At 39.4% G+C, this 140265-nt stretch overlaps 4 protein-coding genes across 5 annotated transcripts; 3 read left to right on the top strand and 1 right to left on the bottom strand.

The window, feature by feature from the left end:
- Positions 1-2423: 2423 nt before the first annotated feature.
- On the top strand, positions 2424-11539 carry ACTR6 (actin related protein 6). Its single transcript, XM_075714715.1, has 11 exons — positions 2424-2491; positions 3085-3202; positions 4949-5017; positions 6243-6366; positions 7165-7300; positions 7391-7447; positions 8142-8240; positions 8428-8506; positions 9216-9387; positions 10311-10449; positions 11258-11539. Exons 1-11 carry the CDS (start codon positions 2424-2426, stop codon positions 11385-11387), a joined length of 1191 nt encoding a protein of 396 aa, XP_075570830.1. The 3' UTR covers positions 11388-11539.
- A 4680-nt stretch (positions 11540-16219) lies between these two features.
- On the bottom strand, positions 16220-29768 carry DEPDC4 (DEP domain containing 4). The gene is made up of 9 exons (XM_075723082.1): positions 29684-29768; positions 28240-28666; positions 27543-27697; positions 26805-26991; positions 24281-24507; positions 21312-21454; positions 20965-21090; positions 18839-18917; positions 16220-16437 (listed from the first exon to the last, which is right to left on the bottom strand). The coding sequence occupies exons 1-9, from the start codon at positions 29766-29768 to the stop codon at positions 16220-16222; spliced, it is 1647 nt and encodes a 548-aa protein (XP_075579197.1).
- Positions 29769-35153: 5385 nt separating this feature from the next.
- On the top strand, positions 35154-69224 carry SCYL2 (SCY1 like pseudokinase 2). Of its 2 annotated transcripts, XM_075708253.1 has the most exons (18): positions 35154-35330; positions 43603-43760; positions 48107-48251; positions 48847-48996; positions 49606-49827; positions 50706-50822; positions 53062-53187; positions 54635-54811; positions 58390-58401; positions 58535-58657; positions 59962-60075; positions 60524-60656; positions 63025-63143; positions 63797-63897; positions 64657-64723; positions 64842-64931; positions 66041-66160; positions 66741-69224. In XM_075708253.1, the coding sequence occupies exons 1-18, from the start codon at positions 35154-35156 to the stop codon at positions 67389-67391; spliced, it is 2802 nt and encodes a 933-aa protein (XP_075564368.1). In that variant the 3' UTR covers positions 67392-69224. The 2 variants fall into 2 exon arrangements, with proteins under 2 accessions (XP_075564368.1, XP_009491643.2); XM_009493368.2 differs by lacking the exon at positions 58390-58401.
- A 17487-nt stretch (positions 69225-86711) lies between these two features.
- On the top strand, positions 86712-116199 carry SLC17A8 (solute carrier family 17 member 8). Its single transcript, XM_009493369.2, has 12 exons — positions 86712-86854; positions 94097-94349; positions 97176-97294; positions 103023-103137; positions 103605-103692; positions 106527-106613; positions 107531-107670; positions 109259-109408; positions 112197-112329; positions 113602-113712; positions 115114-115241; positions 115861-116199. Exons 1-12 carry the CDS (start codon positions 86712-86714, stop codon positions 116197-116199), a joined length of 1806 nt encoding a protein of 601 aa, XP_009491644.2.
- Positions 116200-140265: the final 24066 nt, after the last annotated feature.

Genomic DNA, 140265 nt, shown 5'->3' on the forward strand with positions numbered 1-140265 from the left:
TAGGTCCTAAAAAGAAAAAAAAAAGCAAAACCAAAGCAAAAGTAACTCTGAATTCAATACAAGTCACTGAATGATAACAGATGAAGTCTCATAGAGATGGAGCTAGTATCTAGAAGAGAAAAAGTAATTAATTAAATTCTGGCTTTCACCTGTATTTTCACAAGGTGAAAGTTAGCAATAATGCTATTTTTGTGTGTCTAGATTATTCTTATAAGAACTTTGTATTATTAATAAAAGGATAAAGTAAAAATTATGTGATTTTAAGAGTAATATTTTATGTTTCTCTGTAACACTGTGAATACCTGAAGCCTTTGTCACAATTCTGATGTGTGTATTTTGGGTTTTAATTACAAAACCAAAATTTACTATTACTATACCTGTCAGTGGGCAAAGAAGGAGAACAACCCACACTTTACAGCATTCAACAGAATCCAGAAACTTCTGAACTGGAAAAACAGGCTTTTGATAATTCCTGTGACCTCTCCTCAGGAACCAAAGAATATATCTGCTAGAGCAGGGATTAAGGATGCTGTCCTTAAGATACTGACAAGCACGTAAAGAGGATTGGTCTAAAATCAGGTTGCTGTGCATTCTGCTGAACGTCCTGGCTCAGGGAAAAGATATTTGATATTCGTTAGTGTAAAGAGTCATCATACAGAGTAGCCATTCTTTTTAAGTTCTGGTATTTCCAGGAAAGCCAATTACATACAGATACAAAACTGTGATGTGCTTTCTATTTTACTGGATAAGAACAAAGATACTAGTGATGGTAAGTAAAACATATAAATAAAGCAAAATTTGTCATAAAGACAAGTGCAAGATCCCACACCTGAGACGACATAACCAAAGAGCTCAGCGCAGGCTAGGATCTGTGTTGGCGGAGGAACAGCCTTGCTGAAAGGGACCTGGGGGTCCCAGTGGACAGCAAACTGAACAGGAGTCAGCAGTGTGCTGCTGCAGGAACGACACCAAATCAGATCCTGGGCTGCATCCACAGGGGCATTGCTAGCAGAGACAGAGACGTGATCATCCCACTCTGCTCAGCGCTTGTCAGGCCGCACCTGGAGCGCGGTGTCCAGTTCTGGTCCCCACAATTCAAAAAAAGATGTGGACACATTGGAGGGGGTCCAAATGAAGTCCATGAGGATGATCAAAGGGGTGGAGAACCTGCCCTATGAGGAACGACTGAAGGAGTTAGGTCTTTTCTCCCTGGAGAAGGCTCATCACAGTATTCCAGTACTTAAAGGATGGCTACAAAGAGAACCGAGGGTCTCTCTTCACGAGGAGAAGACAAGGGGCAACAGCTACAAGTGGCACCAGGATATGTTTCACCTTGATATAAGGAATTTTTTTTTTTTTTTTTTAATAGTGAAAACAATCCATCACTGAACAGCCTCTCCAGGGATGTGGTAGCGTCCCCGTCGCTGGAGGTTTTCAAGATGCAGTTGGACAGGGTGCTACAGTGTCTCATCTCAGCTCCCCTTCCCACAGAAGGTTGGACCAGATGATCTTTCGAGGTCCCTTCCAGCCTGGACTGTTCTGTGGTTCCGTGATTCTATAAAGGTGTGTGGTATTTGGCACGGACTCAAGTAGAACAACAGCTGGTCAGTGACAGCGAATACCAATAGCAGTGTTTTTTATACTATTTAGAGTGTGTCGATTACGGCAAGCCTAGGAAAATAGTAAAAGAATCACGGTGGGATTTAAAAAGTCTTCTCCTTTCTCATTTTGTAACATTCTTCCGCAGAAAAGGCCTGCGTTGCTTTTCTAGTTCTCGCGTAAAGCGGTATTCCTCCATCGCATTTCCCCCCGACGCGCTGGGCTCCCGGACGACAAGAGCCAGGGACACCCGCGATGCGACCCGAGGGCAAGGCACTCGCTCCCTCAGCGGGGCGTCTGTAACTTCACACACACCGGGGAAGGGCTCACGCCCCCCCCCCCCCCCCCCCCCGCAACCCCCGCGCCGGGGCTCTCGCGTTAACGGCCCCGTGCCCGCTGTGCTCCCCCGAACGCTCGCCACCGCCACTGCCACTGCCACCGCCGCCGCAGGGCCGGGGCTGACCGGCAGCCGCCCGCACCCGCCGCCCGCAGGTGCCGCCTGCGCAGGCGCAGCGGGGCCGCGGGGAACGGCAGCGGAGCTAGCGCTCGACGAGGTGACGCCCCGTCGCCTCCCCCGCCCGTCGCTTCGGCGAGAGCTTCCGGGTCACGCCCGACCAATAGGCTCCGCGAGCGTCACGGCGCCACGTGAGCGGCGGGCGTCTGGCGCCAGGGGCGGGCGCGCTGCCGGAGGCGGTTCCCGCGGCACTCCTGCGTCCCATCAGGCAACGCGCCGGCGCTGCTCCTCCACTCTATGGTAACCATAGAGATCCACGGCGGTGGCGGATCAATACTGGGACGGCGGCGGCCGTGGCGCCGTGGGGAACATGGCGACGCTGGTGCTGGATAACGGCGCCTACAACGCCAAGATCGGCTACAGCCACGCGAACGTCAGGTGAGGGCCCGGGAGGGGGGCCGGGACGGGCGGGCGTACCCCATACCGCTCCGCCGGCACCCTCTCGGCGCACCCGCCCTCCCCGCCGGCGCCTGGGCGCACGGGAAGCCGCCCGCCTCTCCCTCGGCCCCGCACCGGGGAGCGGGCCGCCAGCGCGCCTGCGCCGGCCGCGGGGAGGCCCGGCCTGGCCCCGCCCCCCTGCGGCGGGTGCCGGGCCCCGCCCCTGCGGCGCGCGCCGGCGGGGCCGTCCCCAGCGGCCCGGGGTCGGTCCCTGGGGTGGCGGCGCCTGAGCGCGGGGGAGGCCCCGGCGGCCTTTTCCTTGTGCTGGCGGCGGGGAGGGCGGGGTGGTTGGTGTGGTAGCTCGGTGCGCTGCCCGGGGCGGGGGGTGGTTTAGTTTTTCCAAAACGTGCTTCGTCTGCACCGGAGGTGTCATAAAATCAGAGGTTTCCCTCGTAACTGGCCCCAGTAAATGGGTTAAACCCCAAACACAGCAGCAAAAGCATTATTGAAAGTACACTCTTCGTGAAATTAGTGTAAAGTCAATGAATGTGTCTCATACCGTGATGAATAGGAAACTTCCCACTCTTTTCCAGCGTTATTCCCAACTGTCAGTTCAGATCGAAGACTGCACGCTTGAAAACCTTTACGGCAAATCAACTGGATGAAATTAAAGATCCCTCTGGTCTTTTTTATATTCTCCCTTTTCAGAAAGTAAGTAAGATATCCTGAGTTTAACATTATAGCCAAATGTAAATGTTTTAAGGCAGTTTTTATACAATATGCCCCAACTGCAGGGTTATATGTAGTATTGTACAAGAATCAAATTCAGCAGTGTGGAGTTTAACAATCATAGAATCATTTAGGTTGGAAAAGACCCTTCAGATCATCAAGTCCAACCTAACACAGCCAAGTCCACCCCTAAACTGTGTCCCTAAGCGCCACATCTACATGTCTTTTAAATACCCCCAGGGATGGTGACTCAACCATTTCGCTGGGCAGCTTGTTCCAGTGCTTCAGAACCCTTTTGGTGAAGCAATTTTTGCTAATATCCAATCTGAACCTCCCCTGGCGCACCTTGAGGCTGTTTCCTCTCGTCCTATCGCTTGCTACTTGGAAAGAGAGACCAACACCCACCTTGCTCCAACCTCCTTTCAGGTGGTTGTAGAGAGCGATAAGGTCTCCCCTCAGCCTCCTTTTCTCCAAACTAAACACCCCTAGTTCCCTCGGCCGCTCTTCACAGGACTTGTGCTCTAGACCCTTCACCAGCTTTGGTGCTCCTCTTTGGATGCACTCCAGCACCTCAGTGTCTTTCTTGTAGTGAGGGGCCCAAAACCAAACACAGTAGTCGAGGTGATGCCTCACCTGTGCCAAGTGCAAAGGGACAATCACTTCCCTGCTCCTGCTGGCCACACTGTTTCTGATACAAGCCAGGATGCTCTTGGCCACCTGGGCACACTGCTGGCTCGCATTCAGCCACCTGTCGACCAACACCCCCAGGTCCTTTTCTGCCCGGCAGCTTCCCAGCCACTCTTCCCCAAGCCTGTAGCGTTGTGTGGGGTTGTTGTGACCCAAGTGCAGGACCCAGAACTTGGCCTTGTTGAGCCTCCTATGGTTGGCCTCGGCCCATCGATCCAGCCTGTCCAGATCCCTCTGCAGGGCCACCCTACCCTCCAGCAGATCGACACTCCCACCCAATTTGGTGTCATCTGCAAACTTACTGAGGGTGCACTCGATCCCCTCCTCCAGATCGTTGATAAGGATATTAAGCAGAACTGGCCCCAATCCTGAGCCCTGGGGAACACCACTCGTGACCAGCCACCAACTGGATTTAACTCCATTCACCACAACTCTTTGGGCCTGGCCATCCAGCCAGTTTTTTACACAGTGAAGAGTATGCCTGTCCAAGCCATGAGCTGCCATTTCTCCAGGAGAATGCTCTGGGAAATGGTGTCAAAGCCTTTACTGAAGTCCGGGTAAACAACATTCACAGCCTTTCCCTCATCCACTAAGTGGGTCACCTTGTTGTAGAAAGAGGTCAGATTAGTCAGGCTTTCATAAACCCATGCTGACTGGGTTTGATCGCCTGGTTGTCCCATATGTGCTGCTTGATGGCACTCAAGATTATCAGCTCCATAAGCTTCCCCAGCACTGAGGTCAGACTGACAGGCTTCTGTTAAAGAGAATAATGTATATAGGAAACACAATTTATTTTGGTTTTGTTGTGTAGTAATTAATGTACTGATGGGGAATATTTGTAACATTCTTTATCCTATGTAACATTAGCATAGCTAACTCCTTAGCATAGAAATGTGAATTTAGACATTTTTTTCTCTCAAATTTCTTTATCTTGCCCGTCTATCAATTGATTGACATTTTTTGATTTCTAGTAATTTTTTTTTTTAGGTATGATTTTCTTTTCTAAATAGTGCAATTTTTTTTTTTTTTAAATTCCTACAGGGTTACTTGGTGAACTGGGATGTCCAGAGACAGGTTTGGGATTATCTTTTTGGAAAAGAAATGTATCAAGTAAGAGCCTTTTTTTAATTACAGTTTTTGTGTAGGTTAAATACTGACTAATGGAATTAACATAAGGACATGAAATATTAAATAGAACTGGTGAGCTTACTCTTCTCTTTGAAAGTGCCTTCAATTAGAAATCACAAGGATTTATTTTTTTGCAAATTGAAGAAAATACTTTGAGCTCTGGCATAGGAATTTAAAAAACACTTAAATTTTTTAGTCGTGTGTGTATTCATACTGAGTTCAGTTCACGTATGTTAAGAAATTCACATCAATATAATTAAGAGTTCAAATTAGTAGAAAAGTAGTAGAAAATAATAGTAGTTGTAGATGGAGATACAATGTGGTTTAGAGATCAAGAAACTGTTGATGTAGAAGAGAGTGATGAGCTAGGTCAGTAGGCCAAAAGACATACATTAGGTAACCGTCTTTGGCTAACCATTTTCTACCTATGAGTAAGTTGCATGTATAAAATATAAATATCTGATGCTTAATTTTTCTTATTTATCACATGAACTGGATTTAGCACAAGAAGTATAGTAGGGCTTCCCTTTTATTTTTTCTTTAAAAAAAAAGGTTATGTACTCTGAAAGTTTTTGGTTTTTGTAACACCCTGGAGGCAGAATGGTAGTGAGAATGAAAGTAATGCCTCAAAATACCCATACATGAAAATACACAGTGCTGGCTTTTGATACTTTCATTTTAGTTTTGGAACTAGATTCAATTTAGTCATGGGTTCGAGGAGAACTTTGTTTTAATTCTTTTTCATGAGTGAAGCCTACAGCTGGTAATACATTTAGGGCCATATCCAGTTATGAATGAAGTAACCCTCTGAAGTCCTCTCTAAAGGAGTTTGAGAGATGAGTAAATGTGGAAAGTCCAGGACCTCTTGCTGGCTTCATTAGAGGTCACTGGGAGTTTTATTGTTGATTCTACTTTGTGTGGGACTTCATCTTTGGTTATTAGATAAGTAATTTTGTGATGTGGGTGCAGAGCTGTTGCAGAGACTTAGCTTTCTGTAGCTGACAGGATTAGCGTAAAGTATCTTACATTAGTATCATAGTGTTCCTTTATGAGTATCTCTTTAAAATGTTGGATTATGATTTGTAAGGATGGTAACAGGAGCAGAATGTGTATGAAGGTGTTCCCTTCTACTATGTTTTTACTCATTAATTTGATAAACTTGTATCACTGCTCATGAAGTCTTTAAATCTTATTGTATTTTTCATAGGTGGATTTTGTAGATACCAACATTATTATTACTGAACCTTATTTTAACTTCAGTTCAATACAAGAATCCATGAATGAAATTCTATTTGAAGAATACCAATTTCAAGCAGTTCTTAGAGTAAATGGTGAGTCTGTCTCCTTCTAGTTTGCATGTACATATTCTGAAGGTTAACCTTGTAAATAAATAAATAAGCACACATGCATGCATACGCATGCACATGTATATATAAAGATAGTAAAGAAATTACTTCATTTCCTTCCTGGCTCTTGAGTAATACGCTTCTATATGTACTCTAACTGGATTAAACATTTTTTTAGAAATTCCAGCTATACTCTTAAACTACTTTCTTAAGAGTGTCATGGGACCTAGTTAAAGGAAATTTGAGGAGAGTCAGGATGACAGAGATAACGGATGGTTTTTGAAACAGGATAGCATTTGAGAAAGTCTACCAAAAATTTGCATGAAGTCTTTGATAGCTTCCCTTTTTTTTGGGGGGGGGGGGGGGGGTGTTAAGGTGTTTTTCTGTTTGGTTTTGTTTTGTATTAGCAAATAAAATGCAGCATTGCAATCATGAAATCTATTGTTTCTTATAGGGAATGTATAAATAACATCACAACCCTTCTGAAAGATAGCTGGACATAGCATACTCCTTTACATAAGTTTGATAAATTGTGGTGTGATCAGTCTGCTTGGACTTTAGGAGAGGAATCTGAACATGGACTGGAATTACTGAAAAAGAATAAATGGGGGCATATACGATACTTAATTTTATCCACTGTCAAAATTAATTCGTGTGTTGGCTGTAGTATTGAGGTCTTGGAAGTTTGCCAAAGGCATTTAAAATATGAAGCAAGTACATTTTCATATCGCTCTTAAAAGCATATATTCATATAAAAATTGAATGAAATTTTCTGTATTTTAGCTGGAGCTCTTAGTGCACACAGGTATTTCCGGGATAATCCATCTGAGCTATGTTGTATCATTGTGGATAGTGGATACTCTTTTACACACATTGTACCTTATTGTAGAAGTAAAAAGAAGAAAGAGGCAATCATCAGGTAAACTGCAGTATATATTTTCTAGAAGAATTGTTTGCTGTGCCTGAAGTTAATAATGACAGAATTCCTTGTGTTACTCCTTTTCTGTAGGATTAATGTTGGAGGAAAACTCTTAACCAACCATCTGAAGGAGATAATCTCTTACAGGTAAAGCATGCTGATAATCATTTTGAGACTTGGTATGAAATGAGCCAGAAGTTTGTGGAGATATTCTTACTGGTTCTGTGAATTTGAGAGTAAATGCTGTTTAAAGGAGAAGGGAATTTTTGTCTCTCATGATCTGCTAGCTGCCATCTTGAGCTTAAGCTCAAGATGAATTCAGATGAGCTTAAGCTCTTTGAAGAATTAGGCTGTTAGTTTTTAAAGTGTCAGCGGTTTCGAAGTTGCTGAGGTTACCTGTGTGTTCACAATTATAGAAGTCCTTACATATTTTCTGAGATGTCTCAGAAGATCATCAGTCAGTTTGCTAACTGATTCTATCAATACCACAAATAAAATTCAACAGGATCAACTTTTCATTAGGATCTTTTAGCTTGGAACTTTATCTAGGTAAAGGTCTTTGCTAGCAGAGCTAACTGCAGGATTATGGCTATACTTGTTATGATGTTATTGGGCAAATATGGGTAGATATTTGTATTTATTGAACTGTGAAATAGGAAAACACTAAGCTCCAGTAGGCCAGGAATGCTTTTGTAAATTGAATACAAGTTTTAGGTATTGGGACAGTAGCTTCCTGTGATTTGAAAAGTATGGTTGCTTATCTCCAGTGGAAAACTGGACAAGTAACGCTAAGGTTTAATTATTCTCAAACTTCTGTGTTTTTCTTTTTTGTTTTTCACAGGCAGCTCCATGTTATGGATGAAACACATGTAATTAATCAAGTGAAAGAAGATGTGTGTTATGTTTCTCAAGACTTTTACAAGGACATGGACATTGCCAAGTACGTATACAATGGTACTAAATGTAAAAGTTGGTACATCTGAATAATCTATTTGTACAAACAAATAAAACTACACTCTTAATCAGAAAATTTTCCAGTTAAGTCAAAGGAAGTCTTGTCAGTATAAAATAGTTGGGATTTAGAGCTTGTTCTTTATTCTGTTGTATTTTACATTCTGCTCTTTCAGATTGAAAGGAGAGGAAAATACTGTAATGGTAGATTATGTTTTGCCAGACTTCAGCACAATCAAGAAAGGATTTTGTAAGGTAATGATCATATGGTTTTTGAAGTATTTTTTAGACTGCTCCCCTGCACAAGTCTAGTAGAGAGGTGAAAAAGACTTTCTTTTTTCTAATGCTGTATTGTAAGTTCTTTCTGTGCTATGCATTTGTTGGTAAAGTTTTCCTTAGGAAGCTGAGATGAAAAATAAATACCGTTTTTCCAGCATAGCATTTTATGTTCTGTTATTTAATATTTGTAGCTTTCTATGCTTGTGCTCTGTCATACAACCTATCCATAACATTGTTGTTTGGTTTTTTTAAAGTTAAGTTGGAAAAGGTTTTCTCTGCTTTGATACTTTTTTGTAAGTCTCTCTCAACTTCTTTTACTGTAATAGGTAGGAGGTTCAAAGTCATGTTATAGAAAAGCCTGAAAAGCCTTCATACCAATGAAGACAATTTAACAATTTTATCTCATTTAATGAGTTGGACATAGTTTTGAAAGCAGTCCCAGTATTTTAAGGCCACTCTTGTGCATACCTATTTATTTTGCTTCAGGCGAAACGGCAGTTGATAAGAGCAAAGTCACTTCACATTTAATATCAGAGTATGTATTATTCTTAAAAGATTTGTTGGTAATAGGACTTAACGTAAAATATACTGCCTACCTCTGCAGTACATGAAAAAGATTAGCTGAATACTCTAGGTTGTCATTTCTTTTCTTAAGCAGTGGGTGCTATTCATGTCTTTAATTTAGCCAAGGGAAGAGATGGTGGTAAGTGGAAAATACAAGACTGGTGAACAAATACTTCGTCTAACAAATGAAAGATTTGCAGTTCCAGAAATACTCTTCCATCCTTCAGATATCGGTATTCAAGAGATGGGAATTCCTGAAGCCATTGTTTATTCTATTCAGAATTTACCTGAAGGTATAACCTAAAAAGCATTTTGAAAAGTGGTGGTGGTGGTGGGGTTGTGTTGTTTTGTTATGGGTTTTTTTGTTTCAAGCACCCAAAGTGTCTTAAGAAGCTAGTACTCTCAATATGCCAGTTACTAAGTTGTTGTGAACTGTTCTGTCTTCTGGTGTGTGTCATATACTCTAGAATTGATTGTCTACAAGATTCTCTGTTAGGCAAACACAGTTTTGTGGTGATTTATTGATTGGTTTCTACCCTTGTTTCAATTAATGACTGTAGACATAATTCTTCTTAACATCCTTTTCTAACGTGACCTGTCTGTCTTTGATGCCCATGGTGGAATATACTTGCGATTAGTTTTAGTTGTGTTTAAAGTATCTTTCTTCACTGGAAGAAGAGAAAAATCAAACTGATGAGAAAAATGAAACTGACCAAACCCAGTAATTTAAGCATCAAAGTATAAAACCTTTCTGACTGCTGTGTTTGTCAGAAGTAGTACTAAAGCTTTCATTTTATAGATAAGGCACATCATTCATGTTATTACTACAAAGATGACTTTCATAGGTTTTATGATACCACATAAATATGGCAGCATTGAGGCTATTATTTTGTACTCTTAAAAAAATTGTATCATTTAAAATCCCTTTTGAAAGGGGAATATTTTGGCAGACATGACATTTAATAGACAATATAAGAAAACAGTAGTTACTAAAGCCAAATTCTAAAAATCACGAAGAACAGAGGGTGATGGATCACTTTCTTGTATTTCTCAATAAAACTATTTAACTGATGTGATCATTAGATGATCATAAAATTCTTCTATATGTATTTTTTTTTCTTACTTCTGTTCCAATTCATAACAAAATTGGGAAAAAAAACTTTATAATCTTGAAATATATGTTCAGTCTCTAACTATAGGTTTACTTATTTTACAGAAATGCAGCCTCATTTCTTCAAGAACATAGTTCTGACTGGGGGAAACACCCTTTTTCCAGGCTTCAGAGATCGGGTTTATTCTGAAGTTCGATGTCTTACTCCAACTGATTATGATGTTTCTGTTGTTCTTCCTGAAAAGTAAGTTCTAAACTGTACAGAACAAGCTTTGTCCTTCTAGCAGAACAAACAATAAAGTAGGATTTCTTTTGCTGACTAAAAAGATAGATTGAGTAAAGGGGTTAATTTAAATATTGTGAAGCAAAATTGTACAAGAAGAATGTTTTAGATCAGTGTATTTTCAGACAAACCAAATAAGTTAGACACTACCTGCCTGCCCTGTACTTCGGCTAATAAAGTTAAGCATGTAAGTAAGTGTTTTCAGGATCAGTCTTTTTATTGTAAACAGATAAATAAGACTGTATCGTCATTAAGTGGATACATAAGTGTGCAAGATTAGACTTTAGTCTTTTTACTTAGAAGAATTTCTGCATCTGAATGCTGCCATGTCCTTATTAATGTAGCCACTTCAGGGATTTGGAAGGGGTAACATCTTTGCAGAGAGAGTGTACAGTTGGGACAAAACAAGTATATCTTGAAAGTACAAAAAAAAAATCACTTTTTTTTAAGTATTATTAAAGAGTATTTTAAATATTATTAAAGAATCATTATCTGTGCAAAGTAAATACGAAGACATCTCCACTTCCTGCCTTCTTCACACCTGCCTCCAAAGAGGCACTTGCTTTTTATAAAAAGCAAAGTCAGTTAGCCCTGCTAAAGTTTCAAACTTTGTTTCATAACTTGTCTGGAGCTGGATGGTTTGATTTAGCAATCAAAACCAGTATTTTTAAATGGGTATGGCTAAATAAAAATCTTGGAAATCATCATTGCATACTTTTATTTTAAATGAATTTACAGATGAGTAACAATAACTTTGTTCATTTTTCAGCCCTATTACTTATTCTTGGGAAGGTGGGAAACTCATTTCTGAAAATGATGATTTTGAAGACATGGTAGTAACTAGAGAAGATTATGAAGAACATGGACACAATATCTGTGAAGAGAAATTTGATATATAGGTACCATAGCTGGATACACTGATATTCCATTGTTCTACTCAGAATGGAACTGTTTGAACTACAACCTGTTTTCTGTCAGTTAGGATTGTGTTTTAGCTTTCCTGTATTTAAGTGGGTTGGGAAAAAATAATTTTCAGAGTTTAAAAATAAAGTTTTACAAGCCTCATACTATGAAATAATATGTTGTCATTTCATTATGTTCTTGTTGTTTACTGATAGCTTCATTGTATTCTTATTGCAGAAAACATCAATGCATGAGGCAATAAAAACATTGAATGGTTGTACTGGTGTGACACTAATACATAGCGAAAAGAAATCAAGAATTTTTTTTTTTTCTTCCCCAAAATGAATATTATTCTAACTAGTGCATGCAATTGAGTGGACATTAAACACCTCTCAAAAGGTCTATCTGAGATTGCCTATCCTGAAAAGGAATACATGAGTTTTATTTTTGATTATTTTAGGGACCAGCCATGAGGGGAATATATTTGAAATGTGAGCACTGCTATTGAAAGTGTACTTAGGCTTTCAGAAAAGAGAAAAGAATTCCTTCTTAAAAAGAGGTTTTGGGTTAGTAGGTTGTGGGGTTTTTTGGTTTTTGTTTTAAACAATGGCTGAGCAAATAAGTTTCTTGCTGCTCCCCTCACCTTTCTGAAAAGGTGACATCAGAAGCTGTCTGAGGTGAACGAAGCTTGCAGCCGTGTCCTGGGTAATCCCATCTGTGTCCTGTCCATGCATTCTAGATAAACACCCCAGCCTGTACTTGTTATTTCTGTTTACAGAGCAAAGGTGACATCAGCAGCTCATACTATGCCATCAGCCTGTGCAGTGCTGCATGCAGCAGGGGAAAGAGCAACAGTACGGGCTAATAGCTAGACAGAAGCCTCGGAGCGCTGCGCTAGGAGGGCGTGCTCTCCCGGTGTGCTTGGTTGCCAGGACAGAGGCAGGCACTCACACAGGGTGGATAATGGACACACAGGTGCTGACACCGATCTCGACCTGATGCAGCTCATGGCCACAGGAGAATTGCCCTTTTAGTAGGACTGGTGATATTCGGTGGTCTCAGATTTGCAGAGGAGCATCCTATTCTCAGCTGGAGTCTCATATTCCCTCTCCTGTCTGCCCCTACGTAAAACCAGTAAGTATACTTAATGCAGTACACTTCCCTAGCTCGGAACAAAGCGCACTGAGCGACTGAGGCAGTTGATGGCAGGGATCAAGCAGAGGCTTCACTGGACTTCATGCCCCTCCAGTGATCCTTGACAAGGCGCAGAGACGGGCACTCTGAAGCACAACTAAATACTATTACCTTCTGAAAAAAACTTCTTTATGACGATCTGTGACCCAAAGGTAATTGATGTATTTGAATGGTCAGAACTGTGAACAGGGGAAACAAAGGTGTATACCATCAGCCCCTGGGCTCACCGATAGCATTAAGATACAGAGGTAGCCTCATTTATGGATTCCATTTCTTTTCTACTTCAGATAAGCACATGGAGTTAGAGCCACGTTTTTCTGATCAATTCCAGATTCTCATGAGCTGCTCCTCTTGCTACCTGGAGGTCTCAGCATAAGGGCAGTATAGAAGAGAAGCCCACACTCCAGAGAATGGGAGATCTTGATGATGAGCTGCCCCAATTTAATAGTTTTCTGAGATGATCTTTCTTCTTGAATATGATCTTTTTTACTTCGGGCTGCCAGCTCATGATGGCTTTCCTCCAGTGTGACCTGCTGAAAGGAATGGAAGAGGTACCCTCCTCCTGTTAATAGCTACATGAGCCACACAGGAGGCAGCTGGGGTACTAATGCATGAGAACACCACCTACAAATTCTTGGATACAGCTGTTGTATTACTCTGTGTAAGACAACACAGGACATGAGTAAGTCTAGTACACTCTTATTTTGATAGGAACATGTAGCGGCCCTTGTGTCTGACCTCTAGTTTTTTAAATAACTGCTTCACAAAATTATCAGCATGCTTTAGTTAGGACTTAAAATAAGGAAATATGCATGTTGTTCCCATAAAAGCAACAATGAACCTTTTCCTCGGTAGGAGCAAACATGAATGCTCTATGAATAGAAGTAAGCCTCCTTACTTTGAAGGTGGCATCACTTCTTCTTTGGTAAGACTGCGCTGGAAAGTACCTGTAGACTAAACTCTTCCCTCTGGAAGTTTTATACTTCAAATACAAATTCATACTGGCAATTAATTTGATAGCTCTATGCTAGAAATTACAAACAGAAATGAGCAAGAGGTCCAAGTTTCCCTACCAGATGATTCTGTGTCAAATATCATTAAAAATAAGTGACAGAACTTTCTACATTCCAATAAAGTTTTCCTAATTTTGGAATGTAACTGAAAGTGTAACAATGAAAAACCAGTAATCTGTAGTTCATCAAACTTGTTCTGTTCACCAGGCCTTTATACTTAAGTGTAAAACATAGTGTTTCTTCCAACAGAAGATTAAAAATTAGTAGATCCTCCTGTCAGGGTAAGTGAATAAAACAGGGCCCTCAAGAGCTCTTCCTTTCCTTTGCAGAAGTAGACCAATCTTGACTTCTTGCCCCATGAACTGAAGGAAAGTACCTGGCAGCTATAAACTCCGACTGTCCCCTTGAAGCACTTCCTTACTGTTTGATACCAGGTTCTACACCCACTGAGCTGCCTCGTCCTTATGAAAGCACTATGAAATGACAGACTGATTCATCGCTTTGTATGCAATGCTTTATTATCATCTTTAAATTAGCATGAGAAAATTCTAATCGGGTCACAAAGTGCAAGAATTTGTTTTTTTTAAAAATAGTTTTTCCCAAAGCAATCCCCTAGCCTACAACTTCCCAAAAAAGTCCATATAGCCTACAAATCACTATATTATCACCCCTCCCTGTTACCAAGTTCAGTATTTTGAGCAAGACCCAGTAAAGGGACTGGAGAGAGAGAGGGGGGAAAAAAACCACCCCAAACTAAAATCCACTTCTCCCACTACTCAACACCAGAAGCACGTAATCAGGAAATACCTTCCTGTTTACGATTCCCAATAACCTACTTCTGTACATGCTCCCTTTTCTGGGAGAATGACCAAAACCCCCACACAGGGCTAGAAAAAGAATACGTGGCCCTGTAGTCTAGTAATTAGGGCATTCACCTCTGACAGGTGAAACTTGGTCTCTTTTCCTCCTCCAGAAATTACTTATTTTACACTGGACAGTCACTGTTAAACAACAAGTGCATAAGCAGCGACGTGTGGACAAAGATTCCAATTGCATTCCCTGACTTCTAAATAGGGCCAGGTCATTTAAATAAGGCTACTTGAAATATGCAAGTTAACACAAACTATTACCTGTGCCCATAGTTGGTTATATCTAACAGTGTAACCATTTCAATTTGCAAAAGAAAAGAAAACAGCACTTGTTTTCAGAAAGCTTTGGTATCCTGGTAATTTGACCATACAGTTGAGGATGTACATACATAAAGCAGCACATTAACAATAAAAAAACATCAAGGTCATAGTGGAGCTAGTCCAGCAAAACACCATGAAAATGATAAGGGATTGCAGCATCTGTCATACAAGGAAGAGGCTGAGAGAGGTGCGATTGTTTAGCCTTGAGAAGAGAAGACTCAGGGGAGGGAGCAAAGATGACTGAGCCAGACACTTCTCAGTGGTGCCCTGTGAAAAGACAGGAGGCAATGGGCACAAACGGAAATGCAAGAAATTCTACCTAAATGTACAGGGGTTTTGGGTTTTTTTGTTTGTTTGTTTAAATACTGTGAGGCTGGTCAAACTCTGGCCCAGGTTCACCTGAGAGGTTGTGGCATCTCCATCCTTGGAGCTAGTCTAAACTCACCTGGAAAAGTCCCTGAGCAGCCTGCACTAATTGACTCCACTTCGAGTTGGGCAGTAGGACTAGACCAGAGGTCCCTTCCAATCTCAAGTCTACGTTTCTATGTCTAATACATGATCAAATGTCTGTCATGAGGATGGAAGAAGTCATTTAACCCCTATAGCATTATATTGCCTATTTATTTAATGATTTGAATCAACATTTCCTTGTTAATGTACAGTTAAGCATCAGTGTGTCAAGATAGGCCAACGTGCTTTCTAAGCTTTGCCCTATGAATCCATAAACACTATCAAAGTATTTATGACAAATAACTGGACACTATCAAAGTATCCTCGTGTTAAAATAAATTGCTTAAGTACACCAAGAGATCTAAACCAAGATTATTATTCCTCAAGTTTTCTCAAAATGTAATTTTTTACTTGCTTTTGTGTAACTGCCAGATCAGCAGCAGCCCGGTCTGCCAGAGCCAGGAAGGAGTAACAGGCTATCATTGCTGATGGCAAGCATGCACAGCTTCCCTGCCTAATGAATCTTGCTCCTAACATTTTTGACACATTGTACACCTTTACAATACTCATAGGAGCCATAATCTACAGTTTAAGATTAGATTACAGTTAGATTATGAACTACAGATAGAAAAGATTAAAAACCTTACTGGTTATCAACCCAAGCATGGCTCTGAATGTAGTCTTGGCTCTGCTAGAAAGCCACAGGGTTGTGGGACAGAAGGAAAAGTGTGCCAAACCCTGAACTCAAAGCAGCACAAGCAGTGTGCCGTTATTACTAACTTAAAAGTCATTAAGTACATTTTGCTTAAAAGAGTCATTGATTAGAATTAATGCTTTTTAGCAGCATAGTCATTTTGATAGTTGTAGTTTCCTGTACCTGAAGATTTAAGGACATAAGAAGAATATGTTTTGTATCATGAGCATCCCCCCTTCTTAAAAAAAAAAAAACAAAACCCACAAACAAGCCAGCTGCATTGATGTCTAACCATTTAGAGTACAAAATTCACATGGTGTTTTACAACCACTACAATAGATGAGAGAATGGTATTTTCTTAATTCTTTAATTAATTTCTTCTTCTGCTTCAAAGGAATAGTGGGGTCATTGTCCATCTCTTGAACCAGTGTGAGAAGATACTGATTTGTTTGTTGTTTTTGATCTTCATATTCTTTAGCTGTCACACGCTGACAGAAGGTGAAGCCTTTGTAAGAAATCAGAGGTTCAGATTAAGTGTAATGCAACACATAAGAGCCTGATTAAAAAATATGATCAGAAACACAGATATATTGATGTTCCAGTTCAGATGTGATTAGAATTCTTTACAAACAACGTGAAACATATAGTCCTCCATGGAGCATGGATGGACATCTAAACATTAATTGCAAATAGAAAATTGAAAAGCAGTGTCACAATTGCAGTATCACAGACTATTCTGTATTACAAACAGGCCTGCAAGACAAAAAGCCAATACAGTTCTTGCAAACAGAAGCCATAATGAAGAGTGCTACATGACAAGAACAGCACCTTGCCATTGTCATGATCCAGCGATCCCCTGTGAGTGAATCAGATCCATAGCAAGGCCCAGTACATAATGCAAGTGAATAAATACTTTGGAGAAACAGTTGCCTCTGAACCACACCTCTGAATTCAGAAATACAATTCAGGAAGTTCTAGGTGACTAGACAGCTCAGCATGGTTTGGGCACCAGAAGCAGAGGTAATGGAACAGGCAGCAGTTCAGGATGAGGGCAGAGCAAGGAACTGGAGCCCAAGAGATACACAACTTAAGCACTATTTAGCTATAAAAATGTCATGAACCTATGCAGTAGAGTACTGCCCTGCAAGGATTCAAGCCCCACTATTGGACAGGTGAGTTCTGGCCTGAGGAAAGACTGGCATTCAGCTACTCCACACACTCGTGAGCAAGTTGGCTGAACAAATGCCAATTGCCTAGAGGGGAAAAAATTCTTACTATTCCTTCTGTACAAACACCATCTTCTTAAGCCTTCACATAGAGAGTGGTAATAACCTGAGCTGCCAGAATTTTCATGTGGACCTGTCCTTCCCTTCTTTTACAATGAGTCTGTCAAACACCAAATGTGAAACACTTTTTATGGTTTAGTAGAGTCAGATCAAGAAAACATAGCTCTTTCAAAATTGAAAGCTTAACAACTTCTGGCAAAGACATTACCTTTAGAACTTCAGGGTGGATCCTTTAGTCCAGTGGTTTACTAGATTAAAACCAACCCCAGAGTTCTCTCAGTGTTTTGAGGAATGTTTATTTCCAGCAGACCTAAAGATTACCTTCCTACAATAGACTCCTTCTCTTATCAGGGTCCCCCAGCCTTCCCTCCTGCTCCCACCTGCACTTTAGAAGCTCACCAGCTAAGAATGCTCAGTGGCTCTCAGGAAAGATTTTCCTTCTGTCTCCTCTATGAGAAAAGGGAAAATGACACCAGAGTATGAAGCACACAGGAAAACAGGAATATGCCATGCTGGAGAGCTTACAACTAGAACAAACTAGCACATAGATAGAATCTATATGCATTTACAGATTGAAACCCCAAAACTTAGTAGGGAGAATATAGTATGGGGTTTGTACTTCAGTTGTCTGTTCAGTGTGCCGATGGAGAACACACAGGCTCCAACAACAGTGCAGACAGGCAACTCCTTCCTCTGTTGCTCATCTCTCTATTCTTTGGCTACATGATAAGCGATACTCAGAACATTGAACTAGAAGCAATTTGGACACATTCCAGAACCCAACACAGATGGGAAAAGATTCTATACCAAAACTACTTCTCAGACAGCTGCTCTATTAAATATAGTATTAAACAGCACAATAACTTACAGTATTATTCAGTTCCCTAATGATTTCTCTTCAATGTTTAAGCACGTAACACATTGGCAATACAGAACTCAAAAGTGAGAAGTTAAAGAGTCAGAGAGAAACTCAATTATTTAAGCCATCCCTTTTAATCACAGTGCTGAAAGATATTTTTGGCAGCAAGGCCAGATGGAACATTAGCTCGTAAAAGAAGTGAGCTGGAAAACACTAATCCCACATACACACCAAGTGTCAAATGCCTTCCTTCTAGGCCACACTACCCTTCTGTAAATCTTAAGCTGTTAATAAACTTGTGCTTACCCAGGAAAGGAAGAGAGTTCTTCAAAACACTAAACAATCAAGGTCTGTGCTCAAGACATCTGTTAGAACCTCAAACTACTGAGCTCTGTGAGAATTTTTAGGCGTCTTGTGGCAGAAATATAAGAATGCTGTTCCTAAATATAAAATCACATCAAATTCACAAACCAAATTATAAGCAAGTCACTTCAGGAAGCACATTTTCCATTAATTTTTCCAGAAGCAATTATTTGGTAAAAAAATTTTGTAATGTGTTCAATTAATAGAATCCTTGTTCTCTAATATTCAGAGGTCAGTGTTTTGCTTATAGAAGATAATTTAATTATTTGGTGAATGAGCCACTAGTTACTTTAATGCTTAATAAAGGAAAAGAACAGTCTATGCAAAATTATAGTCAACTGATGATAAATCAATTTGTATAGAAAGGTTTATATAAAAACGTGCATCACATCATCTACCTGAATCAATATCTGGATCTTGTCCTTCTAGCAAACTCTCAAGCCTCCTACTAGTTAGTTCCAGAAGAGTTAAAGGAGTCTGAAAATACAATCCAATGAAGAAAAAAGTTATAAAAACAATACTTATGTATCTTGAGAAACTAAAGCTTTCAGATGATCAATTAAAAAAAAAAAAAAATCACATAGCTGACTGCAGAAGAATCTATGCCTACCTTTATTTAGGTACACATTTAAAGTCTCTCAACAAATTGCACTAACACACATATACATGTTTATTCCTGATATTTCTGGCCAAAGAAATAGGAGGCAAGATGTTCCAGATGTTGTTTTCCAATGAACTACGGCAAAAACTGTAGCGTATACCTTGACCCAATTGCAGCTTATATAATACAGAAGGCTCTCAACTGCAGTTGTGAAAGAGCGAGCCACCATCCACTCTGCTGTCAGTGCTATGAAGCAGTGGGCACGTTGTTTGTCAGATCTGACTTCATCTCCAATCATGAATCAAAGCCCTAACCCTCTGTCCTGGTTTTGGCTGGGATAGAGTTAATTTTCTTCCTAGTAGCAGGCATAGTGCTGTGTTTTGGATTTAGTAGGAGAAGAATGTTGATAACACGCTGATGTTTTTAGTTGTTGCTGAGTACTGCTTATGCTAGTCAAGGACTTTTCAGCTTCCCATGCTCTGCCAGGGGCACAAGAAACTGGGAGGGGGCACAGCCAGGATAGTTGATCCAAACTGCCCAAAGGGCTATTCCATACCATATGATGTCATGCTCAGTATAGAAACTGGGGGGGGTTGGCCGGGGAGCAGCGATCGCTGCTTGGGAACTGTCTGGGTATCGGTCGGTGGGTGGTGAGCAATTGCATTGTGCATCACTTGCTTTGAATATTATTATTGTCATTATTATATTGTTGTTATTATAATTACTATTTTACTTTCTTTCAATTATTAAACTGTTCTTATCTCAACCCAGGAGTGTTTCTCACTCTTACTCCTCCAATTCTCTCCCCCATCCCATTGGGGCAGGGGGAGTGAGTGAGCAGCTACGTGGTGCTTCGTTGCTGGCTGGGGCTAAACCAGGACACCCTCATGTCAGAATGCTTAATAACAAACCCCCACCCCAAAAAACCAAACAAACAAAAACAGTGTTTGGTTTTGGCTGTATATTAACACACACACAACTCACAGTAACCACTTGATAATTTCAAACTAAACTGTAGCTAATTTAAAAAAAACTAAAAATCTCCCATGTCTCTAACTGAGGTCAGAAGTGGATATGAATGCATTGTATAAGAACTAAAAATAATATTTTAGTGAAACCAAATCAATGTTTCTGTAAGGCTTATTTGTAACTGGACAATAGATGTCTAGAGCATTTTATAGCTATCTTAAAAAAGCTAAGAGAGTTAGCTGATCTCTCTCTAGTTTAGCATTTCAATGAGGAATTTTATGGTTGAGGAAAACAGCAGCAAAGCAGCACAACTTTAATGCACTGGTTGAATTCAGAAAGTGAATACCAGGTCTGGGAGGGTTCCATCTTTTCACACGTGTGACAATATGATGGAACGTAAATAAAGGAGACTATAAAATATAACTGCATATTTACATAACTGATCAAGTTAAATAGAAAGGCCTTCATTTTGGTTTGTATTTATTTTCTTTAATTTAGAAGTTAACATTTCAAAATACCAAAATGAAATCTTAAGAGTTGTTAAAGCTGTACATGTACACTGGGACAACAGGGCATGCCATCTTATATCACTCAGAGTATGTCAGCTGACAGACTTTTAAAGGAGAAACACACTAAGAAGCCTAAAAATTTAGTAGACAGCCATCAGAAACAAGGTGCCAAAAAGCCTCTGTAATAATTTCTTAATACTTCAAATATTTTCTTAACACAAGTGATGCAAATAAAGACAGAGGATATTATATGTAAAGAATTGCAAAGCTCTTGAAAAGCTGTCCTCCATAGTCTGAATTAGCTTCTTGCCCTACTTGACTGTACCGGGAAACCTTAACAGATGGAATATTAAACTCTGCTCCTCAGGCCTCTTGTGTCCAAAAAGGCATTTCATGGCATTTAACATTTTAAATGCCAAAACCAATGAGGTAAGGAAAATGCTACCTTGAAGAGCTCAGCGTGATTGTCCATCAGAAACTGAATCAGCAGTTCTTTTTGTGGTTTTGACAACATCTTGTTTTGCAAGATGAACTTTGTGCAAGTCTTGATGATGACCGATCTGTTATCAAACTAAAAAGAGAAGAACCCAGATTTGGCATTAGATTTACTTGCAATGTGTCAGCAAAGACTAAGTATAACAGAACGCTATCAGTGGGAAGACCATCCTGATACTTGTTTTAAAACAAATGACATTGGAAGGCAGTACATAGAATACTTCTAACTCTGGGGAAAAAAGTTAGCTTCACTATAGGGAAGTGCTATTTCCCACACTAAACATAACAGATACTTACTTGTTTTTGTAACTTGTAGCCCTCAGATTCGGATGCAATGGCTACAAATGTCAGGAGTCTATGTAGTTCTTCTCGGATATTTGGTGCTAATAATTTTAAATAAAGTTGTGAAGCCTCTAGAGCTTGCTCTGTTTTTCCTTTTTCTGCAATGGAGTAAAACAGCGTATCCAGTACAACTGTTCATTTTCAGAGTCAAGAATACATATTTAAATTCCAATATTAATCCCAGGTTTTTTCCCTCCAAACAAAGCAGGTTCTATCAGTGACTTCTAAAACCTTTTGCAAAATTCAATACAGCATTTAATCAATATAAGCTCAAAACCTTTGTCCCATAGCTAGTCAGAGAACAGATGTACTTGGACAATATATGCAGGACATTACTATGTTCTATGTGCAATGTGCAAACACCAAAGTGATGTTTGCAATGTTTGTGTTTACACATCTACATATTATATTCTAGGATTCATCTCAAAGTAATTAATGAGCTGAACAATTCTAAATTTTTCATTGCTTTGAGGTTTTGTTTGGTTTTTTGGGGTTGTTTTGTTTTCTTTCTTTGTCTGTTGGTATGTCCCCTCCCCCCCTTCTTAAGCCATTAGGTTACAAGTTTCTCAAGAAAATGTGATAAGGTGGAAATAATCTCCTATAAAAAAAAAGTTTAGATAATAAATGCTAGTTATCTTCAAAGTGAGGAACTATCAAAAAGCCAAGTAACTTTCTTAAGGCAAGAGCAAGATGAGGGCAGATACAGGAATAGAACCTATATATGATTTTCTGGCCTCTGCCCTATTACTGGGACAGAGGTTATATTTTACAAGAAATAATCCAGGACTTTCAGGTGTGTACCATAAGCCATTTGAAACCATCTTTGTTTAAAAAGAACACCAACAGATCAAGTAAGTGACCCTTTTCCAAAAGGGCAGACAAAAAAGCAGGAAAGAGAATTGCCAAAGGACATGATCACAACAGGTAAGAGTGTAGATATGAAGACAGGAAATTAAATCATTTCTAGAGAAAAGTTTAAGAGTTCCTCTGCTCTGTAATGAAAGCTTTACTGAGTTACTTTAAAAGACTGTAGGAAAAAAAAAAAAAGAGGAAAAGTTCCAATGTGAAAAGGTTCAATAAACCACATGAACTTGTTCGACCAACTGCATTCATCTGTAACACAAGTACTCTAGATCTGTTTATTTTAAAGGCAACAAGCACAGCAGCATGTTTGCCTTCACAACAAATCTGTATTATCAGCCATCTTAAATCAAACTGTTTAATAACTGAGGAAAATACAGCTATAACCATATATGGCTATAACCATATACCCACTGATAACAAAATGAGGTTGTACTTTAGCTAACTGCAGTACTTCTCAAATTAACTTTGAAAATGTTTTAAATACGTAGATTTTCATAGCTAGTTTGAGCTCTCTCTTGCACTAGAGTTAGAACAATAGCACTTTATCAAAGTAACTCCACTGGATTCTACTTGAAAATTATTATTAGAATCCAGGTTGTTATGCACTGACAACCATAGCACTGAGGGGGAAAAATGGTTGTAAAATAGTTAAGCACAGTCTCCTAACAGTGATCTAGTATGAACTGGAACACAGCTCAGGACCCAAGAACGGACTAATGTATTCAAACAGTGAATCATTTCCTAATGATAAAATTATGGCTACCACTTCATCAAAAAGAAATAAAGCATTAGAAATTGCTTGTGAGATAGCCTTGCTCAAGTTGGAAAGATGGCAAAAGTAAAGGAAGAATAAGAAAGCAGAGTAGCCCTGGACATTCACGAGTCATGTAGTTTAGGTCAAGCAGATACTTAATCATAGAATAGTTTGGGTTGGAAGGGACCTTTAAAGGTCATCTCGTCCAACCCCCCCTTAATAAGGGAAAGGCCCACAGGCAACTAAAGCATTAGAGTAATTCAGCAGAATTATGATACTGTGTTTTCCCTTGCCTACAGATTTGGCTGTTTTGATTCTCCGATTTAGTAATATTCTGTAATAGTGGTTTATATCAGTTTTGTATTTAAAGTGTGTATAGGAACTACGTCTTTAATTTAAGTGAGCATTTAGCAGAAGTTACCAGTAGTTAAGTCAGTTATTTCAAATTAGCTTTTTTTTTGTGGATGGGTTGTGTAATTTTGCAATAGTTTCCCTTTCATAACTTCTACCATAATTAGATTTCTTTTCTCCTTAGCAAAGTATTAGCAATAAAAATAGTCTTTTGTATTTTCATGAGGTTTTGGCCACAGAATCCACCACTCTGCTCCAATTTTTACACAGACCAACTGTGCTCCTATGCCAGTAAGCTTGTCATATTCTCTAAAAACTGTAACTTTTGATAACACTCTATAAACCCTAAAGAACTGAAGAAGTAACAGGGCCTATTTAGGGTAGGATTAATCTTAAACTTGTATTTAAATTAAACACCTCTGTTTTACTTGTGAGCATGTGTACGGCAGGTTTTTTTTGGGGGGGTCACAGCCTCAATCGCAATCTCAGCAGCCCCTTTCATCATTTTAAATAAGTTCTACCACTAAAAAGAGCCCCAAGTCCAGAACTTCCAAAACTTTATTCTGGTTAACAAGAAACCTCTATAACAAAGATTTTACTTTTATGCTATTAGTCACAAGTAGCAAAAAGGGAAATTCTGACTAGCAGTAAGAAATTTTCACAATGAGAGTAGTTATATATTGAAACAGATTACCCATAGAGGCTGGTGAATCTCTATGCTTGCAGGTTTTCAAAATTCAGCTGGACCAGGCCCTAAACAACTTGATCTAACTTTGAAATTTGTCCTTGCCTTGAGCAGCGGCTCTGACTAGTGACCTTGAGCATTCCCTTCCAACCGATAAAGTGCATCTGCGATAGCATTGCAAATGGTGCTATGATTCAGTCAATTAATGCTTAGTAAGTTACATCCTTTATACAGCTTTCATTTGCATTTTTTGTTCCAGGTTGCTCTTACCTATAAGTTCTATAATTCCTGAATGAATATCGAGATCCTGAGTGGCAAGAAGGGAGTCCTTCTTTTGACTATAATACTTTATTATAATGTCAAAAAGAATCTTCTTGTATGTATTCAGACTGCTGGGTTTGTTAGTGCTTTGAGGTAACTGCTGACTAACCATCACTATGAATTGGTCTGGGAAATACTCCAAGCATTCAATTGCAGCATAGAGCCATTTGTCAAGCCTGTAGAAGGAAAAGTTAGTTTTAGTGCTTAAAGTGCTCTGCCTATTCTTATTTAATCCTTTAAAGAAAATTAGATAGAAACGACCATGCAGGTAAGTCACATATTTGAACCACAGCATTGAACTTGTTGCTTTTTAAGCAGTTTATGTAACTTACTTCACTATAGTAGTTCAAGGACCTGCTCAAAATAAGCAACTTCAACAGTTTTCCTACCTACAGACAATACACCTGAGGTACGCCCAGATCAAAACAAGGTGCAATCATGCCAGACTGTCACTGACACCAGGACGCTTGCCTGATTCAGCTAGTATTTAAAACCAAACACCATCCCACTATTACTCCAACACACAGAATGAAAACCCACCTGGGCTAACCAGGGTGAAAAAGCAAGGGACTGGATCTTTACAGAAGTGAAACAAGACAATTAGTTTGAAAACAGAGAAAAATAAAAATAGTTTAAATGCCAGAAGACTGTGGAAGCAGTTTATTATATGACCTACTATAAAGGCATGAGTTTTCTTAAGCATTTGTATGACTTAACTAGGGAGAGAAGATGTAATGAGAACCCGAAGTTCAGGTAGACAACTCACTGTTCAAAGAGGCTGGAAGGTCAGAGGAAAAAGTCACTAACTCAACCATCTTATACAGAAGAAATCTAAAATTATAGAACTGTGGGGGCATAGGGAGAATTACTTTTATCTGACTCTCTAGATATAAAATAATTTGAACTGAATCAATAACTTGTGAGAAGATGCAAATATTAAGATCCACAGAATCTTATTTTTGTCATGGAAAGCAGAAACAAAGATTTTGAACTTGCTGCTGGACAGCTAAACATGAACTTTTGTTACAACTGCTGCAGCCAAAGGTTGTATAACTCTTGGATGGATAAATAGGGTAATGCAGTAAAGTAGAAATATGATCATGACTTTCCTTTAGTTATGATCCCATAAGCAGTGCAATCACTGCAATCAAGCCAGATTTGATTACAGCTTTTAAATACCTACATGGAGAGCAGGTATTTGATTATTTTGAGCATAACATGACACTATTTGAAAACTGAAGACACAAAATTTGAGATACAAATTATGCTTCCTGCCCTGCCTTCATATTGGGGGCAGTCAATCCTACAACTACTTGTAAGACTACTGGTAGGTATTCTTCATACCTGGAATTTTCCATTTCTCAGGCATGCTGTAAGCCAGACCTAAATAATATACTGTCTACAGAGGTGCTACTCCAGCCCCCCACTAAATAAAGTAATGAAGCAAGCATTTAATTTTCTTAACACTAATCTGATATATTAGCAAAGACCCAAATGTTAGAGACACTTAACACAGAATAATACAGAGTAAGAATCACGTATGAGATATTTTAAGAGGCATAAACCCACCAATCACCCAAGAATCAAGTACAACAGAAGTATAAGCTCAAAAGAAACAGTGTTCATTAAGCCATTCTGAGAGGAAAAACCCATGGAGTTAAGATGCTATCCAGCAATAAACCTGGTTTGGAACCAGGAGTTTCATTAGCTTATACAAAACTCTAAACATACATAAAAATATTAGTATTTTCTCTCTAACGCAAGAATACATAAAAACTGTAAGAAAGAGTCTCTTCAGGTACAGAGATTGACCTCAGTCTCACAAACAGATAAAAATTATATTGATTTGACAGAAATAAGCGTTACTAAGACATAAACACATGAGGGGACACGCCTTGACACATTCATTAAAAGTACATGCTAAGACAGAGATCAGCCCAAGCGCAATTAACAGGAACACTACAAAAATAAGAGAACATTTAAGGAAAAGAGCACTGATGACATGCTTTCGCTTTTATATTCTCATGATATAAGCATTCTTCACTGCTATGGCTTAGTTTCTCCTTTTCTGCTGCTAACAATAGATGCCTTACTGACTTTACATCTTCACAGCACCACCACCAGGAACAGTGACAAACAAACAAAAAGCCTCAGAATAAGTTTTTTTTCGAGTTCTAATATCTGTTATAGGGACCTAAGAGTGAAGTGTCTGGTCTATAAACTAGAAGCATTTTCGACACTTGAAGTTAAAGTTCTTATGCATACTTAAAATCCTCAAACATCCAATCCTAAACATGTACTTTTTGTGAATACCCTTACCATTTCTGAAAAGTAGTCAACAAAGCAAAGTACACTAATGCCACCCCCGTCGACAAGTGTAATGATGTCTATTTTGTTCACTTAATGCAAATCTTTGATCAAGAGTAAAATAAAGCGTTTACTAACAAATCCATTTTATAGATGCGTAACTTACTCAGGCAAGTTTAAGCTACATGTAACCTCTCTGTCCAGGAAAGTATTTGAGATAATCAAGTCTTCTTCTTTGCCAAAACAGTCTGGTTTTGTCTTCACTGAAGACACCAAGATATCTTCCAGAAGTGGAACATCAATTAACTGCAGCAGTCGTAGCAGAGTTTGCTGTTTCCAGACATCTTCTATTACTGATGCCATAAAACAAACAAAAAAACACCCTCAGAAATAAGACCTTACGTAAAACACTAACCTTTGTTTTTACTCACTCAAGAATGTTTTAAGTATTCAAAGAAAACAAGGTAACAGCATAGTGTGAAGTTTCTGTGTTGGGGAAGAAGGGATCAAAATAGGAAGGCTATGAAAGAAGGCTTTAAAGAGAACATCTCTCTCCCCCATCATATTAGAATTAGTGATAACCTACTCTAATTAGGAATACATACAAGAAAAGACAAGTGAATAGCAAAGGAATCATATAATACAGATGTACTTAATCTTAAAACCTATTTCCTTCTAAAGTGGTATTTGCATAAACGGAATAGCACCATCCTGCAAAAACTTAATCCTGTTTTGGTTCCTTCAGTTTACTTACTATGAGCATTTACCCATTTAGCTATTTTGTCATTAGTGGCATGTTAAATTTAGGACTCTGAGGGGCACTGTTTAACAGAAATTAGCTACTCACTCCAAGTAGATACAGTGAAGAACAATCAAGTTTTAAAAAGAAAAATTCAATCCTCACCTCTTTTTGAAAGCAGATGAGTTGGTTCATTAACCATGATCTTTGGGGGTAAAGATGCATGAACATTTATTGATCGAAGAAGCTCCTCTACCTTCTTTTTATCGGCTGCTTCTAATGCTAAGGGGTTTGAAAGTGTGGTTTCACACTTCATTCTGCTTAGGGGGGAAAAAAAAATTAGATGTGTAACAAATACAATCAGGACACATTTATCTTTCTGTCACTTCCTAAATTGCTGTTAAATCAGGACTTTAGAGCTTCATTGTATCTGGGGTCTGTCCTGCTGCTAGAGAACCAATCATCCACATCTGCTTTGTGGAAAGGGCAAGGATATTGATTCCAAATACTGTTTATTAGTTCCATTTCTTTCACCAGCTTCCAGCAAGTAGCTCATCCATGCTAATTCTCAGCTTTCAGCACAACTAGTTGCAAAACAAAATGATTCCTAGACTGATGCTACTGTGCCAGACTCTATTCTAAATAACAAAGAGCAGTTCAAAGCAGTTTAACATTACCAAGTAGTATTAGACAGCATCTGTGATTTAGACATGACATTTCTCAAAACTGGCATATAGTTTTCAAAAAGTCTCCAATACCTGGGTTAGATGGACATAACTTCTTCTACAGTTAACCCACCTTAACATTTAAAGAGGAAAAAAAATAAAAGAAAAAGAAATCAGAATAGTTTGGAGTAACTCACTTGGAACGTCTTTTTGTCTTCTGTTTGCAGATTTGCTCAGGAGATAAGCTCTGATTGTCTGTATTCTTTCTCAGAAGAAGAGGAGTAAGACTGCTATTTACAAATCTATAGAGACTAGTGTTTGTGTCTTCAAACTCTGTTTCTTTCTCATTCTTGAATAAGTAAAGCTTTGCTCCAGCTGGCTCAAACACCTTGTGATCCATCAACGCTTGGCATACACGGACTCCCTTCAGCCGAGAAATATCATTGCAGCTTAGGTACATGCTTTGCATAAGATGGCTCAGTACCACATCAACAGCATTTGCGCCGGTGAAACAGTTTTTATATGTTTTCAGATGTTGTCTACGTCTTTTGATTTCTACCTGACTGTGAAGAGCATGAATAATACTATTCCACAGCTGAGTTGCTTGAAAAGGACCATCAAAATCTGCAAAATATTTATAAGGAAGTTTTACAGATGTTTATAAAGCTTTAACATTTTAAAAAATATTTTTAGTCTGTGAAATTAGTTATATCTATCTATCTATATATATATATTTAAAAATTCTCCAGAGATCAGCTTAACTTTACAGACACAGAGAAAGGTAATACTTCATGAATCAGTCCTTCTTGTAAGTTGACTCACACCCACTAGGGTAGTCAACCAAAGAGAACAAAAAGACACTAAGAACAGGCAAGGAAGGCTTTTTTGTTATTACCACACATACTGTACGTATGTACACACACACATTAATTTATTACAGAATCACAGAATGGCTGAGGCTTGCAGGGACCGCTGCGGTCCACCTAGTCCAACCTCCCCTGCTCAAGCAGGGCCGCCTAGAGCCGGTCACCCAGGACCACGTCCAGCTTTTGAATATCTCCAGAGGTGGAGCATCCACAAGCCTCTCTGGGCACCACTGAGAAGAGCCTGGCTCTGTCCTCTTTGCGCTCTCCCTTCAGGTGCTTGTAGACATCGACGAGAACCCCCTGAGCCTTCTCTTCTCCAGGCTGAGCAGTCCCAGCTCTCAGCCTCGCCCAGGGGAGGTACTCCTCCAGCCCCCGGTTTCTCCTCCACAGATCGCTCTCAGCTCAGCAGACGACAAACCAACATTTGCAACCTGCCTGCCCCCCAACCTCTCCGAACACTTGGACACAGCTTCAGGCCCAGCCCTAGCAGCGGCGTCCCCTTTAACCACGACTTCCGAGGCTGCAGCCGGAGGAAGCTCCTCTCTCCTCTGCACAGCCTCTGGCCCCCGCCATAGCTCCTTCCCGCCCGCAGCCAACGGCCCTTTCCGCGGCACCGGCGGCCGAAGGCACCCGTCCAACGGGCGGGCGGGCAGGCGCCGGCCCCTCAGGGCCCGCTCCGCTCCCCGGGGAGACATGGAGCCGCCGCCAGCCCCACAGGCGCCGCAGAAGAAAAAGCGGCGGCAGCGGAGAGACGGCGACGCCTCTCTTCCCCCACCTCGCCGCCGCCCGCTCCCCCGCCGCGCCTCTAGCTCGCTCTGACTCCGCAGCCTCCTGAACCGCGGAGTCAAATAAACCGCCATCACGGCGGCGGGTGCCGCTGGCGGAAGCCGGGAGCGTGCATCACTTCCCGCCCCCCTCCGCCTCCCCCGGCCGCCGCCCCAGCACCGCCCCTCCGGGGCGGAAGTGAGGCGCGCTCCGGCCGCCCCCCTCCCCGCTCCCCCGGCGCTGTGGCTGTCGCCGTCGCTATGGAGTAGCTGGAGCGGGACGGGGCCGAGCTGGGGCCGGAGCGAGAGACGGAGCCGACGTGACAGGCGGCCCGCCGGGCCCAGAGAGCGACGGGCAGCCGGGCGCTGCGCCGGCAGCTTCCCGCGGGCTCAGGTAGGAGGCCCGTCCCCCGCGCCCCGGGGCAGGAGCGGCTGCCCGTGGCCTAGTGCCGCTGCGCGGGGCGGGCAGGGCCCGCTGGCTCCGCAGGGGCTGGGGACGGCGGTGTCGGGTCGCGGGAGCCCGGCGCTGAGGGGTGGAGGGGAAAGGGGCCGCCCGGGGAGGCGCGATCGTGGCGTGAGCAGGGCCCGGCGGGGAGCGGGGAGCGGGGAGCTGCCCGAGCCGGCGGATCGCGGATCACCTGCCCGCAAACGCCGCCGCCCGCCTCTGGCCGCGGCCGCCGCCCGCCCCAGGCGGGCTCCTCCCGGCTGCCCCGCGGAGCAGCGAGCAGAGTCACCGGCCCTTCGGGCAGCGGGAGGGAGGGCATTCCCTGCGCGCCGCGCCGCTGGCGGGGTTTCTCGGAGGAGCGGTGCGAGTCCGGTCTCCCTGTCAGTAACAGTAAATAGTTTGTCCGGGAGGGCTGGCCCGCAAGAGACAACCCTGGGGTTTGTGCAGGATATAGGTTAGGTTTCTCCTGTCAGCAGGCGACAAACGGATCGCTGCGTGTGGATCTCGTTCCGTCAGTTTTTGGTAGGCTTTTGGTTGCAGCTCAGGACCCAAATGCTGAATAGAAATTATGAAGGTGACTTGCACTGAGGGCGGCTACACCGTGCATCATTGCATTTGATCCTCCTGTTGGTTTTGTAACAAACGCAAAAGGTTGGCTGCGCCTGATTTTTTTTTTTTTCTTTTGTTTGGTGAGACTGGGCTGTTCTAGCAGCTGTTTATTCTGTGAATTCATCATTGTCCGGGTCAGATGGATAGGATGGAAGTTTGGGTAGGGTGGCATGAAGTACCCATGCACCTGCCTGCTGCCTTGCTTCCCAGAGGGGGATCCCAGCTTGTTATAGGCCAAAATGCTGGCAGAGTGTATGATGCACTGCTGTACAGTGTGCACCTGTGTCCCTATATCAGAGAGGGGGATCCCAGCTTGTTATAGGCCAAAATGCTGGCAGAGTGTATGATGCACTCCTGTACAGTGTGCACCTGTGTCCCTGTATCAGATGAAGCTATGAATTAGTTCAAGGATAAATCAGTACTTTTAAATCATGCAGTTGTTTTACATGAGCGAGAATTAAAGAATGGTGAGGAATCTGTGGTTTGGATTTACTTTTATTTAAACATGTTGAATGTTTTGCCTCATTGCTGTGTTGGCTGTTGCTTACTACCTTGCCAAGTAATCAGGTTGTTGTCATGCTGACATGTGGTTGCTGATGTACATCAGCATAAAGACCATTATCGATTGTGAGGGAAATTCATGAAAACAACACATTGACCGTCCGGATTTCTTTTGAGGATTAGTTCCAGGTTTCCTGGACTTAGTACCAGTAGCATTAATATTACCCATGACTCTCAAACAGGAAGAAATCAAAGTTCTTAAACATTTATTGCATATCCTGTGTTGCTTGTCTGAACACTGTTACTCTTAAGATCTTGTACTTCTGTCATTTATTACCTTTTAACTTGAAATGAAAGTTTCATTGTGGGTGACTGACTTTCTTTATTGTCCCATGGTTGTTAATTTTCTATAAGTAGTAGTCCAGGCTTAAAAGAACTGAACAAACCAGGTTTTGTACAGTTGAGAACTAAAGTTGCATATTTCAGATATGGTTAAATTATCATGATTTGTGGTATTATAGATACTACCCAAAATAGATTTTTTTTTTTTTTTGGCGTGGATTTTTTAGGTACATTGTTCCTGTTGACATATGTTGAGTTTTTACTGAAGGTGGTAATAACAATCGTTTTTATAAAGCAAAATACACTATTTCAGATTACAGTCCAGATGTTGACATGAGGATTTCTACAAATTTACAGTGTTAGAGGACGTAAACTTAAAACCCAAGCTGCTTATTAAGAAGTTTCTCAGTACTCCTTAGTCAGTAGCTAAATTAAACAGTGATTTGCATACTGTCAAGCTGGAGAGAAACAGGTTGAACAGGGCCTACCAGGCTTGCTTTTTTTAAATCCTAACCCTTCAGACACTGGAATGCTGTTAACATTCTCACCTAGTGGCTTTTCCAGGCTTCTCACTGCAGTTAGTCTGTCACCCACAGCAGAGGGCACTTATGGTTTAATCAATACTACACCATTTTTCCACCACCTATGTAGGGAAGCTCCCTTTCAGATTTATACAAAGGAATTTGAACATGCATGCACATGCGTTTTCTTCATAATATCTCCCCAATTAATTTTGCAAAGTGTTGTATTGATACTGGAGAAGGTTTGATGGCAGGGAGTGAATGAAACAATGCAAAAAGCATAAGATTTAAAAACAAATAAATTGTATTTGTGGTTGTCTTAAACTCATTAGGATTGATTTTATAGTCCTTAGGATATAGAGTGTGCCCCATGGAATAGCTGCAGAATAAAATCTCCGAGAGCTGGAAATACCTACAGCTGCTATTTAGAATACTCCATGATCCTTGTTTCTACCTATTCATCAGGTTAATGAAAAGTTCCTTCATACAGAGATATTAGCCAATGTCTAATAGCTGTTTGGTCTTGGGCTGCGCAGTTAGGTATTGCATACATTTTTCCATAGCACAATTCATAAAGTAAAATTAATATATTGTAATAAAATGTCACATACTGTAATAAAATTACTTAATAAAGGAATTCTATGTTTCCATAATTTATTTTCAGCTATGTTCTCAACAAAATGCTTAATACATACCAAGAAAGTACATAATTATTCTTAAGATTATCTCATTGTATTCAGACTCAGCTTCTTATATTGAAAACTCACAGTCCCTGTAACAGACTGACTCCACCCTGGACGTACTTGTAGTCATATCTGGTTCTGCTCCTGAGTAGTCCCGTTGAAGCCATAACTACTATTTCCGATATTAAAGTTGAGTATTTGCAAGATTGAGATCTGTGCAGCTGGATACCTTTCTTTTTTATAATATATTTTCTTAAAACTCCTAGTCTGGTTTTTCATTTAGTAGCACAAAGTTGTGTCGCTCAGCTGACATGGAAATTGGAGAAATATCTATGGAGCTGCAGCATTACTGTATTTCTACATTTCACTATGGAAGAATGTTGAAGGTGGGATATAACTGCAACAATAGTCAAGATAGAGCAGCATAGCTGCGTTGCTTCCAGCACTGTGCTAGTGTTTGCTTAGGACTAGATTAATACTGTTACACACATCTACACTGGATTGAATTGTTCAGTAACTCGTATAACTTTTTAAGAAGTTTTGTTTAGTATGTTTATTGCCTCTTTTAGAAAGCAAGTCTGTCTTTCCATTTTAATACTAATCATGTTATTTCTCCTGCTTTCTAATGGAATCAGATCTATAGTACGAGGGGGAGAAGGTGTGCACGTCCAAATAATTTTAGTGTGGTTGATCTCAGTCAAGTTCGGCTGAGGTATACAGGTGTCAAAAATAAGTTGCTACAGGTTTTGTGAGACTAAGGAGCTGTGGAAAGGAAACAAACTCCATCTGTGTCTTGAATGTGGAAAAAGCTGTGGCATAAATGCATATATTAATAGACACCAGATAATCTATGTAGACCATTGCCTTATAAATGTATATAATGCAGCGGGAAGAGCTTTAATTCATACAGGCAAGCACCTCACATCTGATCAGAAGCACATTGGGGCTGATTAGTCCCAGTGCTCACTGGATTATTTGTTAGTGCCTTCTGCTTCTTTTGTCTGTGGTACCATGACTTGGCAAACATCTTCATCACAACAGAATCTTGTCCTTCCATTTGAATAGGAATGACATTCTCTGTTTTTCAAAGATTTGTAGTTTTACACAAATTACATGCCAATGAGTTGAGTATAGGGCAAATAAGGCCATAAATGAAAACAGTATTTCTGCAGATTTCACTACATTTGCTGATGTACTATCTTAGGTTCATTTTACTATGGGTTGAAGAAATGTGTACTCTTCACACCTTATTTGAAAGAGAGCATGAAGAAGCATCCTTAAATGTTGCTTTTGAATATACCACATAATACCGATTCCAGGAAATAATTTCTTCTTGCATTCTCTCTCCATCTTTGCTCACACTGATAAGGAAGATGAATGTCTACCTCTTTTTTTTCACTGTTTCTTTAATGTCTTCATTCTTTCTTGTGTATCTGTTATCAGAGAGACAATTGTATAAATGGGACATAGGCTTCAGAACTTCTGGCAGAATAGGCAAGTCAGATTTTTTGGCACTAATTATGACAACTTAGGAAACTGTGGAAGTACACACTAGAGGGGAAGGCAAACTAAATTGCAAGCTGCCATGGTCTTTTAGCACTTAAATTTGGAAGGTGATGTAAAAAACTTCCTTGTACAATTTTGTTAAAATTGTAAAGCATAAAAATATGTTTTATTGTTTCCTTCCTCTGCAGCAGCTGATAGCTCATTAATACTTAGGTCATACAAGTAGTAATGTCAGCAGTCTGATGGGTAAAATACTGAATTTTGAGCTTGTATTTTGACACGCACAGTGTAGGAAAGAACACATTTTTTAATTGTCTTCTGTATAATACACATCTATTCTTTTGCTGGACTGGGATCTTAAGCAATCCTTTGCTTCAGAAAATGTGTAGTTCCATGAACACCGGGATTAAAGGAGCCTGGTTTCCTTCAGATTTGGTTCTCTTTGTTGATTGATATTGATATACAAGGTGTGAACCTTTCCCTTCATGGGAGCAGTTTATAGATTCTTTGCTTTATTCAGTCACCTGTTTTCAAGAAATGGTTGAATTTCTCAGTCCTTAATTGCTTTGTTAGATCTAAGGAAGAATGATCAACAGATTCAAAAGTTTTGGAGGAGGAGTAGAAGCAATGGCATATAATCCCCAGGCATGCGTGCACAGATGTGTGTATGCAGTGTGAATATGTATAACTGCAAAGCCCTGGAAGTTATATTTCAGTATCCTTTTTGTGGGTTACTCCTACTGCATCCTTGGTTAGATGTCCTTTAATATTATAGTTTTCAACATGTGTCTTATGTTAATACAAATTGTGAAAGGACTATGAAGCTTTTTTTCCTTGTCTTTGTAGGATAATACATTGGTGTACAGTTGAGACAATGGAGTCCATGCTGAATAAATTGAAGAGTACCGTTACAAAGGTAACGGCTGATGTCACCAGTGCAGTCATGGGAAATCCTGTTACCAGGGAATTTGATGTTGGCCGACATATTGCCAGTGGTGGTAATGGTCTGGCTTGGAAGATATTTAATGGAACTAAAAAATCAACAAAACAGGTGGGTTGTTAAGTAAAGACCTAAGTTTATAAGCATTAGATAACAGACTGATAGGTAGCAGGTGGTAAGTGGCATTTAAAAGCAAAATCCAACTGGGTGGACTAACGCTAAGGGTAGTTTTAAGGTAAGTTCATTTAAGTAAAATGAAATGAAGAACTCAACATTATTTAAATATAAAGTTCTCAGCTACATAGGTGATAGTTGCTTTAAGCCTTCAGTGTTGGAGAAAGAAGTGGTTCTGCATTCATAGCATACAATTTGAGACCGAGGTCAAGAATTAATCTGAGTTAAAACTGAACTCAGGAGAAGTTTGTTTTAACATGGATCGGTTCCCTGGTTTGTTTTACCTCGCAGCTTTTTTTGGCAGCAGCACTGGCTTTTTACAGTTTAAAATAATCATGAAGTATGCCATCGTTTTTTCTCAGCAAAAGAGACTGTAGTTTTTTGCTCAGCTGCCATACAGGAATTGTGAGGTTAGAAATACTAAGGTATGAGATGCAGTAACCGGAGGGCGTGGGATAGAGGAGGAGGAGGTTGTGGAGGAAGTGAGTTGTGCCTTCCCTGTGCTGCTTTCAGATCAGTATTGTTCCCTTTTAGTTTCCTTAAAGTATTAGGGTTTAGAGCACTAGTGTATAAACTTTTGACTCATTTGAAGTCACATGTGTAAATGAAAGTGGAATTGTGACTTTGGAAGAAGGTTTGCCAGAAACAGAGTTTAAGAACTGCTATTATAGAAAGTGATTTTGTTGTACTGGAGAAATGTGAAATGTCTTTTTTCAAACTTGGAGAGGAAATAGAATTTTCAGTGAGTAAATAGAAGAGTTAGTAAGTTATGGCCTTCAGTTAAACTTGATGCTGAAGTGATGCAAAGTCACTTAGACAATGGATCAGCTTGCTACAGATGTACCAAAAAGAAATGGACACAAAGGAATAACTTTGGAAAACATATATACAATCTGTTAGATGGTAGGAAACTAAACTGTAGCAAATAGAGAAGAAATATGCTATGCAGAATAAATAATCTGTGGAGAATGTGTGGTCTGATTGTGGCAGAATCCAAATAGTGTTAACTAGCTACATTTGCCATATTCTCAAGCATCTGGCTGTTGCAGGACTCTATACATCTCGTATTTACTGAATTTACCAAATGTACCAGTTGGGGGGTTTTTTTGGTCTTATTCAACTATGCAAAGGAGTGATAACATTGAAAGTATGGTAATTTTAATAGATTTTATACAGTCTCTGTGCCCAGTAAGCATTTGAGCAGGTGTAGCTTTCAGGGTCTGGAGAGTTGTAGCAAGTTACTGCCTCATTGACAGAGTGTATGTAACTTGGCTCCTCTCGGCAATGTTTTTCAAGCTTTGAATGGGTGTTCTGACCACTGATTTTGCACAGTTTTAGTTCAGGTGTTACCACGTGATCCTGCAGTATCTCTGTAAACCCTGACTAACATCTGTAGATTTGTATGCCATCATTAGTCATTAAAAATACAGCACCAGTTGTACTGCAGGGAATTTTAGTTGGCTGGTGATTTGACATGCAATTACCATTCATTATTAATATTACCAGTTAGGTAACATGATGTCAACATTCAGTTTGCCTTTGCAAAATAAAACTGCGCAGCAATACAAGCAATTTATGTTGTGTTGTATTGCAATATATCTGTTCTTTAACATTATTTTTTTATTTCTTTTGCGTGTACCTTTCGAATGTTGGCTGGGCAATATGGAAGTGACTGGCTGTCATTTTCCAGGTGGTGGCAGTCACTTTTGTGAAGTGATGCACATATTTGCTGTATTGCAAGTGTGTATATCTAATTTGCAGCTACAAGCACTTAGCTTTTTTAAGGGAATTGTGTATTGTGATCAGACAAGCAGGATGTAAGGGCTTAATTGCCCATGTTGTTGTCACTTTACAACAGCACAAGTAATAATTTAAGTCATTGTAGCCAGATAAAATAGCTAAATTTGGAGTTTTAGCATTACAGCAGTAGAGCTGATCAGAAATCTTTGTTCTCAGGACAAATGGAAGTCAGCGGTCTTACAGAAGTTGGTCAGCTGAAGTTAAGATTTCAAATATAGATTAATTTGGTTCCTGTTTTAAGTCAGTAGACAGTTACAAATATTCCATCTCTGGTGGCAGTAGATATGTATGATTTTATTCCTCATTTCAGAGTTCCTCCTGGTTCCTGCCTTGCTGGTTTTCCTGGATTTCTGAATGTTTACTTTTTTTTTTTTTTTTAAATGCATCTTGTCTTTTCTTGCTTACTTTGTAGGTGACTGAATAGCAACCTAACAGAATGTGAGGAAATTACTTACCCGTGTGCATATGTTTGTCTGGTGCTATTTGATAGCTGATTTGCTGCTGTTCGTCTGACAGATTTATGAGTCTCTCTGGTTATACATGTATACATGAAGTAACATGTTGCTAATTTTACAGTATGTACTTCTGCTCATCTTGGATTTGTTAACTTAGTCCTTATGCACTTATATTTTTTTCCTGGCATAATATGGCACATGTCCTTGTTTCTGCTTAGAAAGTGCGATCATAAAGAAACAGGTAGAGTAAGGTCACATAATGTTCTTGTCGGCAGCTCAGTCATAAAAACTAGCAGAATTAAGGGGATAATAGTTCGCACTTCAAGAATACTGTAGTCATGTTTAACTTTTATTGTGGTGGTACTAAATATATTAATGGCAGGTAAGTCAGCTTTCTTTCTGTTTTTTTGGCTGTGCATACAGTAGCTTGGAAATGAAAGTTTCCTACTATTCAAACTTGATAAGTGTCCTGGTTTCAGCTGGGATAGAGTTAATTTTCTTCCTAGTAGCAGGCATAGTGCTGTGTTTTGGATTTAGTAGGAGAAGAATGTTGATAACACACTGATGTTTTAGTTGTTGCTAAGTAGTGCTTATGCTAGTCAAGGACTTTTCAGCTTCCCATGCTCTGCCAGGTGCACAAGAAACTGGGAGGGGGCACAGCCAGGGTAGTTGATCCAAACTGCCCAAAGGGCTATTCCATACCATATGACATCATGCTCAGTATAGAAACTGGGGGGGTTGGCCAGGGAGCAGTGATTGCTGCTCGGGAACTGTCTGGGTATCGGTCGGTGGGTGGTGAGCAATTGCATTGTGCATCACTTGCTTTGAATATTGTTATTATATTGATATTATTAGCATTACTATTTTACTTTATTTCAATTATTAAACTGTTCTTATCTCAACCCAGGAGTGTTTCTCACTCTTACTCCTCCGATTCTCTCCCCCATCCCACTGGGGTAGGGGGAGTGAGTGAGTGGCTGCGTGGTGCTTAGTTGCTGGCTGGGGTTAAACCACAACAAAAGGCTAATTCATTTTAAAACTGAAATAATTGTATACCGTATGACTGAAACAAACTGATGGGAAAGTAGGGTTATAAAAAAACATTGGCAAACTTCTAAAAATAAAACCCCCAAAAGCTGGAGGAAACTCTTTTTCTGGCAAAAGACCAGAGTAATACTGGAATGCTTTCCAGTATTTGAGTTCAGAGACTATTTTGCTTTGCACAGTGGGAGGCTTTGGTAAAACATCATATATTTGCATATTGAGTTACATTTGATTATTCATTAAAAAAAATGACGGAGTGCATATGGGTAAAATAGAGAACAAAAATGAAAGGGAAAACAAACACAAAGTTTCTAAAATCAAGCACTCTGACTGCTACCTTAAAGTTTCCTTTGCTTTTGTGTTCATGACTTAGTCTTTAACATGATCACATTTAATTTTTTTCCACGAGAGCACTACATCATTCAATTCACAGGATAGATGGTGAACTGTAGTTACTAAATCTTCTGTGGTTTTTTTTTTTCCTTATTTTTCTGTGCTTAGTCTCTGGCATTATTACTCCACACTATTCAAAATGTCATTGAAAAAAGAAGGGTTTGAGTTTCTGTAGCATTCCTCACTATAGTGCTTGAATGTTTTACAGGTATTTTTAATATGCTTTCTCAGTATGCAATGAGATGAATAGGAAGAGGTATTCCTATTCCATTATCATTATAATTCCACAGCTTTTAGTCTTTAATTTAGAAATACTTACTAGTTTTGTTTGCATCTTTTCTGACAAACAAACCCAGTGAGTTTCTGAATTCTTGCCTTCCTCTTGGGGGCAGGAGAGAAAGCGTGGCATGCCTTCATTGCCTGGCTGCCTTTTTCTGGACATCAGGAGCTAGAATGGAAGTGATGGGGCACAACTTGCTAAGAAGCACCAAGGATAGGTGTACTATTTATATTTCTTTGCCTTGGTCATGGCCTTTGTTTATGGACATCAGCAGTACTTCTTTTTCCTTGCATGAGAACAGAGTAGGAGTTGCTTTTAATTTTGACTACCTGCTTTCTTAAGATATGAGAATTATTTCTCTCTCTCTTTCCCCCTCCCCACCTTTTTTTTTTTTTTTTTTCCAGTTGCATTGGCTAAGATAGGAGCCGGATTTTTACGTTCTCTTTGGTTTATAAGGTATTTATGTGGGTAAATAAGGACACGTGCTTTAAACTGTCAGTGTGTGTTTCATAAGAAATGCAGGATTGCAAATGGACTTGGAGGATGTAGTGGGTTGACCCCGACCAGCAACCAAGCACGCCACAGCTACTCACTCACTTCCCCACCTCCAGCAGGATGGGGACAGAAAATAGGAAGAAGAAAAGCAAGAAAACTCACAGGTCAAGATCCGGACAGTTTAATAGGTGAAAGAAGAGGGGAAAAAAACCAAGCAAAGCAAATGAAATTGTTTACCACATCCCACAGGCGGACGGATGCCCAGCTAGTCTCCAAACAACAGCCACTCTGGAAGCCAAAAAGCTGTCCTTCTTGCTCTACCCTAGTTTTTATCACTGAGCATGATGTTATGTGATATGGAATAGCCCTTTGGCTAGTTCGGATTGGCCATGTCCCATCCCAGTCTCCTGCATACCCACAGCCTGCTCACTGTGGGGACGGAGTGGGAAGAAGAGAAAGCCTTGACCCTGTGCAAGAACTGTGGAGCGATAGCCAAAACACTGCTGTGTTATCAACACTGTTTTAGCCACAAATCTAAAACACAGCATGGTATGACATACTATGAGGAAAGTTGACTCCATCTCAGCTGGACCCAGTACAAAGGAAAACTGCCCAAAGAAGCTGGGAAAAGGATATCAGGGCATTTACTGATTAAAACTACAAGAATATAAAACCTTTATAGTGAATACCAGGTCTTTGAGACAATGGTCAACAGGATTCCCCTGAAATACACGAGCGCAATCAAGGAGAACTGATTTACACTTTTCTGTTCAGCGTCTAAAAGCGTCTAAAAGTGTTCTAGATGAGTTAATGTGATTATAGCCCAGTTAAACCATGTCCTGTGTCTTGCAGGTTGTGGACAATGCTTACTCCTGTTTGCACAGGTGACAGTTAATTCCTTGGCACAGGCACTGTAGAACTTAAACACTGATATTTTCAGTGATTCATGTTAACAATTCTAAATTGTTGGCAGTAACAACAGATGTTTTCTTGAAGGTCTTCATCCTGGCAATTACTTACATGGTACACATCATAACATACAACTGTCCCGATGTCATCACTGGGCTTTACCTAACCACTTTGAAGTAAAGCACTTAGCTTAACCACGTGGGAGGTGAGACAAAAGGTGCAAACTAGCTCATGCTTGTGAACAGAACTGAGATTTAAACGTAGATCTCTTGTGTGGCAGTGTATGTCCCCTATATACGTGTCCATACTTCCTAACCCAGGTAGTAGCGTTACCAGTATACTATGTTGAGACAAGAGCATGTTGAGCAAGGTGTGTATACTTCCTATCACATAATGAATGAAAATTTGTGGTGTTAAGGGTTGTTTTTGTCTCTACTTTTTCACTTTCTTTGTGGAGAGCAGTCATTTTTTAAATGTATTTTAGTCTTTTTATGTTAAGTTTATTTTTATATCACAAAGTTGGAATTACGACACAGCTGCAGAATTAAGTAACAAGTAGTCATCTGCAGGAGGAAGCTACTCTTCCTTCAAACCTGTGAAGTAAAAAAACCAAAGTGGAAGCTCCCCTAGAGCTTTCGGTGGAAAGAAGTAGTAACTATGTAAGCCTTTGCAGGCTTTCATCTCAGTAAGTTCAATGAAAGTAGTTACAAGAAATTGAATCCCTATCAGCTACAGTCAGTAGCCCTCCTTTTTGGGGTTGAGTGTCAGTTCTTGTAAAACAGAAAAGGAAAAACAGAAATAATGTGTTCATAATCAAAATTTGACAGTCTTATTTGGTTCACACAGCATAAAACCATCAATACATTTAAATGTTTCCAAGCACACTATATGGTTTCAGTAATTTTTGTGCATTTAGAGTGTGTTCTATGGCCCGTGACTCGGCTATCTCTTCATTCTTCTGTACAATACTATCTGGTGACTTATGGGGGTTAAGATATTGTTGATATGGAATTCTGCATATAAAAATCAATGTTGATTATGGAATTGAATTTCAGAATGCCGTATTTTGAATTATTAATATCAGAACATATTTAACATTTTAGTGTCCATGAGCAGACAGAGATGGCTGTATCCTTTCTTCTTGTATCAGACATGTTACATGAGAATGAAGGTATTGAAAGCAAGTTGTCACACAGCTCAAATTATTTTGATTCTTGACACTCCGTAATAACTAAGTCTACCAAATCAATGTGATGGCAATAATTTTCATACCTAGAATACTAGAATTTCATATACAATACTTATATGTGAGCTAATTTTGGATATGTAAAAGTTCTTTCAAACTTCAACCAAACCATACGGGATTGCAGCAAGCACCAATAGACTTATTTATAGCCATCATAAAATATTCAAACCGTAGCTGATGTCCCATATTATCCAATTTAAATATTCACTTTCTGATTCTTTTGACTTGCTGTTAAACAGAAGTGCTTTCAGAAGTGCTGTATTAGTTTGAAATCTTGTTATTGGTCACATACTTCTCAATACAATGACACTTTGTACTGGAAATTGTGTATTTTAAAAATAGTGGGTATAGTATATGTCTTCCATCCCCTGTCATTGGTTCCTCCCTGCCTTGTGTCAGCGTTAATGTTTGAGCCATCACATTTAAGAGTTGGAGCAGGGAGCTCAGGGAGCTAGTATGGATAGAAGCAGGAAAAGTGTACTTAGGTGTGTTATAGACATTTGCCTGATAATGGCTTAATGAAACAGGTACCAGCTAAAAAAAAAACCCAATTTTTGTGTATTGTACTGAATTTCTTTTTTTTACATAGCCTATTTCTAGAAGTGGGTTTTTTTAAAATTAATAATGTAACTGTTTCTGTGAGATTTTAATTAGAATACTGGTTATAAAATGTGCAGTACAAAAGCAGGGACTTCCTCTTGGGACTGAAAACTGTATTTTTTTATTACTTTCTACTGGTTTCTAACCTTTATTATTATTCATAATGCTGTTGTAGGAGAAGAAGATAGTCTGTTTCATGATAAAGTTTTTAATTCCTTTTTTCTTCAATTGATTTATTTCTCTTTAATGGATTCCAAGATGGTGATGTAATCTAATTTTTTATTTCACATCCACCTCTGTAATGTCAAAGTTTCATATAAATTTCTTAATTATCTCCGACTGTGTTTGCAGTGGTTGGTTGGAAGGAACTATTTTCTCTGTTTAACATCTACCGCATTTCTGGGACTTCTTTTTACACATTTAAGCATTAAAAAAATCTGAATGTTTTATCATGTGAATGGTCTGATCAGATTAATTGATTACTGTGACTATAAATTATCTTTCATGAATGTCTAGTTTAATATAGATCGTACTAGTTTGCAGCAGAATGCTGAGACAAGGTCTCGTTTAAGAAATCACCATTTGATATATTTAATGCCAAATGAATGTATATATGCTCAGAATATTTTAATTGTTCATAGTTGATGTAAATGCTTTCATCTACTTAAAATCAAGCTGATTTCTGTCCTGTGGATCTGCTGCTTTGTCACTGTATAGATGGTGGTTATAGTTTATGTATTACTGTTTGTAAGCTAAGGAGCACTAGTACCTTAACTCTTAAAATATATATTCTAGAGGTTATATACAGTAACCTGTGTGATTATGACTGGGACAAAGTAAGGACAATATGTATATATACATTGAAATACTTATTGCATTGTTGGGATTGTACTGTTAATTCAAAAAACGTGTATGTGTATGTAATTGTGTATAGGCTTGGTTTTTGGCTGTGTTATATACCAAGTAAATTTTGTTGCTTATTTGTAGGAAGTGGCTGTTTTTGTCTTTGATAAGAAGCTAATAGACAAGTATCAAAAATTTGAAAAGGATCAGATTATTGATTCTTTAAAACGAGGTGTTCAACAGCTAACCAGGCTTCGACACCCTCGACTACTTACTGTTCAACATCCATTGGAAGAATCCAGGTAAGCTGTGGTAAAGTTGAGAACAGACTTTCTTAATCATTGTTTTGTTATTGGACATAAAATCTGGAACATTCAATACATATATCTGATGAGATTCAGGCTTACTGTATTTACTCATGTGAGAATGGTATTCACCCCACCCTCAGATTTTTTTTTTTTCCCCCAAGCCATAGGATGCATTTCTGGTGTGAATCTAGTGAATCTAATTAATAATATATTGCATGATCTTAGTCCACTTGCAGCTGTAAGGCTACACATGAACCTTACAGCATGAAAATTTGGTAGTTCAATTAATTTCACTTTCAAAGAAATCTCTTAAAATTACTTTCTTTCAAAAGGTTGTTCATATATTTATTCCATTTAAGAGATGTATGTACTTAGAGCATGTGAGGTTGGAGGTTTTTGGTAAATTATATGTGTTTGGCCACATATGTGTTCAAAAGGTCCTCAAATGCCAATTGAGGGAGACAAAATTCAGTGTGTTTTTGTAGTGCTTATTTGATTTATGTGAGGTTGGTCACTAGGAACAATAACTAGGTTAGTCTTACAGATTTATCGTTCAACTGTAGTGATAACAGCACACTAAAATCTAACAAATAAAATGAAGGTTTCTTGTTGAAATAGAAAGCTGATCCAGATCCTACTGAGGAAGATCATGAAGGTTTTAGAGGTTTTTTTTCAAAGTAGTTTTTCTAAATGGTAGCCTAATAAAGATTCATGTACATTACCTTTCAAACTTCTACGTTTTTCATTGTGTCTGTTAACCTGCATTTTTCCAAATGTACTGGCTTCTAGGAGCTGAGAATACTGTAGGAATGCTTCTTCATCTTTGTGATGCCTACTTGGGGAAAGATTTATTGGATTAAATGACACTTGCATATTCATATATGTCTTCCATCCAGTACTAAACACATTTTGCATTAACAAGGGTTCAAAGCTGTCATTGCCCCTATGGTTCGGTATGGCCTTCACAAAGGCCTAAAGAAGATTAATTAGGTAATTGAAGACAGCTTTCAGTACTCTACAACAGTAAATAAACTGTTACATGCTAAAAGGCCTAGGGTCATCTCAGTCATAGTCTATGCAAGTGAATCCCAGAATATATCCCAGGCTGCTTCCTAAAATTGTCACAGTTTTTCGATTGACTCAGCAACTTCATCTGTAATTATTTTTCCCCTTAACTCTGCACTTTGGAAGAAAAGGCTAAGATTCATACCTTGGAGTGCTAAGAAAGCTTTGGTGTTCTCCTAGTGAAGAATTTAACCCTTTTGAGTAAAATTAACAGCGTAGTTATGTCAGAGTTCTCGTTTGTGAGTTTTTAGTAATGCCCTATGCTTTGCTCCAACTGTTATTCTTTCCCTACTCGGCACGCTCAGCCACTGGTAGAAACATTAGTAGCACAAAACCTGTCCAGTTGCTTGCTATGCCAGAAACTGATGTAATGGTTTTTGGAGGGGGTTCATAAAATAAAAGTTTGCTTAGAATATTTGTGTGTGTGACCTTGTGCAAGCATGCTGTAAGATTTCTTTAGAATTGCAGGTCTTTCCAGAGTGCTTTTTCTTGAAGGAATCTGTCATGGGCTCCTTCTGGCTAGACTGTACCTGGTCTTTTTTTGTGTCTCCAAAGAAACATACAGTTGTGTTGAACTGCTTGCAAGTCACCATTTATTACTCCTTTGTGGGGCAAAGGGATGCTTGGTGTACCTGCACAGCTGAAGCGGATACAGAAAGAAAGGCCGTACCTTTTTGACCCTAGTGTGTAGGTAGCTTTTCCACTATTAATAGAATGTTTCTACTCCAAATTATTGGTATTCAATATAATTACATTAAATATGAATATTATATGTAGTATGATGTTTACATTTTTACATGTGTTTATATAATGAAGAACTATTTATTTATACTAAATATTTAATATAAATACAATACATTTACTTATAACTGGTCTTGAATTCCAGTAACAGCACAGATGAGCAATATTATTCTATATTTAACTTGTTATTGAAGAAAAGGATAAAAAAAACATATTATAAGTTCACTCATAATGTCATTACTACCCATTAAAAATAGTAGTAGTGTGAAGAGTCACAGATATTTAATTTACTAGGTGTTCCATCTGCTGCAGTTTTTCCCAAAGCGTATGCATTTTTGCCCATCACTTTTATTTTTAACTTGTTTTCTTTTTATTATGTTACTCTGAATTTCATTTTGATATTATTCAGGGAACTGTTAAAGAAGCTGAACTGTATGGCAGACATCAGCTTCTGCAATGCTCAGTTGCTTTAATTAGATTTGCCACATCCTTCTGTTACTCCGATTTGGGTCCTTATTTAATTAGCTCCTAAAGTAAAAAATAAATAGCCATCTTTTTATTCCCTCAAAACAACATCAGTCAACATCAGAGAGTTTATGTTATGAAAACCACTGAATAACTGTTCCCTAGGTATTTTCTATCATCTGTGCCTTAACTGTAACTAAACATATAAGCTCTATGTTAAAGTTGAAGTCAGATTGAAATGAAGGACTTTGTCTTTCTGTGCGCTGATTCTTCCTCATGATTACTACAGAAACGAGTTTTATAGCCCTAGTTATGTTAATGAAAGGGATGTTGTTAACAGAATGGTAGGGAGGAAACCAAGAAAGTTCTGTCAGGTCAGCTGACGCTAACAAATCAATGTATTTTAATTTTCAGTTGTTTTTCCTTCAGAAAGGCGGTAGATAAAACTGAAGTAAAACTAAAATCTGAACGAGTAATAAGAGGTTTGCATGTTCTGTCAGCCTTATTTTACTTCAGAGAGCAAGCTTGTTAATTGTTGAGATCCATAAAAGCTGTGTGGTAGATTCATGGTGAGACATTGTGTCTTCAGTGACATTTTTAAGGAATGGAAGAAAAGTTAGGCTTTTGTCTTCTTGCCTGTAACTTTATTATTCACAAATGTATACTACTGTTACTCAGTCTCAGTTTTCTGTGTTCATACTGGTGCAGTACTTAAGTGTTCTCATGAATTACTCAACCAGGTATGTGTGCTACCATTCAGGTAATGCTTTCTCCAAAAAAACCTTTAAAACAATTAAGAAGTGAGGTACAATGACTGTCCAGGGCATCCAGCACTATGCAGACCAGTATGAAGAATGTGGATATAAAGAATGACTATGTCTGTGTTACATGAAGTTTGTGAAACTGAGACATACATTGTTTTCAGGACTTGGAAATTTGAAATATTGAAGTGCAGTGTTGCAACCAGTGATTTCATAGAATCGTAGAATCATTTAGGTTGGAAAAGACCTGCAAGATCATCGAGTCCAACTGTAAACCTAACGCTGCCAAATCCACCACTAAACCATGTCCCTAAATGCCACATCTACATGTCTCCTAAATACCTCCAGGGATGGTGTCTCGACCGCTTCCCTGGGCAGGAAGAGTGGCTGGTAAGCTGGCCGGTGGAAAAGGATCTGGGGGTGTTGGTCGACAGCCGGCTGAATATGAGCCAGCAGTGTGCCCAGGTGGCCAAGGCAGCCAACAGCATCCTGGCTTGTATCACAAACAGTGTGGCCAGCAGGACTAGGGAAGTGATTGTCCCTTTGCACTTGGCACCGGTGAGGCCTCACCTCGACTGCTGTGTTCAGTTTTGAGCCCCTCACTACAAAAAGGACACTGAGGTGCTCGAGTGTATGTGCAGAAGTTTGCTTCATCTGTGCTTTTCAAACACTGTTAGCACAAAAATGCACAAACAAGACCTGTAGGTTTTCATGAAGAAAACAATAGATAAAATAATTTAGAAAACAGTCACTTCACATGCAAACTGCAGTTCATACAATAAGCGTATTTGTGTTTGCACCTCTTCTATTCATTTGCGAAGTAAAAGAATATTCGGATGCTATCTTATATTTTATTAATTTTGTTTCTGATCGTTGTCTGGTCACATTAAGTATTGCTTCACGCAGGGATATACCAGTTCTAGCCCCAACTAAAAGCCTGATTTTACAAGTTTTAATAATAGTAAGAATTACTTGTTTGATTTTCCTGGATCAGGACAAGAAAAGCAGTGTTTTGTTAAAACTTTTTTATGAAGCATTGTATGCATCATTAGTAATGCATATGAATGTTAGAGAATAAAATAAGCTGATTTCTATATTCAAATTTTTTTTGAATACTTCAGATACTTATGTATTTCTCTCCAGTATAATATTACTTATAATGATTCAAAACCTGAACTATAGCATGTTTTTAGGTAACACCAAGTGCTCTGGTAGTGTATAATATGATGTCTGTATGGTTCTTTATTTGCAGTCAAGAAATTTATTACATTTATTTACAAGAAATGTTTTTATGTATTTCCTCTATAGAGATTGCTTGGCATTTTGTACAGAACCAGTCTGTGCAAGTTTAGCTAACGTTCTTGGCAGCTGGGACAACCTACCTTCTCCTTTACCATCTGACATTAAAGAATACAAACTTTATGATGTGGAGACCAAATATGGTTTGCTTCAGGTATGACAGGTTGTCCTTATAATTTATGTGTGCTTTTAGTATTAATGGTTGTTTTATGAAGTTTGTAAACTGCCAAAGTTTTGTCTGCCTATAGTAAATCAAATAATTGGGAAGTGAGAAAAGATAGTGCCCTGATCACTGTTAAGTATAAGAGAGGATGAACACTGGAGGCTCTAAGTTGCTACTGGTTTTGCTTATTCTGACATGGACAATATGAAATCGAATGAATTTTTATTTTCCATATAAATGTCTGTGCTAAATCTGTCTCTTCCATATGTGAATCTTTTCTTTACCTTCTGTGGAGGAACAGTAGCTCCCAGGTTTTATTTGGTCAATATGTTGATCAACTTTGAAAAGCATTTTTGTTCTTATGCTATGATAGTTAATTGGCATTAGTAATCTCATCTGCTGATTGCCCATCTGTGTTTAATTTCCTTCATACTTAATTTCTAAGACATGGCCTAAAATAGTGCTGAAAAATTGTTTCTTAGTTAACTTACCTATTTAACTGTGACCACAGGAACAGAATTTTTTAAGTGTCTTACAGGATATTTGGGGAAATATGTAACCTGAAATAATAATCTTTTATTAACAGGTTTCTGAAGGCTTGTCATTTTTGCATAGCAGTGTGAAAATGGTCCATGGAAATATTACTCCTGAAAATATAATTTTGAATAAGAGTGGAGCATGGAAAATTATGGGCTTTGATTTTTGTATCCAGTCAACAAATCCATCTGAACAAGAGGTAATAGATCTTTATATTTATCATCATTAAATTTCAAATTCAGATTTTTTGTCTGAAACCAGTTTCATGACCTTGCATTTCAGTACAGAATCATTTATTTAATATTCACCTCTATATTTCATTGGCAGACAGTTTGAATATATGGTCTGGATTGAAGTGATGCCTTTGGTCATCACAGAAAAAGAGCCTGAGTTGGCTCAGTGGAGTCAAAATAGACTAGTGATGGTTTCAGACCAGAGGCTGAAGCGTGTGCCACTTCTGCTCACCTGCATGTTGGATGCCATGCAAAGCTACCTAATTTAGTCTGTTGCATCCACTCAGTGCCTGGTTGCTACCTAAAATGAATTCCCATCATAGGTCATGTTTCCCTCTTAGAGCAGTGCTTTGATTTTACATTACACTTCCCAGTTCTAACATTCAGACTTAACTGCATCAGCTAATCACTCTTAAGTTACAGGCACAGGTTCTTAACAGTTTTGCTTTACTCCATTTCTGTTTCATTCATAATTTAATTTGAGTGGATTAATTATTTTTTGCTGCTTGAGTTTCTTATTTAAAATATTCTTCAAAAATCCCTAATAAACGTATTTTCTTTTACTTCTCTTGTAGCCAAAGTTCCCTTGTAAGGAATGGGATCCAAACTTGCCATCCTTGTGTCTTCCAAATCCTGAATACCTGGCACCAGAATATATTCTCTCTGTGAGCTGTGAGACAGCCAGTGATATGTACTCTCTAGGAGCTGTTATGTATGCAGTTTTTAATAAAGGGAAACCAATTTTTGAGGTCAACAAGCAGGATATTTATAAAAGCTTTAGTAGACAGCTGGATCAGGTACTTGTTCTATTTGTGACTATGATTCATTGATTTTCATATTTGAAAAGTTACTGTTTTAAAATGGATTTAAATATTTAGAATACGATACCGGTGCACCAACATAAACAATCTGATAATGGTATCTTACCTTGCATGCTATCTTTATAACAAGAAAAAAGAATCCTAGCAAAATATGGGAAATAAAAATATGTGTAGAGAAGGTTACATATACCAACTTTATAAACTACAATTTCATTTTTCACCTGATTTCTCTGTAAACCTGTTGAATGCTGGTCTTGTGGAGTAAGTGCTTTACCTGTTGGGGTGAACAGTGTGAAACACGAGGCAGTGAAGGACTTATGGAGGACCATTGAAGATGGCTGAGTTTAGAGTGATTAGATCACTTGACATTGCAATTGGTATCCACTTAGCTCTCAGCTATTTCACATTCTTTATAGACTATGAATATTAACAGAAGACAGTTGCCTGGATCAGCTGGCATAATGTACGTTCATATGCAAGTTTCCTTTGTCGTAACTTCTTTGGGCGCCCATTGCCTTAGCTGTGTGTACCGTATTTTAATGTGTGTAGGCAACGCCTCAGATAACAGCATGTATGTGTTTAAAAATACTGGGTTTGTGTTCTCCGTAACCTGAACACAATGAGAAGCTGGAAGTAGGGGAATGTGACCTGAAGCAGGTAGGCTGTTGGGAGACAGAAAGAAGACTATGAGGGATCAGAAGCAAATGGGTTATAAAAGGGGAGAAGGGAGGGATATCAAAGGTGTGGGTAGAGAAAGCATCAAGAGGACAAAGTATAGTCCTGTTGTATATTGGAAATAGTTATATGCAGGATTTGCTGACTTCATGGTGCATGTGCTTAAATTACTTACGCAGCTGAGCCGTTTAAGCTCCAGTACTCTTCAGAATATACCAGAGGAGGTGCGTGAACATGTAAAGCTACTCTTAAATGTAGCTCCAGCAGTCAGACCAGACGCAGATCAAATGACTAAGGTCAGTTCATGGAAAATACAGTAGCCATAGGAAAGAGGGAAAATAGTGTTTGATTTGTAGAAACGATAGAGCTATTTTAAAGTCTTTTCTTGATAATCATTTTAGTTGAAATGTTAAATATTTTTAACTATTTTGGAAATAATGATGTTAGTTGATGCCAAAAGTTGTCCTTATGCTGACCTTTATTAATATGGAAGAAGTGGGTGCTGAGACAGAATTTAGAATAAACATTCAATGCAACACTGTTTTGTTGCTTTCAAATACAGTTGGAAGTATTTTCTATGCTATGTTTTTATACAATTCAGTCTTTAAAACTGTATTGGAAGGATTTTAAAGCCATAAAATGATAAAGGGCAATAAATGTAAGGATTAACTTTTGGCTTACGATTTTTGGTGTATTCTTAAATATGCAGAAGAATAGCTAAAAATATATTCGGAGCTTATGTGCCATAATTAAGCAAAAATTAATTGCAAGTAGGATAATTTAAGTTTTAATTTGACAAACTCTTCCTCCACTTTCCTGTCTGAAAGTAGAACTTAAAAGCATGATTCTTCCTTTGCCTTATACCCTATTTTGTCATGTCTGATAGCCTTTCAGGTTCCTGCTTATAGATTTGCTTAGCTAAACAATTTTCTTCTTTTCCTGTAATACAAAAAGATTGTATGGAGAGAAAGAAATCAGTGTCTTAACAGCGGGAAGAAATAGTGAGTGAAGAAGGGAGGGGGAACAGGTAATGGTTCTGCCAACATATATGCTGGAAGATGGGAAGTGAGGAAATTGGCAAATATTATTACTCAGGTATTAACTCACTTGTCTGAAGGACTACAGCAAACAAATGTGTAAATGGTTGTGTTAAACAGTATGGTTGTTAAGTCTCTTTTACCACATCTGCACTGCAGCCTGAAGTGCAGGGTAGAGATGTTAGAACTTTAGTTCTAAAAGAAGTTTGTTATGGTCAGCATGACATGAACTAAAATGGAGCCTGACAATGGGCAAGTTTACCTTGCTGGTTTTAACTAGTTTGTGTTAACCTTGTAGAATTCCACGATCGCATACATTTTTAGTGTGTGATCTGGAAGACAGAATTTAAGTCCACAGTGCAGACTAGCTTGAATTCTCTGCTGATAGATTCTTTTCTTCTGTATTGCCCTACTCCAGTCTGCTTTTCTGATTCGTTTTTTTCTTTATTGCCCTACTCTTTTTGGCCTTACAGCAGAGCTTCTTTAAATGTTTTTATATCCTTCCTTTCTGCACAAATTTTTCAACTGAAAAAAAGTGTCTAAATAGTGTGAGAGACCATGTTTTGTCTTCAACTGTTGCTAGCCTGTGAGGTTTGATATATCCCTCCTGAAAACTGAGAGCTAGCAGGAAGGAGAAATCTTACCCATGCAAGTTTTTGAATGCAGAAGTTTTCATTCCAGTCTCTGTAGGTCTGGGATAGAGACTCTTCTACTCTTTTCATTCATCTGCTAACTGAAAGCTGAATATTTGGGGATGGATTTTTATATAAAAATCTTGTTATCATCATGCATTTTTGTCTTTCATTAACAATGAAGCAGCTCTATCAGTATTAATATGATACACCACGGCTATAGATGAAACCCCCTGGTATTTTGTGGGTGCCATCTTTATAAGCCTGGTCTATGTATATACATTGTTACACAGTACTTAAGAAGGCCTGTGCCCTCTTTGCTGAAGTCATGCAAACATGGGAGATCATGTAAGAAATTCAAGTGGGCAGGATTTACAAGTGGGTCTGGGCATTGGAGAGAAATTTATATAATTACACATTTATTGCATATAAATGCTTGTTGATTCATTATAAGTTTCCAGGGGAGGTAGCCAGATCTGGATGGCCCAGTAGGTAATCCTTCGTTGTAATATTAAATAGCATAATTATTCCTAGAAGAACTTTTAATCAAGGTGTTTACTTTTCATTCCATTTTTTGTAGACAAAGCATTACTTCATATACAGTGAGTTAACTGAGATACATATAACATGCATGGGTTTCTTTAAAATGCTAGGAAAATTCCGTCTTAATAATCAACATTTATCAGTGAATATTATACTACTTAGTATGTAAAAATGTACTTTTCTAATTGTTAGTTGCAGGCATGTCATTGTAAAGGTTTACTATAGTGCATTGAAAAGGTAAATAGATGATTACATTTTGGAATCTTTGTAACAGTGTCAATGTTGTCTCCCTCCAGATCACAAGCTTTTAATCTTATTTTTAGATACCATTCTTCGATGATGTAGGAGCAATGACGCTTCAGTATTTTGATTCATTATTTCAAAGGGATAACCTTCAGAAATCACAGTTTTTTAAAGGGCTACCAAAGGTTCTGCCAAAACTACCTAAGGTATGTCTGTATGATGTCTTGAAATAGTGAGTTTAAAAATATGTGAACATCTATTAACGTTCTCAGTCTTGGAATGATGGACTTTATGGAGCATTGTACCATAATAGACTGCCATGAGACTGTCAGAGTAGAGTAGTAGGAAAGAAGGGGAGATTAGAAAATCATTGGTGTGGAAATACTCCTCAGCTATCAATAAATCTTTAAACAGAAAATGGCACATTATGCTATCAGTGTGTGTAAGGAACCATCATTTGCATGTCCTATTGTAGTTCATCCCACTTTGAAAGGGAGTTGTCTTCTCTCCGTTTACAAGGCTTTCCCTTTGTTTCCACACACTATCATAGCTCTTTGAAGTCATCTTGCCACCTTTTCTCCCAATAAGATTGCTTCAAGTTTTTTCATGGCAAGGCAGTACCTTAATGTTGAACGATGCAGAGCTTCCTTCCCTCAACAGACTAAGTGCTTTCTTGTGCTAGAAGTGCCCAGAAACCTCAAAGGCAAATGTCTGTCATTAGAGATTTCTTCCGTGTAGTGTTAGACACTGTGTCTAGACTGACTAATTTTCCTTTTGTGGTATTCTTTAATTTATATAAGGCATAATGCTTATGTGATAGAAAAATAGTGTTAGTGTAATACATAATAGAATAGCTGAGCTTCTCAAGCGTTGCATTAAACTTCTTTGTGTTTAATTCTGTTTTGAACTACACAGTGCAAAATTCAGACTTCATGTTCAATACTCTCTTTAATTTAGTAATTTTTTCCTCTGATCAGAAATTGTTGATGCTTTGAATTTGCAAATAGATGGTATGTATTCCTCCTAACTTTGGGCAGCCACTGACCGACCTACGCATCTTTAGGGCATTCATGGTTTTTTTTCTGTCTTGAAAGTATATTTTATGAGGGAAGGGGCTGTGCCCTTGAACTGTGTATTTCTCTTTATTGACTTTAAAAGCATTTAAGGATGTCTAACTCTACAACAGACATCCACAGTGTAAATACCTGTTTTGTCAGCAGAATCTCATTTAGGGAATGTACCTGGAGTTTTACAGGGAGGTATAGTAGGATTATGTGTTTGTTCAGTGAGTGATGGGGTACTGAAAAACTGCTTATTTTGGGGGGGTGATAGGCCTTTTTTAAGGGTCTTTTTAAAGAAAGCGTATCGAGTAAGATTTTCATAATGCATGTATGTGGCTGAATGTTCTATTTTCTGTACAGTTAGTTGCTTTTTGTTGACCTTCACAGTTGTTATTGCCTCCAGTTATGTTTTGAGTGCAGAGAAAAGTAGCACAGTGTAAATTAGCTAGAGTATACTGTGAAAACAAGAGTTCAAAACTGAAAATTGTCTGCTTTTTTGAAATATCAGGTTAATACGAAAGCTGTTGAGCTGGTACAGTAGTAACACTGCAATGCAGTACAATGTGATGCATGCTTTTTTTTTTTCTTCTAGCGTGTTATAATTCAGCGAATTTTGCCTTGCTTGACTTCTGAATTTGTGAATCCTGATATGGTACCCTTTGTCTTGCCTAACGTTCTCCTAATTGCTGAGGAATGCACCAAAGAAGAATACATCAGGCTCATTCTGCCTGATCTTGGTCCTGTTTTTAAGCAGCAAGAACCAATCCAGGTATGTTAATATTGTTCAGATTACAGTTTTTCTCTTTGGTGTTTTTTTCCCTGGAAAATGACTAATTGTTCTATTTCCCTTTTCCAGCTTCACACAGATTGCCCAGCCTGCTCTGTAGTTGTCCAGGCAGTCAGTCTTGATTCATATGAAACAAGATTTTTTCCAGGAAATTCACAAAGCCTCTACCCCTGCTTTTTTAGATGGGTTTTCTGAGGGCATATTTGCATTTATAGATGAAATCAGATTAGCAAAAAAGGAAACATTTAATTTACCACTCAATTCTTGGTTTTGGTTGGTTGTAGAAGGTATATTTGTAAGCATTTTATTTCTTATATAGCCAATCTGAGCAGGGCTGTGCAGGACAATATTTGCACTTACTCTACTAGTAGCTGATCTTACGATTTTATTCTTTTTTTCCTCGTATCCAGATTGCTGACACTGGGATCATGGGGTGGAAAAGTTGCAACTTTGACACTCTCTTAAAAGTGCTGTTTATTGATGATAACAAAATAGTTTTTATTTGCGGGCTGTGCACAAATTTGTGAAATTTGTTTCATTTTATTTGACAAATGTATTATGTAAGTAAAATACATTTTTTTTCTGTTGTTTACATGCATAAAAGTAGTAAGACATTATCATTATTGTAAAGGAACAAAACATTTGCATGCTTTTGTCAACACCATGTGCATGATGATTCCTGAGAATTGTCACTAGTTTAGGCATTGTGCCTCCGCAGATAAAAGGCAGCTATGTGTTCCTTCTAGCTCACCTTGTTTTACTGCTGGATGCTATTATTTCTCTGCAGAGCACTTAAGGGACAAGATAAATGTAGGAATGAACAACTAGGTGTTTTATTTCCAGGTTTCAGAAAACCGGATCAGAGAACTCTCATTTATACTGGGGAGGGGAGAAAGGGGGCAATTGTGTAAATAAGAATACCTCCAAAAATTAGAACTACTTAATGCTGTTTACTTTTGGTACACTGAGGCTCTATGTTAGCTTTGTTGTTGTCTTGAAAAAATCAAAACGTCTAACCGACCGAAAGCCCGTGAACGTCTTATTTGTGCTGTTTCATCCTAAAAGGTAACATTGTGTTTTGCTACCTTTAACATCAGATTTGTGAGACAATCCTCACTGCAAAAAGTTTGTCTCAAAAGTTGTATCTGAGCATAATGGGCACAAAAGCTGTTTTATTTCTTGAGAAATGAGGGAAGCAAAATACAGACTTGGGGTCAGCTCATAAAGAGCGAGCTTTGCAAAGTTTTTCTGTAGCTTTCTAGATACTATATATTAAATTCTTATGTTGACATTTTTAATGCACACAAAGTAGTAGATGGTTTATTCCACTATTATTTCTGTTGCCTTTCTAGTATGGCAAAGTTTAAATGATCTAGGACAGGTTTTCAAAGTTAATATACCAGGAATTCACGAAAAAAAATAAGGATTCAGAGTGCCAGAGGACAGAATTCCAGGTCTGACTGTCTTTGTGCAAGGCAAAAGCATCCAGTTCTTGTGAGTTTGTAACTCATAGAGAGGGGCGGATAGGGAGTGCCAGTGTTTCTTCCAAATGCTCTCTCAAGATGTTTTAGAATTGTATGAGGGGCCTGTTGCTTGGCTTTCATAGGGTACCTGAGTTAGGAACTGAATGGATCATAGTGAAGCTGCTGTAATTCAGTGTGAAGAAATTGTTATCCAGTGTTCACAATATCTTTGTATGAGGGAATATGAAAATGGAATATTCAGTTAAACTACTCATTCATATCGTGCTCTTGGAGTAACAGGTGTGCTGTAAATTAACATCCTAGCTTACTCTGACATAGCTTCCCAGTGTAGACAAACCCTTAATTTATATCTAGGGTAATCCATGGAGAGTTAGCATATGATGTGCTGTAAATTCATATTCTAATTCAGTACACTAAAATGTACCCTGACAAGTATTGGGCTCTGTATCAATGAATGAAGCACATCTTTAGCACTATTGTTTAGAGTGCAACTGCTGCTGCTTGCTTATTATATGGTGTGTGTGAATCTGTGACTGTAACATCTTAGTTTCTACTTAAATAGATAAGAAGTGTCAAATATGACCCCGGAAAGCTAAAAATAAAAGGTGTTCATTGGAACAGCATGAACTACATTCTAGTTAAAGACGGGTAGAGAGAGAGAGCAAAAACGATTCAGCTTTATGTTATCTTAGTTGAAAAGCATTGACAGCCAGTGGAAAACAGCTGAACTGCTTCTGTGAAATCTAAATGACTATATAGAACAATGTTTAATTTAAAAGCAGTCTGTTATATGTTCAAACATCTTTTTATTTTAGAGGAGCTTTTCTAGTTGTTAAATAACAGGTTTCATTCATGTCCTTTTCAAATTTGCAAAAACAAATGGTCCTTCTCCAAAAGTATACATTTAACTAACATAGAAACTATCATGCCATAGTATTACAGGGTTGCTAGACAGGAGAACAACAGTGTTATGAGCGCATGTAGGTTTCAAAAAGCCAAGTTTAGGACAAATAAAAATTCTTTATTCAAGAATAATAACTGTAAAACTGATCTGGTCCATCTCACCCTAATTCTCCCAAATTTGGGGATGTTGCATCAGAATCAATATTCATGGAGTGAATTAATGGGTTTGTGTGTGTATGTGTACAGTTTAGGTAGTTATAATTATACAATAAGAAAACACACATTAGCTGCAGTTTAAAAGAATTTCTTTTTCTTTCATGTAAAAGAAGGCAAATGAAAGGGGAAAACTTGTCATGTGGTCTTGGTACACTTGTATTTCTACACTCTGATGCTTCTGTTTATTTGACATAGAAGCACTGATTGCTACAAATTTTTAGACTTAAAAGTTGAAATCTTTTCCTCCTATGAAATACTTGGCTTTTTATTATTAACGTGATACCATTCACCGCAGTTTATCCATCTAGTCTAATCTGTTTTCTAAAAGGAGTCTAGATATCAATGGATAGTCAATGTCAATTGTAGCAAGTTGTCTCACCTATCTGAGGTGAGACACGAGTCTTATGAGTTACGTAGCTCTCTGTATTAGAGACTGAGCCTGGATGAGTAACTTAGAATAGTAGCTAACTTTCAGATGGCTAAGCCTAAGCAAAGTGAATCCCGCTATGTAAATGTGCTTAACGTGAGGTGGATTTTTTTTGTTTGCGATTTTTCATTTTATGATACACAATTTCCATGTGAAATAGAATAAAGGTATTTTATGTCCATATAGTAGCTGTAATACTGTTTTCACTGTGTTCCTACTTTGATTCTAGATACAGATGGAATACAGCTTTTATATGTGGAGTTGTGCTAAAGTGCTTTGAGGACAGCATTTGAGCCATAGTTTTTTGAAAGTTTTGCTTTTTCAGCAGTGATGTGTGTATAAAGATTTTCTGTGGGTGGATTTTAACAAAAGACCATGTTTTAAATAGAAACAACAACTCCTTCCTTAGCCATTAGGACTTCTTGTTTCAGAAGGATTAGTCTAGAACAGGCATATTTTGTTTGATTTGTATTTGCTGTTTTTAAAATGCAATAATATGTCAAAGTGCTTTTTGTCTTCCATGCCTTCAGGCAAGCAACATGGTAAGTGGTCACATTTACTGAATTACAAGAAAACTTTTTATGTTTTTATGATTTGATACAACACACTTTAAATTGTAAGTGTATGTTTCTGGAATTAAAACTTTCGGCATCTGAATTGTCCTTCTTCTAATAGATCTTGTTGATCTTCCTGCAAAAAATGGACCTGCTTCTAACCAAAACTCCACCAGATGAAATAAAGAACAGCGTTCTACCAATGGTTTATAGAGCCCTGGAAGCACCTTCAATCCAGATCCAGGTATAGAAATTGCAGTCTTTATTTAAAACAATATTTTTCTCTTTTCTTTAAGCTGATGTGCCAACTTTTTGTATACTTGCATATACGTATTTTTGTATACTTGCGTTTGTTTACTTGAAAAAAAAAATTATAAAGCTGTGTAATATTCCTGAATGTTGAAAGAGATTAATGTTTTCTTACAGAAAATTGGTTTTAGTAAAATAAAATTTAATTCCCTTATTTTCCAGGGAGTAACCACTTGACTGTTGTTCTAATGCTCTTTTCCTAAATTCTTACTAGCCCCCATAGCAAAAAGTAGGATGTGCATTTATACTACATTGCCTGTGCAGCAGAAACTACGCAGGCATGCATGCTCTTACCAGTCAATGAGAGGTGGCTTATTCTGGGGTCCTGCTGGTAAGAACATGTGTGCTAACAGTTACCTTGGAAGACCTGACTTGCTGTAATATTATATTAATACACCTTCTGGTGGCATTTTTATGTATCCATATTTTATTTTTTCTCTTTATGCTTTCTCTACCTTTCTAAGGTTCTTCTTTGTTTTTTAAATCATTCTTCTACTGGAGTTAACTTCCAGTTACCCAAAGGCATTCAGGGGTGGGAGGGGGAGATAAACAAACAAAATATTTCTTAAAGAAGGATTTGGATAACCAGGTGTGACTTACCTTTCCAAACGCTTTGCAATATTATGGAGAAAGGTTTTTGTTTCTAAATACCTGGCGTGAGTTTTTTTCCTGCATCCGTAGTTTGGTTACTTAGGTATTTACTTGCAACATGTATTTAATATTGCTGTGTCTTAGTTTTTGAGATTGGGCTGAGATCATGTATTTTTTTTTCTCTGTTGCTTAAGTATGTTTTATCTTGATATGCTCTTTTATCTTTAAGCCTATCATTGTGCTGCTGCAGTGTTGTTGATAATACTCATTCAGATTTGCTTGACTTATGTAGGAAAATGTTACAGTTTGATGTAATAAAAGTTGGGTTTTATATAAAGGTGTTTTGTGAAAATGAAAGATATTCTTGCTATCCAAATATTTTATTATAAATTTATGTATACTCTTTTTGAAATCCATTTTCCAAGGTTCTATGTACATATCATGATGCTTTATTATTCTAGCTATTTTTAAGTGAATCTGATAGATTAAGGTCAGCTTAGTTGAACGTGGTATTTCCTTACATATTTCCTTAAAAGGAAAGCTTAAGAAGACATTTTAAACTAATTTTGATCTTGAGTAATATCAGTATTAATTTTATAATAAACATGCATGTTTCTTTTTAAACTTATGCAGAACTTTTTTTTATAGGAGCTTTGCCTAAACATAATTCCCACGTTTGCCAATTTAATAGATTACCCATCAATGAAAAATTCATTAATTCCAAGAATTAAAAATGCATGCTTGCAAACTTCTTCTCTTGCTGTAAGTATTGTAATACTTTTTTTTCTCAGTCCTCAGAAAATGTTGTTGCCTTTAATTACTTTGGCTTTTCTGCTGTTGTGTCTTTAAAGAGAAGCCCACCAATGTGCTCTTATTTCTTGTTGAGATTTTTTTTTTACTTTTTTACTCTAACAATTTTTAAAGTTGTTAACAACTTATCTTGTTAATAATACTGTAAAAATTCTGAAGTGTGTTCCACTATAATATGTTAACAGCGTTTGTCCTGCAGAAAGGCCAAGGTTTTGTGAGCAGTAACTATATGTATTTTCCTTTCATGAACCAAAAGGGTTTTTTTAACTTGTCTTGAGTTTTCAAATATGAAGGTTGTAGTTTCAATAGCACCTGTTTTCTTCTGAGTTTTGTAAGGATTTTTTTTTTCTTAGGCAAAAATACAGTAAAGAGTTTGTTTAATTCTTATCATACTTCACAGGTCCGGGTAAACTCACTAGTGTGCTTGGGCAAGATTTTGGAGTACTTGGATAAATGGTTTGTGCTTGATGATATTTTACCTTTTCTACAACAAATTCCGTCCAAGGAACCTGCAGTGCTAATGGGCATTTTAGGTAATTAATACTTTCAACTTTCTCCTCTTTTGTGCTTTGTTGTAAATCTGAAAGCTTTCTTATTATCATTGGTAATGTTTACATAGTGTATCGCTAAAATGACTATTAAAAACTTCTGTTTATGGTTCCTAAGTATGCTTCTGTTCAGTTACCTATGTATTGCTGGTACTCCTGAACACTGGCACATATATTTGTAGTTTTCAAGGCCCAATGCAGTTCTGAGTACTCAGTGCAGTTCTTGAGCTGTAATGCTTTCACAGGCTGTATGGTCCACACAGCCAGAAAGGCTGTTTTCCTCAGAAGAGTGTATGATTTGTCTTCTTTCAGATTCTGAGCACCTTGCTGGAGCTTTTAAGATGTTGCTGTTGCCTTCTCTTACCAGTCTTGCATGTCAGGTGCTATAAATAATTGTCCACAAATCTACAGCTCTTCACTGCAGGTTTTGTTAGACTCATTTTGTTGGACATTTAAGCAAACATGGCTGCCTTTGCACTGAGATGGAGCATAGTCTGGGTGAGGTTTCACAAAACAGCTAACAAACCCTAACGGCTTGTTACTTCTGGAATGGGAGGCCTCGCTCCCACTTGTGCTTTCCTAGTGACACTCTGGTGCTTGCCTAACTCAGGATGCGTGATTTTAACAACTTGAATGGGCCCAAGGAGACCAGATGACCAGAGTCAGCGCCAAGAAAGAGGTGTGACTGCGTGGCCAAGTCTGGAAGATAGTGACCATTTCTCTTACTGACAACAAAGTAGTAGACAGAAGACCATTTGTAACAAGCTGAGCTGTACCAGCAGTAGCCCTGATTAAACAATGTGATAATATGTGTTGGTGTCGTGGTTTACTCAGTCAGCAACTAAGCACCACACAGCCACTCGCTCACACTCCCCCGCGCCCCCGGTGGGATGGGGGAGAGAATTAAAAAAGGAAAACCCGTGGGTTAAGATGAAGGCAGTTTAATAGGACAGCAGAGGAAGAGAAAGTAATAATACTAATAATAATGATAAAAGAATATACAAAACAAGTGATGCACAATGCAAACACTCACCACCTGCTGACCAATGCCTAGCCCATCCCCGAGCAGCAATCACTGCTCCCCAGCCAACTCCCCCCCCCACCAGTTTGTATACTGAGCATGATGTCATATGGTATGGAATAGCCCTTTGGCCAGTTTGGATCAACTACCCTGGCTGTGCCCCCTCCCAGCTTCTTGTGCACCTGGCAGAGCATGGGAAGCTGAAAAGTCCTTGACTAGCATAAGCAGTACTTAGCAACAACAAAACATCAGTGTGTTATCAGCATTCTTCTCATACTAAATCCAAAACACATCACTATGCCAGGTACTAGTAAGAAAATTAACTCTATCCTAGCTGAAACCAGAACAGATGGTAGCATTATTTTGATTTGCTCAAAATTAGCAAGTACTAATTTAAAGCTGCCTGTTTCCTTTAATCCTTGCAGCTTTGACTTGTATTTGCTGTCTGAGAGTGAGGGACAGCGTATCTTTTACTTAAGTTGTATTACTCCTGAATTCTACCTGGATACAGTGGATAAGTGAACCCTAGTTTGGAAATGATGGGCTGAAATCAATTTTACATACTTGGTCTCTCCTTTTTTCTGGAATCATAAGACCTTCCATCTTGTGTGTAATATCTTCTTTGGCCAGCTGACAGCTCTGTTCTAATACTAACCATAGAAAGTGAGGAAAGCTACTGCTGCTTTTATGCTAGTATGTTCAGTGTTTGCCACCAGAGGTGGACTATTTAAGTGGAGGAATCTTCCTGTCAGAAACACTGTAGAACTTGTAGGCTTAACATTGGATCCCTCATGCCTGCCAGTATTCTTTTTTCAGTGACTTTAGAACAGATAAAGACTATGCCTGATTTCTGATCCTATGTGTAACACAGCCCCAAACATTTAGGTAAGAATCTTTGTAAAATGCAATCAGAGAACAGTGTGATAGTTACTCTACTCCTAGGCACTAGGAGAGAACATACCCTTAGTTAACGCAGCTCAGTTTCTCAGTGGCAGTTTGTCCATTTGTGCTAACCCAGCTGCTCGTGATCTGTTCAAAGATGCATATACCCAGATAATTGACCAGGACAATACATTGCCTAATATTAGGTTTCAAAGCTGCAGAGTATTACTTTGGACCTCCTCTTGTTCTAAACTTCAGCAAAGCCTCTTGTTATAATATGTTTGTGTTGTGGATGAGTACTTAGCTTTTCTGATTCTGTTGGTCATGTTTGTCCCTGCTTGCACACAGAGCCGATGTATGTTCAGATGATCGATACATATAGAGGGTGCTACTTTGTTCACATTGTTTACTAAACTTAACAATTTCTGCTATTTTGATGTTGTATGTCAGGTATTTACAAATGTACATTTACTCATAAGAAGTTGGGAATTACCAAAGAACAGCTTGCAGGAAGAGTATTGCCTCATCTGATTCCTCTTAGTATTGAGAACAATCTTAATCTCAATCAGGTAGGAACATGACTATGTTGCATGCTTTTACTTGATGAATTGGTAGAGAATAGATTTAAACTGTTGTCAGAGAAGAATTTGTACAGTACTCTATGCCTATGTCTGTTGTAAAAGCAAACAAACAAACCAAAAAAAACCTTCCAGTATTACTTTATTTGCATGTTTAAAGCTTGTTATTTTTCCTTGGATTTAACTGATCTAGTATAAAATTTCAAAATTAATACTAACACCTTCCAAATATCCTGCAAAAGCAGTTAGCTACTAACATAATTACAATTCAAATTAAAAGCTAAAGTACAATCTTAATGTTTCTTCCCTTGCTCTTGTTTGTAAATGTTGCCGATAATGTAGCAGTGCAATTATAGGAATTTTTTTTGAAAATTAATCTGGTAATATTCGTCTGTGGGTTTTTTTGTCTGGGTCACCCCACTTTTTTTTTTTTAGTGATACATATTTTTCACTGTTTCAGTATACACTCTGCTTGTAGTTGGGTATCTAGTGGAAGATAGTGAAGCTGGATTATAAATTATTTAAAAATCTGCAGTTTATCTGACATTGTGTATTGTAAGTTTTATGAGATACTACCTTTTAAATTATACATGTCTGAATTCTATCACTGCAAAATCCAAACTTCTTGTATATTTCTTTTACAGTTCAATTCTTTTATTTGTGTTATAAAAGATATGCTTAATAGATTGGAGGCAGAGCATAAAACAAAACTTGAGCAACTTCATGTCATGCAAGAGCAACAGAAGTAAGTGTTTATTTACGTGTATACTAGAGAAAGAAAAAGTGAGTGGAGATAAATTTCAGTTAATTTTTTAGCAAATGTGAGAAAAATCTAGCCATAGCAATAAAAAATCTAGGTAATTCTTACTTCAGTAGTTGAGAATTACCTCAAATAAGCATAGTTGGCAGCAAAGATTTATTAGTCCTAGAATGATAATAATATTGTGATGTCAATGGTTTTATAGAGTAAAATCCTTTACTTTTATACAGTTCAGTCACAGTTTATTATTTTGAGTCAATAATTTTAAATTAATTCATTAAATGTAAAAGTTCATACTGAGCTCCACTAGTACAATTTATGTCTTGCTTCTATATGCTAAGTTGCTTTTCTGTAGTTTTTGAGAACATAAACCATACTGGAGAAACATAAACATTGCAGCCTTCTAGAAGGCAGTGATACTTGAAGATATGTAGAGCTATTGTATGGAGTCTGATACAAGGTGAGATTTCTGAGTCAAATTAACTTGGGCTACCCAAAGTCTGTGTCACCCTGTTCAAAAGGAGGAACTAAGACCATGTGAAATGATCATTAGGAAACCTTTACAATTTAGAATATTAACATTTTCCAGTCTCCTACAGGCATGCTATAAAAATGGCAGTGCTCTCATAAAACAATTTTTTTGTATTGTTTAAATGCAGAAGAATAATCTGCATTGCTGAATTAGTGTTGTGGATGTGACTGTGAAGTTGTCTTTTTGTAATATGTATACTTTGCACTTTGTAGATCTTTGGATATAGCTAACCAAATGAGTGTGTCTGAAGAGGCAAGATCTAGTAGTACAAGTAATCAGGTAAGTGACAATATTTTATTGAGTTACTTAGAAATTTAAAATTACTTAGTCAATATTTATGTTACCTTAAATTACAGTATTTCAAATAACTAAGTTTTATTTCTTTGAACTTCAACAGATTGACAAGGTATTTAATACTAGTGGAACTGACCTTCTAACCAGTGGATCAGATAGTAAAGAGAATGAGATGTCATCAAAACAGAAAAAGGTGTGTTTTACTTTGTTTTGAAATCTTGTTACATCCATCTGTCTAATACAAGATTGATATGGTTGCATAAAGAGTATGTGTAAATATTTATTTAAAGCTTTAAAAGAAAAACTAATTGCTTTTATATAGCACAGCACCATACATAGTGACATGTGAAGATCCACTGAAAAATGTTCAAATCATATCCTTGAATTTCTGGGAAAGCCTTTCCTTGAAAATAGCTTTGTATGAAGTAGGCAGCAAATTAGGATTATAAATTTTTGGTCATTTTCTTTCTCCTCAATTATTCAGTGAAACTGAAACTTCAGCAGTGGATTTAGATAGGAAAATCAAAATAGGCAGCTTATGATAAAATTACAAACAGATGAAGATGAAATGTAGAATTTCATGTAGTGGCAGAGACTAACATTTACTGTACAATTCAAAGTTAAGTGAAAATGAACAGTCAGTATGGGGATAAATACAAAAAGCAAGGAAAAAGCATGGCATGACATAGAATATTAAACATAAGCCTAAACTATTGCAAAATTCTTTTCATGCTATTAGTTATGTATATGGGTCCCCAGAATCTGTACATTTTATCATTTTCATTTCTAGTTATTTGAACCATCTCACTAATTTTGGGCTAAGGGGGAATGATTTTATGATTTTATCCTTCATCATTGACAAAAGTAGAGTTTAAAATCCTGAAAAGCCTCTTAAGCAATCTCAAAATAAAATTCCCTTTCCAACTCCATGGTCAGCTGCAGTTCTATATCAAGTGCCAGCTGGTAACCATATGAAAACAAAAACTGTGAAGAACGCTTTTTCTTATGCCCAACATTAAGAAGACAAAGCTAAAATGGTTTTGTTGTGATACCTCTTTATTTGAGATCTGCTCGAATTTCTCTTTATGCTACCTTTTAATATCGTATTTATTTGCTTTAAGTAGTTTTTAGCAATATGATAAATATTATAATAGATTTTGTGTTTATCCATTTTCTCTTTTGTATAAGTAATATGTATTGCTCTACCACATATTGAAATGACAGTGCTATTTATGAAATAAAAATATCAGTGTAAGAATAACCATTCCATGCAACTCAGTGTCAGTACTTTCCCTTTTAAAGGCATCACTTACACTTGAAGAGAAGCAAAGGTTAGCTAAAGAACAAGAACAGGCACAGAAACTGAAAAGCCAGCAACCTCTTAAGCCACAAGCAACTGCAATAACACCTCCAGTGAAGCAGGTGAGAAAGAACAAGCTACTGCACTGTTCCCATTGGAGCTGTGATGCTTTTTCCTTTCAAGTGCTGTATGCACTTAGCATTTTTTTCTCCTGTGAGTCACCTTTGTGTTCACTGGTAGTACAGTGGCAAAGCTGAGAAAAACTAAAATTTTAATCTGCCTTCCATTTGCATCATTAACGATATTTCCCACTTTTTAAGTTGCAGGAGTTTCCAAAGGAATAATTATTGGAAACCCCTTGTTCTAGATAAGGAAAAAGCACATGTTAAAAAAGGTTTTGCTCTGAAGAGTTTATTAACTACAGGCTTGGGGATAGGAATGGGGCATGTAAGCAAATGTCATAGTGGTACTTTGTGTGTAGTCTTAGTTGTCAAATTAAAGCTGCATAACAATTAGTTCTAAGTAGCAAAGAACAAAAATAACCTAATTGCTGTTGTGTATAATTACATTTCATGCCCAATTGTATGCAGCAAATTCTAATTTCTGAAAAATGAATGCCACTTCTGCAGGAGCAATGATAAAGACTGTTGCTAGAGTGTTTGTACAGGAAAAGCATTTAACTGCATTTTATGTATTTTGCAGACAAAAGACTTGACAGATACCTTGATAGATAATATGTCATCTTTGACTAGCCATTCTATCAACAAAGCTAAAGTTGCATCTTCAAACAGCTTCTCTTCTGTCCCTTCTATGGGTGTTGGAATGGGATTTTCATCACCTATTGACAACACAAAGAGAAATATAACAAATGGACTAAATACTAATATGGGTTTTCAGACTGCTGGATTCAGTATGGGACCTGGTCCCACCACTCAGAATTTCTTCAGTGGTCCAAGTGCAACAGCAACAACCAAGATGAACATTGTACCGACTGCCAATATGCCAAATTACAGTCCTATGAATGCTGCATCTTCAATCTCTCCACTGACACAACAAAACAGACCCCCAGATATGTCTGCTTTAGATAATCTTTTTGGTCCTCAGAAACCCAAAGTTAGTATGAAGCAGTTGGCTCAACAGAAATCAAGCCAGTGGGTTAATCAGTTTGTACCCCCGCAAGGTTCCCCAGGTGCGAGCGGTTCAGTGTTGGGACCTCAGATGAACATGATGGGACAGACTGGCTTTGGTATACAGGGTAATCCTTTCTTTGCTCCTCAGAACTTTGCACAACCAGCAAACACAATGACAAACAGCAGCTCAGCTAGTAATGACTTAAAAGATCTTTTTGGGTAAAACGTTTTGTTTTCTTCTTTCAAAGATTGATGAAATTTGGATCATGGGTAAGCTGATTAACATCTTTCTTTGGATTAGTAAAAGCATGACTTGGGGAAACTTTCAACCCAGCAAAGTAAAGACTTTTGCACTAGAAAAAAGGCTTGATTTTGTATTCACCTGGTACTGCAGTGAAATTGCATAAGTGCAAAGTCATCTTACATGCCTAAGATTTCCTGTCTCTTTACCGAACATCAGAGCACTGAAGGTAGGATGCATATATTCAATCGAAAAAGAAGCAGCTAAGTATTTCAAAATTATTCAGAAGTGCACTCAATCAACTCTTATGAAATTTCCTACAGAATTTTTTTCCTTAAATTCAACAAAAAAAAAAAAATGCTTAGGGGATAATAACACTAGTAAGTGCAATCCTGCAGCTCAGTCCTTTCAGTGTCTGCTAAATTGTTATTGATGATTTGTGTTGCCTGAATTTGGCACAAACTGTCATTTTTGCCATATGACAGTTTGCAAAAAGTAAATTCTTACGCTGCCTCAAAAAGTTTTGTTAGCCATGTTACATAGAAAGATGTCTAACCAGTAACTGTGTAAGAGGCTAAGAAGAGAAAATATTTTGTATTTCTTCTCTTACAAGATAGTTAAAATTAATGTGGTAGTAAACTACAAGAAGATTCAGGAGGCATAAGAACTTGTTTTAAAATTTTATGCAAGCTTGGGACAGAGTAAGAACACTGCTCCAATGGTCATGCTGGTTTACAACCTGTTTTATAATGCCTTGTTACCAGCCACATAGCAAAAGCAACATACCACTTAAGCAGGATTTTAAAATACATGCGGTGACATGATCACATTTATTATATATTCCAATGTTTCGGCTAATTTGATACTGCTTCTAACTGGTGTGAAAAAAGAATGCTAGTAGTTATGGAACCTCCTAAAAAGAATGTTCTCTGTAAATGTTGACTGCCCAAACTGTGTAACTAAGCCGGTCTGTGTAACTAAACACACTCTGTTTAGTTACACAGAAATGTCTTGAATTACTTCATAGATTTTGGGTCCGTTGCAAAGACGGAAAAGGATTGCCTCATAAAAGTTGCACATGGTTGTGTGAAAAAGCAGACTGCCATAAATTGCCTTGACTAGAATAAACGATTCAATTTTAATTTTGTTTTAACTCAAGTCCTTATGAAGGGTAGATGAATATGAAGCGAGTTCTCAAATACAGATTTGTAAGCTCTAGAATATATGGTAAATACACAGGTATTTCAGATCCTTTTTATTGTATTGCTCCAAATTTAATAAAGCTCTCCAGAAAACCAAACAGTAGTTTCTTCTGTTTCCCAGAAGGTGTATGTTCAGCTTGCCCATGATAGAATCTCTGTTCTGTCAGATGCTACTGTTGGGTTTTAACTTTTTCTTTCCTAGGAATTTCAGGAGCTTTCTTACATAATATTTTGAAGATTATAGCTGGCTATTTTGAGAAGGAAAGAACTAGTTACCTTTTTTATGGAAAGCCTACATGCTTTATTTTTCAAAGCCTTTCACTGAAGAAATTGTTCTTTCATTTGCTGCTTAAGAAACCAAAGGGCCTTATGCTGTAAATGTGACTTGTATTTTGTTATATTTCCACGGTTCTAAGCGGTAATAGTATTAAGCATATTTCTTAAAGAATTGTTTATGTATTATAGCTGCTGCCTTAGTCCTATTACTTTAAAATACCTGGGACCAGTGAAATTGTGGTTTAGAAAACAATACCTAACATATTGTGATGCTTATGTTCTGTTAATATTCATGGTAAACATTGTAGGTTATGTTAAGAGATCTGTGTAAACTTAAGACAATACTAGAACTGTTAAACTATTTACGTTCATTTATGGTTGCTAGTACTCTATACTCTGAGTCACACTAATGTCTTCTTTTATGTCAACTTTTGAAAGCTACATTTTGTTAGGATAACTTAGGCAAGCCTTTGAAGAATTACTTGAATCTGTATTCCTCTAAATTATTTGGAAAATAAGTTTATATTAAAAATAACATCTCTTAGGACTCTATAATGTATTAAATTAATACATCCATTGTAAAGGCAGTCTTAAATGTCAGTGTTCTGATCTGGGGTTTCAGTCCCTGATCCCCCTGGGCTAGGGGCTTTTCAGAACTGGATTTTAATTTAACCTGCTGGAGGGGAAATTAACTGAAAAAATTGATCAAATTTTATACGCTAGACCTTCTGAACTGTGGGGTTTGAGGTATATGCTTTTGGCGTAGGCTATCTGAGAATATAATCTAATTTGTAAGAACAAATTAAAAAAAAAATCCTACAAGTTCAAATTAAGAGAGGCTCTTCTATGCAGTGGTAATGTAATGGAATAAGATCTTTATCTGGATCAAGTAATATGATTTTTTTTTTCTACTTACATTTGAGAACATTTCTTGTTTGCTACAATTTTCAGAACGACCAGAGTAGAAGAGTAACAACAAAGAAAACTGAAAAGGGTGCTTATGAAAGTTATAACAAAATTTTCCAGTTATTTAAAAGTAAAAAAGAAAAAGTAACTTCAGTTAAAATCAGAAGGTCAAATCCCTTTTCCTTGTAGATGTTTCCTGCTTAGTGTGTCAGGAAACTAGGTGTGTGGGAAGTTCTCTGATTATTTCTTCTTAACTTAAAGGAGAGAGGAGTTGCAAGAGGTAAGTCACGAAGGCCACGTGCCACTTGTAGTCTCCTGCTACAATAGTTTTTCTTTGGGAAGACTTGTCTGCTTGATCTCTCCACTTACAAGTCGTCATTCTGAGGCCCTGCAAGAGGCTGGAAGACTCATGTTGTGGCCAGAGTGAATGCCATTGTTAGAGAGCAACAGTTGTACTTCACATCCAAGTCGTTGTTTGGGAAGGAGTAGGAGGAAGGAACAACGTTACAAAATGTGGGAATTCGAGGGGCCTTCTGTTTCTGGACCCGGATGGAAAGCAGTGTTACATCTAGCTTGGCCTGAAGCAGAGGGACTGTCTAGCCCTAAGGCAAAACAAAATGGAGAACACAGGTTTGAAATTGGTATCTGATTAAGAAATTGCAAATTCTGTTACTGAAAAAGTAACCTGATATAAAATAAGTTCTTATTACAATGCCTTGAACAATACTGTAAATTACACAACATTTCTGCCCTTTGTATTCAACCTAATTAAAAGGAAAAAATGTGGAAGCCTAGCAGGTTATATCATAACCTTACAGCCTCCACCCTGCGTACCCACTGTGCTCACCCACTGCAAGCAGATCTTCATTCCACTGTGGAAATTAGAGCAGGGTCTGGGCTGAACTGCCCAGCCCACCTGGTTTACTTTACATTCATTTGTAAAGGAGAGGTAAAGAGAGTGGAGTAAGTTCCTATTCTTTAACTGATTTATCTATATTATGTTTACTACAAAAGGAGAAAAGAAGTGGAAATAGCTGCACATCTTAAGTATAAGCATCAGTTGTCCTTTGGGTGCTGTGGTGTATGCTAAATGAACGTGACTGCACCAAGACAGCAGTGTTTTCCATATTAGAACTGTTGGTTCCATTTGGTTTTGAGTATGAAAGTCTCTGAAGCATCCTCTGAAAACTCAGTCTGAAAACAAACTAAACCTGCTAGATGGAAGGACTGTATTAAAGAGGCTTGAAAAACTTTCTCTGCTGGGGCTGATGGAGAGGAACCTTGAAACTACTGAGTTACAGATTAGCTTAGAAGCCCGTAGGTCTGTCTGTCACTCTTGAGAGAAGCAGGGAGTGAAATGGCACGTGTCATTTCAAGGGTGGAGGAGGGAGCAGATGTTCTGTTCCTTGTCACACAAGTGGTGTGAGTAAGGCACGGAACAGCCTGTGGAACCTTCTTATGCAGGAGGACAGCAGTACCAGAGGAGTCTTTTGAAAGGTAAAGGAGTCCACCAATTACCTGGGAGATGGGGAGAGAAATTTTACTGGGAACATGGGTAGAATGTTCTCATTTGTTTTAATGAAGAAACTATATCTTCCTCTCTCAACGGTGATGTGAATTAGAAATGTCTTGGGGAAGTTGTGGCCTTTCAGGTCTGCACAGATGCTGAATACCCCAAGTAGAAGGCTGAATTTTTGGATGTATAGGTGCATAACATTTCAAGCCTTATTATTTAAAACTTTCCTTTTCTGTTAAGTTCTGTCTTTCTAGCAACACCTGTTTCACATTTATGTGGAACTTTAACAAATACCCCGATGGCCTTTTAAAGTAAGAAAAATGTGTGTTAACTTTTGTATTATAACCCCTGTTATAATGTTATCTATGTCTATAGATAGATAAGTAAGTGTGTATATAGATTACAGGATTTTAGATTTTTCAGTTCAATTGCACCAAAAGAGCAAAGATTAAATGAGAAGTTAGGTTTGAATCGAATCCCACAAGGCTTCCATACAGACTAACAATTTTATGATACTTTTGTTATCTATTATAAATTTACGTGCTTAGTCTGCCTATATCTATGTGACTTGAGCAGAAAAGGAAAGTTTTTAAAACATAAGTTTATGAACACTGGATCTCTCATTGCAGATGAAGTTTTTGGACTTTAGAGTGACCTTTGGTTATTGGTTCGAGTTTTGTATTAGGGGTGGGTGGGATATTGCTGATTTGTGCCATTTCCAATGAAAGAAATACAGGGAGGGGGAGTACAGAAGAAATACCCTGTTGTATATGTGACCCTTTTTTGTTCTTTGTTAAGAGATATGCTGCATTTTATATACTCATTGTGAACTTTTACTCTGAAATAGCTGTGAGGAAACCTATCTGGAGAATTTCAGATGAGTTAGCTGATTTTCAAGTGAGGTCCTGCCTTGTGCCCAACTTTCCATTAGGTTTTGACTGCTTTTCAAGAAAATTACACAAGGCAGTAAAACCTTGGATTCATACACCAAATCCTCTTGCCTTTCAGGCCTCACACTTGTATCAACAGAACAAATAAGCCCCTGAAGTTGCATTGTCTTTTGAGTTCTCTGAAACAGTTCTAACTGCTGTACAGATTTCTGAGATGAAGTTGTAAATCAAAATGTGTTATAGTGAGCTCAGGCCTTGTGCAAAATATTTAATACTTGTTTATTTGTCTAATTGTACAGTCTCTGTACTAGTGGCTGTTTTATGTTTCAATTGTAAAGCATTAAAATGAGATTTATAAAGTGATGTTACTGTAGTGTCAGCTGTGATTCATAATTAGAACTGTCATAGCATGGCATTAGTGTATATCTGGTTTATTGGACAGCTCTTCAAAAACAAATTTATTCTTGTATCAACTTTTAGATCAGCTACTTAAAGAATATGTAAAAGGTACAGTGACAGTTTCGAGAAATTCATATCACTTTGTACTGTGAATGAGGTTGCCTATGGAAATAAATGAACTTTTCATATTTTCATGTTGGAAGATATTTTTATTCAAAATTTCATAAAATTAATAGTAACTTATTTAGGAAATTCATCCCTTTGTATTTTGTTTGAAATACATTTTATCCCACATAATTTTGAGTTCATTTCTTGGAATGGTTGCTGTCCAGACATCTGTAAAATGTGATCACATATTGCCTTCATGCAAAGAATAAAAGTCCTGGAGGAAAACTGGTGCACTAGATGTCTCTAAAAGTAGCATTTACTCTTTCTGAAAGCACACTAAGCCCATGTCAGGGGTTCTGATGCCACACAGTGATCTCAGTTTGCATTTTCATTGCTCATTTACCCAGAAACCAGCCCTTTCTCTAAACCTGAGTTTTAAGATACACTGCTTTGTCAGGCTTGGAGTTTGCCACCACTCTGAAGGAAGCTAGTACTCAGCTTTTTGTAAGGTATAAATTGATTGAGTATGAGACATCTAAGATGTGATCTGCTTAGAAGCATCATTGTGGGCTGGAGATGGTATGGGAGGAAAGCGTAAAAGGAGAGAGAGATGGATTAGGTGGAAATAGAAAGGTAGCATCAGGTGGCTCCAATTCCCTCTTCATTTGCTAAGGATGACAGCATCCCCAATCCTTCCGCAGCTTTACCCATCAAGGGAGTACAGCCACCTTACATGCCAGCTTTCAGTCAATAGTATCAGAAGATGAGGGTGAACTTTCAGTAAGGTGGAGACATACTTGATGGCACCCTGCAGAGAAGCCTTAAGTTGCTCAGCAGATCACAGTCCTCACCTGACTGTCCTTTACCGTGGTAATGTTCTCTGTCCCCTCCATTTCTGGACGTTGATAGGATCCATAACTGTTACCTCTTTCTTGAGCAGGAAAGTGTCTCAAGTGCTGAAATCCAGGTGTTCTGGGTTGGTTTGTTGTGGTTTATAATTCACAATTTCATAAACTCTTTTCATGAATTCAGATAATCTAAGACTTCAAACAGGAAAAGCTGGAGATCTTTGCAGTTGTTTGTTCTTTGTCTGGAATATTTTGATATTGGCAGTTCATTGTGTCTCTGCTTCATCGCTTAAATATCTTTAGTCCCTCCCTTAGGTGTTGTACACAAGAGCTCTAGGTTAATCCTTTTTATATCGGTGTTTGTAGAGCCATGTTACCCTATTAAGTTTGCAGTTGTGATGAATGCAGCTCAGTAGGTGTAGGAAATGTGCTGTTTGTGAGGAGTTATGCAGAGAGAAATGGTTTATTTGATGTTCTCTTCCTGTTGCTGGACACAAACGCACTTTCATCCTGCATCTCAGAAGCTCCCCTCACTCATGTCACCAGCTGGAGACAACTGCAGTTGCTCAGTAGTTTGGAAAACTGGCTTTTAGTGTGACAAGGAGGATTCCAATTTGTTGTGCCAAAATTACCCTCAAACATACAAACCAGGAATTGAGAAACAAACTCCTACCCATGCACAAACCCAAGAGCAGCTAAATAAATACTAGTTATTCAAGCTCTAAAATAATTTGCTAAGTATTTTAGGCATGAATTTTAAATTATAGACTTTTTTTTTAATTTTTTTTTTTTTTCCTCTGTAGGGCACCTGCCTGTGAACTATATTATTATGGCTCTAATGCATTTTTTTTTGTGCAGATTAAGGCAGTCGTGGACATGGAACAAATTGGAACTTAGAAACAATAGAGATTTAATGACCTGCCTATACCTACTTAATAATTTTTGAAGTTTTTTTGGTCAGGCTTTTTGCTTGTTCCTTAATCATTATTTGGCCCTTTAAATGGAATTTCTTAGAACGCATCATGAGTAACCTTTTGCAGGATATTGAAAAGACTAGGTTTTACACTGTTCTGCAACAATTAGTCATTAAAATCAAGAATAATCAAAACCATTTGAAACTACATCAATGAAAACATAATCTTTGACCTGAAAATTGAGGTTTTTGGTGTTGGGAGCTGAAGTTACTACAAAAGCAGCCTTTGTTTATGTCTGTCTCCTTAATGCTAGGTTAAGGCTGTGGTTTGTAAGAGTAAACAAAAGCAAAACTTTCAAGAGCTTGCTTTCAAGTAGGTGTCTCAAGAGCCAGATACCACAAGGAAAATTAACTGGCTTACTTTCTGAACAGAAAAATCAAATACTAGAGAACTCAAAAAACTAGAAAAGAGAAACCAAAAACTAGAGAGATTTCTGCCCCTGCCATGCTGATAAAGTAAATGCTTACCTACAGCACCAGAGCAGTACATGCTTAGCTGATGTCACAGAAGTGACTTCAGACAAGTGCAAATAAGCAAAAATGCTAATGAAGCAATCAGATACATCTGTAACTACAGCAATAAACTTTTATCTAAACAATCTATCCTAACACGGCACCAGATAGTTTTTGTGGGGTTTTTTTGTTTTGTTTTGTTGGAGTTGTTTTAAGAATTTCTAAAAATAATTGTATCTTACAGCTATTGTATCTTAGAACAATTGTATCTTACAAAACCGGAGCAGGAAAATCGGGAAAAATAAAATTACACTAAGAGGTCATATTCATACTTTTGTTGTTAAACAGGAAACTTAAACGTATCCTTTCCCCAAAAATCATTATGCTACAAACCCTCGCTTTACGTGGTTACAAAATAGAAAAAACCTGTATCTAAAAAAGTAAAATTTGAAATATTTGGAACACACTACATACAACTTTGATGGGTTGGGATAATGCCCAATATAGCAGCTGTGCTCAAAGCCTTGATGTGTTTTATAAAACTAGCAAGATAGTTTTTGGTGTGGATTTGTGACTTGATAGATACTAAATGCCATTCCTCCAATCTGAGTGATTTCAATATAAAGCACTAATGTATTTTCATTGTTATCCCATGTGGGATTAAATTTTTGATTATTCTGGTTTTTATCATGTAACTTGGCAAGCAGGAAACTCTTCAAAATTAGTTGAGCTTTTTGTAGTTCAATTGTACATATATGGTTTATGTTTCTGAAAGAATTCATTGCTTGATTCTTACTGATTGACAACCATTACAACAAACAGATTTGCAATGAAATACCACCTTTGTATTATATATGCCACATTTTGAAACAGTTGAAACTCTTTGATTAAACAAGCCCTATAAATACTACTTAAGCTGATCAGATCATTAACTGGCTGCTGGGTAGGAGGTGTTTTCTTAGTCTTTCCATTCCGTAGCACATAGATAGCACAAAGCCTTGATTTTCTGCACATTGGAGAAGTTAAGTGGAGGTCTCTTCACACATAATTGCCAGTTTAACTGATCTTAATCCCATGTATAGTACTTCTTTCATCAGAATTTTTCTTTGGATTCTGTGCCTGCTACTTTTCCAGGCCCTTTCTGGTGCAGCCATCTCTTGCAGCTCCTCTCTCTCCAATTTTCTTTCCTACATCAATGCCCACAGGTAAGCGCATCGCTGTGTAAAATTGTAGAAGGGCAACAAAAATCAGAGGGCTCTGACATTTTTTTTTTTTTTTTCTGGTGATACTTGGGAAGAAAACGCTGAATTTAAGACAGTGGCAGCCTGAAATTTGTGCCTGTTGCTCTTCAGCTGGAGGTTGTTGCTTGGCCATCAGGGGCTCCAGGAGGAAACCTAGCTTGAGGCTCTGCATCTCTGCTTGATGGTGCAGCTCAGGCAAGCTGCCAGACCGTGCGATGGAGGTGGCTGAGGAGCAGGCACCTGTTTTCATTTGCTGCCTGTTCTATGGGCAGCGCGAGACCAGAGGAAAAATGTTAAAAGCAGCTGCAGGTAAGCGATCCAGCGGATTACTGAATCTAGATGCTAGAGTGATACAGTAACTGTTCAGAGCAGAGAGGCAGATTTCAGGGAAATGGCTGGGGGGAAAAAAAAAAAAAAAGGAGAAAGGAGAGTGGAAACTGTCATCTGCCAAAATGGCAGAATATCCAGTGCCAGCCCCATAGGCATGGACCTGTTTTCTTTGAGATAGTGTCCTCCCACCCACCTGCTCCGTTCAAATCCCAAAGTTGCCTGTGCAGAGGGTGCTGGCTGCTGCTGTCTCATGAAAGAGCTTAACTGGTCCTGACACCTACTGCTGCTGACCGGCAGCTGCTTGAGCTCAGATTTAATTTAGCTGTAACACACTTATTGGAACACTTCATTTCTGTGTGTTTATTCTTTTTGGAAACGACTAATTTGTTCAACTGAATGACAGTGAATAGAAAGTTGAATAAATTACTCATTTTTCCCCCTGTTTTGCTGTAGCAGACATTTTCGGGTGAAAGGTAGGTAAAACATTCAGTATATAAAACTACGATTGGATTAATAAAAAAGGTACTTTATTAAACCTGTGTGTTTTAAAACAAATTTATTTGAACAAAAATATTAGTATTAGTAATTACAAGCACTGTTCTGAACTGTGCATTACTGGTCACCGTGTCCTTCAAGATGCCGCAATTGATGAATTGCATTCTTCTTCAGTTCTTTTTTATGCACGCATTGTAAAGGAAGAGAAGATTTTGCCTCTTCTGTGTTGCTCAGTTTCTTAACTTTGAAAAACTAGTGTTTTTAAATGGAAATAGAACTGATATCCTTTCCACTCTTTCAAAAAACCTGCAGCCGGTGCTAGGTGCTTAGCCAGTGATTTCAGTATGAATGCCTTTTCAAGTCTGGCAAAAACATCTGTGTTTTGAATTTTTTAATTTCTAGATTGTAAGAGATGACGTATTTAGTCACTGACATAAGTTGTCAGGGCTTAAAATGTTAAATTTAAACAGACTTATTTTGCTCAATTAAACAAAAAGTTGAGTTACCATTTTAAGCTGTGTCTCTCTCTATGTCATAATCATTTTTTTAATGAGAAGGGGCTATATAAAAGATATTCTGGAGCTTATTATATTCTAATATAAATAAGCCCTAAGTGCAGTTCAGCATAAACACAACTCCCCCTTCCAAGGAAACTGTAGCATATGTGGATTTTCAGCTCTGTTTTTAAGATTAATGTGACTGCTCAGTCATCCTTCTCCCTCATTCCTGCTTGGCCTTTTGCAACTTTGAACCTATTGCCCACTTTCAACCCTTGTTTGATGAGAGTGTGATTAAAATACTAAAGGTAAGGAATTCAGGTAAGTTTTATGGAAACCATTGGCTCATTAGAGGGACCAACTTTGCACTTCAAGTGAGGGAAGGGCTGTAGAGTGAGATAGCTCCTATTAGACACTAGAACATTCATGTGAGGGAGAGCTCCAGGAAAGCAGGTTTTATAAATTCTGATATTCACATAGTAGCTGGTTTGGATATTTACTTACATATTCCACAGGTTTGGTTTTCAACAGCATTTAAAAGGAAATATTTTTTTTTCATTAACTTCTATCATGATGTTTTAAAGAATTCAGATCTGGGATTAGAAGAACATAATGAACTACATGTTATAATTTGGTGAATCAATCCAGTAAAAAACTGTACTCAAAGTCAGGTATCACCACATGCGTATTATGCATGTACTGCCTGGCATAGATTATGTGTTAAACATGGAGAGAAGACAGTACCAAAGACTATTCCCCTTTAAAATCTATTTTCCTAGTAAGGGCAAAAGGGAAACCAGACAAATTTGAAGAGATGGAATGATCTTTTGAGTAACTTGTAACAAAAAGATTTCTAAAATCTTAAAAGCAGTTCCTTGCTGATAGTGACAGATCATAAAAGGCTAGAAGAGATCTTAACTTTCACAGCTATCTGTAAAATATAAGAAAACTACCATAAGGTGTCACTATAACCCAAGCAACTTTCAAATAAATTGCAATCATTATAGACATGTTCTTATCCAGCTACAAGGCTTTCCTTATACTGCTTTGTGAAAGTAAAAAAGGACCTATTTTTAAATAGCATAGAGTATTCCCGTATGCACAGAAATCATCATATTCAATACACCAGCTTTATTTTTTCCTTTTTTTTTTTTTCCTGGTAGGTGTATTGTCACCCTTTCTTAGCATTTAGACCTATTCACTTCTGGGAGAGCAGTGAAGAGTGTTTGCAAAGTTAGCCACAAAAATCTCAGGTTTAGAAAACTACATTTTACACAGTGGTTATTGGCACTATATATGGAACTTTGTTTTACCTTAGGGAGGGCTTCTATTGAAGAAGTTAATGCTTAACATATTTACTTGTAAGAAATTGAAAGTAAAAAAATGTTTTCTAGCATTAAATATATCTGTAGTAGTTAGTGCAATGATACAGAAGCTCTGTCCTTTTGAGGGGAAACAGATGGACTTCACATATTAGCTTTCCACATAGAAATGCTTTAAAAAGCCCTCCTACTTACTGTGTAAGGTGTAATAAATTACCATTTAATTAGCAGTTTCCAGTAACAAAAACTGTAAATAAGAATTCCTATTTCCATTATTGTTTTATTTGTTGTTAGCATCCCAGGAGCCCCTATTATTATTTCTTGTCTGACTGTGATCAAGTTTCTTTCCTATCAGCTACCTGATCAGGAAGCGGAAACTAAAGATGAGTTTTTTAAGCATTTGAAATTAATGCGTTTTTTTCCACAGCCATCAGGGAAACAAACATGTCATCTGAAAATTTGATTTGGGCTGACTCAACAAACAACATTTTCACACAGCAGGAAAGGACTCTGTTCTCATATATGGTAAAATAGAAATCAGAATCCTGAAGTCTTTGAACCCATCTTCATTTATGGAGAAAAAGTGCAGACGTCGTAAAGCCATAGATTTCAAAACCTGAAGGACCATTTTGGTCATTTAATCCAAACCCTTGTATAACATGGGATCCCAGGTCACTCCTTTTATCTTTGACATTAGATGCTGTAGATCTTGAAGGCTGAATTCCTATAGTACCCCTTTTTAATGTAATGTTACAATGACTCTGACAGATGCCAATAGAATGGGGTTTCCAGTACATCAGGCACTATATAAAACAAAGGGAGAAATGGTTTCACCCCAAAGTTTCTCATCTAATAATAAATACGTTTGCCATCTCAGTGGACCTATGCACATGCAAAGTGCTGAAAGAAACCCCTTTGAGAAGATAATATGGAAACTCACCTAGGAACCCTCATCTTACCCTCTGAATCCTGAACTCATACCCCGATGCTGATAATCCTGTGTTTCTAGGGAGCATGTAGCTAACGCAGGCTCCAGCAAGCACATACGGTGATAAGGTTTGTGATTTGAAAGGTGCTGTTGCTCAGTATCAACTCTGGTTGATGCTCAGTTACATGATGAACAAAATGATCTTCACTCACACTTATCTTTACATGGCCACTTCTGCGGCATGCCTGGAAGTGTGTTCTTTTTGTTGTGTCTGGACACTTCTTTTCTTGTTTCTTTTATTTACTGTATCTACAGTTGTGATTTCTGTTGGAAATATAATGAAAGATGAAAGAGACTTTCATATGAAATTCATAGTTGACATTTTTTCTTTGGAAATAATTGGTTTCAGGAGAAAGCTAAGGCTGCTGCAGTCCCCTCCACTGAAGGAGCTGACCATGGGCAAGAATCACGTGAGCATTTTTGTTCCCTGAGTCCTGTGCCCCAGTTTCAGGAGTGCAGTATTACAACTCTTGTCTCCTACTGTAGGATTTTTATTTGCCATATTTAATGCTCTGCCTCCTGAGGTGAAGTGACAATTTCAGCTTTGAGTGACTTTAATGCTCCCTGAAACTTCAGAAAGGAAGAAGGTAAAATAAACCCATTTAGAGAAGAACTCTCATGCTTTCTAAGCTATAATCTTGTGATTTCTTAGGGCCCAAAATGTGATTTTAGCTATGTGTCCTACTGATACAAAACATGTGTGATCATCCTGTCTCTTCCTCTGTGTCCTCCCTTAACTTTTGAGCCAATTTAATCCTCTTTACAGGAGTAAAAGTTTCTAGGGTCCTAAGTTGCTACATTTTATAAAAAATAAGCAGCAGTGTAGCACACACTTGACAAGATACCAACAAATCTACCAGACAACCTTTACAAAGATCTTGTCCATGGGAAAAGCATTGTCAAACTCACACTGCTGTAGACTTCAAAGTCTACCAATCATATGGCCTATGTGCGGAGGAAACCAGTATTCAGCACTTCTGCTTCATTACTTCATTCCATTTGGAAGAAAAAGTAGGTATTTGAAACTTTCAGAGAGACTTAATTTTGAAATATCAACATGTTTTAATTCAATTTAATTTTAAGAAATCTTAAGTTAGGGAGACAGGGTACCCTGGATTTTCTAGCCTTTAAGCTTTTGGTAAGAGCTAAAAGACAAACTCACCTGGGAAGCCCAGAGCCACAGATAAGTAACTTGCTTTACCAAAGGGAAGTTCCTCCAAAGGAATAACAAGAGTGATCCCGATCCAGCAAGTGGCTCACAAGCACTGGGGATGTGATCACAAGGCCTGCAACTGAAAAGAAACCAATTAAAAATTAACAAGATTATTCTAGTCTGACCGTGACTGCCCAGGCTGAGACAATGTTTTTCACTTGTGTGTGTTTCCACTGGAGGACCCCAGCAGCCTTTGGTTGTCGTTAATGCTGACCACACAGCATGAGGTGAAGCAGCTTTATGTTAATTCAGCAGAGACACCAAAAGGTTAAATTGACTTTCCTAGGATGTTAGTGTCAGGGTGTGAATGGCTATGGTGATGAAATATTTGTAAAAAGTTCAGAATTTTGTATTTTACAAACAGAAGTGGCTGCTTGCCAGGCTGTATCAGGAATCGTAGTTAACAAAGTACAGTCTGAATGACTCCTGCACATGAAATGTGTATGCTTCCCAGTCTGCACTGAAACCAGTAGCAAAGTTCTCCCTTTAAATGTGGCAAAGACTTTACCCCAACCATTACTTTGAGGAATCAACAGCAGGAGTAGCATAAAGATGATTTTTCCAGGCTTTTCAATAAAATAAATAACTGTAACAAAGTCAATAGCCTCTAGGTGTACATTTACTTGCACCTGTAGAAACTATTCTTCCAGGTGAGAGTTATGCTTATTGCTAGCTCTGACATTTTCATGTTTAGTTTTCTTAAGGGGATGCCCCAGTCCCAAATCTAGCCCTGTGTCTGCGAGGCACAGCTGTTGTTAGAACAGCACATCTCCTATATGTGCACTTGACCAGTTTCCAAGTTTTCTTACAACTCATTTTATTCTTGAGCACCTGAGCTAATGACAGTATATGAGCCCACAGCAGTGGCTGTCTGCATGCTGGTTTTATGTCCATATTGGCTCTAAAATATAGTTTTAATACAGCCTTACTAGACACCTTTGGGGATATGAGTCTGTAGTTTCAGCTGTAGCTACAAGTTGTATAAGCCAGGAGTAGTTTTAATTTTGCAAAATATTTCTTTGCAAGTGTAGGCCTAAATCATGCTGTGTCTTGGACTTAGATTCCAGCTTTCAAGCAGCAGGCTTACAGTGATATAATACAATGTGTTTTAAGAAGCAGAAGAAGAATCGCAATTTAATTTCAGCAGAAGAAAATCAAGGCATAGAGTTAAAATGGGGGAAAAAAGTAGGAACTCAGGGCCAGCAGGGCTATCATGCTAGGTCTTGTTAAGGAAGACATGAGATTTTGATTGAGTGCACCCTCAGCAAGTTTGCAGACAACACCAAGCTGAGTGGTGCGGTTGACACACCAGAAGGACGAGATGTCATCCAAAGGGACCTGGACAAGCTGGAGAGGTGGGCCTGTATGAACCTCATGAGGTTCAACAAGGCCAAGTGCAAGGTCCTGCACCTGGGATGGGGCAACCCCCGGTATCAGTACAGGTTGGGGGATGAAGGGATTGAGGCAGCCCTGCGGAGAAGGACTTGGGGGTACTGGGGGATGTATCCTGGGCTGCATCGAAAGCAGTGTGGCCAGCAGGTCGAGGGAAGTGATTCTGCCCCTCTGCTCTGCTCTGGTGAGACCTCACCTGGAGTACTGCGTCCAGCTCTGGAGCCCTCAGCACAAGAAGGACATGGAACTGTTGGAGCGGGTCCAGAAGAGGGCCACAAAAATGATCCGAGGGCTGGAGCCCCTCTCCTATGAGGACAGGCTGAGAGAGTTGGGGTTGTTCAGCCTGGAGAAGAGAAGGCTGCAGGGAGACCACATTGCGGCCTTTCAGTACTTAAAGGGGGCCTATAGGAAAGATGGGGACAATCTTTTTACAAGGCCTGTTGTGACAGGACAAGGAATAATGGATTTAAACTAAAGAAGAATAGACATAAGAATTTTTTTACAATGAGGGTGGTGAGGCACTGGAACAGGTTGCCCAGCTAGGTGGTAGAGGCCCCATCCCTGGCAACATTCAAGGTCAGGTTGGACGGGGCTCTGAGCAACCTGATTGAGTTAAAGCTGTCCCTGCTCACTGCAGGGGGGTTGGGCTAGATGACCTCTAAAGCTCCCTTCCAGCCCAAAGCATTCTATGATTCTATGATTTCCTCAGCTGATGCTCCAAAATGTGTGCTGGGATTAGTCGCATAGGGATTGCCACGGCCTCATCCAGCGCATCCTTGTTGGGAATTGGTGGTGCTCCTGTGGACAGTGCCCCAGCCAGGAGCAGGGCACTGCAAAGCTGCTGTGATGCTCTCTGCCTCAGTGTTTTGGAGTCTAGGTATTTTACAACCCCTGGGGACCTGGGGAGGAGGAAGCGGAGAAGCAGCACTGCTGCTGTCTAGCAGCCTCCCTGCTGAGAAGCAAGAGTGAGTAACACCCTTTCTTTAAGCCTTCGGGAAAGGGTCAGTGAATTTCAAAAAGGGGCAACCACTGCAGCACTGCAGAACTGCAGGCAGTGGAAGGACTGCAAAGCATAAAGAGGAGAGAGAGGTGAAACCTGTTGTGAGAAATGGACAGTTCTGCCAGAGGAGAGGTGGGCAATATCACTAATGAGAACCCCTCCATCTGTGAGGGGAATGTACCCCGCCAGGTGCCAGCCAGGACGTATCTCTGAGGGAGATGCTTGAAGTATTCCCAAATGCACCAAGGACAGACTCAAGACTTCCATGCTATTGGAAGCTCCAATGCAATTAGAGAATGTGTGGATAAGTGAACAAAGCACTAAATTTTGAGCATAGCTCCTTTCTTGTGTCTGCTCTGTGCTCTCTTTCACTGAAGCAGGACCAGAAGTCCAGAAAGGTGGGCAAACAAAAAAACCTCTGTTCCACATCTGCCGGGAGACACCGGTTTTGAACACCACCTCCCAGCCTGAGCCCCCAGTATTTCCAGGCAAATTCCTTGCACTGGGATTTGCACCATTTCCAGTTTGGAGCTGCATTCTTACATGGTTTCAGGTGTTCAGCTGCCCTAAGAGCATTCAGGATACTATCACAAATGTTAGCAAATAGACTTTTGCATAAATGGAAGACAATTTCATTATACGCTTCTACATACATATATCCTTACAAACATACGAACCTCTGATGTTTGGCAGTTAGCCCGCTAGTGTTCATTTCCTGTGTGCCCTCTGAAAATTGGAGACCTTGTTTTAGTGTGTGCATATGATTGTGTTGGCCCTGTGCTCCTTTCCATAGTGGTGACCTTGCTGCTCTGGCTGTCAGCAGGTCCCGGTGGGCCAGGGTGCACCAGGGCCAGAGGTCTGGAGTGCCAAACCGGGAGGAATTGCCTCCTCTTGTTCAGCTGTGGAGATGGTCAGATTCAAGCCTGAGCAGTGTCAGGAAGAGGAGGTGCACCTGCTCCCAGGGCAGCAAGACATGCTGCAGGGAGGGTTTACCAGGCAGTCCTTGAGTTGGCAGTGAGAGCAGTTGCTGTTTCACCCAACTAGACAGAAAAACAGCCAGAGAAGCCCTGCTACGGGAATACAGGTAGGTAGTGCTGGGAGCTGGCTGGCCGCATGGCCCTAGCTGCACTTATTGCTCGCTAAGGGGGGACTGTGTGCTGGGACAAATGTGCGAGCCTGGAGTTTTCCAACACTGCTCTACAGCACATGAATTATTCAAATGGCAGAAAGAAACTGTAACCAGTTCTGCAACAAAAGAGACTCTAGCCAAGCAAAATTTCCTCAGCTCCCAAGTTCTCCTCTCCTCTCCTCTCCTCTCCTCTCCTCTCCTCTCCTCTCCTCTCCTCTCCTCTCCTCTCCTCTCCTCTCCTCTCCTCTCCTCTCCTCTCCTCTCCTCTCCTCTCCTCTCCTCTCCTCTCCTCTCCTCTCCTCTCTTCATAATAGGAATAAAGGATTTCTGTGCAGGCTGCTTGTCTGCCTCACCTAACCATGAGGAAGTGTTTTTTCCAATATTCCCTTCCTTGTAGTGGAGCTGGGACAATCCAGACATTTGATATTTGTATTAGGGAGACATCATAAACCCAGAGACTGGTGGTCCGTGCAAGGAGCCAGGGGAGGAATGGAGGGGCTGATAGCCCTTGCTCTGCATTGGCCCAGATTTATATCCCACTCAATCCTACTCACTCAGTTCAAAGACCCAGATGAGGAGTCTGGAAGTTTCCTAATGCAGCTGAAAACAACTCAGATCTGGTTTGTTTCTCTGGAGGAATTGATTTCTCTCTTTCTTTTTCCTTCTCTCTCTCCATAGAGTCTGGGTAGACCAAGCTCTGAACACAAGTTAGGAGGAAAAGTGTGGCCCCTGTGCCTGGAAGGATAATGACAAGTATAGGGAGGGAGGGACCAGAGCCACAGCAGCCTGCTCAGGGGCACCAGGTGGCCAGTGGCAGAGCGGGAGCCAGGGGGTCGTGGATGGGTGGTTGCTTGCCTGCCCTCCACACAGCTCCTCGCAGCTGGGGTCTTCCAGGGGAATCCAATTCTTCTCCTGCTGGTGGCCTGATGAGGGACTGACAGGCTCTTAATTTAACTTTACTTGGGAGAGCAAGGGGAACATGGAAAACAAAAAGCTTTCCATTTTTCTAACAACCTGGAAGGTTTCTGCTTTCCCCTGCACCCAGGGAACAGGAAAGGGCTGAGAGGAGCCCAAAACCAATATGAAATGGGGCTTCTTTTTTTTCTTTTCCTCATCATCCATAACCCAAACCCAATAAGTGAGGCCTTGCCAAAAGCGGAATTTCTTCATTTGACTCCAGCCAACATGCAGGCTTGACAGGCATACTGGCAGGCTTCATTTCCACAAGTGTTTTCATTAAATAGTTTCCGCCATGCTGGGAAAAGTGTGTTGTCTTCATGAAGTCACATTATGTTAAACTGGTTCGCCTCTTTCAGCCACTTTGTGTTTCAGAAATGCAATGCATTTAATATATAGCCAGTCTTTCATTGCTTAGTCAAACAGCATTGCACCAATGCACCTCTGCGTCTCTCTGCCCAAGGGCCCAGGAACTTTAATAATAAATGACTGGGCTGGGGGAGGTGACTCGGGGTTCAAACCAGCGGGTGCATTGGGGTAGGGGGGCTCATCTGGGCAGGGGGTACATAGTGAATGGGACCTGTAGCTTGCAATAATTCCCTCCCTGCAGAAAGGACTCGTAAATGTTTAATAAACTTCTTGCCCTTGCCATAGATGAGGACTTATTAATGAACTGGAGTGGCTTGCGGACAGGTATTGTGTCCGTTACTATAGCACCACCTTGCACAGGATCTCGCTGTGAAAGAGGCAGGGGAGGGAGGGAGGGAAGCACTGAGGATGAGCCCCAGTGAGCCAGCCTGAGGTTGGCTCCTGGTGCAGGCAGCAGCATCCTGCCCAGGGACACCGGCCCTCGGCAGCACCTCCAGCGCGCCAGCTGCAGCCTCCGGGCTAGCTGCCCCCGTACAGGTACGCGACCCTGCGCAGATGCACGGCAGAGCTGCTGCAAGTGCTCCACCGAGCCCCTGAGTGCTTCTGAGGGGGGTTTAACTCCAGAGCTCTTCCTGACTGACTTTCTGGCTTTGGAAGATCTGTTTTGATTCTTTTTTTTTTTTTTTTTTTTTCCTTCCATGCTCCTTTCTTGAGCAACTGGTTGTTATTGCAGAGGTCACCGAGGGGACCGGTGGAGGCTTCCCAGTCTGGCATCGGGAAATATGACAGCAGAAGTGAATGCTTGTTAACATAAGGGATTTATTGAAGAAGAAAGACAAAATGCCTTTCAAAGGGTTCAGTTCGCTGAAGGAAAGGTTTTTTAACCCAGGAAAGGAAGAGGTGAAGAACATCGTTAGTGACTCACTGGGGAATCTGAGAAGGTAAAATCCAAAAGAAAATTCCCAGACAGGTCCACTGGTTCAATATATTAAAGAGAAATAAAGATAGAAAAATGTATAAGCATAAAACAGAATTTAGAGTTGCAAAATTAATATCTGAGTTCAGATAGTGAGAGACACCTTGCTGCAAGACAGAAGATGTAAAAGGAGAGCTGTTACAACAGCATATGACTATAAATGATAGAATATTTGTTAAACAAAAAAGGTGAAAATAAGTTATAAAATAGTGTTCTAATATCACAAAGAGCATGAAAAAGTGTTTTAATTAAAAAAACTTTTAAATAATTAAATGTGAATAATTCTGTGGTTTAGCTTGCATGAGAAAAACTGATGATTTAATGGGAATTAACACTCCCAAATGATGCCACTCTTGAAATTAGACTTAATGTTCTTAAATTACAGGGGCTTTTTTGAAAATCTTGTTCCAAATCAGTAAGAGAAAATATATTAAGTAGAGATGTGTATGTGTGTGTTTACTGAGACTAACAAATTAGCAAGAGAAAAAGGAGAAGCAGCTGTTTGCTAGCAAAAAGAGAAAAAAGATTAAAGATTTTTATCTTAATCTGGCAGTTTATGAAACCACAAACTGAAAGATTTTTTTTTTTGATAAATGTAACAATGTAACAAATGATCAGTTTCATAAAAGGAAAGAGATTTCTCATTAGAAAGATTATTTCTATTAGTAATGGCCACTGACAACATTTATTTGTATAAACAATAGATGAGAGCCAGAGGGTTCAGTGGCATTTCTTGCATGTTTGATGTTAGGTGTTTTAAATCTTTGTATGGATCAGGCCAATGTTTTAACTGAATGTATTTTTAGTGACTGAATTGTATTTGCTTTCATATTCATCCCTTTACCTTCTTTCGGGAATGCCATTTTGAGTTGAGATACAGTTCTTGGCACATCTAAACATGCCTTTGATTACAAGAAAATATATAATAATTTACATGTATTGTACTACAGCATGTATATGAAGAAAATAAGCATGTACACTAAACCACAACATACACTTTTAAAGAAGTTACTAATATGAACTGGTAGATTGCCAGTTACGCTATTTGTATACCATGTGAACGGAGTCTCTGTGTTCCACACAGTTTCAACTTAACTTTTCTTCATTTACAGTGTTATAGATGAAGTCTGACATTTTGCTTTTTTCACTTTTACGATACTCCACAGTAACTCCAGGGATTCCATTGTTCTTTCAAAACGTCAAGTTAAGTCATTTATTCAACCATAAATTCTCTTTGCTGTGGGCTTTGCTGGCCAATTTGACCAAATACATGTAGGGTTTGTATTTAGTGAGTATGTGATGTGGCAGTATGCTGGGTTTGCTATATTGAAATGGTATGCAAACTTTAAAGTCTTAAAGTATCCAGATTACTCTCCTCTTGTAGCCACGTACCAAGGATGTCATGCTGGTTCCTACACAGTTGATAGTACTGGCATCCAGCTTCAGCAACATTGCTGCTGAATCAAACCAAACAAAATCTGAGTTGCGATACAAGAAAGTTTGCTGGACTTAATTATTTTCTGTTTTAAAAATATGTATACCAGTGTCTATCTTAGGTGCACTAGCCAGTGGAGGAAATAATCCAAACAATAAAAGTTTTTTTACTATGTTTGCAATCAGATCTAAGTAAGAATTGCTGCAAGTTGAGCAGTCTCTTAGGAAATATGCAGTCATGTTTGAAGGTTTCTGTAAGGAATGAAACATGCATGCTTTAACTTGAACTTCATTCTCTACAGCTTAGCTACAAATGGGAGCATACAATTCTATTTTTACATGATGGTGCATATGTATATGTGCCAGCTGCAACCTCAACTTTGCTCTTCATCCAATTGGCTTTAATATGGTGTAAATCAGCAAAGTATTTGGTTTCTCTTCTAGCATTTGATAGGTGATTAATTATATTAATGTGTATTCTTGATTAAGTCTCCGAGTGTGATTTCACTGACTGCCATGTGTTGATGTGGGATCAAAACTAGTGAAGTGGGTAGAAAAATACTCTTTAGCTTTGTTAAATATGATGAGTCTATGCCTTCCTACCACATTTCCTCTGTCTTGCAAACAACCGAGCAGATCTAGAAGCCAGTGTCTGGCAAGACCAGCTGCCAGATACATGCTGCTCCATAGTGGTTGTCCACAGACAAGTTCAAGTGCTAAAGCACAAGCAGCATAAGGCAACTTACTGCCTCCTCACAGGTATGTAGGAACCTCAGATTACTTTGTGGGTGCTGCAAAACAAGAGTCTGCCCACAGGAGGTTACTTTAGGGTAGCTGGATCCTGGAAGGGAGGCAAAGGAGACTGAACTGGCGAGACCCGAAAGGCGTCCTTTCTTTAGGCTGTTGCCAGTGGTTTCATTTGTGAGATCTTAGAAGATGTTTTAGAGAATGTTTTAGATGTTTTGTACATGAACTTTTTTTATGCAAAATTTGGTTTGTTCTTGATTAGTTAAATGCAGTGGGATAGGAAAAAAAAAAAATTAGAGGATTCAAGACTTGGTTGAAGGGCTCTGCAAGCCTTATAAGTTTCCCAGAAAAGAAAGCTTTTCCTGCAGAGCTTGTTGACATGCACAAACACTTCGGGCCTTCTGTGAACTTAGTATAGTCAAAGAAAAATTAATGAACTAAAGTAAAATCTCAGGCTCTGCCAACTCTGAGGATTTCAGGAGTCTTGGACCAGCTAACAGCAACTGTGGGCTGATGAAGTGGGGAAGTGACTAAGTGGGTTTACAACTCATTAATGTCATTGTTAATGTGAAAAGTCATATGAGCCGTGTCACACAGCTACTGTATGTAGTCTGGGCCCTGATAGGTGTAGCGCTGGCTGTTGCAGATGTCCCTTGATGAATTAGACAGCCTAAACTGCTAAAACCAGCAACTTGAAGCTGGGTGATATATCCTTGTATTGGACAGGGCTCCTCCACCTGTGCTGGATCATAGCCTTAGTCCTCTCAAATTTTTCCTTTGCGCACAAGTACAGAGAGTTTAGTGCACCACAGACCATGCAGCACTGTGAACACAACATGGGGTGTCCAGATTCAGCCGGTCTGTGAGCCGTGCAAGGCCCCTCGTACAATGGTGTTAGTGCAAGGGCACAATACACACGTGCAGTGCTGCGCTGCAGCACCGACGGGGCACTCCTGCAGTGCATTGAGGCTGTGCTCAGGAGAAACTGCGAGGCTGCCCTGCAGCCTGGGAGTGCAGCACCTGTGAGATGCAGTCCCATGGTGCTTACTTTTGAGCCATGCCATGAGTTTCACACAAATACCATGCAGAAACCAACTGGAGAGGTCCTATGCACTGAACAACTTAATAGCATTTGCCTGTCTGTACTGGGATTTTGTACCAATGCATCAGCTGCAGGAATTGGTGTGGAGAATTATCACCTGGGCAAATCCCCGGAGAGTAAATGAGATCTCAGAAGACTCTATCTGCTTTTGGATAAATGATATTTTTCGATAGTCAGTGTGTAGGTTTCTGAAGCTATGCCAGGGTCATCAATAATTGTTGCATGTGATGACTGATGCTGGATTTGTAGGTATGAGGTTTGAACATTGTGTATGATTGTGCTGCAGCTGTCTGTGAAAGACAGTGGTATCTGGTAAAAGTCATTCTAGAATCTGTTCTAACATGTGGCAAGTATTAACATTTGCCTGTTATTGTAGAATCTGTGTTTTCAATCAAATGAAAGAAATGGTACGATTCTAGTCTACCTACTTTATCATTTGAAGAAATAACTAATTTCTATGCTAAAATCCCATAAATACAGGTCAGTGAATGTATATGTGTTCTAGGGATTTTATTTATTACTGATAGGAATTTTTGAAATTTCTTTCATTCTTCCAAAATTCTGTATATGCCAGAGTAAAGTAATTCAATAAAGAAGAGGAATTTTGCATACAGTTATTATGACACTTGGGCACAGAACATGGATGCAGTTATCTTCAAATAGCTTAGCTCTTCCTACTTGCCAAGTGTTGTATGTTTGCTGAAAAAAGGAAGCAGATTGATGTAAGGACTGAACAGTTCCCATGCAGCAAAATGCTCTGATGCATTAGTCAGATAATTAGAGGAGAGCCCTGGCTCTGAAGCAGTTTTCTTCTAAATCATTGGTGTACAAGTGAAAATTTTCAGCGATGCCACCAAAATATATGGATCAATTGGAAGATATATTTCTCAACTTTTCATGGACTTGCCATACCTTCATTATATACCTGTTCAATTAAAAAAGGCCAAAAAGCTAAGTCAAACACTGGCTTTGTGAATGTCTGCACTGCTAATGCTTCATCCCAGCTCCATTTTTGGACTGCTATTGCAAAATAGTTTTCTCTGAGACAAATCTGCTACAGAGGGGTTAAATTAAGCTTTGGTGGTATGAAGAATACTGTATGAATTTGGGGTCAAGGATCAGTCCTCAACCTGCTTTTATTAATGAGTAGTTGAATAAAATAGCAAAACAACTAATTTCTCCACAGAGGCAATGCTGGCCCATAGTGCTAGTCCTGGCTCACCACTTGTAACAGTGAATTTGGAGCAGAAGGATGGTTTCATTCCTGTGTGAATCGACAGCCAGCTGAAAATGTCCAGAGAGGAATAGAGGTTTTGGCTTTGCGTGATGTGTCTAATCTTTGTCAGCTTCCCAAAATAATGCACCAATTAAAGTCTAATATCTCTCTAATAAATGGAGAGCCTGGTAAAGGTATAAAAAATTGAGGAATTGTGCTTTGATTTAATTCAATCAGTATCTTAGATTATGTTAGAGGAAAACAATTAAATTACTTCTTTTGGTTTGTTAGTAACTCTTTTGAGTTGACAACAATTCTAAATTATTCAATTATCTTTTCACTTCCTGAGGTCTTTATTTCTGATATTTCATTCAGTTTACACCTACCTATATATAGAGCATGGAATATATGGTGTCTTCTTTTTAAAGTGCCTGACTGCATTACTCCCTGTACTCTCATTTCACTAATAAATGCTGTTTCCCTGCCAGTGAATCATAAGATCTCAATCACCTTCAATAACACCACAGTAATATCACATTTCCTGTGTTACCTTGCTTTAATGCAAAGTCTTCCCTCCAGCCTGACAATGAGCTAATGATCTAACTTTGCAGTTAGCACTGCTTTGAGCAAGGAGTTAAACCACATAACCCCTGGAGCTCCCTTCTGGCCAAACCCACTCTGATTCTAGTGTTTCTTGGAAATGTGAAGTGATGGACTGTACATGCTTTTTTTCCTTGTTGCTTAGAATAAGGCTGGAGTAACAGTTTGATCATACGGTGTAAAAAGGAGTCATAGAGTAAATGATGCACCAGTTAGCCTGTAGCCATAAAGCTTAGAAATGCTGAGATTTTTCAGTGAAATTTCATATTGGAAACTGAAATTTCATATGGCACCCTAAGAAGCCATACTTACCACCTATATTTGCAATACCTTTAGTATAGAGTACTATCTGTTAGATTATGGGGATTTACAGGAACTGGAGAAAGCTGTGATTAAACCAACACTGTTCTCCAAAAAAACCCCAGCCAGCTACTGTGTAGGTTGGCCAGGTGTAGCCCGTCCATATATGCTCTGGCAACATTTCTTTATAGCTGATTTTTATATGGAAAACCAAAGTGCATTAGATTTCAAACACATTCAGCCAGATGCGTGAAAGAGGGAAATAAGTTGCTCCTTATCAGAAAAGACCAAATGAAATCATTTCATCATCTTATATCGCAAGCTGGGCTTCCTTTAGATTAAGTAACTGTTCATATTTTCACAGTACTGAGGGTAACTCCATGGCAGAGACAAAAGGAGCTGTGTCCTGAGCTCACTGCTCCAGAGCAGTGCCAAAACTGAATGTAATTACATTTGTAATGTAACTGCTGATCGAGGCCATCCTTTAGCAAACACTTAACCTTAAGCTCGCAGGTAGCATTCAGTGGGCTAGTCATGTATTCACAGCTAACCATGTGCTTAAGCATTTCAGCATGTCAGAAAAACCATATTCTGCATTTATAACAAAGGCATTGGAAGGTAATGTTAGGAAAGGAAGTATTTAACCATGTTCAGTTCTTTCTGACCTCACCTTTTCTACCAGAGACATTACCTCATCCTACAGCACAGGATGTTAATAACTCCAATCAGACTGGGAGACCAAATTAATTTTTAATTGCACTATCATGTAATTCCAGATAACATGGAAGTGCCATTTTGTTTAATATGAATCTCTCAACTGGGTTGCTTCTAGGAAAAGGAAAGGCTGGATATGCAAAGCTGGAGGACCTGCCCTCCTGTGTCAGCTGGTAGCTGGTGGGCAGCCTCTTGCTGGCTGAAGCGGCTGGGCACCATTTGCCCCTATCCCAAGTAAATGGGAGATCCCGCATCCCTGGCTCCTTCCCTCCCAGTTCCTCCCAACCGCACTGCACTTGCCACACCAAATTTCATGCAGGCAAAGCCCCTTTCAGCCTCTGCTGCTGAGGAGTGGTGAATCAAGAGCCCAGAAAGTCCCTGTCTTCCTTCAGATCTCATTTAATATTAAGTATTTTAAACAAAAGTTCAACATGTTCAACAATAGGAGTTGTGGGGGTTCACTTTGCAGTGACCTAAGTCCTTGTGGTGAGAGGAGAATGTTTCCTGTTGGGACACGTGGCTTCAAATCCCTTCAGGCAGAGAACGTCTGGGCCTGGCTCTTTTACATCTTAAGTAGGTGCCAGAGCCTCTTCTCCTCTTCAGTATAGCTCTGATTTTTGTCTCACAAGTGAAAACAAATTCATAGGGAGTTTTCGGCTGAGCAAAACCCTGCTTTGTACTGTATTTGCCCTTTTCTTACAACCTACTGCCAGCTCTGCTTAGTGGATCTAAATAGAAATAATGATGAATGTCTTCATATGTATATTTTCCTAACTATCTGCAGAATTTATCACAACAGAGCTCAGTTTAGCTCTCATAATTATGCTCATGAATAGCCTGTGAACATTTTTCCAGCTAGCTGTCCAGCTAGGTGGCTTGGATCTACAAACTTGAGAGGTCATTCATGAAAAAGTGCAGGCTATGCCAACCTTTCAAAGCCTGCCCAGCATTAACTCATCACGCAACCAAGAGACAAATGTCTCACAAGGAAATGATTTAGCAGCTGACTGGAGCATGTAACTACCCATCTACATTTCACCAAATTTTACCCAAACAGTAAGGCATTTTCATTTTCTCTTTCTTCATCTGTTTAGGAGAATTGATGGCACCAACGTAGAGGAGGATCACATTGAGCTGACGGAAGAGGGGCGGCCCGTGCAGGCAGGCACCCGCAAGCTGGCACCGTTTGACTGCTACTGCTGCGGGCTGCCCAAGCGCTACATCATTGCCATAATGAGTGGTCTGGGCTTTTGCATCTCCTTCGGAATTAGGTGCAACCTGGGTGTTGCCATCGTGGAAATGGTGAACAATAACACTGTTTATGTTAATGGAAAACCAGAGCTGCAGGTGAGAAAACATCTTCCTTTCACTGTTCTGAGCAGACCCCATTGCAAAATCATTGAAGTGCCACGTATCAAATATCAGAGACATGTGAATCTGGATTCACATAGATGTGTAAGTGCTTAATTCCTATTTAGGTCTCTAAGTCACATTAAAAATCTGTAAGATCTGAGGATTTGCAATGTCATAGAGGATGTAAGTAACAGAAACAAGAACTGAATTGACTTGCATGTCTATCAGGTCCCTGATCTTTCAGTCGTAGACAGATTTTGTTGTGGTGGCAGAAGCTTTTACTATTTACTATCTCTCAAGGAAGTGTGCTCTGATGCTGCTACAGAAGGAATGATTTATTGCTGTATGTAACACTGCACTCACTCTGTTCATATCAGTAGATGACTTTCAAGACCTTAAAGTAGTCACTGGCAATAAGGCAAACAGGTTTTTACAGGTTATTGACAATGTGGATTGCTGTCTAGAGGAGTTCAGAGCTAGGTGCTAAGCTATTTTCAAATTTGCAGCAGATGCCTACAAACCTTTAACGATGCACCCAAGGAACTGCAGGTTCAATGCATATCTTAGTTTCCCCAGTCCTGCCTTGGTACCTAGCTGTGATATCATAAGTCCCTTTATGGACTTTATGAACATGAACCTCATTTACATTTGCTCTACTTGTTGACTTATTTTTAGATACTGTCATAGCAAATATTCACAGGAATATTGACTCTTACCTGAGGATTCCCCATGTACTGAGGTCTAGGAGGAAAGCCACTACAGAAGGACAAAGTATCATCAGACCGTCTTAGGGAACACAGGCTCCCTCCAGCCCATGGATACCCATCATTTGTCAGCACATTCCCTAAAACAAAACACGTCTCTCAGAGAGGCAGGTGTCTTCTATAGTGTTGCTAGAGATGAATGAAAAGCTGTGTAATTATTCATCATCTTTTTTCCCAAGTGTTTTAACTTTTGGTACAAGAAAATTGCAGAATGTGTCTCCAGTAAATTTCCAAAGTTAAAAGTGTTTCTAATCAGACTCAATAAACCCTAGAAATATATACCAAAGTGAATGAAGAGTTTCCCAGTTCTTCCTCATCCACTGATCAACTTCCTTATCCTCTGATCAACTCCTGCAGCTTAGGCTTGCTGCTGAATTTGTATTTATTTGGTCTAATTCCTGCTCCCTGGGGTCCCACTATGACTTTCTGGTTCTATACTTCACCCTGCAGCAAAAGAAAGGACATGCCTGCATAGGCTGGGAAACTCAGAAGAGGTAGTTTGAGGAAATTCAAACAAATTCATCTCACAAATCTCAAATTATTCTGTTTGGGCATGAGCACCTCCTGATACAGGAACATTTTGCATGGTGTTTCTGTCTTCAGAAATTAACACTACCTAGAAACTAAGCTGGAAATCACTAAGAAAATAAGGTATTTAAAACAGAAATGTAACTCAGCACAGGAAAGTGGGTCTCTTGTCAGAATGCATACTGATGGGGAGGGAAACCCTTTATCCCTCTGTAAACATGCCTGGCTAATTAATGCCATCTTTCTCCCTGTAGGTCAAATGAGGAGCTGTTTTTCAGTGTGCTTGTTTGGGGAAAAAACCCCAACCTACTTCTTCTTTTTACACACAGAAAGTAATACAGAAAAAAAGGAGGTGTTCAGGTTTATCACTCTAGTTTTCATTTTTCTGTAGTGTTTTAGTGACAATTTTAATTCAGAATCTAGAAGACATCTGTGCTTCTTCCTCATATGATGCTTAGCCACCTTTCCCCACCATGTGATTAGCATAAAAACGATCATGAAGCAAAACATCATGGTTACTCTTTGCTCCAAAAGAGCTCTTCTGAACTGAGGGTTCAAGGAGGAAAAGTTGACACTGAGCTTACATTAGTGTGATTATACTGAGCCAGGCCCTGTCTTATCTCCCAGAATGGAGGGCAGGAAGGGGACCTTGGATCCACCTTTCCTTTCTTCACTTCCTCTATGTTTTGCCCTGGGCTTTGGCTATCCCGCATCTGAACAAAGTATTTCAAACAGGGTTATCAGAGAACACGAATGTCCTTATTCAGGAAGAACCTTAAGAAGACTGAAACTTCTTGGTATCCAAGGATGAGGTGGTTAAAGCATTTCTCTTGGCTGCAGACATTTTTGGCTAGGAAGCATCTATGACTAGCCTGTGGTTGGCCTTCTGTATCCAAATCCAGCCCTATGACTGGCATCACTTTTATTAAAAGATAAACTAGTCAGCTACCTAGCATTACCTAGTTTTATTTCCAGATTGCCTTGTCTTCAGCTGTTACTCCCGCCCCCTGACATGTCACCACCCCTGCTTTCCTGCTCCCATGCCACTTAATGCAGATGGTGAGTGGTCAGAATTTGGCCCTGACAAAGAGAACCATGGATAATACAGGACCATTCTGACCAGGTAGATCAACCCAAAGGACCTGAGCAACCTTGATAATCCTGGCGAAATGGGTATGTCTATTGAAAGGCAGCAGATCCCTGTAACAACATTGAGCACGTTTCAGGACTAAGCAGCCCAGGGGGCAGTGACAAGTGGCAAAGATGAAGCTCCACCATTAGCTGCCCTCTGGCTGACACCTTTCCCCCCTCCTATCCACCTGACTGAAAGCTACGTGCAAAAGCAGTAATCTCACATGGGAATTTGACATCCTTTTGCCTTAACTGCGGGGAATTCAAGCTCAGCAACACCAGCATAAAGAGACTGCTTTGGTTTGGAGCATGAGTGACTTCTGTGTGACTTCCAAATAGTGGTCATCTTACAATAACTATGCTTCATCTTACAGCATTTTTTCCGTTTCCTTTACAGAAAGCCCAATTCAACTGGGATCCAGAGACAGTGGGACTCATTCATGGCTCTTTTTTCTGGGGTTACATTGTGACACAAATTCCGGGAGGGTTCATTTCAAACAAATTGGCTGCTAACAGGTAAGAAAACAATAATTAAAAGGATTAAGCTTTATGGCCTGATGACTGTTTTACACTGTTTAAATGATGCTTACCAAAATAGTGAATTAATGTGTTTCAGGAATACATATCTGAAACTGAGCATGCAGTATTTCATCTATAACCAAAAATGGGACTAGATTTCCATTATAGGTATATGGCTGATTCTCCCAATTTATCTTGTTAATCTCAAATATTTGCACATTTCTTCTTCAAACAATGATGTTTTCTGGAGAGTGTTAGGAAAATCACACGTAATGCTTCAGACAATGATTGTAGCATTTGCCTTTCAGAAGTTGCCTTAGCACTTTTTAGCTCAACTTAACACCGAATAAAACATTTCCAACAAAATTTGACTTTTCTCCTTTAAAAATTCCCTACGGACTGAAGCTGGGCATGTAGGAGTTGCAGAACTATTTATGTTCTGAAGACACAAATCCGTCCTCACACTCATGGATATCCTTGCCATGGTTGGAAACAGTACTGACTGTCTGTAATTAGGATTGCCTAGAACTTCTAATAGAGCCTCATGATTTCTGCTTGGTGAACTCTGAGCATCTATACAGATTTCTTCTATGCTCATTGTGTTTGTGGGCTGTTTTTTTTTAATTCAACTGCTTTTGAAAATGAAAGTACGAAAAGTAGCTAATTTTGCCAAAGCTAACTTTGGTTTTGGTCTTTACTTCAAGAAGCCTTCAGAACTTGGAATATGATCACAACAGAGAGAGGGAGATTGTCTAAAGACAGCTGGTTGTGAATGAGTTCATGAGATGTACATGTTAAGGGAGTTTGGGATCTACAGATAAAAAAGATGGTTGGTACTCATTTCATTCTCCGCAAACAAGATGTGACTTATCTACAAACACTTGCAGAATTAGAAAAGGTTTTTAAGACTGGTTATATATTGTTTTGCCCCAAATCAAAGTACTTTGCTCTCTGCATTCTGCAAAGAGCTATAAGGGTTACAAGACTGCCTAGGAGTTCTTCCCACCCACATGCCCTTATGGAAATGGCACTAGGACAAAACCATCCAACAGAATTGCCCCAAAGTTCAGTCCCAACTCCCCTCTGTCCATAACTATAAGTTACTCAGAGTTCAGTTTGCACTGCTGCTTCAACACTGCTAGCATCCTCAATTATTAATTTCTCTACTGCACAAAAGTGCCTAAGCAGAGTATTTTTCCATCTGCTGAATAAGCCAAACAAATTAGCTAAGCTTAATAATTTCCCCAGCCTTTTTAGTCTTGCCACCAGCTTTTGCAGCAGAAGGGCCCCAAAACACAGCTGTGCACACTGTTGCCTGAATAATTCAGCATATTTTTCATTTGGCTTTTGTTTCTTTGATTTTCTTGCAAACAGTAAAAATCAACAATGTTTACGTATTCTGTCAGCTGACTACTTCCTTAGGTATGATCTTAAAGGTCTTTTCCAACCTAAACGAATCTATGATTCTATGTGTTGTGCTTATGCACAGAAAGTTGTATTTCTGTCCCCATGAGACTTTCACACTCAGTCTAATACTATAATACAACATAAAATTGTGGATTTGACTATCATAACTGGGTTTAGGAGTAGAATCTGCTGAGGAGCAACAATATCCCAAAGGCTGGGCTCAAAGAGAATTTCTGTTTGTAGTAATAGGATTCACAGGTCTGGCTAACACCATGTTTTTTCTTTATTCCTTGTTTATCCAACCAATTTCAGCTGGGTAGATTCACCACTGTTGCTGCATTTCTGTTTCAAAGGGGTTACTTGGTAAGACATGGGGCAGGAATCCAGGAGATCTGGGGCCAGTCTGTGAACCCACCCCCCTAGAAAGACAAATGTTTTCTTTTGTTCCAGCTGCACTCTGGCAATGAAATGTATTATTCTATCCTATAACTGATATTATAGATTTAGATACAGACTCTTGTCACCTGTTTAAATCCCGCTCAGCACTGTGCAACCTTGAACATACATGGATGCCCACACCCCAGGCACTTCTCTAATGCAAATTGTTATCTGTAATAATGAGGGATTCAGATTGCTCTCAGAACACATAGAAATATTGAGTGCTTTATGGTTTTGCACCAAAACCATCTAACACCATGTAATTTGCTTTATACATTCATCCAAATTTGTGTAGGTCTGCATTCCACCAAAAAGTTCATGAACCGTTTAGTGACAATGTCCCTTTAACTTGCTGCTTATCCTCAAACATGCATCCAAATGTAGTTTTACCATTATTTGGTGGTGACAAGGATATGTGAAATATAAGGCACCTCCTGATATCAGTTTTCAGTAACAGCACCCTGCTGGGCAGAGGAGTCCGTCGCTGAAGAAGTCTGCTTGGATCCCATGGCAGCTGGCTGGGGATAACAGCAATGAGAAGAGAAGAATATGCAAATGAATTGAACAGAACTGGAATATATTCAGTCATGGTGGGGACCAAAGTCTTTGGGATGAATGGCAGTGAACTGCCGGAAAGATGCTGGCTCTTTGCAGAAACACTACTAGCCCTCTGAAATAGTAGCAGAAGAGTGACTGGTTCTAACTCATTATAAATGATGCATCTACAACCTAGGCACATTAAGAGTTGGTGCTAAATGAAGTAGCAGAGATTGGAAACTCAGTCTTCAGAGCTAGCTGTCTGGATAATTAAAAACGTTCTATTTCTTATGGCTTATTCTTTCATGTGCTTATTAATTAACATAATTTGCTGTAGTTCCCTGAGACTGTCAATAGCATTACAATAACCTGATATTTCTATTAGTGGCAAGGAAGCAAGGTGCAAAACTCTTTTCTTCACCAGTCATAATAGAGAGCTGAGTAATACTTATTTCTCAGCTAAATGTTTACTTGGCTTTGAAAGCAGTCTCCTGAATGTCAAGATATGATCATAGGCTTTGTATTCCAGTTCAGATTTTCAGACCGCTTTCTATATAAATCCATTCCTTTGTCACTTCCCTCTGCCAGCCTACCCATCCTCTTTGCTTTTGTGTTCATCTGTTGAGTGCTTTCTTGTTATTCAGATTATGAGCTGTCTAGGCACGGACTGTTGTTTCTGTCAATAGGTGTACAGAATTTAGATAAAACAGTGTTCATCTCTGACTGTAGATTCTTTGCGCTATAATACTACCATTAATCCTACTGTGAATAATAAGCCTACATTCAAAAAATGTGGTGACATATATTTCCTGTGAATGTTTTCAAGAAGAGACTCAAATGGAAACAACCGAAATCCTTATTTAAAAAAAAAAAAAAAAAAAAAAAAGAAGAAAAGAATGGCAACAAAAGTTTTTAAATGTTTATAAATATTTTGAAGTGGAGCATGATAAACAGCTATGCATAATAAGAACTGTGTACGTCTTTGGCAGAAAAATCAAAAGGGAGAGAAATATTACTGTTGTCCAAACCATATGATTTGAGATTAAATATCTGTCTAATACCATTCATATAAGGGAATGAAGCTTAATGGGTCTTTTTGAAATGCCACATGCATAACAAGACAATTCAAAACTTGTTATATGTCACTGAATTTGAGTAGTTTGAAAAAGGAACATGAATAATGATGGTCCACAAAGAACAGCATGCTGCTAGCTAGCATCAGTGTAGCTAGGAGTTGAGGGCCTTTAACAAAAGGGACTGCTTTATTCTCAGGATGTCACCTTGAGTCTCAGAGCAAGACAGGGCAGCTTTGTGCTGACCTACCATCTCCTAAGTGCTGTGGTCCCCAGGGCCACCAACCGCTGCAATGAAAGATCTCCCACATAAAGGCAGCCTGCAGGGAGACAGACATGGTTGCTTTGAATTGCAGACAACAAAGATGACAGTAAACTACTGACAATTAGTAGTAATCCGTTCAATTTAAATGGTGTTTAGCAGCTGTGGAGAACTCCTACTGCTGGTTCCAATATTTTTCACTGCTGTAACAGATTCTTAGGGAGGGTCCTCATGTATATCAGCTTCCACAGATGCTGGGGTAATGAACTCTTGATATTTAGAGTGCATGACACAGCTAGTGAACCCCATTCATTGCACAGAAAGGAAATCTGAGGCTTCAGATATATGAAATCTAATCAGTTAAGTACAGCTCTTTCTTACTAATCATAGAATCATAGAATCATTTAGGTTGGAAAAGACCTTTAAGATCATCGAGTCCAACCATAAATGTAACACTGCCAAGACCACCCCTAAACCGTGTCCCTGAGTGCCACATCTACACATCTCCTAAATACCTCCAGGGATGGTGACTCAACTACTTCCCTGGGTAGCCTGTTCCAGTGCTTCAAAACCATTTCAGTGAAGCAATTTTTGCTACTGTCCCATCTAAACCTCCCCTGGAGCAACTTGAGGCTGTTTCCTCTAGTCCTATCACTTGCTACTTGGGAAAAGAGACCGACACCCACCTTGCTCCAACCTCCTTTCAGGTGGTTGTAGAGAGCGATAAGGTCTCCCGGCAGCCTCCTTTTCTCCAGACTAAACACCCCTAGTTCCCTCGGCCGCTCTTCACAGGACTTGTGCTCTAGACCTTTCACCAGCTTCGGCGCTCTTCTTTGGACGTGCTCCAGCACCTCAGTGTCTTTTTTGTAGTGAGGGGCTCAAAACTGAACACAGTAGTTGAGGTGAGGTCTCACTGGTACCAAGTGCAAAGGGACAATCACCTCCCTAGTCCTGCTGGCCACACTGTTTCTGATACAAGCCAGGATGCTGTTGGCCACCTGGGCACACTGCTGGCTCATGTTCAGCCGGCTGTCAACCAACACCCCCAGGTCCTTTTCCACCAGGCAGCTTTCCAGCCACTCTTCCCCAAGCCCATAGTGTTGCATGGGGTTGTTGTCACCCAAGTGCAGGACCTGGCACTTGGCCTTGTTGAATGTCATAGAATGGGCCTCAGCCCATTGATCCAGCCTCTCCAAATCACTCTGTAGAGCCTTCCTAATGGCGGTAATTTCAATGGTTGTTCCAACCAGTTGTTCCCAGTCTCTTTCTTGGTTTCCAGTGGTGTTCTCCATGGTGCAGCAGCCTCAGTTTTCAAATGAGCTCCCCAGATGTTCCTTTACATTGCGCACACTCGGCCCCAGGTATATTTAGGGCCTTGACTGACTTGTGCCCAGCTGCAGTAAGTGCTTTTCCCAAGCAGGGTAACAAAATGTTTATATCATGTTTTTCACAGAAGCTGTCTTGTAGAAATGCCCCTTCTATGTTACAGTCACAAAGGATATTTGTAGCTGTTATTTTCAGAAGTGATGTTGAAAAGGAGTTGATCTTAAGCAGCCCTGTTATACATTTTAGCAGCAGCAACTGGAACTAACCAGCACACTCCCATGTTTCGGAGAGGCACTTAAACCAGACTTTACCTGATCTAAGTTAAACCCTACTGATCTAACAGAATTTAAGTACTTCCCAGGACAGGAATCCTTCTCTGTGGTGAGGATTCATATAAACAGCTTATCCTCCAGTACCAACACCCATGTCTATTCCTCTGATACAAACTAAAATCCATCACCTTTGTTTAAGGATGTAAAAAACTTCTGCTCCATTCAGAGAAGAAAACGTATTGACCATATGGGAATTTCCCCCATTTTGCCAGTAAGGGGACTTTATAAGTATTTGGGTTGGTGAGATGGTGGTATGTGAGATTGTCTCTGCGACTGTACCTGAGAACAGTGTTGCTTCTGAAAAGTAGATGATAATTATATTCCCTTGCTTTTGTTACTTTTTTCCATAGGGTATTCGGAGCAGCTATCTTTCTAACATCTACACTGAACATGTTCATCCCTTCTGCAGCAAGAGTGCATTATGGCTGTGTGATGTTTGTAAGGATTCTGCAAGGTCTGGTGGAGGTAGGAGCACTCACCATTTTGGTCCTTTCATACATCATTAGCTTTTGGGGATTTGGTCTAAAAATTGTAAGATCTCTTGGTCAGGTTTTCTGACCAGTCTACATTTTTACTTGCTTATATTTAGGATGACAATTTTTTAAACATACCAATTTATATTTTTAAGTTTACTAAAATGGAAATAGAAAGTTTAGGTTTCTGGTGCTGCAGGTCGAGCTATTTTAGTTTCCTTGTGCCATCCCTGCATGTACTAAACAGCATTTTCACCCCAGAACACATTACCATTTAAGTGATCATCCAAATTAATTTGACCTCTTCATAACCAAACAAGAGAGCTCTTCCAGGCTTACCTAACCTTTCCTACATCATTACACAGTGACAAACAGCTAGACAGGTTGTACAGTATCAGCAACTGCTTGAAGTAGGAATGCAATAAGAGCAAATCACATGATGTGTGAAATGTCTGCCAGGGTGTCACCTACCCAGCCTGCCATGGGATGTGGAGTAAGTGGGCTCCTCCATTGGAAAGAAGCAGGTTGGCCACCACATCGTTCTGTGGTAAGTTGATAGGCTTACATGGTTTACGTAAGTACATAGTCTTATTAGACATATTTTATTCATTTAATGATTTAAAAAAGAAATGCAAACCCTCTGTCCTTTGCTGTACCTGCCCACGTACCCATTCACATCATACTGCGAGCTTAGGATCCTGAGATTCTTTTTGTTTAATATGTCACCATTTTATCGTTTAAAGCTAACCCTCAGAATGACTCTCATAGTAAACTAAAATGGGTCTAGAGGTGTCACATGGGAGAAATCACACCTTTTGGATTTTTCTTTTGCTCCACCTTTAGGGATTTCATGTATTATATGTATTGAATTGACTCTCCTAATCAAGCATGCACTTAAAAAAAATATTTTAAAAGGACTTCAGTACTTTAGGCTGGCTGCTCAATATACTACAGTGGAGGTGATGTATCTTGTTGCTACTGGCTGTTCTGCTTTACTCTGTTTTGAGTTATGATTAGGCTTGTATTTTGCTCTCTTCTCTGGGTCCCTTTCCAATGCTGACAGCTGGCCTTCTGGAAGATGGCTTGTGGGAAATTTCAGAAGACTTTGGGGAGAGGAACCCAGTGGAAAGATGGGAGAAATCAAACTGTCTCATTCCCTTTGGAATGTTTCTAGCCTCTGGCAAGAGCCTTAAACCTTGTTATGAAGCAGGGACCAGGAAAAATACTAAGGTTTTATACCTTGTTCTTCAAGGAAGATACCCTTTTCACTTACAGCCACAACAATGAAAAGAAAAAAACAAAAGGGTTTTCTACTTTTAATTCCATCCTGTGGGTAGCAGTTTTTGAAAAGAGGTGCCACAGGTCACTCTGTGCTACCATAGTTTCTTGCCAGAAAAGAGTACTGTGAGCGTCACCTCTGTCTGGCCCTTTCCCAGATCTAGTTTGAGCTGTCACTCACACACTCTCCTACACCTCATACACTGTCCTACCTAACATCTTCACCTTCTTCGCGTAACCCTGCAATCTTCAATTGTCTACTAATTCCAGCGAAAACTGGGTATTAGTATCTCCTTACCAGCTCCAGGTTGGATTTGGGTAGATCACTAAATATAAGGAAGATAAGGCATAATCCAAATGTACTTTCTCTGCTTTTGTACCCTAAAAGGTCCAGATATGCAGAGTGCAGAGCAGAAATGGTTCTACTGTAATTTCAAATGTGCTGTGTTGGCAGTGAAGGAAAAGGCCCTGCTTGTTAATTCACTCTGTCATTTCCCACCCTCTAAGACACCCTCATCATCTCTATTTGCTGTGTCCCTTCCCATTTGTAACAGGGTAATTGGAATCATGAGTAGATGTCTAAAAATACTGAAGAAAAATCAGAAACAGTAGGACTTTGAACAGTAAGCAGCTGGGAAAGGTGGAAGACAAAACAATAAAAATAAATGCATGTGGTGGAGTAAAGCCAGCTGAAGATGAATGTCTGAGAGAGAATATTCAATAGAAAATGTAAAAGTCACAGGAAAAAACAGTCTGTCCATCAGCAGTGGAACTGAAAGGCTAGGGAAAAGACAGCACTAAAATACAGGATAAAGGGTAAAAGGAGGAGTGAAACAAGAGAAAAAAAAAGCAGCTTTTCATATTATGTGAATTTTATTTTTACTGCAGATGACTCCAGGATTTAGTGATTATTTAGGTGTTTCCATTTTCTGTAGAAGAGAAGACCAAAAAATGAGCCTCTTCACCCTCAATGCTCTCTCCTTGAAATCCTAGCACTGGGTAGAGACAGATCCATCCTGTAGCTCAGCACCCATTTTAGTGGCTACAGATCACCGATTCTTGCACTTGAAAGGTGCACAGGAACAGCGGAAAAATTAGGAAACTCCATGTTAACCAGATTCCTGGTTTATCTGACTGTATTCTTGTCTGGGGCTTTGCTATTGCTGTAGGAAAAATGAATTACACAGAGATGAGGGAGAAGGGTCACTGTGAATCATTGCAGAGAAGTATTTGCTAATGAGTAGAGCATTAACAAATGTTCATTAACAAAGTATGTAATACTCTCAAAACCACAAGTATCTAATTTCTTAGAATAATTCAAAGCAACACTTCTTGCATGTGTAGCCAATGGCACTGTCTTGCACTGAAACCAAGTGTCCAGATTGCATGAATTTTCCCTAGGGTCTTCATGGAAATTCCTTTCCAAGCACTCATCTCTTTCTACAAGCCACTTGGAAATATATTTCACCAGTATTATATATTTCCCAATCAGAAAACTTGGCATAAACCACTTTTTTAATCCTTTTTTCCCCTGTCAACTTTTGTCTATTTATTCCAGGTGTTTGTTCATGCCACTGATATGAACTAAACATGGTTAAACAGACTCAGGGTTGGTCTGAACAACTCCCCCACTAGCAGCACTTGTGGGGTCATGCAGCTAGAGCCCCAACAAGAGCCTCCTAACATATCTGCAACCATCAGGATTTCTGGACATCAACACGGCTTCAGAAATTTGGGCCATTAGCTTCTCTGGAGCTCACCTTGTATGCCATGGGGTTAGGTGGGATTCCCCACTTCAGTGCATACAGCTTATGCCTGTGTGGTGGTTTACCATCAGTTTCAGCTTTGTGAATCCCACTTACCTCCAGGGCACAGCCCTTCTAGCTGCACAATGAGACCTGTGATCCCACACCAGTGAGGGTTAGTCCTTCCCACCACCTCAGCCTAAAGTTTTCGGTAGCCATCCCATTCCCCATGTTCACAAGAAATCATAGTGCAAATCAGCCAGAGGAATTCCTTCAGTTCTGCCCCTGTGAGCACCTGCATTGGAGGCTGGGCTCCCTATCATAGCTGACATATTTTCTTCATCCTTTCTCTCCTCAGGGTCTTACGCAGGTGCAGTGGTCGCTATGCCACTAGCAGGTGTGCTGGTACAGTATATAGGATGGTCATCAGTCTTTTATATTTATGGTGAGTTGCTTAACATAAAGGATATCTGCGACTAAACTGGTACTGCCAGCAGTTTTGCTAAACCTGTATAACAAGTATGCATCAAAGTTGTTTTGGTGAATGAAGAGGTTGCAAATGGGTATTCCAATTTATTCCCTACTTATTGCAGCTTCTGAAAGCTTTTATTTTGTAATCATCTTGTAAAATGTTTTAAAATTGTAATGACCAGGCTACAGCCCATGGTCACCCAGTGACATGGTTGGATGCAGGTGCAAAGGTTGCTCTGTAGCACACTTGTGTGATACATGTCCCAGAGCGCACACTATCAGCGAATGCGACAGCATATGCTCCTCATGGGGAGCCAAACGCCTCTGAAACCTTCTGCCCTGAGACACCTGCCCCATGCTGCCCACTGTCGGTAAAAGCAGTGCCACCTTTACAAAGTGGTCCCATCACACGGGTATGGCCTCATGGATGATCTGTGGTGCCTTGTGCTTCCCCTCGTGGTATGTGGCAGAGCTGGCTTAAACCTGGCCTTGCACATCAGCAACCCAGTTAAGATAGGTTTTCTCTGGAGACATAGCACGAACCATAAGATTTACCATCGCAATCTGATTGTGAAGTTCTTTTACACGGATTGCAACCGTGTTATGACCGGTCTGCTTTTTTTACTTCCCCAGGTCCCACATAAAGCTTCACTTCTGCCTTTTCTCTGCCCCAGGCATATCATGTAACACAAGTGACAAAATGCTCAAATGCTTTGCAAGCAGGCGTACAATATACACAGAGTTAGTTATCATATTTTCTTACTTCCCTGGGCATATTTTTTACACAGATTTTGTTTAATTGGCTCTTGAAACAAACTTCAAGGCCTGCAGATACTGATGTGTGGCTTTATTGTTTTTTAAAACTGAGCTTTGCTTTTCCTGCCTCTCCAGGAATGTTTGGGATTGTTTGGTACATGTTCTGGCTGCTTCATGCCTATGAGAGCCCTGCTGCACATCCAACAATAACCAGCGAAGAAAGGATATATATAGAAACAAGCATTGGAGAAGGAGCCAGCGTAGTTAGTGCAAGTGTAAGTAAAAAAGGCTTTTCTGGTTATAATTTGTAAGTGCTTTACACAAGATCAGTGTATGACTGGATGAATACTATTAGCTGCATAAGAGCAGCAGAACGATTTGCTGTTGATGTTTAGGGGCTTTTCCTTTTACGAAAACTACATGATCAAGCTCACGCAGCTGGACAGGACGAGTTCAGCAACAGGCAAAACACATAGTGCTGTTTCAGCTCTCAGTTTATAAGGCCTTCCTAATCTAGGGAGGGGAAGGGACTGGAGAGAGAGGGGGAACCACACACTCTGATCTCCTGCTCTTGAGTAACTATCATGTTTGTTCTAAAAAATATTAATGGAAATAGCTAAATAAGACACTGGCTGCAGATGTTAAATTATCCAGCTGCTTTTTGAGCTCTTATTAAGGATGATTGAAATTCTGAAAGCTTAAAGACAGGGTTTCTGCCCTGCTCACTCTCACAGCAGCTCAGCTCATTGTTTTAAGACTACTCTCCTCTCTCTGAGAGGATCCTGGAAGATCCTGGAAACTTAGAACTAAAACCTATTTTCCCATTGAACTTCTCTCCATTTCCTTAGATAACTCATTTTTGCTAGTGGTGAAAACCAAAGCTATTTCTAGAGAAACTGTTCTTTCTTGGCTTTTACTTTAGAAGATTCTGGAGAAAAATAACTCCGAACTCTTTTCTTGACATGTTTTGTGTAATAGCCTTGCTGAGAGTATAAAGTACCAGACTCTCCTCTTGGGCATGCTCCTGAAGTTTGGCTGAAGTCACTCAGCTCTTGGCTGGAGACACATGCACTTCTTCCATGTCATGGTTTTCACCTTGTTGTACAATGGTTTTACTGCAGAGGACGCTAGTACCACCACCATGTGTTCACACACGACCGCAGCATACGGTTGCCTGCAGAACAAAACTCCCATTTAAAAAAAAAAGGAGAATGTCAATGTATATTGCCATAGTTACATATTTCAGCTTCTGATTTGAATTCTATTATAAGTGAATAGGGTTCTGAAGTGTTTTTTGTTCCTGCTGTATGGAGTATTGAGGCATAAATAGAAACTGGAAATGCCAAAGCAAGTTACAGAAATTAAATCCTCTACTGTAGACTTTTTTTGCTGAAAGAAATGAATTGGATTGAAGCAGGTGGCTGCCTGTTGCTGCGCTATCACATGTTTCTTAGCTTGGATAATCCTTTTTTCACAATCCTTTCAGTGGAACATCTCAAACTGCATTATGCCAAAAAGTGGGGAATGGCACAAGGTTTTCTCTAGTTTTCTTTGACTCCGTTATTGATCCTGTTATCCCAATAGCAGGATTCTGGAAGATCTTGTGTAATTTCAGTAAGTAGAGCAATAATAGTCCAGAAGTCATCTGAAAAATCTTAACTATTCTAAGAAATTTTCTCTACTTTTCTTTTGCCACTAATCCAGGAGATATCTTTCACTTGCATTATAAGTTATTTGCAGTGTAAATTGGATGCAATGTACTGGATAGTGCTGATACTAAAAGATACTGGGCTCTTTATTCTGTCTTCTGCCTATGCAAAAATGCCTTCAACAATGTTTTTAATTTTTTTTTTTTTCCCCTAGAAATTTAGTACTCCCTGGAAGAGATTTTTCACTTCAATGCCAGTTTATGCAATCATTGTGGCAAACTTTTGCAGAAGCTGGACCTTCTATTTGCTCCTTATAAGTCAGCCTGCTTACTTTGAAGAAGTCTTTGGGTTTGCAATAAGCAAGGTAAATGTCTGAGATGAAGCAGTGGCCTTCAGACAACACCTTAGGAGATGCAGAATGCTTGAAGATCCCCAGATCTCTCTGAAGTCATTACAGTAGATTATTTATTCACAGTAGTTGGGATGACATATTTCTGGTGATCTGATAGAAATAAAAGCTTGTTAGCATCAAAATATTAGCAAAAGGAAAGAACTGAAAAGTTGTTTTAAGAATGAGTTGATTAAAAAACCCCATATATCATGAAAACCACAACATAAGTAAATAGTAATGCACATTTTGTTTAGTGTTGGCAGTTTAGCATTACATGCCAGGTAACTTTTATCCTCTTCTTTTTCTTTATTTTATTACTTTTCATTGACAATGAGGGGTCAAATTCTGTATGGATTGATATTCCCTGCCACTGCTACTTCATTAAAACCAGTATTGTTACACTCCCTCTTCAGAGCATGAATAAGGATTTCAGAACATTTGTTCCAGAATTTTTCCCAACATTCCTTTAAAAAACCTACTTGCTATATTGTGAATTATTTTCAAGCAAGTATGATCCTACAAACTGATAACAAACATCATCATTATCTGTGTAGTCTGGGATGACCAGCGTGCCTAGGTTCTGCAATGCTGTCATGGTAGCAACAACACTCTGAATGGCCAAGCACAGCATGGAGATGAAGAACAGGGTTATTAAAACAAAACAGGTTTGTTTATTCTGAATTGCCATTCATAAATGCTAGAGCTGCACCTCTGTGTACCTCACTAGTTGAAAACTAATGTAAAACTGACTCCGTGTCAATGTAAGGAGGTTGCAAATCCTAAAAAGTAAACTCAAACTTCTCAATAAATTACTTCTTCAGACAAAAGCTTCTAGAAGGTGACATGCTGATCACTAAAACTCCACAAAATAGTCTTTTCGCATATCTGGGATAAGTACCAGAGCTAACAGAAACAGTAATAACCCTTTGGCAGAAAACTCACAAAGGGGAAGTCAGACTTGACCAACTTGATAAAATTCTATGATGAAATGACTGGCCTGGTAGAGAAGGGGACAGTGGATATTGTCTGCCTAGACTTCAGTAAGGCCTTTCACACCATCTCCCATAAGATCCTCATAGACAAGCTGTTGATGTATGGGCTGGTTGAGCAGAAGGTGAGGCGGGCTGAAAACTGGCTGAATGGCCGGGTCCAGAGGGTAGTGATCAGTAGCATGAAGTCTAGTTGGAGGCCAGTAAGTAGCAGTGTGCCCCAGGGGTCAATACTGGGTCTGATCCTGTTTGACAACTTCATTAATGATCTGGATGATGGGGCAGAGTGCACCCTCAGCAAGTTTGCAGATGACACGAAATTGGGAGGAGCTGCTGATATGCCAGAGGGTTGTGCTGCCATCCAGAGGGACCTCGACAGGCTGGAGAAATGTGTTGTCAGGAACCTCAGGAAGTTCAACAAGGGGAAGTGCAAAGTCCTGCACCTGGGGAGGAACAAGACCACGCACCAGTACATGCTGGAGGGCCACCCAGCTGGAAAGCAGCTTTGCAGAAAAGGACCTGGGGGTCCTGGTGGACACCAGGTTGAACATAAGCCAGCGATGTGCCCCTGAGGTAAAGAAGGCAAATGGTATCCTGCGCTGCATTAGGCAAAGTATTGCCAGCAGGTAGAGGAAGGTGATCTTTCTCCTCTACACAGCACTGATGTGATATGATACAGGCCATACTTGGAGTACTGTGTCCAGTTCTGGGCTCCCTAGTACAAGAGAGACATGGGCATACTGGAAAGACTCCAATGAAGGTCCTAAAAGATGATTAAGGGACTGGAGCCTCTCCAGTTCCTACGAGAAAAGGCTGAGAGAGCTGGGACTGTTTAGCCTGGAGAAGAGAAGGGTCAGGGGGATCTCATCAATGTAAACAAATACCTGACAGGAGGGTGCAAAGAAGACAGTACCAGGCTCTTCTCAGTAGTGCCCAGTGACAGGACCAGAGGCAATGGGCACATTCTGAAACACAGGAGAGGACATGGACCTGCTGGAGCGGGTCCAGAAGAGGGCCACCAAAATGATCCAAGGGCTGGAGCACCTCTCCTATGAGGACAGGCTGAGAGAGTTGGGGTTGTTCAGCCTGGAGAAGAGAAGGCTGTGAGGAGACCTTATTGCGACCCTCCTGTACTTAAAGGGGGCCTACAGGAAAGATGGGGAGAATCTTTTTAACAAGGCCTGTTGTGACAGGACAAGGAATAATGGATTTAAACTAAAGAAGAATAGATTTAGACTGGATATAAAGAAGAAATTTTTTACAGTGTGGGTGGTGAGGCACTGGAACAGGTTGCCCAGAGAGGTGGTAGAAGCCCCATCCCTGGCAACATTCAAGGTCAGGTTGGATGGGGCTCTGAGCAACCTGATCGAGTTAAAGCTGTCCCGGCTCACTGCAGGGGGGTTGGGCTAGATGACCTCTAATGGTCCCTTCCAACTCAAAGCATTCTATGACTCTATGATTCTATGATCTGAACATCAGGAAACACTTTTTTACTCTGAGGATGACTGAGTACTTGCACAGGTTGCCAAGAGATGTTGTGGAGTCTCTATCCCAAGGTCACTCCGTCCTAAGGTCACCCAGGTCTTGGTTGCAGGTTCTGTTGGAGGAAAGGTCTGCAATCCTCCCACACAAGGATCCAGGATAAAAATGTGTCCAATGGGGGGAGGGGGGAGGGAGGGTGGAGAGATGAAGAAAAGGTATGGTTCCTATTCTCTTCCCTCTAAATCCTGAGGGAGGACACCAGCAGTAAGCACTCATTTGTCTAATTGCAGGTTGGCCTTTTGTCGGCAGTTCCTCACATGGTCATGACAATCATCGTACCCATTGGAGGGCAGCTAGCTGACTTCTTACGGAGCAGAAAGATTTTAACCACTACCACTGTAAGGAAGGTCATGAATTGCGGAGGTACTATCGGATTCTGAAAATACGATATTTTAATTGCGTGCTGCAGTTGATGCAAATATCATAGTTTGCTCCATGTTTAATTGTAACAAGAGACAAATTACTCTAGATTGCATTTGCAGCTGGTTAATCTGAAGCAAGCTGATGTTAGATGTCCTCATGGTATAAATCCATACTCATACGAGTAGGCTTTTAAAGGAGGCAAGAAGCCTGGTTAATAATTAAAAGGGCAACAGGGACTGGCCAGTGTGATCAAATAGGCCTCATCCTGCAAACTTGAACAGGCAAAGGTAACCATGTACTGTGGTGCTGGAGGGATCCTTTACCAGTGGATACAGCCTTGCAATAACTGGCCATGTTCCCATGTGCTACTTCCAGCCCAACCCGCTGGCAAGTTTAGGCTGGAAGGGTTGGGTAAAAAAACCAAGACGGCAGACAGACAGACTCATTTTTACTCAGCACAAAATAATTTGTTTCCAGTTCAGTCACTGAACTGAAAAATCAATAACATCTACATGTAGGGAAGATACTAAATTAGAGCAAAAATTTCAAGCCAGATAGCCTATGGAGTCACTCTCCTCTGCCAGTTCCTGGCTTACATTATTTATGGACTGCACAGGCTGCCTGAAATAGAGATGCCTGCAGTCAGAGATGCCATGCAGCTTGGCTACGCATCTTCACAAAGGATTCTCAAAGTCACTGTGTTTTCAGGGCATGTTTTCAGTGTCATTCAAAAAAAAAACCAAACCCAGAAAGATTGTAATGTTACATACTAGAAAATGTTAATTTACAGTAATGGCAGAGACTGGAAGTTCCCTGTGATACTCAGGGCTGTCCTATTGTGTTGGTGGCACACTTGTCTGAAAAATGCTCTTTTGCTCCATTTGCCAAGAACATCTCAAATCACTACAACCATGAGAAATTGAAGGCAAGAAGTATTTTTCTCCTTTCCATACCACATTTGTGTGTTTGTGAATTTTTCAGTGCTTTGCATAGAGTCACTTTCTCATTGTTTCCCTGTACTGTTCAGTGAGTTAATGTCACCAATTACTTGGGTCATTTACACAGCAATGAGGAGAAAAAAGTATATTCTCAAACAATAAATATTAAAATATTTCTGTGAATCCACAAAGCTGCCAAGTATGTTCAAGAAGAGCTGTAAGATATGAAAGAATTTTGTCTCATTTTAAGTTGCTATTCTGGCTAGACCTTACTAGTATGTCTGTGACCAATAGTAATTCAAACGTAATTTATTACCATGTGTTTCATTTGAAGGCTTTGGGATGGAAGCAACCTTGCTTTTGGTGGTTGGTTATTCTCATACAAAAGGTGTGGCTATTTCATTTCTGGTGTTAGCAGTAGGCTTCAGTGGCTTTGCAATTTCAGGTAAGAATTAATCTTATTGGTTTTACTGTTAGTGATAAAAGTGATGTTATTATCCTCACTGTTGTTACTGTCATCAGTTCTATTATTCTGTTTGCTGTTAATGTGGCTGCTTATTGGGTAATCCCTATTTCTTCCTGTATCAGAAATATTTTACTTCAGTATCTATGAAACGTATTGCACATAGGACATGAAGCTTTGAAAGAACCTGCTCTTTATTGATTCCAGTTTACATCAGCTTTGTGCTGTTATTTTCTAATATACTTTTACAGTGTCAGCCAACTTTTCTTCTTGCATAAACAGTATCCCTAAAAGGAGAGAGAGAAAATTACTCTGGAATGAATAGTTGTAGTCAAAGGCTATCAGTTGCAACCCCGCTCCCAGACCTAGCTGCCAGTTTCTGCTTTCTAGGTCAGTCCTCTCTCTGTTGTGTCCTATAACCAGCCCTTCTCCAGAATAGCTGCTTCTAACACTTTCATGGGTCTCACCAGTCTCAGACTGACTTTTGTAGCTCCACCAGAACCATTGTTATTAAAAAAACCCTTTTGTTATGAAGATGGAAGGCCATCAGCTAGCAGACTGCCAAGAAGATGGTCCTATTGAGCAAAATCAACCAGCAAAGTAATTGCTGGTCTTCAGTTGTTTCAGGGTTATGCAGACAAGAAGTAGTTTTGCTACTCAGTTATGAGGCACTTGCATAGCAGGCCATTTCTATCAATCAATTTTTATTGCAGGATTTTCCCAGTACTCAAATTTTTACTGTATTTAATCCCATGGACTTGGAATTCATCATCCTTTCTTGTGATCATCCATAGCTCATATGTCTAATTTTCATCACCTAAAGCACGATAATTATCTGAGCTGATTTTTCCTATTTGTTTTTATTTCTTAATAAAATATGTACCCAGAAGATAGGCTACAGTAAGGGTAATTATTTTTCCTACTGGTTTATATTCTGTTTTTTTTTTATCATGTTGTTAAACTGCTACTTAAAATACTAGAAAACATGTATTAAAAACCAGTACTACCACCTAAATAAAAAGATATCAGACATTTGACAAACATGAGGCATTCATTGCTTAATTAAAAATGTTTGCTGAGTGCATTGTTTCAGTATGAGAAGATGGGAAGAACAGATACTTTAAACGAGGTCAAAACAAACTGTATTTTCTATACAACATGAATACCATACGTGGGGAAAAAAGAGGTTTTTGAAAAAGAATAGAGAGTTGCAACGTATCTTCCATCTTTATCACCAAGAAAATACTACTTTTCTTTCTCATATATATGGTAATGGAGTTTCCTGCCTTTTTCAGGCTTCTTCAGCCAGAACAGCTGTAGAAAGCGCTGTTGGCCTGGTAGCACAAAGATGGATAGTTGACCGTTGTCTCTCATTTGTTGTAGGATTCAATGTGAACCATTTGGACATAGCCCCACGTTATGCCAGCATTCTGATGGGGATCTCCAACGGCGTGGGGACGCTGTCGGGCATGGTGTGCCCACTCATTGTTGGTGCAATGACGAAACATAAGGTAACATTTCTCCATGTTTTCTAGGAAAAGGATTAGGTAATGCAACAAAAGTTAAGACATTTTGAAGCTTCCTGGGAACTCCATTTCATCATCGACCTCTGCAGCTGTTTTCTGTTGTTGTTTGTTTTAAACATTCACTTTTACAATATCACAGGGGCCAGATTCTCAGCTATTGTAAAATAATTATCTGTATAGGGATATATTATTTGGTACCACCTGAGGCTGGGTCTCTGCAATATCTCCATACTACTGGGTAATGCTTATAGGACTTGGGAAACTCCTCTACAACGCATCCCTGGTAGGGTTCCTAAGCAGCCACTGATCTACAGTAAGATTAACTTAGTTGTTGGAGAAATCCCTGCATTTCTAACTCCATGAATATTTCACATGCAAGAGAGAAACTTAAGTGTGAAAAAAAAAAATCCCATGTTTTCTTTTATTAGCCATTGTTATGAAAAAAAAAATCTTCACAGTGACTCTCATAAATTGTTCTATCTGTAACATCAGGAATCAAACAGTGATCACAGTCATTGTGCAATATGTGCTAATCTATGGTCTAATTCAGAGAGTAATATTTCTTTTTACTGCAAGCTTACTGAGACCTGCACCATTCTTTCAGACCCGAGAAGAATGGCAAAATGTCTTTCTGATTGCTGCCCTGGTACATTACAGTGGAGTGATATTCTACGCTATTTTTGCTTCTGGGGAGAAGCAGGAATGGGCTGACCCTGAAAACCTCAATGAAGAGAAATGTTGCATAATTGATCAGGATGAACTAGCTGAAGAAACAGAGATGAATAATGAAACTTTTGTAAGTCCAAAGAAAATGTATGGTGCTACCAGTCAAAACAGTGAAGTACAGAGAAGGGAATGGAGAAAGCAAAAGCAAATAACTCAAGACTTGGAAGAACAGACTTCTAACCATTATGAAAATGGAACATTTCAAGATTTGTCATAATACTTGAAATTGTAAGGTTTGTATAGCAGCTACTCACATCCCCCCTTCTGCCTAGCTGCCCCAAATCACCTGGTATCCATATTTATTTTCTTATTCAATCATGTATCATCTGGCCATGTGGCCACCATACAAGGGGTGGTAGTTCCCTTCTAATAGTATGGAAGAGGGCTAACACCAATGGGACTGGGAGAAGTGATACTAAATCCTTGCTCAGCCATCGTATCCCCTTGGGAGGAGGTCCTGCACCCGTTAGGAGATGACCAGCCCTGGCAGGGCTCCTGCTTGATGCAAGCCTATGACTCCTATGACCAAGGAGTGCCCTCGTCTTCTGACCTGAACAGAGAAAGGACAAGGTCGTATCAGATGGTGGGTCCGCAGTGATATTTGTAATTACTGGGACTCCAGCGGCATGAAAATCTGCCCTGAGTGGCCCTGCTTTGCCTTTTTAGGATTCCTGTAGGTTGGCATTTGAGCCGCTTAACCCATGTCAAACTGCAAGCTCACACTGAAAGAAAAGCAGTTTTATGGCAGCAGGCTGTAATTAATTACTAACCATCACCCAACAACAGGAAGAGGAACATATAGCAGTGATGGCACAGTATGGCTGCAACAGTTCCTTCAAACTGATTGACAGTCTGCTTTATATGCATGAAGAGCATAGCCCATAGAGCCTGGATAAGGCAATAAAATGGATACTTGTGATATTTTTCCCCCTCCAAAGAGTTTGTGCTGGCATGAAATAATTTTGGATACAAAATCATTGTTAGTGATGCAATATTGTTAATCCTTATGAAAGGAAATTTTAGTCCTGTTGGGATTAGGTTTCTCACTCAATTCATTATTGTGAAGTAACTTAAATATATTTTTCTAGTATTACACTGATAGAGTTCTGGCCTCAATCCCAACAGTCCTCATTTAGGTGAATAAGCTTACTTACATGAGCAAAGTCTTTAGTTCTGGATCTGTAACTTTTCAATGCCTCAGTCTTGCTGTTGCTACAAATGAAGTACTGTACCATTTGAGAGTTAACAGAATATCTATGTCTGAAAGTAATTTTCTTTTACCATTGGTATATGTTTGACAGTATAAAGTCACTTTAGCCTTTTTCTACCATTTTTAGAATCAACCAGAGGAGCATGCTGTATCATCTCAAGCAGTTAGCTGCAACTCAGAGACTCATTGTGGCATTAATACTCTTTTCAGAATGAAGAATTTCAGTCAGCTGTGATTTAGTTTGTCTTTCATTATGATGACTGCCTCATTAAATTCAAGTGAAAGCTATCCTGTCTAGCCTACAATGTCCTTTGTGATGTTTCAGTATTATTGTTCTCATGTACCATGTATAGCCATTGTGATGCACACGGGATTTGAACATTTCTAATATGCATTTTGCTATTGCATTGTTGAAGTGCAATTGAATACCATGAGTGGAATTACACTTGTACATTCATTTGAATCCATGGATGATTTATCTTCCCTACAAATGTAATTAAACAGGGAGACCAGGAAGTTAGCTGATTCTCTTTTCATGTCTCTGGTTCCTTTTCTACTCAGCAAAATCCAAACTACAACTATATATGGACGAGAAGTAAACTAAGGTGAATGGATGCATGCCTAATTTGACTCCAGTGAGTATTTTTTAATAGGTATCAGCAGATAATTTAATGTTATGAGTATTGTTATGGTACAGCTCAATCCTACCTTGACACAATGCAGTTTATTAATAAGCCACTCAAAAAAAAAAAAAAAGGCTTTTTTCTGTTAAGAGAGAAAAGAATATTTTTTTCAAAATTCTAAAATTCAGTTTAGACTAGGGTTGCTTATTTCACTACTGATGTTTAGAAAAGGCATAAGAAAATATCTTCTTTCTTGCAGTTTATAGTCAACGTTTGGGGATTTAAGTGGCAGGAGCTTGAGTCAAATGTTCTCACCAGTCTATCAGAAAAAGCTGGACCAGCTGCTGTCAAACTATTTTGCAACATCCACCACATCTTATAAAAGAGAGAGGGCCACATCTTTGCATATGTGCAAGCCAAACAGCTTCTTTCTCCCTCTCCAACCACGTACTGTACATGTAGTTACTACAGGAACTCTTAATAGGGAAAATAGTATTATGAAGGGATTTAATATAAGAATCTGTGTAAGTGTAATCTGGCAGAGAGGAAAGAGTAAGAGAATCAGATGGCCTTAGTGAAGAGAAGACCAGACAATGGACTATTCCAGAAACAGTAATGTTTTCTGAGAGGAAGCATCATTTTTCCAGTACTGATAAAGGGTAACTTTCCTGTCTCTCTAAGAGGAACACAAAGGGAGTGAATGTCATTGTTATGACAAAGAATTACAAACAGCCGGAAAGTTTGGGAAATGGCCAGCTGGCACATGAGAGTTTGGTTGCCTCTGTGGTGAGTGTAGCTGCTATTTGGTACTGTTATAGATATGTGCAACAGCTGTCACAAGTGACACATGATACAGTGAGGAACTCAGTTTAGCAGCTTCATTTCGTATCTGCAGACTGCACTGATTTAGTTCAGTAGAAGTTTGACTTCAATGGACATTGGAGCATTATTTAATGCCCTGAAAGAAATGGTTTAAAAATATTTGGACAAGCTTTTGCATTTAAGTAAGCAATTTCTTTTCTAAAAGAAAAAACTGCTTCCAGGGGCAGAATATCATCTCTGACAAGATGAAGTTATGCACAGACCACAATGCTTTTCCAGGCAATCACATTCAGATGTTCAGGTTCTGTCCTTCTCCCTTTCTTTTTCATCTGTTCAAAAATGTTCAGGTCCATTGCATGAAGTGTAAACATCAGCACTGGTTGGAAATTAGTTTTCTTGCCTGTAAATCTTTGTTACTTAATCAACTCTTTGATCTACACTGTGGCTTCCACTATACTGTACGACCAAGAATAAAGCCAACTCACTGGGATCAAAGAGGCTTTGTAACTCCAGTTTTGCTGGATGTCTATATCTGCAACCTGCTCCAACAGCCTTTTCTTGTGGAATCTGAGACAGTGCAATCACTGAGTGTTTCTGCTAAAACTGTCTTCTTAAAATATGTTAGAATTTGAAACGTTTAAACAATCAGGCAAACAGCTGGCATATCCCAACCTGACTCCAAAAGAGTCACAGCTCTAGTGCTAGTGGATGCGAATAACTCCAATTATATTTTCTAAGGAGAAATATTAGCTTGATTAAGCTTCATTTATTGCATTATTTGCATATTTTTCAGTCCCCATGTCCAAAATAACTTTTGCATATTTTCAAATATAAGACAGGGCTCATACACTCAGAGTTTGATTCGAAAATGGATTTCTGACTGAGGAAGGAAGCAAAATTTGGTTTATATTGGAAAAGAGATCTTAAGCAAGCTAGAGGAAGAGTCAGCTCTCCACAATGTGAAATGGTAGGATAGGCCAAGGAATATTAATTTCAGTCTGAGAAGAGAAAAAGTAGGACAGTAAGTCCTAGGTATATGTTGTTCAATGTTGTTATCCACTGATCTTTCCTAACAAAGAAAGCTGCAGCTTTTATTTCCTTGACACCTGATGTTTTCCAGGCACTACTAGCAGAAGTTTATTCGTAATTAATACTCCTCTTACATTTATGTAAGAGTTAAACAAAATGTTCCTTGTAGTAAGAAAGAAAAAATTAGTGACAGAAGCAGTGAAAATTCACCTGAATAAAAACTTGTCCAGGGAAATAATCACTTGGTCCAAAAGAATATGCAGACTTTTGGGTAAAAAATGTAACAAGGGCATGCAGATATTAACAAAGTGCCAGGAGGGGTCTCATGTGTGTAACATAATTAATTTGAAAGTAGCAAGGCAAAAATTAATTCAAGGTCATGCAAAATGTGTCATGGCTTCACATGAATATTTCCAACTGACTCCTGTTTTCAGACAGTTATAGACATCTTCAAGGTCAGTGATTATTTTAAGGATTTTTTAAGGAAAATTTTGTAAAAAGCCCAGATTTCTTATTTTTCTTCCCATTTGCCTTTAAAGATCTTAATTTGAGAGTGCTATTTAATTATTCAGATTTTAAGAGAGAGGAATGAGTATTTCTTGTGGTTAAAAGAACAGAAAGGGGAAAAGAGAAAAAGAGAAAGCAAATTGCAGCTAAGAGCCAATGGAGTCAGAGGGCTGAGGAAGGACGAGAAATCAACTTCCAAATCCTGGAAACAGAACTTGGAGTTTTCTAGATATTTGAATTAAAAACCTACACGATGGGTCAAGACCTGATATTCTACATCATCCCAAGGTTCAGGGAGTTCACTCAGGTCTCATTTTAAAGCTTAATTCTAATGAAATCAGGAATAAATTAATGGAGAGATTGAAAACTCCTCATTTTTGTCATCCAAATACTTATGTTGGATGAGATAACACTACTAGTGAGATAACACTACGAACACTACTGCAGCTCTGTATGCACATGCAGAAGAGAGTCTGGTAGGCTTCTTTGTAAAAATGCTTTTAATTACTCACATACTGATATCAGTTATTTCTTAACTTCCATTTGATAATGATGTTTAGCTGTGACAGGAAAAATTGTCCCTTTTTTATCTCAACCTTTTTTGGTTTTAGTGTTTATACTGCTTAACATTTTTACAGCTCTTCTATATGCAAAATTACATAAGCAAAGAAAGAAATTTATGTAATAAATGTAGTAAGATTGTACTTAATGCTCAGCTATCTCTAAAATAACATAATAAGAGCCAACACATATTTCCCCAAGAGCATAACATTTGGATATTTTAAGTCTCCTTCACAATAAAAGCTTGACCCATTTAACTTGTTTCCCTCCTCATTTAATTAGTGTATTGGATATCTGCAGCAGCCAACAGACTAAATTTGTTTACGTATAACAGCATTTATTTGCTCAATAAAGTCAGGGCTCAGACTCCTGCTGTACAAACTTTTGGCATCTACTTGGCTGCTTGTTTTAGGCTTAGTTCTACCTGCACAACAAACTCAGAGCTCCTTTGAGCAGGTCATAGCTGTTTTGTTAAATATGTGTTAAGAAAACACTGGAACTCATGAAAAATAAATCTCTGTTGGCTCAGAGCTGTGGTTGCCCAGAGGTGACTCATGAATCTTTGGAGCACCAACCTCAGGAAAACAACAATTTTTGTAAACCAGGAAATATTTAAGGTACCCAATAAAGACAGCTCTGCTCTCAGGAGCTGGCAGTCATCACCAGAAGCACCATGCCAGGTGCTTTCTCTCTGCTGGGCATAGCTGTAATGAACAGCAAGGGAGAAGTCAGAGGAACTTACTGATGCCATGATTAAGACAAGGGGAATGGGACTTGCTCTTGTTTTAGGGAGGGGACTTTGATCCCATCTGCTTGTTCCCTGCCCCCTCCCCATATGTGTAATCAAAAGAAAGATGTCTGTAGGTCTTGAGAGACCCAGTCTATTTCCTGACAGCGATCAGTTCTGTAGTTTGTGCTGGTAGAAATCTGCAGGAGGATGTAAGTGGCTTACGGGTCCCTGCTGATTCATGGTGGGCAAGGAAAAAATCATAGTACTAATGCACAACTTGAACTTAGACGTGAAAGACATTGACATTAAGGACAAAAGCAGGTGAAGGACAATCATTCTGAATGGGTGTAATATTACTCCTGTGGAACAATGCTGCTGTATGGGGCAGGCAGAGGCAGCTGGAAGTAACCCCAGCAGGTAGGTTTTACCTCAGCAAGGGAATGCAATATCCTCTGTCCTGCACTGTTCACTCCCATTTCCCTTTGCTCTCTACTGGCTGCAGGTTTACCTGTTACAGCGCTTTGCGCATAGTACAGAAAAGAGCTACAGTTGCACTGGACCTTATCTTTACTCTTTATTGTCTTGTTTTCACATGTGGCATCTCCTGACCCTTGCTAACTCATGGAATGGTACAAGACCCCAGGTCAACACAGAGTCAATAATAACAAGAGTTTGTTTTTTCGCAAATTCATGATTTTTTTTTTTTCCAGAAAGAGGGACATTTTGGGCTGAGGTTCCTGCTCACAGCAGCAGCCAGACCATAGCTGAGATGTTACCCTGGCTGGCTAAAGGTCAAGGCCATGTTGGCCTGCTCTGCACCCTCTGCTCTGCCAGAGCACAAGGGGAAACGTCATGCTTGGACAGACCTGGAGGGCAAAGTTGCCGACAGAGGTGGGAGGGAAAATATAGTCAGGATCTCTGTCCCCTACCCTTGCTGGCTGCATCAGTTACAGGAACTGTCAGAGCATGAGAAGCAGACAGTGTTTCTAAGTAATTTTCTGTATCCCTCATCCACATTTTTACTACTTCCAAGCAACCACTTCTATCCCAATACAGGCAAGACTGGCACCCTCTGCTGTTGTATTTGTTTATGACAAAGAGCAGCCCACAGCTAATTAATTCCTTCTGTCTCCTAAGCTGCATCCAGAGCTGAGCGCCCATTCTCCCCAGTGCTCCCAGTCCATCTGTCCTTCAGTGCTCTTTAGCTGTACCTTTGGCCCATGCACCCCTCTGCACCTAGCCCCCTCCATATGTGGAGCGGAAGGACATATATTTATCACTGCCATGCAGGAGCTTGAATGACTTCAGCTGGCTCTGGTAGATTTTCTCCTCCTTAACACTGCAGGGTCCCCACAAATTGCAGCATGCATAAGGCAGGGGTGATGGCAGGCCCAAAGCCCACTAACCTGCTGGCTCTCTCATGCCATGACTCAGGCAGGAGGATCATCTAGCAGTTGTCCTTGGGCAATTTTATGTCTTTCAGAGAAGATACGGTGCTGACTCATGCCAATTATTGGGAAAGACTTCCCCAAAGTTTAACAAAAGAATCTAGCTCTTCAAAAAGGCACGTAGAAGTTTGCTAACAGGTTGTTCTCTGGCTGGTGTCAATGGTTGGGGTTGCTTTTAGAGGACACAGGCACACGTTAGTTTGAAAAAATTCACAGGATGTTTTCTTGAGCCATCAAATTACTGCAACAGCTGAAGGTCAGCAAACGCTCCAAACCAGCACACCACACATGCAGATTTCCTCATCAGGAATGGTTGGTACAACTCCTTCTAGGGACCATAGCATTTCCTTCAGTAATATTTTTGTTAGTGCTTCCCCCAAGAAGTTATGATACAGCTAAAGATGAGCAACTGAAATCTGTCTAACCTCTGCAGAGATCGAGTTTCCGCACCTGCTGTGCCCACATGTATTTATTTTGTGATGCTACATTTTCTTTGTGGAGCTGGATTTCTGGAGCTAGTGCCTTAGTGAAAGGTGCCCAGGTTAATTGAGTTACTCCACAACACATCATTTCTTACAGCATCACAGAATAGTTGAGGTTGGAAGGGACCTCTGGACATCATTTAGTCCAAACCCACCTGCTCAAAGAAAGGTCACCTAGAGCCAGTTGCTCAGGATTGTGTCTAGCTGGGTTTTGAAAATCTCCAAATGTGGAGACTCCACAGCCTCTCTGGGCAACCTGGTCCAGTGTTTGACCACTCTCACAGTGAAAAAAAAGCTTTTTTGTATGTTTAAATGTTTTTTCCTGTATTTCAATTACTGTCTGCTGCCTCTTGACCTGTCACTGGATGTCACTGAAAAGAGTCTGGCTCCATCTTCTTTACTTCACCCCATCAGTTATTCATACACATTGATGAGATCCCCCTTGTGCCTTCTCCAGGCTGGACAGTCCCAGCTCTCTCAGCCTCTCCTCACATGTCAGATACTTCAACCCCTTAAACATCTTCATGGCTCTTCACTGGACTCACTCCAGTAAGTCCATGTCCTACTTGCACTGGGGAGCCCAGAACTGGACCCAGCAGTCCAGATGGGTCTCACCAGGGCTGAGCAAGGGGGGAGGGACCACCTCCCTTGACCCGTTGGCAATGCTTTTCCTAATACTGCCTGAGGGGCTGTTGGCCTTTTTTACCATGAAGGCGTATTGCTTGCTCATGTTCAACTTGTCCACCAGGATGCCCAGGGTATTCTCTGCTAAGCTGCTTCCCAGCCTGCCAGCCCCCAGCATCTACTGATGCATGGGGTTATTCCTCCCCAGGTGCAAGATTTAAATTTCCCTTTGTTGAAGTTCATGAAATTCCTGTTGGGCCATTTCTCCAACTGCCAAGGCCCCTCTGAATGGCAGCACAACTATCTGGTGTATCAACCACTCCTCCCAGTTATGTATCATCTGCAAAGCTGTTGAGGGTGCACTCTGTCCCCTCATGAAGGATATTAATGAAGACACATTGGTCCCAGTATTGAGCCCTAGGATACACCACAGATTACTGCCTCCAGCTGGTCTTCAAGCTGCTGATCCCAAACCTTTGAGATCAACAGTTTAGCCAGTTTTAAATCCACCTCACTGTGTACTTATCTAGTGTGTACTTCATTTTGTCAATGATGTTGTTATGGGAGACAGTGCTGAAAGCCTTGATAAGTCAGGCTTTCCCCTCTTCATTGGGTCAGTCTTCTCATCGTAGAAGGCTATCAGGTTCATTGCCTCCTTCTTCAAGATAGGAGTGATGCTTGCTTTTTTCCCAGTCATTAGGAACCTTTTCCAATTGCTGTGACCCTTCAAAGGCAATTGAAAGTGGCCTAACAGTGACATCAGGAGCTCCCTCAGCACTTTTGGTACATCCCATCCGTACCCTTGGACCTGTGCATGTCCAATCAATTTAGATGTTCCCTAAGCTGATTCTCCTCCATGCAAGGTAAGTCTTTCTTGCTGTGGACTTTCACACTGGTCTTGGGGACCCGGGATTCCTGGAGGCTGGTCTTACCAGTGAAGACTGAGGCAAAGAAGGCATCAATCACCTTGGCTTTCTCCATTTCGTTAGTCACACAATTCAGCAGCCAGCCAAAATTTTCCCTATTTTTCCTTTTGCTGCATCAGCAGCAAAGATACACCTGTAGAAGCCTTTCTTGTTGCCCTTCACATCTCTCACCAGATGCAGTGTCAGGTGGGTTTTGGCTTTATTAACACCATCTCTGCATGTTTTGCATGCTCTATATTCCTTCTGGGTCACCTGACACTGCTTCCACCACCTTTACTCTTCTTTTCTGTGTTTCATTTTAGTTAGGAGCATCTTGTTCATCCATGCAGGCCTCCTGATGCCTTTGCTTGACTTCCTGTTTTTCAGGATGGACTGTTCTTTAGCTTGGAGGAGGAGATTTCTGAGTGCTAACCAGCTCTTCTGGACTCCTCTCCAAGTCCATATTCCACAAGATTCTTCCAAGTAAGTCCTCAACAGGCTAAAATATGCTCTCCTGGTGCAGGGTTATAATCCTGCTTTTTGCCTTATTTCTGCCTCTTCAGATCTTAAACTTCACTATCCCGTTGTCACTGCAGCCAAAGCTGCCCATGACCTTCATGGTCCCAAGCAGTTCTTCCTTGTTTTAAAGAATCAAGTTCAGCAGAGCATGTCCTCTCTTCATCTCCTCAATCACTTGTTATCAGTTATAATCAATTATCAGTTATCAATAATGTACTCCAGAAACTACTTGGATTGCTTGTCCCTGCTGTGTTGTACCTCCAGCAGGTGTTGGTGTGGTTCAAGTCCCTCATGAGGACCACAGGCCGCACACATGAGACTTCTTCCAGTTGTCCAAAGAAGGTCTCGTCTATTTCTTCCTCTTCAGACAGTCTGTAAGACTTCCACCACAACATTGCCCTCATTGGTCTGTCCCTAAGCTCTCAGCTGGCTCAGCCTTCATCCCAAGGCAGAGCTCCATGCATGCCTGCTGCTCTCGTGTACAGGGCAATTCCACCTCCTTGCTGACCCGGTCTGTCCTTCCTAAAGAGCCTATACCCATCCAAGGCAGCACTCCAGTAACATGAGCTATACCACTATGTCTCCATGACCCCAATAAGGTCAGAGCCCTGCAAATTAGGGAGCAGCTAATTTTTCAGTAGGAAGTGAGTGAATATCCACCATCTAAGCAAAAAATGGATGCACCTTGAATTTTTAATTAATTTCTAAAACTCTGGACTAGGAAGTAGATCACTAAAATGCTGTTAAATTGTGATATTAAATGGAGGGATCAAGAGTGGGTACAGGAAAACAGTGCTTCTTCACACCTCAGTTATTGCCTTGAAGCAGTCCAAGGTCAGGTGTAAAGTCAGTCAAGGTCTCATTTCACTTTAGCACCTGCTGGCTGACATTCCTGTTACAGAAATCATCATGTGTCTGCCCACTTTTACTGGCAATCTCAAAAAAGAGAAGAACTGTATCCGGGCCATTATAGATAAAGCTTTTCCACTTGAAATGAGCAGTATATTTACAGAACAAAGATTTATCACATTCAAGAAGCCTAAAGTATCTGGTTAATTACAGTTAAATTCCTGGAATAAATTGACAATATTCCAAACAAGACTTTATCAGCTTCTTTGCAATACAGTCCCCTTTACTGGCATGCCGTTCAAAGGTTTCTGTTGCAACTCATATTTAGGAGAGTTACGTAAAGCTTGATGTAGGAATGAGTGACAAAGGTTTTATTTATTTCATATTATTATCTGTTGACTTTTAAAGACCTGAGTAACAAGACAGGTTAAGCAATAAGTCAATGATTAAACTGGTAGAATGAGTATCAACTATGCTAGTTTTAGAAGAGATTTAGAAAGTATGAAGTGTAAAAAAATATAGTTTTCTGAGTTGTAAGTAAGTTGAAGTACTAATATTTTCAGCTTCAGTTATATTTTTATGTTCTACTGCTTGTTTACAATCTGTGATATTTATTAAGTATCCTCTTTCTCAGGCAATTTATTTTTTTATAATCTTTTATGTCAGAGAAGAGGTGTATGTTTGTTAAATCTATTTTTTGGATAAACTTTACAACATGACTAGGTTATGCTTTGTCAAATTTTCCTAAAAGATTTAAGAATTGATGTTTCTTCAAGCAAACTTTTAAATATATATATATATATATTTAAAATATATATATATAGCAGTGACATTGAGATCTTGCATAGTTCAAGGTTACAGTTCGTCACTTACTTGAATAGCAGGTCCATCACCAGGAAAATAGCAGTTCCTTCACATTTTCTAATTTTGATTTATCTTTCTTGGACTAAATTGAAAGCAGTAAGAGCTAGGTATACCCTTCCTTGGCCCTCTCTGGAATGAACTGGATTTGCAGAAAAAAGAATGCAGTTCCTGGGTTTATGTATGTTTCCAGGTTGATATCACATATCCAGGAGAAAAATATTTTGTCTTTTTAAAAACTAATGTTGCTACATGCATTTTTTTTCCCCCTATCAATCTTTTATTTGGCAGTATGTATGTTTATTTGCTGCACATTAATGAGACACAATCTGAAATACAGAATCGTCTGTTAGTATCCGGGTAATTTCCATGCACACAGGAAGGAATCCCTTTTGTTGACTTTACACGAGGATGACTTTCTGGCAGCATACATTACATGTGGGAAGTCATCAGTTTAATGATAGAACAGCATCAGTTGTATCTAATAATCATACTATTACTCCAGTATTTGGTACCTTTGATGCTTCCATCAGCTTCTACTGCTGTGTTTATCATCAGCAGATATTACTGGGGAAAGACTACTGGAAAAAGAATAGGGCATGATTTTCACCCCTCAGTAGTCAGTGACATTAATGTCTTCGTTAATCACATGTACAGATTCTGTTTCCTTTGAGTAGAAATAGCAACACTTACACATAGACACACACATATGCTTCAGCCAAAAAAAAAATTTATGTGTAAGTTTGCTGCAGCTAAGACTGAGCTGTAGTCCACATGATAACCAGAACAGCAGCTCTCTAGTTATCGGTCATTGGTGCTGTCTTGTTTTAATTTTTCAGTCAAATTTAAGAGATCAGAAACTGGAACTTCATTCTCCACACTACATGGGGCCTGGTTTCTGTGGACTGGAGATGTTTTTGCTAAGTAGTTTTGTACACCAAAATCATTGGTAGGTGGGCTCCTGATTCCTGCTGGAGCCCAATTCTCTGCTAGTTACTGCCAGAAAAAAGAGTTAACACCAGGGTTGGCTGCTCAGTCCAGCCTTTGCTCCGAAGAACTTCCTAGATGGTATTTCTGTAACAGTAACACCTTCCTTTCCCCATTTGCCATACTGGTAATCAGTTTCTATGTCCAAGAAATGCAAATATGTCTAAAATGAGCTGGTGAAGCATAGGGACCAATCCCACAGGCTCTTGAGAACTTACTCCACCATGGGTTAGCAGCTGAGAAAAGGCTGTCTCTTGTACGAGCACAGCTCTTCCTCTGGATGGGCAACTCCATTGCTCAAGTGAAATCCAGTTTTGGCGGAAGCCTTGTAAATTCAGAGAATTATAGCCATAGTCCCCCACTAACTTGATGCAATTTTGAGGAAACCTTGAGCAAAAGGATAGAAACCTCTAATTTGGCTCCATATTTGTGAGGAGCCAGTGCAGAGGGAGGAACAACGGCTTATGCTGCTCAGTAGGTGAACTGCCATGCTTTGAACTGATTTTTGCCCTTTTTCACATAAATTGTCTCATCCTACACACCTATTTAGAGAAGCAGTTAAAGCCTAAAATACATGAATTTGTAAGACTCCCTTCCTTGTGAAGGTTTAGTAGGAGGTGTCACTAAAGACAAGAAACAGAACTAGACAAATTTCCCATGCATGTAATCTATCACTATTCTCAAGATAACCTGGTTTTGTTATACTTTTTCTGTTCTGGGATGAGATGGGAACATGAAATGTATCTGCCAAGTGAGATTTGAGATAAATGAGGGATCTGCCAATGCGAACGATTTGTATTTTGGGATATGACCCAATTTTGGACAAAGAGGGTATTCAGATTAGGTTTTGATAAATGAAGCTCTTCTTCAGGCTGAGCCCAAGTTAATACTTTTATGCGACAAGTAACCTCTGCATTTCCTGAGACAAGTAACCTCTGCATTTCCTGATTTGTATTATTTAAATTGAATAAACTTCATATCACATTTAATTTCTTTCTTTCAAAAAGGGAAGTAATTTGTTTTCAGAATGCAATGATGTGAACTGAAGATTAGGAAAGAAACTAAACTAAACTAAATCTTTTAATTCTCTCAAGAGCTATTGTTTAACATCCCCTTAACTTCCTCTTCAACCACCCTGTTTTTCTTTGGCCTTCAGATCTCTTTCTGTCCTCAGTACCGCCTGTTTTCTATGTGGAAACCAAGAGGATGATCTGACTGACCTGGGCCCTAGCACATGAAATAAAGATCCTCTTCCCAGTTCCTGTGGTCTCCACCACTCTCTTCCATTTCACACCTGTGTTTCTTAGCCCCCACTACATGGGCACTGCCTGCTCACTTGCTTGTTACTGCTAATTACGGCAGTAAGTACCTCATGCTTTTTTTGCACGCCCATGGCTAAGGATACAATTCTCCTAGGAGAGCTGTGGCCATTTCAGAGCTCTTTGCTGTAATGTGCCTAGGAGCTGTGCACCAGTTATGCCACTAACATCTTCCACAATGAGGTGGGAAGGGTTCCACCAACACAGTCATGGCTGACTTTGTTGGAATTAAGGTGGAGGCAATTGGAAGATAATGCTATACTTTCTCACTTTTCTGAGCCTGGAAATATCTCAGCTATGTCCAGGACCCAATGTTATCTTTCCAGACCCTTTCATTTTTCCTTAGCTGGGTGGAGTCATGAGTACTCTTCAGCTGAACCTGTAACATTGACTTTTTAATATCTTAGTCTTTCCAGTGCAAGTTGGACTGGACATTAAGGGTCTAGTCCTGCTGCTGCTCCTCCTGCATGCCACAAGTGACCATAACTGTGTTCACCATTTATTCACCAAATTCTAGTAGGGAACAAGGAAAACCCAACAAAAGCTTTGAGAGCTGCTCAACATCAGAGTCCTGAGGACACCAATAGGCTTTAACAGCCCTGATCAGCCTCACCTGGGGCCTCCCACACACCCTGCCCATGGGCTCAGGATGCTATTTAAGCTCAAGCCTGGGCATCTAGTCCTGGCCTGTGATAAGCTGGAGGTGTGCTTGGTGCTGCCTCTTCATGTCCTGGCTCACTGGGATTTTTCCCAGGTGAACTGCAGGTGTAAGCTGTAGCCCATATTATCTCCAGTCCTACTTCTGATCCCTAGATGGCCCCTGGTCCTGATTCACCACCTTACCTCCTCTGGACCTGTTGCTATCAGGACCCTGGCCCCACTCAGGTACTGTGGACCTATGCCTTGTTAGTGAGGCTATCCTCAGCTCCTGGCTTATCCTCCTTATGAAGCAGCCCTGTTCTTGTTCCTCCCGGATGTACAAATGTCTTCCTTGCAGAAGGAAGAAGGTAGATTCTTCCAAACTGAGTCCTGCATGATTCCTCATAGCCAAATCTGGCTCATCCTCCTGTATGTATAGGCAGGTGTAATGACCTCTCCATCAGCTGTGGAGTGTGAGATATCCCCCTGTTCCCTGGGTGGTCATGGACCTCTTTGGGCAGGATGGGGCAGTTCCTCTGGGCTTTGCTCTGGGTACTTCTCTGGAGTCTGATGCTGGCTCTGCAGCCCTCCCTCTCAATAACCAATGAGAACAGTCATCTGCTTGCAATGTTTCAGGGCATGGTAGAGACTCCTCTAGAACAATAAAGTATAGAACTGAGGGTTTAAAAGGCTAACAGGGACTCTGGCTTGCCAAATATGTCAAAATGTCTCGCCTGAGGGAACTGGGGTTGTTTAGTCTGGAGAAGAGGAGGGTGAGGAGAGACCTTATCACTCTCTACAACTACCTGAAAGGAGGTTGCAGTGAGGTGGGTGTTGGTTTCTTCTCCCAGGTAGTTAGCAATAGGATGAGAGGAAATGGGCTCAAGCTACACCAGGGGAGGTTTAGATTGGATATTAGGAAAAATTTCTTCACAGAAAGGGTAGTCAAGCATTGGAACAGGCTGCCCAGAGAGGTGGTGGAGTCACCATCCCTGGAAGAGTTCAAAAAATGGGTAGACGTGGCACTTTGTGACATGGTTTAGTGGGCATGGGGGTTTTGGGTTGATGATTGGACAGATGATCTTACAGATCCTTTCCAATCTTAATGATTCCTAGTTTTTACTTTCATTATAAATGATCCAGCCACCAAGCCAGGAGGCGTGGGGTTGCTACTCTACCCTTAATTGGTTTAGTGTTGGACTTGGTAATGTTAGGTTAATGGTTGGACTGGATGATCTTAAAGGTCTTTTCCAACCTAAACGATTCTATGATTCTATTCTATTCTATGAAACAGCATTAGCAGAGGCTCCTCCTGCACCTCCAATAGCTTACACTGTCCATTCATATGATGTCTAGACTACATTTCCTCTCCCATCCTGAAAGAAATGGTTTCTTATTAGCTACTGAACTAATTCTTTTTCCTTGACACTAGAAACAATATGAAAACAGAGGTTTAAAAGTTTGCAGAATGAATTTACTTACTGTGAATATCTTAGCAATTCAAAAGTCCATCTAAAAATATCCCGATATTTATTTTTTAATAATACTTCACTCATCACCTTTGACATTTACTTTAAAAGAACTACTCATTAATGAAAAGATAGTGCATTCATTTACTGGAATAGATCAACATGTCATAATATTTTTATCTCTCCAAATATTTACATAAATGAAGGCTAACTCCTACTGAGCTCAATAACTATCATACTGTATAACATCAAAATATCAAGAGGAAAACATTGGAAGAATAGAGTATATATTTACTCTGAGGCCTCTAGGACAACTTCTTATCAGCTAATACTGTACTAACATATTTAACTTAAAGCTGTGATTCCTCTAGGAACTTGAAAACTTGTAACCTCTAGCAGGAGGGGGGAGGAGGGGAGGGGGAGAGCATGTCATATCAGTATCTTAATTAAAATTTAAAATAATGAGAGAGAATCTAATGTGGGATAACCAGAACTTATTTATAGAAAAACACATTCTGAATTTCAGTCAAAGTCAGATAGAGGGAAGTAGACCAAGTTCCCCATACTGAAATTTAGTATCTGATAATGTGGCTGATTCCACATATGCTCAACTCTCCTTTTGCACCCAGGAAGCTTTAAGATGGTATCTTGTTAATAACATATATGCTCTTGCTAGAGCGTGTTGGCTAACTATTAACTGCCTGCCATCAGGGAGGAATTTTCCCTCTTAGGACAGATTGTTCCATGGTCATTTTACCCTTCATGACACTCCACTTCAAATATATGAGTGATAAAGACATAATATTGGATTTCATCAGGGCACAACATAGGATTGTTAAACAAATTTTGCCCTGTTCAGAAACCAAATGATCAGAGAGCAACTTATAACAAAGAGGCTCTGATTAATGAAAGACTTATTCAATAAGCTAAACTGATCTTAAAAGTGGAGTTATACCTCTGCTTTTGAAATGCAGGAGGAAAAAAAAAGATGAACAGCTATGACAGTTAACTCACTGAAACTTTGTACCCCATTCCTTTCCTACTTTTTTCACCTGTACAGAAGCAGCCTTATCTATTAAGATTACTTAATTACCTTCATATGACAAAATTTATTGTAAGCTGGTGATAATTTTAGCCATCCTTCAAGAAATGAAAAGCTTCCTTTATTCATTAGAGTGGTGAATAGTGATATTTCTGACAGTGCCTAAGAGTAAGAAATGGCCAGTCTGAGGAGACATACCATGACCCAAAGTGGTGTAGATGATGTGTGTCATCTGTGTAGCAAAAATAAACAAGAGATGCTGCAGGGATGAAAGAAAAGATGCAGATGACTCTGCTGTTTAGTGGCAACTATTTATAATGAAGTTGGACACACTTTCCAAGCTGTAATTGATGGTTTGTGCTGAGGCACAATTTGGTTCAGGTGAGCCCTCAGGTGTCTGCAGTACCATTCATGCTGGGAGCTGTCAGCATGGGGGAAAGAGGTTCTTGAGCACAAGCAGATCTCAGTCAAGACACATGTCCCTTGGTCTATCAAACAAACACAGACCCAAGGTCTTTCACTCCTTGTGACTGGTTGTCATCTATACAATGCTGCTGGAGCTCCAAGCAATTGGCTATGAGTAGGCAGAAAGTTGTACAGCTGTTGACAAGATTTTTTCTGCAAAAAGGGAGAAGGTACTGGTCATTTGTGGGTGTATTATTTTCTTTTTTTTTTTTTTTGATGTGTGGTGATGCATTCAAAGGGGTGTGAAGAGAAGGAAATGTTGAAGATGAATGCCCAACCTACCTTTTCTTCCTTTCCCCCATCTCCTTCTGTGCTAGATTTTTCCCATCCACACTTTTGATGGCAAACTACTTTGTTGCCAGGATTTGTCTTGCCTTTCCATGGCTGAGGCCATGGAGCTACCTTGTCAGTGCAGGTGTGGGATGGCAATTATTTCAGTGGAGAAAAGGCAGAGTAGCAGGAGGAGGAGCAAACAGGAGCTATGACAAAACCTCCAATTCTTTCATGGATTGTGGAGCTTGTGAAGCGGTATTTTCTAGGCAGACAGATTTCTAGCCCGGAACATTATATATATCCGTATTTTTGTAGCTGAATGTGTATTTGGACTGATAATGGCATGGATGTATTTTAGAACACATGCTATTTGTCAGTTACAGATAAAATGCTAGTGTTGTCTAGAGAAGCATTAGGATGTCAATTTTCTGAAATTCTAAAAATTATAGCATGCAATGCTATCTTAAAAAAGATTCTATTTATAAGTAACTGGATTTGAATCTTTTCCCTTCCTCTTCTCTTCCTTGATGCTGTGTAGGTAGTCTCTCATAACACTACAGAAGATATTTTTGATTTGCTCTAATTCCTTTTTCTTCAATTTTCATTTGCACATCAGCCACAATAAATATGAACACCTGACTTGAACTAGTAAAGCCACATGTTGTTGCTACAGGCAACATCTCCTGTTTTGATCATGTGAATTCTTTCTTTGCTTTTTCCAATAATGTCATGAAAGTATTGATTAGTGGACAAAGCACCACTTTTTGCCTCTTTATTATTGTAAGGAAAGGAAAAATATTTTAGTGCAACAAATTTGTTAGTGAATAGGGGTATTAAATTGTATTTCCTTTGTGGTGAGCTCTTCACTGCCTGACAAACAGCATCCACACAGAGGAAAATGCTTTTTGGGGAAGAACCTTTATTGAAGGTTGGTCTCTAGGGACATCTAAATAGCAATTGCTCTGTGCCACCAACTATCTAGGACCAATGCTGCAGGAGGCTGAAAGCTGAAAAAGAGATTTAAGGTCTCCAGAACTAGCTGAGAGATGGAAAGCTCCACGAGACATAATATGACATTTGTTGGACTTCTTGGCTCAGTCTCTGCTTCTTCAGCTGGTAAGGGACAAGTCCCATCACTGGCATCAGGATGACTGAAGAGAGAGGGGCTTTTTTGGCATGTGTTTCCTAGGCACCACTGGAGTTGACATTTACTGGAAAGTGTCAGATGGGATGTTGGCATCTTTGGAGTTGTGGAGACCACCTGTCTCCTGTGGGTAGGGTTGTTTTGGAAGAATTCTCTTATTTGAAAGTACTTTGTCAATTTTGCTAAACATGAATTTGTAAAACAGAAGTCTCATCTTTCACAGTAGTGATGGCTTTCAGAGAATCAGAAATGAGGGCTGAGAGAACCTTAGTCTTAAATGTACCTACCATATGACCAGTGCCTGCCGGAATGAACTGTAAGCATGAATCCCTGAAAACAGTACCTCCTTGGGAGTGCTAGTGTCCAGTGACAGCCTTATGGCACCATTGTCCCATTGATCTCTTCAGAAACCTGTCATGCCACATGTTTTTGGCTGGCTACCATGTGAATTTGCAAGGGGCAGAACACACAAGAAAGACCCTTTATTAATTACATTTTGAAGAAAAAGAGAGAGAGTTTCAGTTTCCTTGATATGATCTCGAGGATGAATATACCTTTTTAAATTATTTTTTTCTCTTAAGCTGGGGGAAAGAGGGAATTTTACTCTTGGTAGCTTCAGGGCCAGCAGCTGTCACCTTTATCCTAGAGAGGACTGTGTTTGCTGCCCAGTGCCTCTCTTTTCTGGAGTAGGAGGTACAGCTTGTGTCTCTATGTGTTCGCTCTTGATCAGACAGTACAAATATGCGGAGAAGGACAGAGAACATACACCATGTGGCAGACATGAACTTGCTTACCATGAGTGATACAGCCAGCTCTGGCTGAAATTTGCCTCAATACCACTACCAGATCAACTCATCCCCACTGGATATGTTTAGCAATGCAAAACAGGGAATTATTACCCTTGCTGTGTAGGTGGGATGTTGAAACAGAACAGCCTGGATTCGTTCCACTTTACTTTAAATTCCTCTACTGGGTAAGTGGGAATGTAGTAGTTCAAGGTCCCCTTTCTGTCAGTGGCAAGAGATCAGCGTTTTCGGATGTAGTGTAGCCCACCCAGGATGTGATTCACCATCTACAGGTACCAATTTCTTCCCTTTGTGCACAAAGGGTGCATGATTCTACTAGGTTTAAAGTTAATGGCCTCAGTTTCATGCCTAAATCTTTATGGGATGAGCCCAAATCAAAATGATGCAGTTTGCTAAAGAGTGTGCCAAATCCAGGAACTTTAATGTCCCAAAATCCCGTTGATACTGTAATTTATAGCCCATTCTGCTTCTTCAGTACTCGGTGTAATGTTCAGTTCCCCTAAAAAGTGTACAGAATAACAGAAAAACTTAGAATTCAAGTATATGTCTTAGAATGACACGTGGGCTCCTTGGCTGGGAAAGACAAGGAGTGTGAGAGTGTCATAAAAATGAGCATGTGCAAGAAAAGTGTTATAACCACCAACAAGGTACTATCACCCCAGTTTTTGAGGCAACTTCCTGCCTGGACCCAGCCAGAGTATTAATGAGCATCTCAAGTCTCTGTGCTGATGGACAAGCTGGGATTCACGAGGTTTTAATACAGACTGTGTTTGGAGAGTTTCGCAAAGAGAATTGTTAATGAGTAATCCTTGTCCATTAGGGCACTGAGCCAATGAGCCCAAGCTTTGATTCATTGTGTTATCACTACAGGCTTCTGCTAAACCTAAAAAAACAAAAAAAAAAACCCCAAAAAACAAAACAGAAATGTTCCTGTGTGAGAATCGTTAGGATACTGAACTGAGCGCAGACAGAACTCTTACATCCTGCCATCCACAGTCTTCCAGAAAAGAACAGTAAGTAATAATTCCTTAAACTGGTAGCTCTTGCTGTTTTGTAGTAAAGCAATTTTCTCACCTGAATTATTTAGTGGATGTTAATGGATTTTTGACCAGAAAAAACAAAGGATGTTTAAAGCTAGTATTTTATTGAAGAATAATATAAGGAGAAGTAATTTCATCTATAAAATTGGCGCAACAGCAGGAATTCCCCTTGGGAAAAAATGTTAAGGTCATGAAAAATAATGACAGTGTTGTAGTTTGTCTTTAGAAAGCTGGCTTCTATGTCTGCGTGTCACTGGAAAAGAAAGCATAACTTTGATACCAAGTCTTTCCTGCAATAACACTAGTTATTATGTGCATCAGCTTTAAAATTGTACTGGTTTGTTTATTTTTTATCCTTTTAGGAACAGAAAATGTTTTAAATGTGATTAATGGGAGAACAGAGGACAATCCAGAACAGAACAGTTATATTTGTTCTATGTAATTTCTTTTTTTGACGGTTTTGTGTACAGATTCCAGGTGCATCTTCTGGAGTCCAGGACTTTATCACTTATTTCACATAACTAGCACAAGCAAAAGGGGGTTTCACATTTCAAGCAATTACTATTTGAATCCATTGTCAGTTTTTAAGAAAATGTGAGTTTATTATCAGTGTTCCTGCTAGCCATTTATCTTCAGAAAACTATAATCATGGTGGGATAGATTTGGCTTTTGTTATCTTTATTGCTAATGCTTGTGTTACAGAGAACCTAGAGATCCCAAAATAGATTGGGATCCTACTAGGCTAGATGGGAGTCCAAAAACAGGTTAAGAAATGAGGGGTTTCAGTTTTATCAGGTGAGACAGGAAAAAGATGCTGGAGAAAGGAAGACACAGAGAAATGGTGTTCAGCAGGTCATCCCAGCGACAGTCAGAAGCTGGCCCCACTCTTTGCATTTACTTGCCTACCTACAGAAATGCCATTGAGACTTTTGGTAGAGTTTTCAGTTCTACTTATGACTGACTTAAACATATACATTTTCCCTTCAGAATAAGCTGTAAGAACATCCTGTATTTTTTCTGTGTCCTGTGCCTCTTTGCTCCTCTGATTTTAAATGTCATATTAAAAAAATCTAACCAGTAAATTTCAAACACACTAACACCAGTCCTGCCTCTGTCTTCCTAATGCTTTCATGTCTCTTTGATACACTTTAAAACAAACAAGCAAGCAAATAAAAAAAGTCTCTCAGATAAGTGAGGCACTGCATTAAATATTCTACAAAAAGCCTATGAGGCCAGATCAAAAGCATGTGAACTAGACAGGAATCTTCCTATTGATGTTAACAGTGTTTGGATCGGGCCATAGATTAATGATGTTACTGAAATTTCTCTTTGAGCAATTGGCAGCTAGATATGTAAAGAATAGGACAGTACTACAGGATAGGAGGAGGGAAATGTACCTCACTAACATTCGTGAAAAATTTTGCCAGTGCTTTGATATATTTTCCTTTATTGAGTAATTGAAATAGATTCAATCATTCTTCTTCTGAAGGTAAAATGCAATTAGACTATCATGGAGATTTCCTGATGATCAAATGTATTTTTATGTTACCTGAAAGTATGACGCTATGATGCTTTTGTCTTTCAGTGAGCGCAGTTGATTTTAACTTTAATTATTTCATTAGGATGTTTGGTTTTGCTTACACAGAAGCCAGGGGAAGCTTTTCTATTGACCATAGCAGGGTCAGAGGTAGTCCACTGATAAGAGTCCGCAAAAATCTGAAACCTACACCCACACGCATATGCATAGATGTATACATATATGTATGTATACACCCATAACCATATATCCCATAAGAAAGCTGAGTAAACATGCATGCACATACATTTGCTGAAAGAACAAGTCACGTATATAATAATATATGCATCAATTTTCTCACTTAAATGTAGAATACATAAAAATGCATTGATTGACTGTTCTGAAGTATGCTAAAGGATACATGTAATAAAATTATATGTAATTCAGAGCTTTTAATATGCAATTGATGAACATAATCTCAAGCAATTGGGTGTAGATTTTACTTTATACATACTGATCTCTGTTTTTCTTTGCTGTATAATTTTGACCTATGGAAATCATCTAAAAGGTGGTGGAGTAAATAGTTTTTTTGAAAAGTTAATTAAAATAATTCTTTGGGAAAAAAAAACCTTTTAAACTTTTTCCATGCCTCTTAACTTCTCTTGGGGGGTTCTTATTTTGGAGAACAATATTGATTTCCTGTGCCTTTATTTCAGCTTTTACCTGGTCTGATGCATTTTTTGTTACACGTCAGGATGGAGTATCAGTCAAGTTGGCTAAGATATTCCATATTCATCTTGATAGAAGTAGCTAAAAGATGCACTTCATGTAGGGAAGGAAGCATGAAGTAGAAATACCTATGAATGTTTAGTCATATCAAAGATGCCTGCGAATATCAAGAAGCATTCCACTATTATGTGGTTTTGGTGGATAACGAAAGCTGAATTAATAGAGTGGTTACTGATCCCAGTTCATGTAGATGAACTGATTCTGGAAGCTGAGATGACATAGCTTTATGTCACCAGCCTCTATCTTTGGAAAGAATACTTCTGCCAAAAGGTTCTGTGTATAGGTGCTGCAGATGGCACCCTTTGTCACCTGGCTGTGTTGCTAGCAATCTGGGTGCCTCTGTATGTCTGCTGGGTGGGAGTATCCCACTAGCCAGAGCAATGCTTCTGGAGTTGCTCCACAGGAGTTGCAGCCAGATGGGACCACAGTTGTTTAACTGCAGCAACAGCCTAGGAGGATTAGGCTGAGAAGGGGTTAATGACAGGGTGTGTGTTGTGGAACCAGCTTTTTGAAAGCAGGGTCCACCCCTGGGTGTGTGATGCCTGGTGACACCAAATTACGGTGACCTATACTATTTCCCAGAACTGAACAATATGTGGAATAAGTGGTGCTTAAATGCTCTATATTGTGTACCTGGTGTAGGTCTGAAAGCTGGAAATCAGTAGCTGCTGCTTTTAAATACTGGTTAAATTAATTGGATAATCTAGTATAGAATAGATGGCTCACAGCAGGCTGGATTCAGGGGCAAAGCAAAGCAAAATGCCAATCAGTATTTAATGAAGAGTTTGGTGTCAGGCAAATTTACAGTAGCAATGCTACTTTTTAATGGTGATTGTGTCTTGTGCCTTGCAGAAATCCCCAGAAGATAAGATTAATTTCTTCTATGAAATCCAGTAAATGGTCTACATCAGCTGAATATATTAAAGAAAATGAAGTATTAAAACAAAGGTGGGAACTGTAAAATCATCATGAACAGTTGACTCAAACTGAATTCATCCAGATCAAAATTAATGTGGCAGGAGGGGTAGAGTTACAAAATCTGTAGCATCCTGTCTTACTGAGAGGTTGTGACAAATACATCCTCAAGTTTCTTCTATAAACATAGAAGAACATTTCTTCTATTAATGGCACCAGGGGTTTTTTTGTGTGCATGTAAAGAATAATAGATTCTAAGAAGTCTGTCTTGACGTTAGAGTGATGTTACCTAGTGACAGGTTAAAAAATGGAATCACCTTAAAGGAACAAGAAATAAGTTTACAGACATTTCGAAGAGACTGTAAAAACACAAACACTATATTAGGATTTAAAAATATAGCTTGCTTGCTTTCTCCTTATTTTCAGCACAGACTAGACAGATGCAGGATATATAACCTTAGAAGCTACTGAAGTTACACATTGAAAGTCTGACTGTATACTGACAGTCTGACAAAATACTTTGGAATGGATGTCTTCTTGGGATTGTATTTAAAATATCCTGATATAAAATCCAAAATTCCCTAAGAAGATAAGTTCTAGGCTCTGTATGTACATATAGAGATTCACAATCCCAAAGCTGACATGTTAGCACTTGCAGTGTTAGCTCCTCATACAGGGTCTGAGAAGGAAACATGAGAAATACTAGTAG

This window comes from Pelecanus crispus, chromosome 1 (assembly GCF_030463565.1).
Source record: "Pelecanus crispus isolate bPelCri1 chromosome 1, bPelCri1.pri, whole genome shotgun sequence".
Lineage (NCBI taxonomy): Eukaryota > Metazoa > Chordata > Aves > Pelecaniformes > Pelecanidae > Pelecanus > Pelecanus crispus.

Bases quoted from the DNA above. Each gene is read 5' to 3' on its own strand.
- SCYL2 (XM_075708253.1), top strand. From the start codon at position 35,154: ATGGAGTCCATGCTGAATAAATTGAAGAGTACCGTTACAAAGGTAACG. The intron at 48,252-48,846 runs GTATGACAGGTT...TTTTATTAACAG, and splicing joins CCAAATATGGTTTGCTTCAG to GTTTCTGAAGGCTTGTCATT. The intron at 58,658-59,961 runs GTATAGAAATTG...TTTTTTTTATAG, and splicing joins CACCTTCAATCCAGATCCAG to GAGCTTTGCCTAAACATAAT.
- ACTR6 (XM_075714715.1), top strand. From the start codon at position 2,424: ATGGCGACGCTGGTGCTGGATAACGGCGCCTACAACGCCAAGATCGGC. The intron at 5,018-6,242 runs GTAAGAGCCTTT...TATTTTTCATAG, and splicing joins TTGGAAAAGAAATGTATCAA to GTGGATTTTGTAGATACCAA. The intron at 9,388-10,310 runs GTATAACCTAAA...CTTATTTTACAG, and splicing joins TATTCAGAATTTACCTGAAG to AAATGCAGCCTCATTTCTTC.
- SLC17A8 (XM_009493369.2), top strand. From the start codon at position 86,712: ATGCTTGTTAACATAAGGGATTTATTGAAGAAGAAAGACAAAATGCCT. The intron at 94,350-97,175 runs GTGAGAAAACAT...TTTCCTTTACAG, and splicing joins ATGGAAAACCAGAGCTGCAG to AAAGCCCAATTCAACTGGGA. The intron at 97,295-103,022 runs GTAAGAAAACAA...TTTTTTCCATAG, and splicing joins AACAAATTGGCTGCTAACAG to GGTATTCGGAGCAGCTATCT.
- DEPDC4 (XM_075723082.1), bottom strand. From the start codon at position 29,768: ATGGCGGTTTATTTGACTCCGCGGTTCAGGAGGCTGCGGAGTCAGAGC. The intron at 28,667-29,683 runs GTGGGGGAAGAG...AATATTTTGCAG, and splicing joins GGGGAGCGGGCGGCGGCGAG to ATTTTGATGGTCCTTTTCAA. The intron at 26,992-27,542 runs GTGAGGATTGAA...TTATGGCATCAG, and splicing joins TCATCTGCTTTCAAAAAGAG to TAATAGAAGATGTCTGGAAA.